The sequence below is a fragment of the Poromitra crassiceps genome (genome assembly GCF_964638095.1).
Source record: "Poromitra crassiceps genome assembly, chromosome: 11".
NCBI classification, from domain to species: Eukaryota; Metazoa; Chordata; class Actinopteri; order Beryciformes; family Melamphaidae; genus Poromitra; species Poromitra crassiceps.
In genome coordinates, this window is record NC_139643.1 from 36,206,502 (window position 1) to 36,350,680 (window position 144,179).

The 144,179-nt window shown below is 43.9% G+C and overlaps 3 protein-coding genes across 3 annotated transcripts in view; all 3 read left to right on the top strand.

Moving 5' to 3' along the window:
* fkbp9 (FKBP prolyl isomerase 9) overlaps positions 1 to 616 on the top strand; it is a 14,789-nt gene extending 14,173 nt beyond the window's left edge. Inside the window, exon 10 of the mRNA XM_083646331.1 lies at positions 1 to 616. This exon is cut by the window's left edge and continues 997 nt beyond it. The gene's annotated coding sequence lies outside the window, so the exon portion shown is untranslated.
* Positions 617 to 16,192: 15,576 nt separating this feature from the next.
* LOC310784995 (uncharacterized protein) lies at positions 16,193 to 40,987 on the top strand (the record flags this gene model as incomplete). Its single annotated transcript, XM_083646001.1, has 13 exons — positions 16,193 to 16,249; positions 17,361 to 17,421; positions 18,874 to 19,013; positions 33,879 to 33,998; positions 34,806 to 34,872; positions 35,381 to 35,425; positions 35,538 to 35,606; positions 36,922 to 37,067; positions 38,060 to 38,152; positions 38,310 to 38,358; positions 38,463 to 38,543; positions 40,097 to 40,256; positions 40,981 to 40,987. The coding sequence occupies 13 exons, from the start codon at positions 16,193 to 16,195 to the stop codon at positions 40,985 to 40,987; spliced, it is 1,095 nt and encodes a 364-aa protein (XP_083502127.1).
* A 24,254-nt stretch (positions 40,988 to 65,241) lies between these two features.
* LOC310784996 (uncharacterized protein) lies at positions 65,242 to 74,657 on the top strand (the record flags this gene model as incomplete). The annotated part of the gene is made up of 6 exons (XM_083646002.1): positions 65,242 to 65,310; positions 70,143 to 70,211; positions 71,723 to 71,747; positions 71,897 to 71,914; positions 72,060 to 72,128; positions 74,578 to 74,657. 6 exons carry the CDS (start codon positions 65,242 to 65,244, stop codon positions 74,655 to 74,657), a joined length of 330 nt encoding a protein of 109 aa, XP_083502128.1.
* Positions 74,658 to 144,179: the final 69,522 nt, after the last annotated feature.

Here is a 144,179-nt window from a genome sequence, read left to right on the forward strand (position 1 = left end):
TAACTTTTATTGTTCTTAACATTTTGTGGTTGTGTGTGAAACTTTCATTCCACTTTATTGAGTCTCCAACTGTTCTCTAAAAAGTCGTGACAGTCTCCCGAGGAAGCAATGAGTCAGTAATTGCTGACTCTTAATATATTTGTGGATGTAGGACATTTTTATTTTTTCTCACTCTTTTTACTCCACACTATCAGTATATCACTCATTTTATTTGACCAGTCACCATCAATTCCATATATTTTCCAATCAGCTTTGTGCAAATTAGAATTTCATTCAGATGGATTACAGCTGAAACTAACTCAGCTGTTTTCACTTTTTATCTGTTTTCTGCTGTCAAAACCGACCTCCCGCCTACACTGAAACTCCCTAAATCCTGAAATATTATTGTGCTATATTTTCTATATTTTTCACTCATCTTTGCCTCCACTCAAAACTCGACACCCGACGACCCCTGTTTAGGATTGTGTGTGTTTGCGTGTGTGTGTGTGTTTGTGAGAAATAAGAGAGAGCGAGAGAGATACGTCTTTTTTTTTTACTGTTCCATGCACGAGAATACTGAGGCTTAAATCCATTTGATTGATGAATTGCATTTGAATAAATGACCAGATCTACCTATTATGCTTTGATTGTGTCCGTTCTTTTCTTGAATGTATCTCGGTAGTACGTGTAGCCTACCTCCTGCCTGTCTCTAGCCTAGTGGTTCTGCGTTACCGATTTCCAGAGATGGGCACAAATCCATCAAAAAGTGTTTTGTTACAAATTACAAATACTCAAAAAATGCAACAAAATAAGAATCCACTATTTGGCCTGGCTTCTCCACATGACATCTGCAGATAATGTCATGCTGCTTGCTCGTTCAAGTCTTCAATACCTAAGCAAGCCTGTATCAGCCCTTTCACTCTTCAAGAAGACTCAGTTCCTACACTTCTACACTAGTTTTCACATTCTTATTCCCTGTAGACTCCTATGGAGCATAGGGCCGCAACCACACTACACCAACAGACTCTGGGCTCTGGCAAATCGGTCAACCATAATCAAGTTTGGTAACACTTTACAATAACGTACACAAATACTGTAGTAGTTACTAGTAAACTAATCATTAACTAATAGTTAGATAATGAGTAGCTAAGCAATAATTTGCCATTAGTCAATCACTAGTTAATCATAGTTAATGAGTAGGTATAGTTAATGATTAGTATCTAAGTTCCTGAGGAGAGTAGTTAATCAATACTTAATGATTACTAAATGTCAGCTTGTGAATATAGTAGTTAATCATTAGTTACTGATTAGTCGGTCAGTTCCATGAGTAGAGTAGTTAATCATTCGTTAATGATTAATAAATGTCAGTACAAATATATTAGTTAATCATAAGGTCTAGGGGTGTCACAATATATCATCCCACGAAATTTCGCGATAGTAAAACGTCACGATATGTATCGTTGAGATGAAATCTCATATCGTGAAAAAAAAAAAAAAAAAATTCAAAAATAGACGAAGAAACGTCTTTGTTTGTTGAAGTTCAATGTGTGGAAAGTAGTTCAGTTGAACAAGTCTCTGAAGAGACACGAGAAGTTATACAGGAGAGAAACCATTCAATTGAGTTTCTGGCAAAACTGTTTACTTGACAGGAAAAACTGAAGATGCATAAAAAATAGACTAAGAAAAGTCTTGTTGTTTGAGTTTGAAGAAAAGCTGAAGATGCATAATGAGAATTTATACTGCTGAGAAACCTTTTAGTTCAAAGTAAATCTAAGTGACGGTGTAACTCATTCTATTTCAAGATAAGCCTTATCTCCAATCTCATGTTTTTTCTAGTTGTTATTGTAATAACAATTTCCCACAACAGCATGTTTTGTATTTGTGCATTTCAAATAAAATACTACTTTTCCAGTCATATATTGTCATTATTCAAGTTAAAATCGTATCGTATCGTATCGTTATCGTGATACGTATCGTATCGTGAACTGAGTGTATCGTGACACCCCTAGGTCACATTGTGAGTATAGTAGTGAATCATTAGTTCATGATTAGTTGTTAGTTCCTTAGTAGAGTTATTACTCATTAGTTAATGGTTAGTCAATGGTCAGTTTGTGAGTATGGTTAATTGTTAGTTACTCATTACTTAATTATTACCTGTCCATTAGTTACTCTTTTTGAGTACCCTATTGTAAAGTGGTGCATCATACTCAGTAGTTTATGAATACTGAATTATTACTTAATTTTTATTTGTCTATTAGTTAGTCTTTTTGTGTACGCTATTGTAAAGTGGTGCATCATACTCAGTAGTTTATGAGTACTGAATCATTACCTGCCCATTTGTTACTCTTTTTGTGTATAAAGTGAAAGATATCCTTATCAAATACACACTCGCTCCAAGTGAGATTTGAACCCTCAGCCCCAAGATAGTTACATTGTAAGTCTGGTTCTCTACCATCTGAGCTAACGAGCCTAATGCTTGGTAGAGCCATACTATGGATATGTAGATCCGGAGACCAAGTATTATAGTTTTGAAGGTATATTCCACCCAAATACTACTTTCTCTCCTAGTACTTATAGTTTTGAAGGTATATTCTGTGCTTTAAAACACAAGTACTTAGACATAAGTAGTATGTGGCTGAAACATACCTAAGTACTTGGACATGAAGCAGTATTTGGATGGAATATACCTTTAAAACTATAAGTATTTGGAGAGAAGGTAGTATTTGGGTGGAATATATCTTAAAAACTATAAGTACTTGAACAGAAAGTAGTATATGGATATAACATAATACTTAGTCTCTGGCTCTACAGATCCCTAGTATGGCTCTCCCAACTAACAGGCTGGTTAGCTCAGATGGTAGAGAACCAGACTTAACGTCCTTACACATCAAGAGCGATGCGAATATACGGCACGAAATTGCGATGCAAGTTTTGAGGTTTGAAAAATGGCCTTCTGGATTCATCTGTCCTCCTCCCTCCGGGCTGAATGCCAGGGGAGGGAGTAGGACAGAGGGAGATACGGTGCCGGGCAGTCCGGAGAATGATGTATTGTAATAGGTGTCCATGGTTTGTTGCATGAGAAATGCAAGGTACTTTCTTGCAGGGGAGAGGGAATTACCCACTGTGTACACTCTGCCAAACTCTGATGGGTCAAGGTAGGGTCAAGGTAATGATTCATCGGCTCCCTGTCCACACAACTGTCCAAGTATTTGATAAAACAAAATAAGGGAGAGGGTAATTCCCTCTCCCCTGCAAGAAAGTACCTTGCATTTCTCATGCAACAAACCATGGACACCTATTACAATACATCATTCTCAGGACTGCCCGGCACCGTATCTCCCTCTGTCCTACTCCCTCCCCTGGCATTCAGCCCGGAGGGAGGAGGGCAGATGAATCCACAAGGCCACGCACTCCGTCATCACAATGAGTTCACCAATTCAACATTTTACAAGTGCAGCTTTCTCACACATTCAGCAGTTAAAAGCCACCAACCAATATCTGAAAACTGCTTCTCCATTTCCAGTGGTTTTAATAATATGCCTGTTGTAACCTGTGAGTAAAATGATAGCACAAAATAGCGCAAAATGATAGCACACCACACCTAACACACAAGCCAGAATATAACTCTATTCCCACATACCAATGAGTACAGTAAGCATTGATTATAAAACTACATTTTTCTTTTACTGTTCAAGGGGTTTCCACACTTATAATGGTATATGTCTACTTGCCCCTTCAGTACATAACACAGCCTAAATGAGGACCAAATGCATGCATCATAAGGAATTTCATTGTCACAGAATACTAAAGTATGATGCACCACTTTACAATAGGGTACACAAAAAGAGTAACTAATGGACAGGTAATAATTAAGTAATGAGTAACTAACAATTAATTATACTCACAAACTGACCATTGACTAACCATTAACTAATGAGTAATTACTCTACTAAGGAACTAACAACTAATCATGAACTAATGATTCACTACTATACTCACAATGTGACCTTAACTAATGATTAACTAATGATTAAGTAATATATTCACGCACTGACATTTATTAATCATTAACGAATGATTAACTACTCTACTCATGGAACTGACCGACTAATCAGTAACTAATGATTAACTAATATATTCACGAGCTGACATTTAGTAATCATTAAGTATTGATTAACTACTCTACTCAGGAACTTAGATACTAATCATTAACTAATGACTACCTACTCATTAACTATGATTAACTAGTGATTGACTAATGGCAAATTATTCCTTAGCTACTCATTATCTAACTGTTAGTTAATGATTAGTTTACTAGTAACTACTACAGTATTTGTGTAGGCTACATTATTGTAAGTGTTACCTAAAGTTTTATTATGGCCTCTATGTGCTAGAGGTCACGTGGAGGCTGGGTTTACCCAGGCTAAGAGTGATCCAGTCAGAGGTAAACCAATTCTGGAAGAAGTGGAGTCAGTTGGCTGGACCCAACTTGTTTGTCAGGAGTAAGTGGAGACATCTGGCTGGAAAAATTTGACATGTTATTTTACTAAAAATAATGCATTTGACCATCATTTCAAGTAGAATGATACCACCCAAGTAAGAATATTTCAAGTGTTTCAAGTGCTTTACTGAAATATTTGGACCATATAATGATAATACAATTATCTCAACCTTAAAAGGTTACATATAGGTGCCAAAAAGCCATAAAATCACATCAAAGAACAAAGAAAAACAACAACTATCATTCAAGTTTAAACAGTAAGTGTGCAGCTGTAGCATTTATTAAAAATTTTTTTTTTTTTTTTTTTACTTTTCAACTGAGCATGCAGACAATTAAAATAAGGGTGCAATGCATGCTTTTGCACCCCCGTAGAACCGGGCCTGCTAGCAGACCAGAATTCCTTGAGGGGCCAGTATGATGGAGCCGGTGTCATGCCGAGTTTTGCACCCCCGCCGAGAATTGCACCCCCACCATATTTTGGGGCTGTTTTAATTTAAAAACAGGGATGCAAATCTCGGCAGGTACAAACCGCCGAGATGTGCACCCCCCTCCATAAAGCCAGGAAAGATCCCCATGTCCCGAGGTCATCTGTACCCGGATTTTAAGCACCAAAGTCGGCTTCCATGAGCCAGAAGAGAGCCCCAAGCATAGAAGTCACCTCCACGCGGATCTAATGGATCAAAGTCGGTCTCCATGAGCCAGGACAGACCCCCTGGCTGCCTTGGAGATCACGTCTACCGACAATTATATCATTTTTAAACAGTTTAGTTTCCCCGTATAAATCATTACAATATGCTCCCGGAAGGTGGGGATGCAATTCTCGGCGGGGGTTCAAAACTCGGCATGACACCGGGACTCCATCCGTGAAGCTGAGCTGCGCTCAAGAACCGAGCTTCACCCAAAGACAATACCCCCACTCGTCTCAACCCCCGGGTTCCCGTCACTGCAGTACCATCCCCCCGAAGAGATGCTGCCGCACCTTGACCTCACGTTCACGCATCCAAACACTCACTTACAATAAATTATCTTTTTGTTTAAACATGGTGTGGTCTGTGTTAGTGAAATGCCAGTTGAACATCCTCCCTCCTAGCACAGCATGCTGCACAGGGTGGGCGGGGCACTGGGCTCTCCCCGGTGTTACGCGCAAATCCACCCCCCTGTACAGGCGCATGTAGCCTACCCCACCCACTCCACCACTGACTTCATTGTCTTCACTTTCTTGAAGCAAACTCGAGCACTTTTCTGCAGATATCGTTGAATTGGAAGGACATCTACAAGTAACGGCATCCTACCGGCGTGAAATAATGTAGCACGTAACTACTGTAACCTGTTAACACGATGGCGACGAGTAACTCTTTGGACTAAACTTCCTGCTGCCTGTTTTGAAAGAGTTCTTTCTCTGCTGCACACGGCACAGCGGTGGTGACTGCCCCATCATGGGCTTCCCCCGCATTGCCTGCCAGGTGGGGGAATTCATTTGTTTTAAAGTGGTAATAGTACTCTTCAAATTGTTTTTGAGGCTTGACCATAGACTGTTGACGTAAGCTAAATGACGTGTGTGTGTGTGTGTGTGTGTGTGTGTGTGTGTGTGTGTGCGTGCGCGTGTGTTTGCGCGCGCGCCCCTCCCTTTCTGTTAATCTCACAAACTGCAAAATACAATAACGCTAGGCATAATCGACAATATAGCTGTTACACCCAATATGTTCCCCAGCATAAGAATGAGAATTGAATTTTGAATTGAACACACACGCCATGGGGGAGGGGTGCATTTAATTGAACACACGCCATGGGTCTGCATTTCGGAAAATGTGTGCTTGTGCTATCTTCTATTTGGGATCCGTCCCTGAACCAGATGGATGTGGGTCTGGGTCATCCAGCAGAATGTGCTGTGTTTTATTCAATATATCTGTGTAGCAGGTAATGTAATACAGTTTATTTTTTCTGTTGTAGGTCTGCCATTTCACATTTCATGGTATCGCTTTGTTCAAGGAACACATGCGCTCAAAGAAGCATCAGCAGGTGGGCATTAAACTCTGTTTGTACTTGATTAAAGGATAATTCCATGTATTTCCAGTCTGGGCCTTCTTTGCCTAGTTTTTACCATCATACCATTTATGGTCCAAATGTGTCCGTTTCTTCTTCACTCTGGAGCAGCTGTATGGACTATGGACCTGTAGTTTCTTCACTGTAGAGCTGTATGGACCTCTGGTATCTAATCTTCACTGTAGAGCTGTATGGACCTGTAGTTTCTTCACTGTAGAGCTGTATGGACCTGTAGTTTATTCACTGTAGAGCTGTATGGACCTCTGGTTTCTTCACTGTAGAGCTGTATGGACCTGTAGTTTCTTCACTGTAGAGCTGTATGGACCTGTAGTTTCTTCACTGTAGAGCTGTATGGACCTCTGGTTTCTTCACTGTAGAGCTGTATGGACCTGTAGTTTCTTCACTGTAGAGCTGTATGGACCTGTAGTTTCTTCACTGTAGAGCTGTATGGACCTCTGGTTTCTTCACTGTAGAGCTGTATGGACCTGTAGTTTCTTCACTGTAGAGCTGTATGGACCTGTAGTTTCTTCACTGTAGAGCTGTATGGACCTCTGGTTTCTTCACTGTAGAGCTGTATGGACCTCTGGTTTCTTCACTGTAGAGCTGTATGGACCTCATAGTTTCTTCACTGTAGAGCTGTATGGACCTGTAGTTTCTTCACTGTAGAGCTGTATGGACCTGTAGTTTCTTCACTGTAGAGCTGTATGGACCTCTGGTTTCTTCACTGTAGAGCTGTATGGACCTGTAGTTTCTTCACTGTAGAGCTGTATGGACCTCCTAGTTTCTTCACTGTAGAGCTGTATGGACCTGTAGTTTCTTCACTGTAGAGCTGTATGGACCTGTAGTTTCTTCACTGTAGAGCTGTATGGACCTCTAGTTCTCATGGAGCAGTCTAAGGCTGTTTTATCGTTACAAGACAAATGTCTGTCGACAGTATTTGAAGACAAAAATGACAAAAAGACAGAAGCGTGTGTCCGACACCGACGGTGTCTTGCACCTCTCAGAATTTGTAAGGGTTAATCTCTGGTCATGACAATTCAGATAGGACCTGGATCACAATCCTGGTCGTCGCCAAGCAGGGTCAGGCAGCCCGGGTTAACACTTTCATATCCTATATCGACCTGGGAATAAACCTGGTTGGACCCTTGGTGTGTTGCACTGTGGCCCTTTATTGTACTTTCTAAATAGTCCAGCTGTGATAAACGTCACCCCAGAAGATCAAAACAAATAATTATTATTTGCAATCACCAATCAACTCTGGTTACGATGTTTGCAGTGACATAGATAAACCACGTGTCCATCATCTATCCATCTCTGTTCTTTACCCACAGCAAATGAAAGAAGTCTTCCAGAAAGGTAGTGCTTTTCCCTTTCCATTTGTGCACAACATTCCTCTCTGTGTTTGAGGATGTGTCTCCTAGTCAGACCTGATGTTGTGTTCACTTGTGATCTCTTTTCCATCTTAACTTGAAACATCATTTCTCTGTTCCCTACTTTTAGATGTGTTCCAAATTCCAGGTAAGCTCACTTCTTCCCTGTTCCCTCTGGACTTCCTCTGTCAGTGTTGGTTTGGACTAAGCTGATTCACCTCGGTGACAAAGTCAAAGCTCATTCATAATATTTTATATGTCTGTCTGACTTGTTTGCTCTACAGGCCACTTGCCCCGCATTGCTCTTCTCTCTGGGTTTAAAAAAGAATTCGAACACCGTCACCCCATCATAGGTCAGTAAAGTGTGTATGTGGTGCGAATTAAGATACAAATCTAATGTCAATCCGACCCAACAGTCGTCCATCCATCCCAAGTCAAGTTTATTTGTATAGCCCTAATTCACAAGCATGTCTCAGGGACTTCACAGAAAATATGTCTAGCTAAATTTAGCTGACACAACAGTAGCAATTACAGTAGTAATTATAGCTGCATTTCCAGGTTCAACAAAATATGTTTTTATTTAGTTGTTCAGGTGACCTGCCAATTAAATGTTGTTTCAAATCAGCTGCATATTTGTTCAGGCAACATGCCAAGTAAATGGTTTTTCACAAGCAGCTGCAAGAAAAGAGGGCAGTTAAAACCATTTCTTTATTATAAATCAGATTAAAAATGATCAAAATAGACTAAAATGACCAGTACAGCAGGGGGTGCCAGTGGAGTCCACAGGTGGAAGGGGGGGGGGGGGGGGGGGGGGGGGTGAGTGAGGGGAAGAGGGTCAGGGGGGTTGCACCACCAATAAACCAATAAAGCACACTCACTGCAACACAACACACAGGTTAAGAGCACACAAAACAAAGCACCACAAATTATAATATGCACTAAGGGGACCCAGGATAAGCCCACACCCAGTGACCAACCACCTGCAGAACCATGGCGCCCTCCATGCTGGAGCTGGCTAAATGAAATCTCTAAAATAATGATCAATTGGTTTAAACAAAATAAACAATCAAAATCAAATAAACAACTGAAAAGAACAAAAAATACAGGACAAAAACAGCAGTGACCCGCTGACCCGCTCCTCCTAACAGTACAAACAGACAGTTAGTCACTACTACTACTACTACTAATAGTACATTAAAACCAAGGACATTACAGCCAGTCATACTGCCGTACCTTCATTCACTACAGTAACACGCACCCGTCGGTGCCGCACCTCTCCCTGCGCTGCCACTGTGTGAAGAAGGATCCGCCCGCCACACGCCTGCAAAATGTCACAAACATTAAAGGAACACTCCGCCCATTTTCAACCAGCTTTGTATCATTAGAACATCAGTAGTATATCAGAAAACTCTAAACGGTTTTGAAGTCTGTCATTTAATTTGACAGTTATTGAGTGTTAAAGTGTGGACCAGTGACATCACTGGTCCACACTAACTCAAATTAATAACTCATTAACTCAAATCAACTCTCAATAACTGTCAAACTAGATGAATGATGAATAGTTTGACAGTTATTGAGAGTTGATTTGAGTTAATGAGTTATTAATTTGAGTTAGTGGGGACCAGTGATGTCACTGGTCCACACTTTAACACTCAATAACTGTCAAATTAAATGACAGACTTCAAAACCGTTTACAGTTTTCTGATATACTACTGATGTTCTAATGATACAAAGCTGGTTGAAAATGGGCGGAGTGTTCCTTTAACACCAGCCCGCACATCCCAAAAGAAATACATTCTTAAAAGCACATACCGTGTAATCCGGTTCTCCCTCCCTCAGCAACATCAAGCAAGCTTGCCATTGTCAAGCCGTGTCTCCCTTTTAAATGGGCTGGTTAATTGGTGTTAAGGTGGCTCACCTGTGTGGCTCACCTAATGAGGGATCATTAGGGGGCGTGGCAGCACTGCAGGGGAAGCCTAAGCCTACCCCACTACAATAGCATTATGGGTGATAAAACATGTTGTTTTGCATTTGACAAGGTTAGCCAGGACACAGTTGAGGAGATGTTGCTCTCTCCTTCAGATGAAACATCTCCGGGTGTAGATAACCTGGATGGTAAAATCATCAAAATTGCGCCTAGGCCACTTTCCAAACCCATATGTCATATTTTGAATACTTGCTTGCTCAGTGGAACCTGTCTAAACCTCTGGAAAGAGTCTAACATCATACCTTTACCCAAAGATGGAAAAGCTGGTTTTACTGGCTCCAACTGTAGACCTATCAGTATTCTCCCTGTTTTGAGTAAGATGCTTGAGCCTGCACTTTCTATGCCGCCTCAGAGTTCATGGTGTCGACAAGAAATTTATGTTACTTTTTTATCAGTCTGTTTTAGAGAGCCTTATTAGATACAGCATCACAGCTTGGTTCAGTAACCTATCTGTACAACTAAAGTCCAAACTGGTCTGTCTGATGCACACACGGCATGGAAGATTATAGGGGTGAAAGACCACTCATCCCTGCAGTCTATTTTTGAACAGGCCACTCTGAGGCAGGCTAACAGAATAGTTTCTGACCCCTCCCATGTTCTACATGCAGAGTATGAGATACTGCCCTCTGGCAGGAGGTTCAGGGTACCTCGCTGCCGATTAAACGGATTTAAAAATTATTTTATTCCCATTTCGATTAAACTGTTAAACAGCAGCAGATAAACAAATGTACAATTATCGAATATCGATATCAAGACTTGTAATGTAGCACATTTATATATATTTATATATATTATAAGAAATGTATCATGAAATACTGCATTGCAGTGAGGTGAGGCAGGTCCTAGACCTGCTAAATAGCCGGTACATCATGTTGTGTGCTCATCTTGTTTATTATTGTTATGTCTTGAGTCGATTGATTGATGCCCGAGCTCCCCCGACTGTTTTGCCGGATACTTTGTTGGCCAGACAAACTCTGTATTTGTGTAATGTCGCACAGGCTGTTGTACTGTGTGTATGTATAGCCACTTTCACACATGAACTCCGGATCAGGTCAGGGTTGCCCCCCACTGAGCCTGCCCCGGATGATAGGTCAAGTGTACCCTTTCACACATGAGGCATGTTGCATTCACACATGAGTAGCACCTCCGCAGAGTTTGTAAAGTAGAGAGGGGGCGGGCGGCGGGGGTGGGGGAATTTGGGCATGACCACACAGTTGTGAAAACTAAAAATACATAATGGGCGATAACTGCCTAACGTTCACGGCATATAATCGTTTGCGCATAACGTTAGTAAGTAATTAATTAAACAACCCTACAACTCACGCCCAGATGCATCGATTTCCTCGAGTCGCAAGCAGTACAAACAAAACAGGTCTTTGCTATGTTCAGTCCTAAAATGCCTCAAACCTACTAGAATTATACAGAATACAGGAAGCTAGACGTTTTTACCTTCAAAATAAAATAAATGTTGTATTACTTAGTAACAAAAAATCAGAATGTCGACTCACTACGGGTTAAAATTGACTTTTCGAAGGGAGCAGATATTCTTCCAGTTTATCTCCGTTCTGTATCTTTCGAAACACACACACAAAAACATTACACGTGCATTTACTTTATTTAATTGCCATTATTGCGAAGGTTATACCCGGAAGTTTTCGTTTTATACTGCCTGACTTGACGCTACTTGGAATTTGCGCGAACGCTGTGTAAACGTTAAATCAAAGACATGAACGCAACCAGATCCAGATACCCTACCTAGCGATGTCCAATACTGGGAAGCGGGACGACCCTCGCGTCCAAAAATGCTTATTAAATGTGTGTGCTGTGCGAAGCAGACATGAAATCAGATCAGAGCCATGAGCCTTTCAATCCAGCAATCCGCAACATGTTGGCTGTCGCACACGGAGCAGTTTTGAGCTTCATTTGAAAACCAAATGGCATGTGTTTTTTGCTCGCTCATTCACATCGACTATTTATATAATAATAATCTGTCACGCTGGCTTTCTGCCTGTCCTCATGCACTCACGAGCTGACTACTTCACGGAGCTCTGGAGGGGGGGGGACAATCCGCCCCTGTGTGTAGGGCAGGGGCTACACTTCCCTCCGGCTAGGATGAGGCTCGCGGGAGCGCGCATGAGCCTCGAAAATCTGTTCACACATGACAGCCAATACGGATGGCCTCTAGATAACTCCTGAATTCCAGACATGTGTGAAAGCAGCTATTGATACAAGATGACATGAGCACTCACATGAGTAACACGATCTAAATCAGACAGTCATAATCTGTGTTGACGTTCACTTCTCCCATTGACTCCAATAAACTCAGGACCTGCGGCTGGTCTCCTAAAGAGGCATGACAGTGACGAAACCCACGTGACACAGATACAGGAATTGGACTGGAGTTGAACCATCTTGCACTAAATTGATTGATCGTTGCCTAGTGAATTGATTCATCTTACAGACGAGCAGGGCCGATCCTGGCCATTTGGGTGCCCTAAGCGTAATTGTTCTGTGGTGCCCCCCCCCACCCGTAAAACTTTCAATAACTGTCAAACGAAAGACTGCAAAATCATTAATTATGAACGATACTAGTGTATCTCACATTTCATTACATGTGGAAAACAAACAATTGTTAGAATTACTGTACATGTCAGCAAACAAGTGATTGTTAAACTGTACATGCAAGCAGGGGCGGACTGGGATCATAATTCAGGCCGGGCATTAGATACCAAGCAGGCCAGGCCGATACAGGCCGAGGTGCGTGCCGGCGTCCGAAGGGCGGCGGCGAAAAATTTGGGCTGTTTGAAGCCCAATTTGGGCCGTTTGAAGCCAGATTTGGGCTGTTTGAAGCCAGATTTGGACCGTCTGAAGCCCGATTTGGGCCAGTTGAAGCCAGATTTGGGCCGGTTGAAGCCAGATTTGGGCCGCTTGAAGCCCAATTTGGGCCGTTTGAAGCCCAATTTGGGCCGAGTCCAATTTTACAATGAGATGCACCCTGAATAAAGTAATAAAACCACTAGTAAACCAGTAGGCGGCGCCTGGCCTGCTGTTCAGTGAGTGGCCTGACTGAGGGCACCAAAAAAAAAAAAATTTTTTTTTTTTTTTTTTTTTTTTTTTTTTTTGGTGCCCTCAGTCACGTGATGCCCTACGCAGTCTGCGTACTCTGCGTAATGGGTTGGAGCGGGCCTGCAGACGAGATCACTTGTTGCCTAGTGAATTGATTTCTCTGACAGACGAGATCACTTGTTGCCTAGTGAATTGATTTATCTAACAGACGAGATCACTTGTTGCCTATTGAATTGATTTCTCTAACAGACGAGATCACTTGTTGCCTAGTGAATTGATTTATCTAACAGACGAGATCACTTGTTGCCTATTGAATTGATTTCTCTAACAGACGAGATCACTTGTTGCCTATTGAATTGATTTCTCTGACAGACGAGATCACTCGTTGCCTAGTGAATTGATTTATCTAACAGACGAGATCACTCGTTGTCTAGTGAATTGACCCATCTATCAAACGAGCCTTCTCGTAGTGTAGAGAAACACACCATAGGGGATCACTAGTTGCTTCATGAGAGTACTCTGTAGTAGGCATGGGTCGATTTCCGGTTTTACCGGTTCGGTTCGGTATACGAGCCCTGTCACGATCGTCTCTGTCCTCATGCACTCACGAGCTCACGGAGCTCTGGGGGGGGGGGGGGGGGGGACAATACGCTTCTGCGACTACGGCTGGGGGTACACTTCCCTCCGGCTAGGACGAGGCTCCGCGGGAGCGCGCATGAGCCGCATGCAGACATTCACATATGACAGCCATCCGTATGGCCTCTAGATAACTCCTGAATTCCAAACATGTGTGAAAGCAGCTTATGTATGTACCGTAAATTCCGGACTATAAGCCGCACCGGTGTATAAGCCGCACCTGCAAAGTTGACTATTTTTTTCTTATATAAGCCGCACCGGACTATAAGCCGCGGGTGTTTTAATGTTTTTTTTTTTTTTTTTTGTGTTTTAATGTTTAATTACCATATGTAAGGGTTCATGCACAGAGGGGATTGTCGGGAAAGAGATGGCTGTTTGAAGAAGCTCCCATTTATTAACATTTCAACAAAACAACATAACACAACACCACCTGTGTTGTTTTTTACAGTGCACAGACTGCACACAGTGTCATACAGTGTCATACAGTGTGGTGAAAAGAGGGCAAGAGAGGAAATTAAAACTTATTATAGTTATATAGGATTTATAGTTAGAAAGAGTGCTAAAAAAGAGAGATTTTTTTTTTTTTTTTTGAAAAAATCCATAGATAAGCCGCACTGTTATATAAGCCGCAGGGGCCAAAAAACGGGAAAAAAGGTGCGGCTTATAGTCCGGAATTTACGGTATGTATCATGTATGTATGTATGTTTTTATGGCTGCAGTGTGGGCGTAAGGCCAAGACAAATTTCCCATGCGTGGGACAATAAAGTTAATCTTAATCTTAATTTGAGAAGATAGTTTTTAATCAAATGATGAGTTGTGTATGTTATTTTAATGTGTCTGTGTCCTCATGTACTGTGCTGTACAAAAAATTGCCTCCTTGGAGGACATTAAAGTTTTCTACTACTACTACTACTACTAGCCTGTGACGTCACGTTGAAGGCTGGGTTTACCCAGGCTACCTTCTGTTATGATTGAAGTTGTTTGGTCTCTGGTTTTGTCTTATCTGGAGTACTGCCCAGTGCCCGGTCATCTGGGACAGTGCTGCTGAAAAACAGCTTGGCCCAGCTTTACCACTGAAGTCTTAGCAGACAAACTGTTCCTTTTATGGCCGGGCAGAGCCGGCCCTATCGGCCTGTTTGTCTTACGGAAGAGAGGGAGGAAGACAGCTCTGTGGCGAAGTTGGCGCATGTGTGGAACTGGGAGAGAATTAAGTAATCAAACTACTGTATGTCAGATGTACACCATGTTATTGTCATACCTGATTTTGAACAGACGGAAAATTCAAAATTACTGTTGGCAAACTATAATTTATAGAGGCGCTGACTCTGGGTTCAGATGGTGATAATCTTATGTTGGGGTCATTCTCACTAGTGGCCAATGTAATGAGTAGGGAGAGCCACTATACTGGAACTATGAAAATGTATGAAAGGTACATTATGTTTTTGAGTCATTTCAATATTTATTTTTGTATTTTGCTTCCTCCTAGGCCTGTCTCTGCTGACTGTGTGTTTTAGTCAAGAAGTGCGGGGTGTGTTCTACCTGTGCCACGTGTGTGAGGAGAAGTGTTCACAGAAACAGATACTCCGTCACTTCCAATCTGATGACCATTACAGCAACTACTATGTAAGTGTGGTGGACATTTTTGTAATAATAATAAAAAGAGACTTGGAGATTGTGAGATGTCCTCTGTTTTAATGTTTGAAAACAGGACAATGCTCAGCATTGCTCACATGAGCATTGTCAGCCAAATCTATTTGCCTTTTCTTATAGTGGAAAACAGCTGCGTCATGATGAGAGTCCAGCACATAGAGACAGTCGGCATGTGTGGGAACGCCCACAAAATGTTATACGGCCAGCGTGCGAGTGGGGTACAAACGCCCATATATCTCAATGGGCTGACTCACCAAAGGACGGTGCTGCGGCTCTACACTACAGGGTTGGGGATTCTAGAGCAGAACACAAGACGTCTGTTCAGATGTGCATTTACTGCGGATAGAACGGGGGATTTACCCCACCCTGACCACACCCCCAGCCAGGCTGAGCCAGCTAACCCGGCGTCTGTGACGAGACATCGCCTCAACCTATAATTCCGTTTTTCACAAACTGATGAAGAGATGAAAAATGACAGAAGACAGATACTCCATTCAACTCAGAAATGATAGACGGGCACTAACATCGTATCTCCAAAAACCCGATGGCAACTTTTCAGGAAATGAAGAAAAAAAAACTGTGTGTTCTTAAAATACTGAACACCATGTCGTCAAAGTTGCTAAATGTCTTCATTATAGTCAGTTTCTCGCTTCGATCTGCATAGTTTAAATGAGTTTGCAGCCTAGGGATAATTCGAAAACATTTTATTGATCTATTTACGTCAGACGAAGCCAGAAATAAACAAAACAAAGTCAGAATTAAATACACAGTGCATTCGGTTCTGGTCTGCCCACGTTGTTTTCCGGGTATAATACTCCTGCCTGAGGGGCTTGAAACGAAACATCATTCACATAGATATTCTGTGTGGAGTTTGGGAATGCATCATTTTGTTTGTTGTTTGTGCTTGTAATTTAGAACTACACAGACCCCGATGTGTTGCCTTTCTCCTGGCTTCCCGGCATGGACATGAGGCAGAATCTGGGCACGTGGGATATGGGTACACCTGAAAAGCTACAGGTTTGTATCTGGAGGTGTGGAATCACAGAGTAGACTTTGCAACAAATGTATTTTGAGAAGTTTAGACATTTATTTGATATATTCATACCTATGTTGGGGAAGTCAGTGATTAAAGGATGGCTTTACCACTAATCAACCCACTTTGTATCATTAATAATCTTGGTAATATAAGCACATGGGCAGTGATTACCTTCTCTATCGGTATCTCCCATTTCCTCTTCTGGCAAAGCGCTTCGTTGTGAAGCGTTTTACGTCACAACAGTGCTGCGGAAGTTCTGTTATTTATTTTTATTTTTTAAGTATGCGTACATCCACGGAGAATCGCATGGAGAGCCTTAACAAGCCTTAATGACTTGCAGCTGGTGGGAGCAGGGTTTCTGCAGGCAGCAGCAGGAGCATTTTTCTCCGTGAGGTAAACGGAGAGAGAAGGTAAAACACTGCCCATGTGCCTATATTACCGAGATTATACAGTATATGATACAAAGTGGGTTGGTTAGCGGTAAAGCCATCCTTTTAATTGCAGGTACCAGATCACTAGAACAGGAAGGCAATTTCACCATAACAGGTTAAGAAGTAACCTGTCACTGCCAAATGGTTTTGTTATCTGATCTCATGATCTCGCGCATGTGAAAAACATTACATTAAGGGCTATTAATGTATCCAAAAATAAGTGTCTCCCTCAAGTCTGTGATTCTTCTCCTGCTTGTCTTTATGGATTGCACATTGATGGAAAGAGAATGAGACCCTTTTAAATTACTAGTTTTGATACCCATTGGAGTATATGGCATGCAATCACTCTGTCTCTGTATGTGTGTGTGTGCGTGCCTGGGAGAGAGAGAAAGAGACACCTGGTGGCTGCTGTGTGTAGTGCTTTGACTAATTGGCCATTTTTGGCCATTTAATCGGCCATAATGACCTAATTAAAAAATCCAGCCCTGTCACCATCTGCTTGGGTCCTCTGCCGGTACCCGTGCCAAATATGTGACGGAGGAAAACGCATCAGAGAGACATCCATACAATACATCCATACATGTGGAAACACATAGGTTTGCCCTTTTATGTGTTAGGTACAGGCTGTTATGCGTTTCCCTCACATTTTGTCTGTGTGCAGATTTTGGACTTGCCCGAGAATCTGTTTGCAGCAATTGAAGACTCAAGCAGCTACTCAGGAGGTACATGGTCACATGATTTCTCTTATCAAATTCATGCTAGTGACAATAACCTGACCTGATCTTTCTTCTCTTAGTGATGTACACACTCAATGAAAATGAAAAACTTTCCAGGCTGCTCAGAGGTCAGTTGATGTTTTCATCCTCCTCCTCCTCCTAACTACTCTGGTTTCTACTAAAGAGTTAACCAGGACAGATCATTGTTGAGTTTGATGTGCAACTTTACCAAAATTGGTCCTCATTTCTCACCATATTACCTGCAGTCAGAGAGAACTTGTTGGTAGGACGTATGCACTTACACTGCTGTCTGTTGTTCTAGCTGGCAAGCCAGAGAGGAAGATGATACAAATATACCAGAGAGATCCCAAAAGGAAGCACCCACTTCTCGGTCAGTAGATGAACTTTCAAATGACACTTGACGATATTTTCACCAATAATACTTTTTTTGCATCTTCTGAACGTTAGCAAAGTCACAACAATTAAGACACTATACTACACTATGTACAGTAGATGTTTAAAAAATATGAGCTGATGGGGGGGGGGGGGGACATCAGGAGACATGAGGTAAGGAGAAATTGCAAACAATACTGTGATGGACATATGAATATAAACATTTACATTAAAATAATTTTATAGGAAAGCATTTACTCTGTCTTTTCTCAGTCATTGCTCTGCAGCAGGGATGGGCAACTTTGATGATAGTTAGGGCCACACACAAAAATTCCTCGCTGCCAGAGGGCCAGATTGTGACCATGCACTTCCACCAGTAGCCTACTGTAACACCATCACTCCCAATTATAGCTACTAATTTGATGAAAAGGACTGGTAATCAAAGTTTATTATACCAACATTTGCAGTATATTTTCCATATTAAAATGTAATAATTCTTCCATTCAGATGTCACCAGAAACATTGCTCTAGCTTTATAACAGCCCGCTACAGCAATTTGATGGGGTACATCACCCAAATATGTGATATTAATCAGATTAGTAATGTTGCATGTGCAATGTGCATCCTGGATATAGTTTGTTATAATAGCGTTAGGTCAAATGCTAACATAACACAGTATGTGGATGGACAATGCATTAGCGCCATGTTCTGGGTTGTACAGTAAAATACAAACGGAGATTTTGGTGGTCTAACCTAACCAAAAACGTCTGCCTTGTAAAAATAATAATAAATGGAAATGGACCCAGGGGCCACACTGAGTGAGGTTGGGGGCCGCCAGTTGCCGCCTACAGTGGCAAAGTCTGTAATGTCAGGGCCAGAAGTGAGTTGATCCAAGGATGTGGATTTTACTATTTGAAGACATGCAATGTAGAGAACCTGATTAGACACCTCTAGTCTTTCTTGTGCTGGTGAGTTTGTGTCCTGGTTGGACATCCTCAGCTTTCAGTGGGCCAAGTATTGCTCCACTCTGTGCATCTTCTGATCTCTGAACATTGTCCCTTACAGGTTTGCAGCACCTAGTGGAATGTATTTGTGCTGAGCAGACTGAGAAACGGTACTACCTCTGCACCCTCTGTCACGTGACTCTGGCCACCCACACGATCATCAAACATGTGCTCAGCTTTGACCACATCTTTTGTTACTTTGTAAGTAGCTATGACATCATATACCTTAGATAATGGCATTTTGTTGTGTAATTGGAACGTATTCAAAAATATACCATTGCAGGGATGCTGTGGAGGAGTCAGCCTACTGTTGGCCTGTTCTGGGTGGTGGTGCACTGCTCATTCCCACATTACAAACCTGAATGTGTTGAAATGTTTGTAATATTGCTTTTTTTTCATGGCTGCGCTGGCGATAGCCGTAGCTGACATTAAACTCTTTTTTTGTCAGAGTTCTGACATTAAAATCAGAATTCTGACTTTTGTCTCAGAATTCTGACTTTTGTCTCAGAATTCTGACTTTTGTCTCAGAATTCTGACTTAAATCTGAGAATTCAGACTTTTTTCCCTCAAAATTCTGCCATTAAACTCAGAATTCTGACTGTAATCTCAGAAGTCTTCTGACTTTTTTTCTCAAAAGTCTTCTGACTTTTTGGCCCCGGTGCTGGTAATGCACCAGGGGCCTTATGTTCCCGCATGTCGCCAATATTTTGCACGGCTTTAGGCGAGTAAATGGCAGCCGGCCACTAGATGGCGCCGCCCCGTCTCGCGTTGAGCCTAGGATGGCCAGGGCTTAGATCTGCGTGAGCACGACCCATCGTAATTTGTCAAATTCAAGGTACATTAAAACGTTGTCTTGCTTCAACATACATCGCATCGCATAAACCATTTCCACCCGCAGGTTTGAGGAGTAGCTAACATAAACGTCAGATAAATACTCTCTATAGGCTAACGTTACCTACTGAGGCAGCTAACATGGCTAATTAGCTAGCTAACACCAGCTATCTTTCTCCCCTAACGTTAACGACACGTTAGTTGACTGAGCGAACGTCGCTGTACAGCAGGTCGTTATCAAAACGTATTGCACTGAAGAGAAGTAACATTAGAAAATGACGAAAGACTCCTCCAATCTGGCAGTGGAAATTTATGCACAAACTTTGTGTGTGTGTGTGTGTGTGTGTGTGTGAGAGAGACAGGGACAGGGCTGTGTGTGTGTGTGTGTGTGTGTGTGTGTGTGTGTGTGTGTGTGTGTGTGTGTGTGTGTGTGTGTGAGAGAGAGAGAGAGAGAGAGACAGGGACAGGGCTGTGTGTGTACAGTATGTGTCCTGTGTGAGACAGAGTGGGGGTGTATGTGTGAGGAAACAATAATTATTTGTGTCCAGTGTTCACCCATTACAAAAGAAGTGTGTATTTGATTGTTATGTTTTAGTTTTACATCAAATTAATTAGATGAACTAAATCGTTTACATACTATATTACCAAAGCACACACATACTTGCCAGTTAGCCTCACTGTCATTACAGTTGGAGGTTACATTAACATGACTTTATTTTTTCTCAGTCCACAATTCAGCAAACTGTTAATAAAATACATTTTGTTCATTGATCTATAAGGTGAAGAGCCTGTCCAGCCAATGACGGCTTGAGACTGGCTGCCACAGCTGTCAATCATCCCTTTTTATATGTCAAATAACTACTTAAAAACAAACTGATCAGAAAAATGACCACTTGCACAGGCATTAGCATGATAATAACTATCTAGCCAGGTTTCGACCTGGCCTTGTTTCTCAGAATTCTGACATTAAACTCAGAATTCTAATTTTATTATCGGAATCCTGACTTAAACGCAGAACTCAAATACATTTGTCATAATGTGCCCTGAATCCTCTTCGGTAGTTTTAAATTGTCTGTTTTTATTATTATTATTTTATTATTATTATTATTATTATTATTATTATTATTATTATTATTATTATTATTATTATTTCATGCGACCCCATTTGAAGTCCAGGCGACCCCAAGGTTGGGAACCACTGGGCGAGGTGAAGGAAGGGGGTGGGGCTAGGCGAAAGGTGCTGTAGCTAGCTAGGGATATGAAAGGCGTAGAGAGTTGGGTTCGAGGGGTGGGTAGGGGGAGTCTTAGGGGTAGGACCATTTTCCATGTTGAAAATGATTGTCCGTGTTGTTGAGGTACCCCCAAACATTGCCTAAAGTGCCATGGAATCTGAGAGATAGAGAGAGAAAAATTCTTGACCTACTTCCATTAGGGTATCCTCGGTGTCTTGAAAAGTATTGAAATTTGATAAATCAATTTAGGGAAAATGTAAGGGCCTTAAAAAGTATTAATCACCATTTGATGAGGTATTAAATTGTGTAGCTATTGTTCTGATTGTGTTAAAGGGGCACATGATATCGTCTCATATCGATCGCAGACCCCTGCTTTGAAACAAAATCGTATTGTGGCAGACTTTCTGATGAATATCGTATCGTTGTCTAAAGAATCTATAATACCATATCGTGATGAACCTATCGCTCGCTGATGTGACGAAAGTGGTGTCGAGGTCTTAAAATATATTTAAAAGGTCTTAAAATAGGTCTTAAAAGGTATTGAAGTTAACGTCACAGTTCCTGCCTATACCCTGTTGCATGGTCTTAAAAAGCATTTTATTGCAATAATGGTGTAATTATTTAAATAGTTTAATTGACTTCAGTTTTAATTTGTGCAGAATGTGTGGCACCCCTCTACTCTGGGATCGAAGGAGTGCTACATGCTACAGGGTTACACCAGTTCCTTTATCTCCATCATGCATGACTTTGCAAAGCAGACAGAGGACATCCATGGAGCCTTTACAGATATAAAGGTAACATTAAGCAGACCAACTCCAGAATACTCCAAACCATCTCACCTAACATATCTCCCTTCCTCACTACATTCATTAACTCGTCTCTGTCCTCTGGTCTTGTCCCGCCTGCTCTAAAGACTGCAAGAGTCAAGCCTCTGCTTAAGAAACCCTCCCTTGACCCTACTGCTATTCACAACTACAGACCTGTCTCTCTTCTCTCATTCCTTTCCAAAACCCTCGAACGAGCAGCGTCAGAACGCTGCAGCCCGTCTGATATTCAACCAACCCAAATTCTCTCACGTCACTCCCCTCTTCCAGGAGCTCCACTGGCTTCCCATCTTGGCCCGCATCAAATTCAAGACACTGGTACTGGCCTACAGGGCAGTACACCAGTCAGCTCCCCGGTACCTGCAATCCATGGTCAGGTTCCAAACCTCTCACCGCTCCCTTCGCTCCTCCACCAGTGCAGGTCGCCTCGCCCCTCCTTCGCTACGGGGGCTCAAAAGTCGCTCATCCCGATCTCGACTCTTCTCGTCCCTGGCACCTCAATGGTGGAACGAGCTTCCACCTTCGGTCAGGACTGCTGAATCACTGCCGATCTTTCGGAAAAGACTAAAGACACACCTTTTCAGGCTCCATCTGGGCCCTTCTTGATCTAACTTCGTCTCTCTCTTTCCTTATTAAAAAAAAAAAAAAAAAAACTAACCAACCTTGTACCACTAACCTAAACTTGTACCACTGTTCCTTCAGAAGTTGTAGTTGTCATAGACTGTGCTCCATAGTTGATTGTTCTATTGCTGACAAAAAATGTGTTATTGTAAGTCGCTTTGGATAAAAGCGTCTGCCAAATGACGTAATGTAATGTAATGTAATGTAATAAGAAGAAAACTTTGGACGATTAAACGCTTATTTTTTCTGCAACAGTTTAACTTATTCCAAGTTGATGTTTTAGTGCATATTAAAGTGAAACTGTATGGATTTCTGTTAAAGCAAGTGACTCTGGACCCTGCCTTGTTCACATCAGTGCATATTTCTTGCTATGCAGAGGGTGAGTCTCTATTTTGTACATTTCATTCATATAATATTTGTGTAAATGTACTATACCCCTAGGGGCATCAAAAAATGGAGGGTTTACTTACTGGTGTGATTTTGTTTTTTAGCATTGAATCTACTGGAATCCATCAGGAAGAAATGCAATGAGAGCAGTTTGATTACAAGCGTCAAACCAGGGAACAAACTGAGTAAGTACTGGCAATGTACCCAACTGACCAACTGACCAGTGACCAGGGGCTCATTGGCTGACGTGATTATATAACAGACAGGGTTCGAAATAACAATCTGCCCTGTGTGAAATGCTGGTAAAATTTGTGTTTGGTGGATAAATTGCTGCACCTGCCGGTATCGTCTTAAGAGGATCACCTTTTTAGGATGAATCCAAGTTCAGTTGCTTTTATGAGACCTTGCGCATTTAGCGTGACATGAGGTTGTTCTAACCGGCGGTCCGGTGCCTTGCCGAGGTGCGGACATGATCTCTCCACTGGGTGTCCTGCTCGAAACAGAGGGGGTTGCTCCTACCCTTTTTTAATTGTCATTTTTGTTTCTAATACAGGATATCTTTCTCAGTCTGATGATCGTCGAATTGATGGTAGGAGCCTTGTAGTCTGCTACATTTGCTATATTTTCAGTTGCTGCAAGTTTAAATCAGCTCTGTGTTCCGCATGTGGTTTTAAATGCACTTTGCCATTTTAATTTTGTGCAGTTTGACCAATCGGGGGTGGGGGGTGAAATAGTGGGAGAGCATGATGATTTTTTTTTTTATTATTGTTTATTGTGGATCCCCATTAGTCTGCACCAAGGTGAGACTACTCTTCCTGGGGTCCAAACACATAACATAAAAACACAATACAGTAACATTGTTGATAATTATAACAACAAAGACAAAAAGAGAGTGAATCAGCTCACTCTATTACATATCATACATTTCAGAAGTTTATAAATTAGTACAGTGTAGTGTTATATAATAAATAACATAGCACAATGCAGTACAATACAATTCAACATATGTGTACAATAATTAAAAGTTATTAAGTTATCACATTATTCATCACTGCATGTTTTAACTTTTTTTTAAACAAAAATGTGTTACTTGCCACCGTTATATTACTAGGTAGATTATTCCAATACGCAACTGCTCTATACATTACCGTTCTTTTCAGAGCATTGGTTTTTGGTAGAGGTAGAATGAATTGAGCATCTACTGCCTGTCGTGTAGTATAGCCATGTCTACTCTTAGTGGGGTACAGTTGTGAATGTAAGCCCTGTGGTTTCCCAGTGTTCCAGATGTTAAACAGAAAGGTTACCAAGCTGCATGCTATTCTTTGTTCCACTTTGATCCATGACAGTGCGGATGTGTGAATGGGGAGAAGGTATGCTTTTAACAGCCAAATACCTGTCTTTTAATGTGTGTGTGTGTGTGTGTGTGTGTGTGTGTGTGTGTGTAATCTTTTTGTAGTCTGTCGTGCTGGAATAACATCTTGCAGTCCAAGTCTACGCTGCCAGGTGAATAGAGGTTTTATTCTCCAGACTGTCCTCATGTTTTAAAGAAAAAGCACTGAACATGTTGTATGTTGCGCATTTGTTTCACCTTTGTGTCTTTTGGCAGGGCTGCAATTTGATCTTTGGAAAGATTTCGCAGTATGATGCGCATGTGCAGCAAAACGACCACATGCAGGTGGGGTAACATTTTCATATTTTCAGAAATAAAAGCTCTTCAAAATTATCTACATTATTCATGACTTATAAAAATATTTCCTTGTGTGTATGTCTGTCATCAGATGATGATGAACATCTTTGGGCAAGGTACGGTTCACTTTTGTCTCTTTGTCTGTTGTTAATCTAATCTATATATGACATGCTGTACATTGATTTCACCCTCTTGTCCTTTTATTACAGATGCAGTAGTTGATGGACCAGGTATTCTTCTCTCAATTCTATAGTCTCAACATACATCTACTGTAAAACATATTTAGCTGGAACATCCTATTGATCGTTGAGTCAAAGTGTAAAAAAAATAGCTCACATTCGTCTTTTAACATACTAGATGCTATATGAAACCAGACTACAGTTTTAAGTTAGCAACAGTGTTGTTGTATGTGATATTGATACCAGAGCAGAGGAACAGACAGGAGTCGATCTGATCGATTATTAGTAGATTCGAATTTTAATGATGCATCATTGGAGGGGGCGTCTGGGTAGTGTAGAGGTAAAACCACTCTAATACCATCGCGGAGACCCGGCTTCAATTCCCGGCTTGGTTTAGACGTTCCTACAGGCACAATTGGCGTTTTATGCGGGTGGGAAGCCTGTGGGCTTTGCACTTTTAGATTTTTCAACAGCACAAGATCTACCTGCCCCTCCCCCCAGATCTACCTGCCCCTCCCCCCAGTTGGGCACCACTGCCCTACATGTTGGGAAAGAGGGATCATACAAAATAGGAAATCCACCTGACACTGCAATAATTAAACTCTGTTCAAAAGATGTGTTCAGCTCAGCTCACAGCCTGGTGGACAGAGAAAGGAAAGAATCCAAGAAGATCTATTGGTTCGCCAACGTTGTGAGGCAGCTGGATTCACACGAGATCACAAGATCACGATCACGCGACAAAGCCATCTTGCCACGCTGCAATCTATTGGTTTGAATCCGAACCACCAGTGGTTCACACCAATCAGCTTCCAGACAGAGGCAGCCACTGACAACAGCGAGAAGCAAGCCTGTGATGGACGTGATAGACAGATGGTTCATCCAATCACCTGCCATGTATTTTTTTAAAGCACCTGTCCCTTTTAAAGGGTTTCCCGAGCGAGTTTCCAGATGTTAATTTGAAACAAACCATCTGGCAGCGTCAGGATATTGGTTTGCACCTTTAGAACACAAATCACATTCAGTGAACATGTACCAACCGCCTCCAGTAGATCAGACAAGTGATTTCCTTTTGGTGTGTGTGTTACTTTATGTCTGCTGGTTACCAAAGGTAAGGTTACCAAAAATCTAATGACTGATTTTGCAAAGTAGCAATTGTCTGTTTTGTCATATTTCTCCTGATTATACTAATTCATTTAAATTAGGACGCCTCCCATTCTTGGACAAGTACAAGTACCTCAAGAGTTGCTCAAAACGAAATGAACCAGTTATAGGTGAGGGGATGTAATCATTTTATGCTTTGTTTGTTTTAAAGGTAACACTGTTCTACAATGTAATAAAAACGAGTCCCACCCCTTCATATCATCGAACTTGAGACTTGTTTTGTTTTCCACAGGTGTTCCCCTGGTTGTGACGTGCCTCTGCACCCAGGCTGACGTCGAACCGATTCTTGTGTGCTTTGCTTGTGAGGAAACTTTCCTTGTGACCAATGTCGCTGATCATTTGAGCTCTACAACACATCTCATACACACACTGGTGAGTGCTACCTTCAATCACTGATTTTCTTTGTTTTTGTTTAGGTTATTGTTGTGATCGACACATTATGGACTGTACTGTATCATGAGAAATATGAACCACAATGAACATATCATGGCTTAACATGTTTTTTCTCTCTAGCTAAGAAACCTCTATGGAGAGAGAACAAAAATGGTTGTGTATGCTTAACCCCCACAGAACAAGGGGGGGAGCTCCCCCGAGGCTTCCCACAAGTGGGTGACAGATACCAGCACAGCTGGGGGCCGAGCCTCAAAGAATTTGCCATTGTTTATCTCTCAATCTAATCAAAGACAATTGTTCCCCCGCAGCCAAGAGGGACAACACCCTTTGAGTTGAACTTGCAGAGTGGGTGTGCCCACCCCAGCTCACAGAGCAATCATTGGCCAGAGCCAGCACCAAAGACACATGACAAGCCAATGAGAACCCTTTGTGACTTCCCCATACAGTGTAACAAAACTGTTTGTAAAGCAGTTTTAACTGGCAGTCTACAGTATGAGTCTCAACTAAGCTTTCGTGCGCAGCGGAAGGGTCTGGAGGAGCCAGGAAGCCAGCTCCCCTCCCCCGCTCGCTGCACCCCCTGCGCTGCAACAAAGGCCTGACCAGGGCCTCAGAAGGAACCAGGCCTCACTCAGAAAACGCCTACCAAAGGCCAGCCGTAAGTCCCACGAGACATAGCATGCTTACACTGAGATAGTTATACTTAATCTCAGTTTAATTTAAGTCGGTTTAGCGTTATAAGTCGCAGGGAAAAACCTCCTTACGCTTCCAGACTTACCACAGCCTGGCATAACGCCAGCTGTTGACCAAGCTTCCAGGCAAGAACGCCTGACTGACGACCCTCCCCGCGCACCGCACGTGCAGGAGAAGAAGAAGAACGCCACACCGCAGCAGGGCAAACCAACGGCTGCAGAAAGACACACCGTGGCCCCAGTCGCAGAACCCACAGCCGACGAAGGACGCAGAAGACCCACCGTGGCTGGCATCCAGCCACAGCCGCAGCACTCCTTCGACTCAACCAGCAGAGAGACTGCACGTCCACCCCCGGCATCGTCGACCCCCATCAGACGTCCGCTGCATGCTTGCCCAGGCCAGATCGCACGTCGGCCCCGACGTCAACTCAGCCAAACCCACAGCGCACAGGACAGCCGTGCCAACAACGGAACGATTCACTTAGCAGAGTGAATCCGCGTGAGAGTTTATGGTTTAATGGTTCTGGGCAGAGTTAGGGGTTAAAATGCATTATCATATGTGTTGATTACAGTATCCTGTATCTGACTGTTAGCGATCTGTGAGAATTGAGGCCACCAGCGTGTTCTCTCTCTCCCCTGCTCTCCCTCTCTCTCTCCCCCCGTCGATCCCCCTCTCTCTCCTTCCACCAAATTGACAAAACCGCCATTTTGAAAAGGAGGCGGTCTTCACACGACCAGACCGCCCCTCAGCCAATCCTTCTCTCTCACACATACACACACACACAAGTACTAATTAACACACATACACACACATTCAGGCCTGCCAGCCAGGCAGACTTAAAGCACACACACACACACACACACACACACAATTGATAATGTTTGTTCACCTTAGGTATTAGCTATAGATGTGGTAGAGTATTAGTCATAAAAGTAAATGTGATGAACTGATATTTTAATCATTATGTTAATGTCAATTGATATTGTGATTTATTAAATCTTTTTATTACATAATGCTATGAATCTTGGTGGTTATTCATGAGGTATTTTATCTGTGGAAATCTGTGACAGAAGCTTACGAACTTTGACCTTCAATTAACTGTACAATGTACACTATATCACTATGAGACTGATATGACAATTTGGTTTGGTGTCTAATCTAGTCATAACTGACTTTTAGACAGGTCTGTAGCCTTAACTACAGTGGTGCCCCGAATCTTACAGAGAATACAATATTTTCTGTCAAATCTAATAAATTTATGAATATTAATAATTCATAATTATTAATAATCATATTTCATAACCAAACCAGCTCCTGCGAGCACAACATAAATGACGCCCCGTGTGAGGCTTCTAATATCAGTATTTCCACAGATATGATATGCATGAATAATAAAAATTCATAAATTTTTGAAAATCGAAAATTTTCAAATTTTTCCAAAATCAGGTTTTTTATAGCGCTTTGCCAAGCAAATCACATGCGTCAGAAGACACTAAAGGAACTCTAATCATAAAATATGGAATCTTCCCATAATCTTAACACAAGTTAGGATTTGTATTTAATATTTCTGAGCAAAACAGTCCCAAAGACAACAGCTCAGTTTAAAATCCTTGATTCCATTTTTATGTTAGAAACCACAGTTAACAAACTGTTTTCCACTGTGCCTTCAACCTAAAATTATGAGAGATAGCAATGTTCCTTCTATCAGAGAGTGACTTTATGAACAGAATGTAAACAGCGCTGCGCATTTTAAAGTGGGACCTTTGATGCTAATTTGAAAGCCACACCGGCAAGGGTGGGGGGAAGTCAGGCTGCCCCCCCCCCTCACATTAGCATTCCAAAACATTCACCCTGGCTCTCAACAGCCAGAGACAAAGTGTAAACAAAGCCCTGTGACCACCAGTCACAGTGAATTTGCATGCGAAAGAAAGGCAGGCACACCCTGCACTTGATGACACTGACAGCAGACACCAGCCGAGTGACAGCTGACAGATGTCAAACTAACTGCATGCAATTGGCAGCTAACTCACAGAGAGACTGTCACATTTGGGCCATTCTTTAATTAGGATTAGTAACTGTGGGCATTGATGCCATAGCAACACGGTGAGTGCACACACCTTTTGCTTAAAATTGACAGCAGTAAAACAGCTGATTGACTCATCGCGATGAGTCCGCGCTGCCACAAGATGGTCAGCGCTGAAGCTTTCTTGACGGCCGCCACCGACTTGCAAGCGGTAGCCGCCTCTCTCATCTGCCCGCCCACAGGAGGAGCAGATGAATTTAGCATTGTAATGCTAACACTAGCGGTCCTAATAATTCCATTGGGAATTCTTTTCTTTCTGCAAAATCGCAGATTCCATGTGCAGGACGCTGCGCATCAGCAGCAGACCACTGTCTACCAGACGCAGATAGGCAGACTGCGCAACAGCTGTCAAGCTACGCTGCAGGCCAATCTGGGCCTGCATCGACAAGCCCAGGTCTGCCAAACAGAATTAGCCCGACTGCGTACCGAAGTTTCCCGGCTGCAACAGAGCCAAAAGGGCATGCAGACCGGATCCACGGCGGCCCTCGGACCCAGAACGGTCCCCCTCTCGGGTCGCACTGCTCCACCAACCACCCGAGCAGTGATCGCACGGCTAAACGCGAGAACGGCCAAGCAGCAAGAGCACCAGAAGGCCGTAAGGGCCATAGCCCCGCCGGCACCGGAGGCTGACACGCCTCCTAGGGCTAGACCAACCCCCGACTCGAATCAGACCCCCGCACACCACTTAGCGCCCGCGCTGGCAAGCAGCCGCGCCGCGAGACATCGCGACACCACACCGCGAAAGGGGGGAGACCGCTCTCACAACGAGCAAACTGATTCAGGCTATTCAGCCCAGCAGTCGTCATCCGATTCCGAGCTCGACTTCCATGCTTTTGACATACCAGTCAGTCATTCATCCGAGCAACCTACGTGTAGAATCAGACGTTATTCACGCTTTCATCCAGCTCTGACTTCCACCTCAGAGCACAAACTGCTGACAGTCAAACGACTTGACAGCGCCATTTCCGGTTATGACAAAACGATCCACACTGCAACCCCCTGCAGGGAGGAACGTGTGTCTTACCGGCTTTCCATTTATCACGCCCGGGGCGAGTCGATCGACTACCGCCCTGTGCGTTATAAACCGTCATTTGCTCAGGCTACCAGCGGGTGCGCTGATGAGTCAGATCCAGTCACTAAGTTCCGGCAGATCCACTCCGCTTCCCAAACAGAGAGCGTGACTATGATGAGCAGGGGAAACAAACAGCATTCACAGCTGGACACAGACCAACTGCCCAGTTATGCTAACCTGTCATTCAGAGAGGATCCTGCTAGGTCTTTTTCACCAGAGGCTATCCAGCCTCACTCACTTTCTAGCTCCGGTCCACCAAGGAAACAGGAAGTCAGCTCTTCCACCCCTCCCCCCGAAAGGGGGGACCCCGGGCATGATGACATTAGTCGCTCTTTGGTGCCCAATCGGGCAAACGGCCACTCCTTCTTGCAGCCTCTACTGCCAAAACAGAGTGATTCAGGACTCTCTCTCCGAGAAGCAGAGTCACGCTGTCACTTACTGAAGTCAATCGCAAACGACATTGACTTGTTCGATCCCGCCAGTCACGAGGTACACTTGACAGATTATCTCAACGAAGTCGAACGTGGTTCGCAGGCTCTACCACACGCCTCGCCGCGAGAGAAAGCTCAACTGATATGGAGCACGAGCTCAAAGCACGTGCGTGCGTTTATCCAAACGCAACCTTCCCATATCAGAGATGACTTTGACAAGCTTCGCGAAGCCTTGGGCGAAGAGTACATCCTTACCCAGTCGTCAACGGCGGGGAGGAACGCGGCCTTACACGTCAAACAGAATTACCAGGAACATCCTAGGGATTACTTCAGACGTTTGAAAAGAATTTATAATCAAGGTAGAAATGGCCCGAATCAAGGAGACGTGCCACGTCTCAAGGAACTTTACCTAGATGGTCTGCATGACTCGGTGCGCCCATCCGTAGCCCTAGACGCACGTTGGTATGACCGAAACATGCGCACGGTTCTCAAAACCGCCTCAATAGCGTGGGAGGTGGAAACCGAAGCAAAAAGCAGAAATGGCCAGTTTCAACCCATCAACCGCGTGTGTGTGGACCCAGAGACGGTACCACACACACGCTCACCACGCAGACCAGACCACCTGGTTCTGCCGGACAGAGCCAAGGGGGGTAGCTGCTGCCCAAAGAGACATCACAGTCACGCCACAGGGCGCGAACGGCGTGAGTCTCCTCAGCACACTAGGCCCTCCACCCAATTAGACATCCGAACGGGAGCCAGACGCCTGACGGGCAGGGTGGGCATTCAAGCCACCAGAGGCCCTCCCAGGAGATGACATCAAACTCGGTGAAGGGCGGGTGACTGGACGCAGCCACCCTGTCACCCCTGACAGTCACCTGTCACTCGGCTCTCACCCTTATCTCTATGTAGGCTAGATGCATTGTCAACGCTGTGCTGTGAAACATAACACCTTTACGGCAGGCAGACCACATCAAAATAGGACAAAGCTTGGCACATAGCTACACATAGACACATAGCACAACACTGCTGGAATGCAGCACACATTCAAAATCACACCCTGTCACCCTCTCTCTCCTTCTCTCCTCCTGCCCTTCCCTGTTTACCATGTTGATTTTGAAATGATGTTGTGTATGTGACCTTAAGGTTGTATTATCTATATGGTAATGAGTCTAGGTATGGTTAGGAGTCTGCCCAGAACCAAACCTGAACTATGAACGGCCTGAGTATGACACTTTGATCCCACAGAACAGATGGACAGGGACCAAAAGTTACAGCAAACTGTCTGTACAGCCCTTCATCCTCGCCCGCGGACCGCAGGTCGACAGCAGTCCACAGACGAGGAGGGGGGATGTTGTGATCGACACATTATGGACTGTACTGTATCATGAGAAATATGAACCACAATGAACATATCATGGCTTAACATGTTTTTTCTCTCTAGCTAAGAAACCTCTATGGAGAGAGAACAAAAATGGTTGTGTATGCTTAACCCCCACAGAACAAGGGGGGGAGCTCCCCCGAGGCTTCCCACAAGTGGGTGACAGATACCAGCACAGCTGGGGGCCGAGCCTCAAAGAATTTGCCATTGTTTATCTCTCAATCTAATCAAAGACAATTGTTCCCCCGCAGCCAAGAGGGACAACACCCTTTGAGTTGAACTTGCAGAGTGGGTGTGCCCACCCCAGCTCACAGAGCAATCATTGGCCAGAGCCAGCACCAAAGACACATGACAAGCCAATGAGAACCCTTTGTGACTTCCCCATACAGTGTAACAAAACTGTTTGTAAAGCAGTTTTAACTGGCAGTCTACAGTATGAGTCTCAACTAAGCTTTCGTGCGCAGCGGAAGGGTCTGGAGGAGCCAGGAAGCCAGCTCCCCTCCCCCGCTCGCTGCACCCCCTGCGCTGCAACAAAGGCCTGACCAGGGCCTCAGAAGGAACCAGGCCTCACTCAGAAAACGCCTACCAAAGGCCAGCCGTAAGTCCCACGAGACATAGCATGCTTACACTGAGATAGTTATACTTAATCTCAGTTTAATTTAAGTCGGTTTAGCGTTATAAGTCGCAGGGAAAAACCTCCTTACGCTTCCAGACTTACCACAGCCTGGCATAACGCCAGCTGTTGACCAAGCTTCCAGGCAAGAACGCCTGACTGACGACCCTCCCCGCGCACCGCACGTGCAGGAGAAGAAGAAGAACGCCACACCGCAGCAGGGCAAACCAACGGCTGCAGAAAGACACACCGTGGCCCCAGTCGCAGAACCCACAGCCGACGAAGGACGCAGAAGACCCACCGTGGCTGGCATCCAGCCACAGCCGCAGCACTCCTTCGACTCAACCAGCAGAGAGACTGCACGTCCACCCCCGGCATCGTCGACCCCCATCAGACGTCCGCTGCATGCTTGCCCAGGCCAGATCGCACGTCGGCCCCGACGTCAACTCAGCCAAACCCACAGCGCACAGGACAGCCGTGCCAACAACGGAACGATTCACTTAGCAGAGTGAATCCGCGTGAGAGTTTATGGTTTAATGGTTCTGGGCAGAGTTAGGGGTTAAAATGCATTATCATATGTGTTGATTACAGTATCCTGTATCTGACTGTTAGCGATCTGTGAGAATTGAGGCCACCAGCGTGTTCTCTCTCTCCCCTGCTCTCCCTCTCTCTCTCCCCCCGTCGATCCCCCTCTCTCTCCTTCCACCAAATTGACAAAACCGCCATTTTGAAAAGGAGGCGGTCTTCACACGACCAGACCGCCCCTCAGCCAATCCTTCTCTCTCACACATACACACACACACAAGTACTAATTAACACACATACACACACATTCAGGCCTGCCAGCCAGGCAGACTTAAAGCACACACACACACACACACACACACAATTGATAATGTTTGTTCACCTTAGGTATTAGCTATAGATGTGGTAGAGTATTAGTCATAAAAGTAAATGTGATGAACTGATATTTTAATCATTATGTTAATGTCAATTGATATTGTGATTTATTAAATCTTTTTATTACATAATGCTATGAATCTTGGTGGTTATTCATGAGGTATTTTATCTGTGGAAATCTGTGACAGAAGCTTACGAACTTTGACCTTCAATTAACTGTACAATGTACACTATATCACTATGAGACTGATATGACAATTTGGTTTGGTGTCTAATCTAGTCATAACTGACTTTTAGACAGGTCTGTAGCCTTAACTACAGTGGTGCCCCGAATCTTACAGAGAATACAATATTTTCTGTCAAATCTAATAAATTTATGAATATTAATAATTCATAATTATTAATAATCATATTTCATAACCAAACCAGCTCCTGCGAGCACAACATTATTTATGTAAATGGATTTATTTGGTGACTATAACTTATATTCTGTTGTAAATAACATTTCAAACCCAATATGTGCAATTCACTCCGCACATTTTCCCTATAGCTTGTGGTAGCCCGTGTTTGTGTTTGTTCCATAGATGTACCAGAATCCGTGGCTGTTGCCTTTTGCCTGGAAGAAATCTGTGGATGTGAAGGGCCTACAGTTACTTGCTTTGGAGGAGGAGAGGACTAGAGGACAAAACAATATGATGCTGAAGGTAAAACGCCAACTGAAAGAACCCAGCAAGCATTTTTCTTTTGAAAAGACGTTTAAAAAACGTTTTTTCACTCACTATTTGCAGACGTTGATTGAACGTTCACATTTAGACCATATTTCATCAGGGTCTTGCTTCCCACAACGGGGAATATTCAGCTATTCTGTTCGTGTACACAGTGGGCATTCAGCATCTTTTATACATCATACAGTATGTCCCGTAAAAAGTAACGCCCCGCACAGGGTTCAAACACCGATCTCCCACACTTAAACCCTCTGTGCCACTGAGTGAGCTATTTGTTAGCTGAAATCATACTGAGCAGCTTGCCCATATAAACCCCATGCCTTCGGTGCCTAGAACCCCGATGTGTTGCACCTTGCCCATATAAACCCCATGCCTTCGGTGCCTAGAACCCCGATGTGTTGCCTTGCAAAAAGGGTCTTTCTGTGTGGAGTTGGCATGTTTTCCACATGCTCATATAATTATAAATCGATAAGAACCCCCACTAAAAACATGCAAGAAGATCAGCACCTGACCAGCATTGGACATAAGAAGTTGGAGAAGCCATTGAAGCGTGTGTGTGTGTGTGTGTGTGTGTGTGTGTGTGTGTGTGTGTGTGTGTGTGTGTGTGTGTGTGTGTGTGTGTGTTGTGTGTGTTGTGCGTGTGTGTGAGTATGCATTGTTGAAGGTTTCATGTGACAAATAAAGATGAGTTTGTCTGTCCTGTTTGGTTGTTTCCTTCGTTTGTTAAAAGACAGATGTTTCTTTCCTTTCTTCAGTCTTACTGATTGAGCCTCCCTTCTCTCTCAGATATTCGATGTGCCATCCTGCATACTGTGGGATAGGCCCAGGCCTGACCCACCCGACTATCCAGATGGTAAGTTGGCCTTGCCACAAATTAATCAGCGCTGCTATGAGAGACACTAACTGAAACTCACTGCATTTTCTTCGCCTCCGTATTTTAACTGTATGTTTAGACAGAACAGGGGAAATATTTAGAGGTGCCACGAATGCATGCAAAGTCAGTGAAGGGAAGTGAATGAAGTACTAAATTCACCTGACACAGTGAAGTGAAAGCCAGTCAGATTCAAACAAGACTGCAGCCGCCTTCAAATTTCTTCACCCACCTAGATATTTACAAAGGGGAAAAATTGCAATTGTAATTGTGATCAATAACACTGACAAGTGATATGTGCATAACAGGTTTATACAAGCAAGCTAGATTTCCCAAAGAAGGCAATGATTGTGCTAACTGCCAAGCCTGCTGCAAAAATATTACCGTACAATGCAAAAATGATAGAATAAAGACATAATGCTGAAGCATAGTTTCAAGTCATTTACATAGTGTCATCATTCTTTATCCTTGTGCTTTGACATGTCTGCAGTGGTGAAGGAACTTAGCGCCTTCAGAAGTCACTTGAGACGTGAAGGTTAGTGATGAACATGGTGCTGAGCTGGTGCTCCTCTTTATTTCGCAGAGTGATGATTTTTATTTCTGATTACTTTTCTCTAACTTGTGCACATGTCTGTGCGCCTGTTCAGTTCCAGCATACTATGCAGCATGCAACACAATCTCCAAACCTGGAAAACGTGAGAGATTTCCTCTGCTGGGTGAGTACTGCTGGGTGTCATGCCAGACTACAGAAATCAGCTCTTTACATAACACATCACATTCTGATACCTGGATGATTACGCAACTATATATTATATATAACTTATTATTATTATTATTCTATTCTATTCTATTTCTATTTAATTTGTAATCAATTATTTGTTCATTAGCCTATTGCAGACAGCCCGTCACTTTTAGTTTCTGATTTCTGTTTGGTGCTGATGGACAGATCGTTTTATCATTAAAATACTGTTTATGGTTGATGTGGGCCCTGAACATTTTGAGATTTTCAAGTCGGTCGGAAAAGGTTGGGAACCGCTGTTAAAGAGCTTGGCCCATCAATGCTACATACTGATTTTAGTGGTGATCAATAAAACGGTGTAGGAGATGTTATAAATGTGTTTTTCAAAACTTTCAAAAATATTTCAAAACGTTTCCAGGCAGACCTTGAGGGTCCTTGAGGCAAATTTGTGGAGCAAGTTCAGCTGAACTGAAAGTTGGAGTACGGTGTCGAAGTTATGGCCTTTTTAAAATAAAAAAATGTAACCCTTAACTATAGCGCCCCTATCAGGCCGATTGGGAAAATATTTCTGGAGCTAGTAATGGTTACCAATACCCGTAATTGGGCCAAATTTGATATATCTGCGATGTTGAGCTCCAGGTCCCACTCCATTCGGTTTTCTGTGTTGAGCTAGTTGTTTGTGAATGAATGAAGGACGAGGCTCCAGGCTGCTTCTAGGATAGCAGCTTTGATGTGTCAGCCACAATCTGCATGCGTGTAACCAACCCCCTCCTTTTAGAGAGAGCTTGGTGAGGCGAGGTGAGAGAGCGAGCCACACGCTTGCTTTTTAGCGACTTCGAGGGCAGGGCACAGCCAGAGGGAGGGGCAAGCCACCATGGCTGCCGTTTAATTCCCACCCTGCTCAGCAGTCATGTGACGTGTCTTGCCCCAGAAGTGAATTCCCCATTCATTTTCTCCATAGACATTTCGAGAAAATCCTTATATAATGAAGTTTAAGGCTTCAACCAAGCCAACCAGTCTTCCAGAGAATCGTGAGTGACCATAAAAAATGTACTTTCAGCAAAAACAAAAAATAAATGCAGGAAAAAAGATCGAAAATTAGATTTGTTTTTCGCTTTTATTTTTATTTTTTGCCTATGGGGAAAATGGATGAGGAATTCACTTCTGGGGCAAGAAATGTCACATGACTATTGAGCTCTATTAAGTGAAATATGTGTAGAAGCAGGCAACTGAATATTGTGTTCTCGTCATGGAAAGTCTATATTTCCTCTTCTCTTACCTCTTCTGTCCAGGCCAACAGTTTATGGTTAAGCACCGAATTGCCAGTCGGCATCAGCCCAGAGGCTGGGGATTCCTGTGTTTGCTTTGTCAGAGGAAGTTGTCGCAAGATGAGAGTCCTGCTCATGTATTCAGTTGGGAACATGTCGCAATGTTTCTGGTGAGTGTCTGTATACAAATCATGTCAATTCAGAAGTACTCACTGCATTGCTAAGTTGTGGTTTCATGCTTATTGTCAAAAGTCTGAAAAAAGCTCTGTTTTTTTCTTCACCTCTGCAGAAACAAGAGCTTCTGTGCAGGGTCACTGCGCAGTGCTGTAGGCAGACCAACCGCATAGTCAGAACAGAAGCAATAATTAACTGTTGAATGAAGAATACAGGTTACTGTATTCTGATATAGAATTAAAATACGTTGGCCGTTTATGAAACGATAGATCAGGGCACCGGTAAAAGGATGTTTAAAATGGGTTTTATAGCGTGGTCCTCCCTACATCCTGCCAGTGAAGCTCCCCGCTGTCTGGTGAAAAGAAGTGGCTGGCAACTGCACATGTGTCAGAGGAAGCATGTGGTGGTCTGCGGCTCTCCCCGGATCGGCAGAGGGGGTGGAGCAGCGACCGGGGCAGCAGGGGGAAATTGGCCAGGTACAATTAAGGAGAAAATTGAGGGGAAATTCCAGAAAAAAATGGGAGTTTATAAATTCTGAAATGTGTCCGCACTGCACCAAAACGCCACAGACATGCACACTGCACACAAAACACCACAGACATGCATGCCAGGAGACCACAGCTATTCTTACAGAATGTGTGAAATGGGCCTAAACTTTAGGCCAATTACTTGAAGTAATTTGTTACACTGTAACAAATTACTTTCTCCAGGGAGTCATTTGAAAATCGGGAGTGTTGACAGACCACCTCCACGGCCCACAGTTTGGGAATCACTGTACTGGACAATAACTGGACAATGAAGGTAGACTGTAAATCTTCGTGTGTGTGTGTGTGTGTGTGTGTGTGTGTGTGTGTGTGTGTGTGTGTGTGTGTGTGTGTGTGTGTGTGTGTGTGTGTGTGTGTGTGTGTGTGTGTGTGTGTGTGTGTGTGTGTGTGTGTGTGTGTGTGTGTGTGTGTGTGTGTGTGTGTGTGTGTGTGTGTGTGTGTAGAGTTGTGCCCACCCTTCCAGCACTATGAATACAGAGACACTGCTGGACTTGGCAAAACAGGCAGCGGATATTCACCCTGTAGACTCGATCCAGGTGAGAGAGACCGGACAATACATCCCATACATTAACCGGTTTTATGAGTAATACAAGTGAGGCACCTCGCTATGGTATCCAACTCCTATTATGAAATAGAACTTTGTTTAACGTCTCCTCCAAACATGCTCTCATATTTTCATTATTTGTTTTACAGCTAATAAAACTGTCCGAGCCCATCTGGGAGCCATGTAGCTATAAAAGGGGTGAGTACATGTGCGTGTATCCACATGGATCTTCTGTTTTGGAATCTATACTATTTTCCACTGTGAATTAGTTTCTTGAGTATACTTATACCTGTTTATTCCAGCCGTTCGCATCCTGAAAATTGCATGCAGGAGAGAGAGGAGAGGAGAGCTTATACCCACAATAGCACGTGGAAAGAAACTGGGTAAGCCATGTATTATTGGATTTATTTATTTTTATATCAAAGTTATACTGTACTATGCTCCCCCATGATGTGCTGAATCTAAGTTCATGTTGAAAAGCTTTAACATAGAGTGCTGCATAAATTTACATGTGCAGAGTCCCTCCTCTTCATTTTGGACTCATTGATGCTTCCAGCACTTTAAAAAGATTGAGCCGGGTGGAGCGGTAGTTACGTCAATAACTTAGGGCGTTTTCATACCTACCTCGTTTGGTTCGCTTGAAGCGCACTAGAGTTTGTTTCCCCCCTTGGTGTGGTTTGTTTGGGCAGGTGTGAATGCAGCAATCGAACTCTGGTGTGCACTAAAAGCAGACCAAACAACCGCACAGAGTGCTCTTTGGAGCGGTGGTCTCGGTGCTTTTCCAAAAAACGAACTCTGGCACGATTTTTTAGATGCTTTATTAGCCAAGTATGTAGACTAGGAATAAGGTATAAGGTGAATATAACACATAAGGTGAATACTACAGAAGTTGTGAGGGTTTTGTTTTATTTTGACCAAATTATCAGTGCCAAGTTATCGCCTGTTAATGATGCATATCAAGCAGATTTTTGCATGTAGGGTCACCATTATGCAATGCCAAATGTGCATGCCAGTCCCAACTGTAAAAATAGAAAATAAGGTGTGTGTAGGTTACAACAGCGATACTCCACTTGCTTTGCCCAGGGGCCAGTTTCATGAAATGATAGGAGGTCAGGGGCCAGTTAATAAACAAACAATATACATTTTTCTGTAGCGGATTGTAGGTTTTTGGGGTGTCAGCCAGAGTTTAGTTTGACAATGTTCTACACACCAGATAGTTCATAGATTAGTTAGGTTAAGTTAGTTAAAGCCCCAATCAGTAACTTTTTCACCTTAATATAACAGAAAGACTGCAATTTTTCTCTCAGACTCACAAACCCATTTTTTGCACAGAGAACTACTTTTTTTTTTTTTTGAAAATGCTCAATCTGGTCTGTTTATCTTTTCTCATAGTCAAGGCAACTTTTCCATAAGTTTTTTTTCTCTTTATCACAGCCCTATCTGGTCCGCTTGCTTTTTTGCTGGTGTGAAAGCGAACCAAACCAGCTGAAAAACTAAACAATCTATCATTCTCCGTCTGGTCTGAAACACGGAACCAGTATAGACAGGTCTGAAAACGCCCTTAAAACAAAATAAATAAATAATGATAATATGAAAAAATAATAAAATCTTTATTGTTTTGTTTTGTTTTGGTCCGAGTGAAATGTTCTGTCATAGAACATCCTCATAGGAAGAGTTTTACTTGGTCAAACCAAGCAAGTCAGCTATTTTTAGAATCAGGAATCTCCTGATTTGTTGTTTTTTCACTCTTCAAAAAATCAGGAGGTTTGGTCAAACCTGATTGGTTTGACCAAGTAAAACTCTTCCTATGAGGATTTTTCGAAACGTCTTAGGAAAAATGAATGGGGAATGAAATTTCTTAGCCCCCATGCCGAACCCGAGAGAGGGCATTTCTTTGGCATTCTATAAACTCGTCATGTCTGTTTCTGTTTCTCAGTCCCTACAGAAACTCTGAAAGAGGATGACAAAGACCATGTGAGAGATGCGAATCAAAAGAACAGTGGGTTCACCAAGAAGACTGAGAAAAGGAGCGGAAAAGTGGAAAGGGAGTTAGAGTCTAAAGAACACTCAGAGAACAAGACTACTCCTCTCTCCATGTCAGTGCAATCTGGGGCCCCAAGATCAGAGCATGGGGCAGGACAGCCAGGCACTGGGGACCTAACCAGCGTGACTAATAGACCAGGTTCAGAGACTGAAATAGAGACAAGGAAGGAGTGTCCTGAAATCACTCGTAAATCAGCTGCGGAAGGAGGGCTGGATGCAGGAAAGAGAGCTGATAAGGAGACACTTACACAAAGTCAGCAGATAAAGAGTCCAGATTGTGAACAAGACCAAGGGATAGGGGGAGAGAAGAGAGAAGTGGCTGTGAAGTTGACAAAGGGAGAGCCACGTTTGGAGACCCCAGAAGGACCGAAACAAACGGAGCCAGATGATGGAACTGGGACTGGAATAGGAATGACCGAAATTAGCCACGATGCACTGATGAAAGAAATGGAAAGAAAGCAGCGACGCAACATGTCTGACAGAGCACCAGAGAAAAAACGTCCCCGTGAAAATGCGTGCAGAGAAAGCAACAGCAAAAGGCGGCGGCTCTGCTCTAAAGGAGAACAATCCTCTTCTACAATATCCCCAAAAATGCCAGAAGAGAGGCGGGTTGAAATGGATTTAAAGAAAATGACAACAAACATGGGAGCTAGTGGCAAATCAAGTGATCAGAGTGCAATGGATAGAGGTATGTATATGACACACTCTAGTTTGTTTGTTTTTATTCCGTGTTTCTGTGAAGTTGTTAAATCTGTGGTTGTATATGGTTTTCTTAAGGAGCTAGAGATTATGCTAGATTTTGTGCTCACATACAGTATGCAGCTTGGCTGCTGCCTGCTCTATTGGCATGCGCAGCGCACAATTGCTCAACTTTGCATCACTGATGACATCACTCACTGATGACATCACAATTGCTCGAGTGACCATCACTGATCGGACCCCAGGACCCCAGGAAGAATAGCCGTAGCATCCTGCTGCGGCTAATGGGGATCCTAATAAACTAAACTAAACATCACGGAGTCCTCGAGTCACATCACTCAGCACACAAACATCATCAGTGACATCACAATTGCTGATGACCTATTGTAATGTCTAGATTTCTTTTCATGAAATCCTTGGGTCTGTATTTTCATTGATTAACCACTACAACATCATCAGTGGGACAAAAACCTTAACAGACAGTCAGACAGACAGACAGACAGACAGACAGACAGACAGACAGACAGACAGACAGAGCCCTTTTATAGAGATAGATAGGTAGATAGATTTCAATTTGGTTAACTGGTGAGTTCAAAAGTCTGAACCTCTACCATATTTCTATGTTGGATTATGTTCACAGGCATAAAGAAAGTGAAAGAGCTTCATGCTCAGCAGGACATTTCTCTAAACGCTCAACATGAGGTCACCTCTGTGACGCAGGACACCCAGGTCAGCCAAGTGTGTCCTCTGGTCCATCAAACCACTTCACTCACTTCCAAACACCAGTGCCAAGGCACTTCATCTGCCTTTGACCTCCAGCCTCAGGTAAAAGGGCGCTGGGACACCAGAATGATTCAACTTTGTCTGATTTTATCTGATCGTCTCAGCCCGAGGGTCGGGACAGTGTTTGAAAATGTGACATCATATAAAGAAAAGGATTTCATTGGTCAAGCGTGTAGTTTCTCAGATGGAATTCCGCAGTAGATGAACAACACCTGAAAAACGTGGTCCATATCGTGGATTATGATACTGCCTGAAAATATTGATATCATATGTTGACATAGGCGATTCTAGGCTTTCCAAACAAGGGTTCCACCACCAAGAAGGTAATAGTACTCCGACTGGGGGGTATCTATCTAGGGGGGCTGATGCCCCCCTGGACAAAGAAATTTTGTAAATTTTAAAGTAAAATGCATTAATCTGGTGCACTCTGAGAGCAAAATGAAGAGGCTAGTAGATATGATATAACTTGTCGCAGAACATCAATTTTGGTTTATTTGGTAAAAGTGGAACTGTATTCCTTCTGGTTTTCTTCATTGTTCATGATTTTGTGGAAAGCATTCACTAAAGAGTCTATAGTGAATGCTGCTATTAACTTGTGTTTACTTTTGCAATGCCGTTGGACCCATTGGACAAATACATTTGCATATCCCCCAGCATGCATTGTCCTTCCAAACTTTTGACCACAAAGTAAAGTAATCACATTAAATAAGTGGTGAGTGGAAATAATCATTAGCCTATTCTTAGTTAAACATGCAGTTTTGGAACATTCAATAAAGACAAAAATAAATAGACTGACTCGACACCCTAAGTGATACACACGTTATGAGAGTGGTATATATACCCATCACACTACCCATCACACTAATATCCATTTTAGTGTAGAATGGTTAGTTCCTTGCTATGCTCTCCCCTAAGAGTGCAACGGACAAACATCCATGTCCAACCCTGTATGCGGTGCGGGAAAAGGAGGGGGCACCTGGGCGCACACCAGCGATTTTTGTTTGTTGTTGTTTTGTGAGGGCTACAGAGCGCCCTAGCCGAACTGGCGCCCCATGCAGGAGGCTGTTTCGCCTGTAGGGTGAGCCGGCCCTCATCAACCATCGTTTATATGTCAACATAAAATAAAAAATCATCTGGCCACTAGGGGTTGCACATGCATCTGGTGCACCAACGTACAATCGCCTATGTATGTTGACCATATCACCCTCCCCTAACTGCAGAAAATAAAATTACCACCGTAGGATGTAGCCTCAACATCATCAGTTGGTACGTCATCAAATTACCATAAAGACTTATGTTGCCGTGGCGTAATGTGTTAGGTGGTAACGGTTTTGGTGTGCAGGTCTATGAAAAACTGTTAAATAAGAATCCGTTGTATACTATTATGTTTCATTTCAAAGATGGTGGAGATGGAGCTTGGTGATTCCAGAAACTCTGAGGCACCGCCATCCTCAGCAAGTGCAGCCATGTCTGTAGTTGCTACAACCACCTCCAAAACAGATGGCACCTCCAAAACGGCCCCAGCTGCCTCTAGCAAAGGAGCTGTACTGGTATGTGCAGCCACCTGTAAGACCACAGGTGCCTCCAAAAGTAAAATGACCTCCAAAACTTCAGAAACTACATCTAAAACTGTGACTGTCACTTCCAAAACGCTGGTGACAACTGTGGCCACTGCTGAAACTGCTAAACCATCTACCATCTGTGGAAACGCTGAAAGTACTTCCAAAACTCTACATATCAAGAATAATGGTGGATCATCTGCTGATGGTGTTCACAACAGTGCAACACCTGTTTCTCCCTCCCTGGACACACCCGCACCTGGTAGTTCTGTCTGTAAGTCACCGCTCACAGAAACATCAGATTCCTCCAGGAGTAAGATAACAGTTGGTCAGTATTCCTTTATTATATTAAACATGATTTGATTAGCCTCCATTACTTCCACTCCTTTTGGTTTAATCATAACTGTTTGATTTTGTGTTGTGTTTTTCCAGGCAAAAACCACCTGGTTGTGGTCATGTGTGAAAAAAAGCGGCAAACCTACTGTCGACTGTGCTCTGTCAGGTTGAAACGAGGGTTCGATCACATGGACAGCTTCGACCACCAGTATAACTACGTGGTGTGTATTAAAAACGTCTTGTCCAGGACAATTTGGGAACGTTGTATGGCAGGATGGTATTATACATGTTAACAGAATGTTTTGAATTTTGTAAATAGAAGAAGAAGCGGCGTGAATGGACTGATAGTGCTACCCCCTCAGAGGTGCAAACAAATTTGCAGAAGGTGGTGGACGAGTTGGCCAAGGCTGATAGAGATGCAGGCCTCACACTCCAGGTGACCCACCAAAGTCACTCACTCACTCACTCACTCACACTTTGTTCAATTGGCCATATAATAATTGACATAGCGATCCACCCGTCCATCCGTGCTTAGCATCGTCTACTTGACCGTCCTGTCTGACAAGGACATATAACAGTAAAAATGTGTTTGTGGGGAACCACAGACTGGGACTGTAGTGTCTATGGTAGCGTCCATCTTCAAAGTTTGTCAGACATAACTGACAGGACTGCGGGAGTTAACAGAAATGTTGCAAATGGTCAATTCAGTGAGCTCAAGTCAGGAGTCACAACCACTGCTTTTCTTTGTTTGACTTGCTGTCAAACTGTCTTGTATCGTTTTGCATGTCGGACTTTAGATGTTTTGCCCAATTTTACTTGAACTTTACTGCTTTTCACTTTGATCTTATTTGCACTGACTGAGTGTACCCAAACTACACTATGGTTAACAGTACAGTGGACAGATCACTGGCATGCTCTCTCTCTCTCTCTCTCTCTCTCTCTCTGTCACACACACACATACACACTTTTCAGTGATGAAACACATGAGCATACGCCAATGTAGTGAGACAACAACATCCACTTGGATGCATGCACAGATCTATGCAATATCAGTATTTAGTTATTTAACATGTGCTTTTTCTTCTCTACCTGTGTTTTTCCCCCCTTTTTTTCCTCCCTAGAAAGTAGAAGTGAATCGTGATCAGTACAAACAACTGGCTTCTCTTAATAAGGAAGCAGGTAAAGATATCTGATTTAATTCTATGCCGTTGGGTTTTACTGAGAGGACAGCTTAGCAAGAACAGCTATTTTTGGCTTACAGAACTTTTTATTTGTTATTTTCTGCTTCCATCAGCATTTTTTGTCGCATTTTGAGGTGTGTGTGTGTGTGTGTGTGTGTGTGTGTGTGTGTGTGTGTGTGTGTGTGTGTGTGTGTCCACTCCAGTCTCATGAGAGATCCTGAGTAGTGAAAGAGTCAGAACTTTGGAATGTGCTGCTAAACATCTCTTGGCACAATTTATGCTAACACAAACATGGAGAGATGTCTCCATGTTATATGGTCTTCGTTGTCTCTGAGCTGCAATGGGTCCTCCATGGTATTAAACCATTTGTTCTCAAAAGGACTTCCAGACTCCTCTGCTCCTGTTTTAACCTCAGTGGCTCTTTCTTCACTGTTTGGCTGTTAATTTCCATTCTGCATCAGTGACGTAAGGAAAACAGAAGGTGGTCTCCAACTCTTCCATCCCAAACTTTTGAGGTGATGATTTATGTCATCTAGACAGTTTAATGACCAACGGGACCTGCTCTGGCTAGCCAGACATGATCCAGACTTCATGTTTAAAAGCCACTAAAGTGTCAGAACTTTTGGAATGTGCTGCTAAACATCTCTGGACAGAAGATGATCCTGTGTTTAACCCTCAGATAGCTTTTGGGCACAATTTATGCTAACACAAACATGGAGAGATGTCCCAGTGTTATATTGTCTTTGTTATCTCTGAGGTGCAATGCATCCCAATGGGTCCTCCTTGGTGTTAAACCATTTGTTCATGACATAAGGAAACCAGAAGGTGGCCTCCAACTCTTCCATCCCAAACAAGGGGTCAAAGGAAGTACTGTGAATTGATCAAATGGTATCTGGTCTCGGCTACAACATTGTCTGCAGAAGAGAATTAGCTTCTGGTGCTTTTTTTCCTTAATTTCCATAAGGATGTGTTAGGTTTGATATTTTAGTTTGGTTATTGTTTTGGTCTTTCTCTTCAGCTCTAGGCAGACTGAAGAAGATTATTCAACAGCAACAACAGCGAGAATTATTGGACTCTACAACCAGGCCAAGACGTGACCCGAGACAGCAAGTTCCCTCAACCGGTCCACATGAAGCCTCGGCCCTGGATGATGGTAAATTTACCTACTGTATCATCCTTGTGTTTGGACCACCAAGTATGACAGGTCTCTCTGCAGGCCAGCTAGAAACAATTCAACTCAATCTGCATGCTGTCGAAAACCAGACTGCTGCCTAGAGTAGATATTAACAGTAATTAATTATTCATATAATAAGACTTAGTAGGTTCCGGCATGTTACCAGCCAACAGGCGGCATGGTCATCCTACCACACCAGGTGGGATGGCCAAGCCTACATAAACCAGTCATAGGACACGTCACAGTAACATTACGTGACGTTTCTGAACAAGACTGCAGGAAGTCAGCAGTCAAAACATGTCAGTTATGACAAACAAAACCTAGTAAGTCTTATTATATGAATAATCAATTAGTGTAAATTTAAGTTAGACTGAATAAACCTTTTTGGACTAGAATGGATATTGTCCCCCCTTTATTGCCAATAAAGATTTGCATTACAGGGAAACAAAACAATGTCTGACAGGTACGATTGACTACTTACTATTATTATTATTAGTGGCTGGGCCAGTGAAGCGGCAGGGCCACTTATTGTATTTGCCTGTATTATTCTTCTCCCGGGAAGTTCGACTTCCCATGCATGAAAACTAACCAAACTTTGCACAAAGGTCCAGTCCCATGCCAAACGTCTTTGACGCAAATTTGGTGCCAATAGTCCTAACGGCGGCACTACAGCGACCATCTAAAGTTTCAAACTTTGAAAATTCATAAAAAATCAGGCATACGTGCTACAGCTTTGCAACTTTCACCGAAATGTGGGCCCAAATGAGGAGAAACTTTTGTACAATGCAACCTATGGCCAATTATGAAGTCTAAAGACCGCAAAACTGTAAAACTAATTCAACCCTACTCCTCCCACATTTTTTGTTCAAACGACACCAAACTTCGGCATCTGCTGCATCGTTAGACTGTCCTACACAAAAGTATCAAACAGATTTTCGATTGGTCAAAAATTGAGCCCACAGTGCATCAAAACGTTGAATTCTGCCCCCATGTATAGCCTAATTGCCTTAATTACCTATGGCAATTAGGTTGTATTTGTGATGTCATCAGTCACTCAAGCAATTGTGATGCCATCACTGATGTCACTCGAGCAATTTTTATGTCATAATAGCTCAAAGCCTTGAGACTTCCCCGGCCACAACTCATTGCTGCGCAGCAGCTATAATTATTATTATTCACTCCCGCCCCCCATCCCGACCGAATTTCCACAAATTTGCCTCAAACATCGACTAAGACTCAAGGATGATCTGATTAATTTTGGTGGTCAAAGGCCAAGGTCACTGTGACCTCTCAAAGGCCATTTTCAAGCTCTTTAATGAAACATCTCAGGAGCTCCTTGACGGAATTTCTTCCAATTTGCCTCAAATGGCGATTTGGACTCAAGAATGAACTAATGGCGGAGGCATAAATCTGCGGTGCGGTCGTTCTAGTTTCTGGCATATTTCTCTTCCTTGAATCCTGTGTCTAATTCACCTTTCTCTTTCTCATTCCTCTCCTTCTGTGTTCACACAAACCCTCTGTTCCATCTCTCCCTCCCTGCGTCTATAGGGGAGGAAACACATGCGAGCCCAGATCCTCTTTCCTCTGACTCAGAAGCTGTGGCCGCAACCCCCGACACACTGGAGGGTCCAGAGACTGAACCACACAGTCCTGCAGCACCCAGCCAGACTGAACCACACAGGCCTGCAGGACTCATCAAGACTGAACCACACAGTCCTGCAGCACCCAGCCAGACTGAACCACACAGTCCTGCAGCACCCAGCCAGACTGGAGAAGACTCATTGAAACACTCGGGGCACAGTGTAGGACACGGGCAGCACAATGTATCTCAGAAGCTCCCAGCCATTTCAACAGGTAAGTGTTTAGCGTTTATGAGTCAGTGGCTTTCTGTGTCCAAGCTAAATTTCACCCTAAAACCACAATAGCCTATGTGTCCAAAGACACCCCCCATCCACCATGCATGCAGTACTGTACACTTCCCCCTTTGTGAGAGATCAGGCAGGCACTGTGGACACTACCCGGTCTTGTTATCACATCTATGTTGACGAGATGCACATCTGATCATAACAACTGGTCACCAACAAGTTTATTCTTATACTTATACTCCTTGCCCCCATTATATGTCACTTTAAAGGAGTTTACATTTTGCAATTTATAATTTGTGATTGTTTTTCTGTATTGCTTTTGTCTTCTACTATTGATGTGACCGCTGCTCTGCATACTTGCACTAAGTCAAATCTGATTACCGTGGCTTTTTAAAGTGAATCTTGAATCTTGAATTCTGCTCACAACAGAGCCCAGCTCCAGAGGGAATGGAAAGGTGACCCTGATTAAGTCTGAGAGGGTGCTGAGCCTGACTAGTGTAAGCACAGGAGGAGTTGAGCTGAGCCCAGACCAGCTTCAGTCGTGTCGGAGTTCAGATGGAAATAATCCACAGCCCATCAGAGCTCCAAGCATTCATAACTCAGGCATTACAGGTATGTGAAAGTACTGTAAAAGTCTACAACACAAATAAATTGAGCTGTAAAGAACATAACAGGTGTACAGCTGTTCTAATTATGTATCCCCACATTGCTCAGTCACTGTGAAACAGGAAGTGGTTAAGCCTGAAGTGGAAGCCCAGATTCAGGTTAATGTCACACCTGCGCCTGGATATGCTGGTAAGTAGTCAACCTTACCACGCTCCTCTGGTCGGGGCACCTGTTCGGAGGGAACGGAACTGGTGGGAATAGCATGATCAGGGCGCCATTGTAAATAAGAATTTGTTCTTAATGACTTACCTGGTTAAATATAGGTTAAATAAAATTATCCTCCCACGTGCTACGTCCTACCGGTGAAGCTCCCGCTGTCAGGTGAAAAGAAACGGCTGGCTACTGCCCATGATGCATGGTGCTAGTCTATGGCTCTCCCCAGAATGGCAGAGGGTGGAGCAGCGACCGGGGCAGCAGGGGGAAATTGGTCAAGTACAATTGGGGAGAAAATGGGGGGAAATCTGGAGTAAAAAAGTAGTCAGCCTTACCTGTCAGACATTTTCTGTCTTTTACCCACCCTTCTGTGACTCCATCTATCTTGCCCATCATCACTCGTTCACAAGCTGTGGCCCCAACCACCGACACACTGGAGGGTCCAGAGAGACGGTCACCTTTAGTATCCTTGGACAAAAACCCACCCTCTAAAGTTGCTGCAATCAAGACTGAACCGCACAGTCCTGCAGCACCCAGCCAGACTGAACCACACAGGCCTGCAGGACTCATCAAGACTGAACCACACAGTCCTGCAGCACCCAGCCAGACTGAACCACACAGGCCTGCAGGACTCATCAAGACTGAACCGCACAGTCCTGCAGCACCCAGCCAGACTGAACCACACAGGCCTGCAGGACTCATCAAGACTGAACCACACAGTCCTGCAGCACCCAGCCAGACTGGAGAAGACTCATTGAAACACTCGGGGCACAGTGTAGGACACGGGCAGCACAATGTATCTCAGAAGCTCCCAGCCATTTCAACAGGTAAGTGTTTAGCGTTTATGAGTCAGTGGCTTTCTGTGTCTGTCATTTAATATACTGGATCTTTGACTGGTAATTTGTGTGGTAATCACAGGGGAAACAACTGTCGCCTGCAGTAATTTGTCGCTATTCCTGACTGTGAACGGACGGGACAAACAACCAATCATAGGTGCGTGTGTGTGTATCCTTGCACTGTAAGTTTTCACTCTTAATGATTTAATGTTGACATGATGGATGTGTGTGTGTGTGTGTGTCTGTGTGTGTGTGTGTGTGTCTCTCTCTCTCTCTGTGTGTTCTCCCCAGGTCTGGGCTTTGTATTTGAGTGTCAAGGGATAGCTCTACCTACATTCTACTTGTGTGGGAGCTGCAGCAAGACGCTCAAAGATGGATTACACATGTTTGAACACATAGTCAGTCCTGAGCACCAGCTCTCCTATATGGTGAGTGGCATCTTCCGTATGCGTGGAACACATTTGTTTTCTTCATTGTATCAATACTGAGCTGTTTTTGGTCTGCCTGTTTATGTGTCATATTTGTCTTTTAGCGGAAAGAACACCCTGAATTCCTCTGGTGGTGGGATACCCGGCCGGATCTGGATCAAGATTCCTACAGGGTGCCGCTCTTAAAGAAAATTGCCTGGAAACTCTCACCCCGGTTTTACGAGATACATGCTCAGGTAACCTATCAGGTCCAGGTCTCATGTGTATTGTTCAAGCACACCTGGTCTAATTTGCATGACATTTGACAAATTATGCATCTCACCACATTTGTCATTGAAACACTCTGGGCATACTTTTGCCTTGTTTCTTAAGGATTCACCATTGTGTTACATTTGGATTGTGCTACATTTGTTTTTAAAATCAAGTCAAAATGCAGAGTAGAAGTATATATTCATTAAATCTGCATTCAGCAATGTTTTTGTGTTCAAATAAGTGTTAAATGGCTCTATATTCTGATGGCAATCACTGAAATAAGCTACTTTCACACATGAACTCCGGATCAGGTGAGGGTTGCTCCCCACTGAGCCTGCCCCGGATGATACGTGAAGTGTACCCTTTCACACATGAGGCATGTTGCATTCTCACATGAGTAGCACCTCCGCAGAGTTTGTAAAGTAGAGAGGGAGTGGGGGTGGGGGAATTTGGGCATGACCACACAATGGGGAGTTGTGAAAACTAAAAATACATAATGGGCGATAACTGCCTAACGTTCACGGCATATAATCGTTTGCGCATAACGTTAGTAATTAATTAAACAACCCTACAACTCACGCCCAGATGCATCGATTTCCTCGAGTCGCAAGCACTACAAACAAAACAGGTCTTTGCTATGTTCAGTCCTAAAATGCATCAAACCTACTAGAAGTATACAGAATACAGGAAGCTAGATGTTTTTACCTTCAAAATAAAATAAATTTTGTATTACTTAGTAACAAAAACGGGTTAAAATTGACTTTTCGAAGGGAGCAGATATTCTTCCAGTTTATCTCCGTTCTGTATCTTTCGAAAACACACACAAAAAAACATTACACGTGCATTTACTTTATTTAATTGCCATTATTGCGAAGGTTATACCCGGAAGTTTTCGTTTTATACTGCCTGACTTGACACTACTTGGAATTTGCGGTTCTGCCATTGAATCTTCACAAATGCTGTGTAAACGTTAAATCAAAGGCATGAACGCAATCAGATCCAGATACCCTACCTAGCGATGTCCAATACTGGGAAGCGGGACGACCCTCGCGTCCAAAAATGCTTATTAAATGTGTGTGCTGTGCGAAGCAGACATGAAATCAGATCAGAGCCATGAGCCTTTCAATCCAGCAACATGTTGGCTGTCGCACACGGAGCAGGTTTGACTATTTATATAATAATAATCTGTCATGCTGGCTTTCTGTCTCTGTCCTCATGCACTCACTGACCTGGCTACTTCACGGAGCTCTGGAGGGGGGGGGGGACAATCCGCTCCTGCCACTATGGCTGGGGGTACACTTCCCTCCGGCTAGGAGGAGGCTCGCGGGAGTGCGCATGAGCCAAAATTTGTTCACACATACAACGCCATACGGATGCCCTCTAGATAACTCCTGAATTCCAGACATGTGTGAAAGCAGCTATATTGTGTTTGGTCAGTGACTTGAAACCCCCAACCCCCTGCTGTCCTCTATCTCTCTCCTGTAGTCCTGCAGGGAGGGCGGACGTATCTCCGCAACCATAACTCGTAGAGACTCACGGATGGCGGCATTGGATTCGGGGTGAAAAAATACATATAGTCCTTTAAAGGCATCGCGATTGGACCTTCCGCCATCCGTGAGTCTCTACGAGTTACGGTTGCGGAGATGGTCCGCCCTGCCTGCAGGACTACAGGAGAGAGATAGAGGACAGTGGGGGGTTGGGGGTTTCAAGTCACTGACCAAACACTCTTTCAGTGATTGCTGTCAGATTATAGAGACATTTAACACTCTTATTTGAACACAAAAACATCGCTGAATGCAGCTTTAAGCTTATTGTTATAAACTTTAACAGTTTGTCTCTTCTCTTACCAAGGTCACACGGCTGGACCCGGCCTGCCATAAAAGTGTGATGACAGCTCCGTACTGTGAAGGTAGCTGTTGTTTCGTTTGTTATCATCAGGGTTTGTTGCATCTATTTAAAGACTGTATGGTGTATGTATGGATTATGATGATTGGTGTTAATTGTGAGTTGATTGTGTTCTGTAGCTGTGGACATGCTGCAGAACATCAGGAGAAGGGAGAACCTGACCCCCCTCTGCCTGCCCAAAGCACTGGAATCGACTGAATCATTGGCCAGACCTCACACCAACAACCCCCAACTCAAGGATCCTTTGCGAGCTGAATCCACACACAGCTCACCGCAACCTAACAGTCAGTCTACATCCAGCCCTAAACCAGTCTTCCTTTCCTCTGAGACTACTCCTGTTACATCTGCTGTGACCACTTCTCCCAAAGACAAAGGACCATCCTCTGATGGACCAAAAGTCAAGGATGATGAGATGTTTAAAGCATTAATAGAGCTTTTAAGAGCTGAAAGAATAAAACTTGATCAGATGAAATCTCAGACAAATGTACCCCCTAGCCAAGCAAACCCATAAAACCCTGAGATTACTACCTCCAGCACTAGAAAAGCATCTGAAAGTTGCGCACATAAGAAAGAAATATGGGATTACAGGCATGAGCCGATTCAATCTGCCAGCGTCCCCATATTGCCACCCCCCGCTAACCCATTGAAGAGGAAATGTTCACCTACAGGGCCTGTGGACAACGGCTTCAACTATAAAAACCGGCACTTCGTCCCTAATCCCAACTCTGGCCTCTCTACTGCCAACCGTGTCTGGACGGCTATTCTGACACAAGTATCAGTCATTTTAACCCTAGACCCATTCCCTCTATAGCCACTTATGCAAGCCTTTGCCCTCAGCAGGGAGCAGGACAGGTCCCAGTGCTCTCACCTGAAGGCAGCTCCACAGATCCAGAGCCACCAAGATGGGTGTGCAGGGAAAGGCTGCTACAGCAGTAACACCGCTCTTGGACAAGTGCTGCCCCAGCTGCTGGAGTTGCTGAAGGATCCAGTGGTACAATCTATTCAGGCTTTGGTCCACTCAGCACTTCAGCCAATGATATCCATTCACACACAGTTAGTTATTCAACTGCACAACACTCAGAATGTCTTCAACCCTCCCCCATGTAACAGATGGGACCATGCCTCCCAATGATAATGTGGTGAGTGATTTTAGCAGTGATCCAGGGGCCATATTACAGAAACTTCCTCACTTGCAAATCATATCTTACTTTAACTGTTTGGTAACCATGGCAACAACACCATATCATATATCTTGGACATTTCCTATCTTAACTTATGATCTAAGATGGGAAGTTTCTGGCCGAAACCCTAGGCTCGCCCGCTGTGCGGGCTTGCCACATGCAGCTCAGCGGCTATGTGGCCCCGCCTGCACTATTGGCATGCGCAGTGCACAATTGCCTGCTCTATTGGCATGCGCAGTGCACAATTGCCCAAGTTCGCATCACTGATGACATCACTGTCACTGATGATGTCACAATGCCTATGACATCACTGATGATGTCACAATGCCTATGACATCATCAGTGCCAATTGGCCCAATTCCACCGCAGGTAGTAACGCGGTCCCACTCCGCTCGACAAATGGTCTCATTCCACCGGTAAAAACCGGCCCAGCCCGGTTTGATTTGGGGGTGAGTCGTGCTACTTTTAGTACCTGCCTCGTCGGGGTTCTATTCTGCAAACCCGGGTTCATACGGTGACGTGAAAACATTGTAGACGACTGATTGGTCAGGCAGAATCGTGTTTACTGTCTATCGTACTGACTGTCAATGCAGCGCTGCATACCAGTTTAGTGGGGGCTTACCTTCTCTTCTGTTATGTTATTTCCATCAGTCTTTTGTGTTGCTGCCTTCGGCGCTGGTGAAATAAAATCGATCTCCTTGCTCAGCTTTAACATGCGCTCCTCGGGAAGCCCTTTGTAGTTGGCTCCGCTAGGCCGCAGGCGAAGCCGCGGGTCTTGCCTGTTGAGCTGCCGCTGGGGTTCTCCTCGTAGCGCCTCTCCCGTCCCCGCGCAGTGCATGCATGTGAGTTTGAGTAACAACAAAGTGATATCCATTCTCCTAGCCGATTGTCACATTTGCCCATGTACACTGTAGGTCATTTAGAGGCACCAGTATTTCATAATCAGTTTAAAAGTTCCGTGTATTGATTTCATTTTAACGTTATACTTATAGCCTACTTCGGCAATGGGCGGAGGGCAGATATGCGGTCGCTATGACGACCAGGTGTGGGCGGAGGCAAGTAAACTTGCTATGGAAACAGAGTCTATATCAAGTAGAGCCGAGTAATACCAGATAGAGTGGAGCTGTACTGTGCTGTTATATGTGGTGGAAATGAGCCAAATGGCATCAGTGATGTCATAAGATCATTTTGGTCAATAATGTCACTGATGACGCGTCCTCGCCTGCGCAACGCACATTTGCGACCTCTATGGCATGCGCCGCGCACAATTGTTCAACTTCGCATCACTGATGACATCACTGTCGCTGATGATGTCACAATGACATCACTTATGTCACAAGGCCTATGACATCAGTGATGTCATAACATATTTTGGTCAATAATGATGTCACTGATGATGTCATAGAGATTGTAATATTGTGCTATCAGTGGGACAAAAATTTAAACAAACTGCACACTTGCTCCCTTCAATAATTCCTAGGCTCGGCTAATTCCTCGGCCGCTGCGCGGCCTCGCCCACCCTGCAGCTTGACCGCTGTGCGGGCTCACTTGCTCTTATGACATCACTGATGATGTCACAACTTCGCATCACTGATCAGGGTCTTGAAAAGTATTAAAAGTTGAATCAATTTAGGCAAAATTAAGACCCATAAAAAGTATTAAGTCAATTTCAAATTCAAGACCTTTTAAATTAGTTGATTTATAAATAAAATTGTGTAATCTAGAAATAGGTTCCATTCAAAAAGTGTTTTCCTGACATAGAGTATGATTCCTCTCTCCCAATTTTACCATCTACAGTATTTTGTCCTCATGAATATCAACCGTAGACCTATTCCAGATGTGCTGGAATTCCCTTTCCTTGATCACTCAAATTGATTTGTCAAAAAAGAAGAAAAAAGTTGTACAGTAGCAAGCTGCTTTTATTTTGGCATGTAGCTTAGCTTGCTACATTGCTCTGTGGATAGCTTCAAAGTAGTGATGTAGAGTTTTAATGTAGAGTGGCTGGTAACTTAGCTTACTACATTTTCCAAGTAGCTTGCCCAACACTGAGTGTTGTAAATGTGCCTGTTGCAGAGTTGACTGTTGGGCCCTGGATTCCACTGAGTGTTAGCAGATACAGAGAGCGAAACTCCAACCCCCACTTCACCAGTTGGTCAACTAAGCCGTTTTCACACATGTGCTTTATACCGGGAAATGACCAGAAAGTGCGTAATGCCTTCATGTGTTAAAGTTGTTAAACATAAAATCTGGATCATGTCAGGCTAGAGAGAGCAGGATATTTTCAGGTTTTGCCTTTCTAAACATGAGGGGTCTTTGTTAAGAAACAACTGGATATGAGCCGTTTTTTCTGGGCGGGGGGGGGGGGGGGCGGTAGCATGTATCGAAAACAAGAAATGTGATAGCAAACAGCTTTAGCGAATTTGTAACCAAACTCCATTCAAACTAGACTAGTTTTAAATGTATTTCTCCCAACAAAAGTTTGATAGCCTATCAGTCAGTCAGCTCCTATCCTCTCCGCAGTGGGGAGGCACAGTCACACAACACTGTCTGCCTCAAATGGCTGCCTCACACAATAGAATTGGCTGCATCACGTTAGCGACAAATCTGGAGACTTCAAAAAACATGCCGTTTTAACAGAGTCCATTCCAACGAGGGCTGGCAATGTGCCAAAAATGAGCGCTTCGCCTTTGTTAGGCTACATAAAGCCGCCCAGTCAAAATAGTGGTCGGACATTTTCAATGTATTTCTCCCCACAAAAGTTAGGCTTTTTCTGACATGGGAGCGAGCAAGCAAGCAGCGCAGCAGTAAGCGTCCCTCCTGATGCACTGGACCTGGCTGCCTGCAGCTGAAGCGCGTTGGCCAAACAATTCAAGCCGTTTTTGCAGCACTTGAGGAAACGTGAGTTTGCTCGTTGATATAAGCGATTGCCCGAACGATTCATTAATTAATAAACTAGTGAACGTGAAGTGAGTCACGAAGAGCCACACCCGCCCACTCAGACGGATCTGCGGATAATGACCTGCCACTGTTTAACATGAGCTGCGATTGCGTGGAAGCGGATCTTATACCGGCGGTCGAGGTAGATAAGATACGGACTCGCGGGAGTGCGCGTAGGCCGGCTAATTGTTGTTTAACATGCAGGCCAACCGGCTAGGAGCAGGTTATAATACGGATTCCACTGCATGTTAAGAAGTGGCTGTAGTGTCTGAGAGCAGGTCACGTGGGGGCTGGGTTTACCCAGGCTACTTTCACTGTTGTTTTTCCACATGTGATCCCACAGGTGTGAAGGGAAATTCCGGGAAATAGCCAGTCTTGATTTACAGGTAATTTCCCTGTCTGTATGTGTGAAAACAGCTCTAGTCTAACCCATCATAAAACAGCAGGGGGGTGAGCCAACTTCTTTGTTATCAAAAGGTAACAAGAGAATGCCAGCCAATGATCCAACGTGATTGGCTTATCAACAACAAAAGACCCCCCTGACAGACACACTGTACTCGGGGGGGGGGGGGGACTGAATTTAGTTCTATGTAGCGTGAGATGATAGAGTGAATGGAGGATAGAAAAGGGTGCAAACCTCCCCATTCAGTGATGTTGACTAAATAGCTTTTTCAGAGCCAAAACAACCAGCCCCATCATCCTGTTTCCCCACCTCCTCCTCCAAGGTCACCTTAATCCCACGACCAGTTTGAGAACATCGCCTGTCTGACTCTTGCCCATGATTAGTTAATATCAAAAATCATACTTCAATATCTGGAACAACATCCTCTCATGAGGTCAAAGCACCCTAGGCCTGTGTTTCTCCCTCATTATCCCATCATTTCAACATCTGGCACTTGAGGGAAAAGGCCACCAGTTGCTCAAAAATCTTCTACAAGGGTCAAACTATAAAACAAGTAAAAACAGTAAAGCTTCTTGGACTTTGGATTGACTGTACATTGTCTTGGTCCGATCACATCACCAAGGTGGTTGGCAGAGCGGTTGCCATTACACGAAAGTGCGCACCGTTTCTCACATTGTTGTTTTGTCAAGTTGTTTGCTCTATGGTTCTATGTCATTTTGATTATTGTTCTGTGGTGTGGTCATGTGCATCCAATTGTTTACTCTACTCGGAAAGTTACAAGTAGCTCAAAACAAGGCAGCTAGACTAGTCCTAGGCAGGGGCGTATGCAGAAATTGAATTATAGGTGGGCCTGGATCAAATTGGGTGGGCCTGGATAGGAAGGGGTGCAGATGCCCGGCCGAAGGCCGGGCCCACTCGGGCGGCCGGCCGCCCGAAAAATTTGACGTGTTATTTTACTAAAAATAATGCATTTGACCATCATTTCAAGTAGAATGATACCACCCAAGCAAGAATATTTCAAGTGTTTCAAGTGCTTTACTGAAATATTTGGACCATATAATGATAATACAATTATCTCAACCTTAAAAGGTTACATATAGGTGCCAAATGTTGCATACATGAATGCTTATACTTGTGTGTATACTGTTACTTTATACAGAAATTAGAACCACTGATCCATATACTGCTGTGAGTTTAAAAAATAACAACACTGAGGCTGCTTCAAGTTTGAACAAGACGCCCTCTGGTTTATTTATCCACAGAGAGAACAAAATTCCTAGATGACATGAAGTTGTCATGCATTAGACTCTGGAGATGCAGCAGCAAGGTTGCCTCTAGAAAACAACCAATTAATTTTTTTTTTTTTTTGGGTGGGCCAGGGCAAGAAGTGGGTGGGCGTGTGCCTACCCAGGCCCACCCGTAGATACGCCCCTGGTCCTAGGCTGCTCCCCTATGGTCTAGTGTAGCGGATATGCATGCACATCTGTTACGGCAAATTCAATCTCTTCCTAGGTTTTATACTAATTTAATGCACCAATAATAACATTCACATTGTATTTACTTATCAGTTAACACGCTAATACATTTATCAAATATTTTATACTTATTCTCATATTCAGTGTGTTGTTTGAACTATTCCTTATCATAAGTTCTTAATTGTAGTCGGCCTGACATAACCAGCTAACTTTTCTCCTACGTAGGGATTTTTCATACAAGCTATAATGAAAACAGCCAAGATACTGCAGACCATTCCTCCAATTGTCCTCACATGTTTTGGTACTGATAGGAAAATTCCCAGCCAGTTGTGTGTTGCAAAGATCGTGCAGGACCCCATTGTCACGAGAAACATGATTGTCACTCCATGTTATTCTCATGACCCCCCCCCCCCCCCCCCCCTCTCACTGTGTATATTGTTTGAATCAATAGTTCATTGGGATCTTATTAGTATCATATGCTATGCCAGACTTCTGATGTCATGTTGCATAGGTCTGGGTCTCCATTGACTCATTGTGTAAGCCACCATTACAATGATCAAACTAGACTTAATTGTCAAAGAAGACGCATGTTGGGTGAACTCTTGACCAAGCTGAACTTCCCCTGCATTATGTTCATTGTATTGTATTCACCTTATGTTCCAACACAGGGGTCAGCCAGTTACTTCCTATTGTGTTTACTCTTCCCGTGGCAGTACAGTACTAGTGACCACTGACCAGGTAAAACAGACAGTGTTTTGAACAGGAAGTCATAACACAACTGGGTCAAGTGGGTGGGGGCCGCTACATAAGGTGAATACCATTATTGAAATCATGTGACTGCTGACTCTGGAATATTGCTGTGCTGTTGATTAACTGCATTATCTCTTGTATTGCTGTATTGCATGTTTTACTGTAAGAGACAACCTCCGGCTCTACTCTGGGCCCTTTTTCTCTCGCACACAGACGCAGTCTGAGAGTGAGACTGAAAACTGACCAAGACAATCTTTTATACACTGTTTTGATAATAAAAACCCAACAAAGACATTTCTTACCATTTCACTTTCATTCAGTTCAGTTGAGACTTCTATTTTTCCGTGACAACGTCTCACTTGGCTCAGTGCTAAGGAAAGACTATCGGCTAACTTATTTATATATTTTCATAGTTGTTCAAACTCCGACTCCCAAATGTCTTTATAATAACATAATGTATAGTTCAAATACTCCTACACATTACACTAGAGGGGCAAGAGGTGGACAGATAACTTTACCCTGACCAAAGTCCAATTATATGAAGATGGCTGTATTATACAGGGTGATCGTATTGTGGTGATCATTTCATCAAAGGCAAGGCTAATTTTAAAAGGAAACATAGTTTCTACCTATACTCATACATACAATCCTGATTTATATATCATCTCTTCTAGTCTGCTTGTTATGTTTTGTAGATCACAAAGAAGTGTTCTAGTCGCATGTTAAAATTTTAGTCTGCAGGCTAGCTTGATGGCCTGTGGACCAATTTCTTGACTGAGACTGAGTCCCACTCAGGCGGGCGGCTCCGGTGCCAATTTACGACACCCACACCAGGAAAAGATAAACTCGTCACAAAATAATTTGGCTGAGATGGTTGAAGTTATATAATAAAATAATTTATTCAAAACTGCTGGTTACCCAAAAAAATGAATAGCTATCAAATGAGTATGATAATATTCCTCGGAATAGAGCTCCTTCCAACAACCTCCCAGACTGTACTCGGCAGATGGGCGTTCCTTTCACATTGGGTAACACAGTAATATGAAAAATATCAAAGCACAGGTACAAAGGTAATAAAGTACGGTACATGTTTTCAAAGTATTCAAGTTCCAAGAATCAGCAAGCGTATACATATCTTGTCACTAGGGATGTCCGATATTATCGGCCTACCGATATTATCGGCCGATATTAGCATAAAAAAATCGATATCGGAAAATATCGGTATCGGTTTTCATGCCGATATATATATATATATATATTTTTAAATACAGGGGGAGTCTCACTGAGAGCAATGCTCTCTTTTTCAGGAGTGCCCTGTTCACATTCACACACACATTCATACCTGGAAGCTGACCAGTACAACCACAGTCTGATCTGTTGGCCACTGAGCAGCTCCACTGGAGCGGTTGGGGTTAAGGGCCTTGCTCAAGGGCACCTCAGTGGTGGTAATGAGGGAGGGGGCCGAGGGGCAAGCGCTGCCTTTTCACTTTCCCCACCCAGATTTATCCTGCCGGTCCCAGGGATTGAACCGACGACCTTCTGGTCACAAGCTCGCTTCTCTAACACTTACAACTTTAACACAACATGCATATTAAATATTAAACTCTTCAGCTACATTAAGCTACATTATGTAACTTGTTACGTGAAATTTTGGTGGAAAAAAACCCGCTTATATCGGTATCGGTTGATATCGGTATCGGAAATTAAGAGTTGGACATTATCGGATATCGGTAAAAAAGCCAATATCGAACATCCCTACTTGTCACCACAAAGAAAACGACACCTTCTGTTCACTGGCAGATGTCGTGTTGTACAATTCTTGTGGTGGGAACAGGAAGCCCTCTTGCAGTTAACTGCAGAGTATCAGTATGTCACAGGCAGGTTTTGGGCAAAACATTTGTCAGCGTGTGTCTGCATGTAAGTCCAACTCAAATGGAACCTTGGGTCAGGATATGTTTAAAATAATCCCAAGTATTTAAGCAGTAATGGGTTGAACAATGGGTTTACATTATTAGATGGGTCACAGTAAGTTTCCATTTGTCACACAACCCTTTGCCGTAAGCATAAAGCAAGTTTTCAGTTTCCCCTTCTAGTAGGATAAGACCTTGACATAATTATCTTCTAATAGACAAGGGAGGGTCTGGGACAAAATAGTTGATTTTGACCACAGACCTTGCTACATTGTTTTATCTGGTGTCAGCTTATGGGGATCCTTTTTAATAAAATAAAATAAAATCAGTGCGACAAAAATTGAAAGAAACATTGCCCACTTGCTCTGAAGCATTTCCATAATAAAGAGGTGTGTCTTTTTTGTCCAATGTAGCTATGATTTGATGGTATGATTTGGAGTCACTGAGTCACATGACATGGAAGCTATGGAAGAAAAATCATGATTTTTCCATAGAAATATGCATTTTTCCATAGGAATATTAATAAAATATAAGCACTAGAATCCAATAAAAAGAGGTGTGTCTCATTTGTCCAGTAATGTGGAGTTTCTGGGTCACTTGCTATGTAAGCTATTGAAGAAAAATGCAATTATTTGGAATTCAAATATTTAGCCTATGTAAAGCAAATTAATTAGTTGTGCATGTAATAAAAATGTATGCTATATGAGACATTTATTATTTTTTAAATAATTTTCACTATGGGCAAATCAGCCAAAGGATGACACTTATAATTGTGGAAAGGAGGAGCCGGTTGAACAACCTCTAATGCAGTGGTTCTCAAATGGGGGTCCGGGGACCCCCAGGGGTCCATGGCACTTTGCCAGGGGGTCCGCGAAAAGTGTTCATGGGGGGAAAAAAAATGGTGCAAAAGCTTCATAGTTCGAAAATATGTTATGCTTTAAATCTAAGATGGTTCATGGATTACATTCTAATCTGACAAACCTATCAATTTAAATGTCAAGCACGTTACAGTGGAAACAAGCTGAGCCCAAAATCACAAATCAGAATGAGGGGGTCTGTATATTTTCTATCTTGTAAGGGGGCCTTGGCTGAAAAACATTTGAGAACCTCTGGGTTAGGCTATGTTACTGTGGTAGACTCTGCTGTAACAAAGGAGGAGGAGGTGGTAGGGAAGAAAGTAGATTTAATTTATTTTGTCAAAAAATCAGCCTCCTCAGTGCTCCTGAACCCGACTACAGGCTGTATGAAGCAAGTGCAACACATCCAGGATGGTAGTAACTTTCAACTTTTGGCATGTTGATATATTCTGACAGACACTACCCTTGAGTTAGGACCTAAAGGATCCCCCCTCCCCCCCTTTCCTCTGCTCCACCTGTCTGCATTAGTGCACTCCCCAGCAGAGCCCGTACCCGGCTAAATGAGATTCTGGAGCATGGGATGTAGGGCTGTCAAAATAGCCCCAAAATCATATTAGAATATTCCCTCTAAACAAAACATATTTGTTGAATATATTCAAATACTAAAAAAATAAAAATTGCATGCGTGGCAAATACAACCAGTGAGCTTATATAACTATTTGGTATATTTATTGGAACATAAACCTTTTTTTATTTCAACATAAACATTGTTTCCCCCCCATATTTATTGAGTCAATAATACAGTAGTAGCCTACACTTTTGTACTGTTTTTAAATAACCATGCAAACTATGTATGTATATGTTGCCCTCTTGGCCAGGTTTTTTACCTGGTTAAATTTATAAAAAAAATAAAAAAAAATCACCATGGCTTTTAGCTTAGCATAGCTGTGACCAAGCACGCTTTTATAAGAATGAATGGATCGTGACTTTAATTTTAGTTTTTTCTCAATTTGTCAGAACGCTGTCTAGAAGATGACCTCACCTTTGGTTTCTATCAGCCCATAGTAGGCATCCACTCCTGAAGGAGGCCAGTCACGCTGGCAGTCTCTCAGGAGTGTGAAGGCCAGTCTCACTATTTTACATGCATGCTATTGATCCCGCCCCAAGAGGTACAATATCTAACAGTAATATCGTTGACTACAAATATCAGCTGTGCCGCACGCTCATTCCTCGCTTTGCCTGCACATTTGTAGTATGTTCCATGGGCCGCACGAACCCCTCCGCCATTTTGACTAAAACATGTATCACAGATAGAATTTTTTTGGTGATACATTTTACAGTAGTACTGTACTATACTGTACATAAACACGGGATCACACACACACACGAATACTCAAATGCCACCTCCACCAGATAACAATGTTTACTCTCCAGTGTGGATTATCATGTGTCTCTTCAAGTCTGCTTTACAACCAAAACCTTTATGACAGAATGAGCAAATAAATTATTTATCTCCTGTGTGGATTAACATGTGTGTCTTCAAGTTTCCTTTATGACCAAAATCTTTACCACAGACTGAGCAATTAAATTGTTTCTCTCCTGTGTGGACTATCATGTGTTTCTTCAAGTCTCCTTTACGACCAAAACCTTTACCACAGACTGAGCAATTAAACGGTTTATCTCCTGTGTGGACTATCATGTGTTTCTTCAAGTCTCCTTTACGACCAAAATCTTTACCACAGACTGAGCAATTCAATTGTTTTTCTCCTGTGTGGACTATCACATGCTTCTTCAAGTGTCCTTTATGACCAAAACCTTTACCACAGACAGAGCAATTAAATTGTTTTTCTCCTGTGTGGACTATCATGTGTTTCTTCAAGTAATGTTTACGAGCAAAACCTTTACCACAGACTGAGCAATTAAATTGTTTTTCTCCTGTGTCACTGTGGACTATCATGTGTTTCTTCAAGTAATTTTTACAACCAAAACCTTTACCACAGACTGAGCAATTAAACGGTTTATCTCCTGTGTGGACTATCATGTGTGTGTTCAAGTTTACTTTCCGACCAAAACTTTTACCACAGACTAAGCAATTAAATGTATCTGTGTGGACTATCATGTGTCTCTTCAAGTGTGCTTCATAACCAAAACCTTTACCACAGACTGAGCAATTCAATTGTTTATCTCCTGTGTGGACTATCATGTGTCTCTTCAAGTGTGCTTCATAACCAAAACCTTTACCACAGACTGAGCAGTTAAATTGTTTCTCACCTGTGTGGACTATCATGTGTGTCTTCAAGTGTGCTTCATTAGCTAATCTTTTACCACAAACTGAGCAGCTGAAGTGTTTCTTCCCAAGAACTTCACTGTTTATATGTGAGCCTAAACCTGACTGAAGTTCACTAGTTTCCACCCATTCGCCATCATTGTCTTCAGTCTCAGAAGAGTCTGAAGTCTTGTCATCACTAGTTGGTTGTGAATTACTAGCTTGATATAAGTATATCAAGTTCTTTGCTGGTTCTGATACTCCACAGTCCTCACCATCAGCTTCTGTTTTCATCTGTTCAGTTGAGCCGCTGGCTACAGGCTCTGCCTCTCTGTTCTCTTCAGTTTGGCTTTGATGAAGCTGTGAGGACTGGGGTTTCTCTTCCTCCTCTTCACTCTTCACAGGGACAACAGAGAATGGGAACTTGATATCAGCCTCCTCCAGCCCTTGAAGCTGATCTCCCTCCTGACTGATCCAGAGTTCCTCCTGTTCCTCTTTAATGTCTGGGGGCCCTGGGTCCTCCTGAAGCTGCTCTCCCTCCCTCCTGATCCAGAGTTCCTCCTGTTCCTCTTTAATGTCTGGGGGCTCTGGGTCCTCCTGAAGCTGGTCTCCCTCCCTCCTGATCCAGAGTTCCTCCTGTTCCTCTTTAATGTCTGGCGGCTCTGGGTCCTCCTGAAGCTGCTCTCCCTCCCTCCTGATCCAGAGTTCCTCTTTAATGTCTGGGGGCTCTGGTCCCTCCTGACGCTGCTCTCCCTCCTGACTGATCCGGGGTTCCTCTTTAATGTGTGGGGGCTCTGGGTCCTCCTGGTCGAAACTGGGGCTCCACTCCTGCTGCTCAGCGGGAACTAACAGCTGCTGGAGGTCTGGAGGCAAAGCTTCTCTGTGTAACCGCACAGCGTCCAGCAGTTTATCTTCATCAGCCGCAGTTAGGCGCTGCTTCACCACAGCTCTCAGCTTCTGGACTTTAGACATTTTAATTTTCACACAGTGACAGGAACTTTTCCTCCTGAACTTTACTGACAAACTTCCTTCAAAGCTCCAATAGCTTCACAGCTAACGTTAGCTTCACAGCTAAACCATTCTTCTTCCTCTGATCAACGGAGCCCCGGTTCCACTTCATATATTCGTGATAATATCATCCGCACATACGAGTCTTCTGTTTGTGGCTCTGGAGGATGATGATCTCGCAGTCGCTACTGCTATCCCTGCTACTGTGCTTGTGCCTGTGGGGCTTGTAGTAGTTTTGTAGTAGTAGCATAGATCTTCCATTGACATCACATCGTCTTTTGTAGCAGTAGTCTCACGTCACGTGGTCAGACCCACCGTCGGCGTCAGCAAGCTTGCTTCCTTTACGGCTGCGTAGTGACTGACGATGTCAACACTCAACAGCTGCAAGAGAGGTGGAGTGGAGAAGAGTAGGATATGTCTTTCCGTGCTGCACACTGCAAAGCGGTGACTGCCATCATGGACTACCCCCGCATTGCCTGCCAGGTGGGTTGTTTGTTTTATTGTGGTAATAGTGCTCTTCGAATTGTTTTTGGCGCTTGAAAGAGCGCGCGCGTCTCCCTTTGTTCCGTTAACCACACCGCAAAATACAGTGCAGAAATATTCCGACATCTATTCGGCTCGCAGGAGAGAGACTGGGGCAGTGGAGGACCACACTCCATGCACCGCTATGCACATATCTCAGTTCAAAGTTCTCAACTAGTGACTGACTCTGACTTGTAGCCCCTTCCGACTTGCACCAAGAGAGCAGCTGATTAATCATTAATCATTAATGTGCCTTTAAACTGGGGAGTGAGTTTAACCAACTTAATCGCTACCACTCGTCGAGTTGTCGGGACTCTCGAGGACTCACATTCATTCGGTTAACTACATCAGGAACATAGCCTCTTTTGTGAAAATATGAGTCTACTTCCACTGTTGTAGTACATGTTCGATTGTTCATTAGAGACAGTCGGCATGTGTGGGAACGCCCACAAAATGTTATACGGCTGGCGCGCGAGTGGGGTAAAACCGCCGACATATCTCAATGGGCTGACTCACCAAAGGACGGTGCTGCAGCTTTAAACTACAGGTTTGGGGGTTCTAGAGCAGAACACAAGATGTCTGCTCAAATGTGCGTTTACTGCGGTGGTTAAATCATCGATCGTGTCTGCCTGGGCTGGGCTATCAGCTAAATTCTAACTTTACTGAATGGATAGATAGGACCAAAATGCATGACTCATTAGCCAATGAACAGCCAGGAAGGGGTCTCAAGCGCTACTTTTGAATGCTAAAATAAAGCTGATAATGTACAATTTGATTAAAAAAAAACTTTTAAAGTACAACACAAACTGTCCATTTTGCTGCAACTTGACAGAGCTGCTTAATCCAGGACCTTACTTCCTGGAACTCTTGAGAGTAAAAAAACTGGTCCATTGGAGTGAATGGAGATGTCGCGACTCTTCTATATACACGACTCTGGTATACATTTAAGGACATTATGGTTGCTGTATCTGTGTGTATAATCATAACATGGCGATGGGGTCTTGAAATTTATTGGAAGGGTCTTGAAAAAGCCTTGAAAAAGTCTTGAATTTAACCTCAGGATTGCTGCATATACCCTGACTGTGCAAACTAGTCTTTTTTAGCTGCTGTTGAATAAAATGGAAAGGCCTCGACTCTGGGCAGCAGTGCTGCCACTTGGCACCCCAGCCTAGTCTCTATCAGTTGGAAGGCTATTTCTAAATAAGCATACGACTCATACGTTTCTCCATGAAGAATGCATCAGTCCATAATAAAGTCAATCAGTCAGGTTCAAAGTTTCTCTGATGGTTTATTCTCAAAATAGCAAGAAAGAATTACAGAAGAGCCGTTTTCCCACATGCGCTTTGTACGGGAGCGTACCTATGTCCCCCGGGTCCTATATTCCCCGGGTCCTATGTTCCCCATTTTTGTGGGACCGGGGAACATAGAACCCTTCCTAACCTCCCCCAGACCCTAACCCAAAACCTAACCTCTCCCACCCCTCACGCCTAAACCTAAGGTCGGCATTGCGGGTGGTCGGCATAGCGGATAGACACCCCAAATGTTACGGAGAGTGTTAAAAACGGGGAACATAGGACCCGGGGAACATAGGGATGACCCCCTTTGTACCGCTAAATGACTGGAACGTGGTCTAATGCATGCATGTGAGAAAGTCGTCGTGCCGGTATAAGCGCGACCCCGTCGTCGCGGTGATTTCACCAGTTTCGAGCCAGTCAGAAGAGCGGTATGCCGCGATAGGCACAGAAGTGAGAAAGGGGTCCAGTCATTTTCCGCGACACCGGTCCTTCTCTCATCATGGGCGAGGTGTACACACGTTGCTTAACGTTCACTTCCAGCTTGCATCATCTAGTCATTCGCGCACATCAAAGCAAACTACTTCCACATTTCGCTTCGTGCATTTCGTCGCTGTGCAATGAAAGCCACTTATCTCCAAATCGCCAACTTTTCAGGAAATTAAAAAAAACCCGTGCTCTTAAAATACTGAACACCACGTTGTCATATTTGACACATGTCTTCATTGTAGACAGTTTATCGCTGAATGTGTCATGCCATTACATTATTAATATCTTACCTGAATAAGCTCAAATGCTGTTACAGGATTATCACACCGAGTCTGGGGCACTTTCTGCTGGCCAGACAGCAGCGTGTGGGAGCCTGCCTTTTAGAGCGCGAGTATGAGCCGCTGTGCTCCAGGCAGCGGGGACGCACGGGCGTTGCTCTTCACTCTGCCAAGCCGGGGAGAGTGGCTCTGTCATGGGTTGAGCAGTCCCGGAGTAACGTGACATTATTCTTGTCAGAAACAACTTCGATTTGCATACTTTAAATGAGTTTGCAGCCCAAGGACAACCCGAAAACACCTTATTGATCTAAACCCGACCCCCCAAATAAGCTCCCCCCTCCCCCCGCCCCCCAACATACAGGCAATTTAGCTCCTAGATTCCCACATGCCCGCGCTGAGGTGTGAAGGGAAATTCCGGGAAATGTCCGATATTGACTTACAGGTAATTTTCAGGTACGCATGTGGGAAAACGGCTAAGGTGATGGCATGAGTTTCAGGAAACAGACAGGCGAATGTGAGAAAAAGCTATTGGTTACCTCCTTGCTGGGATTATTTATACTTTATTTATCAGTCAGAAGTCACAACACAAGTTTGGCAGGAACCTCGCTCTTTCCAACCAAGGTCACAATGACTTGGGCTGTGATCCCCCTCACTTCCTCCGGCTGTAAAGCAAGACTGCTTTCTGTGTGCCTCGTAGGTGATTCATCTCTTATTATTTTTGCAATAGTATAAAATGGAGACAAATTGTTTCTCCTGAGATGATTTTTTCTTTAAAGCACAATTTTGGCCCAAGTACTCTCATTTTGGGGTGAATATTTTCCATTTGACATATTCCTAAAAGATATCAATCACCTGAGGCCTTGTTGATCCCAAACTCCACTCACTCACGAACACTGGTCACTACCAGAAAGTTATGAAACGACATCCTGTGGCCTCCTCTCCCTCCACACTGCGACCAGCACCTCTATAAGTCAGTCTGTTGGTTTGGCCGGTCAGTCCACAAAAAGTTTGCCTCGCTTCAGCATGAAGGTTGTGTGTGTGTGTGTGTGTTCATACTGTGGAAGATTGTGAACTATGACTTTCTCAGATACTGGTTGAAGAATAGAGCTGGAGGAATAGGCCATCCCCGGCTGTGGGGCTAGGTGACCCCATGAGAAAATGTTCTTCTTACTAAATATTAAGGTGACCTTGAGCGGAGAAGGAGAATAACAGGATAGTGGGGAGATGTTATGACGCTCTGAAAAAACCTATATAACAAACATCCCAGATGGCACGGCAGACAAAAATGACCATGCATGGAGTGAGAAGGGGCTGGTTTCCATCAGAGACCTACAGTATACATAGACGGTCATTTTACATCTTTTGATCAACTGAAGAGGACGTTGTCGTTTGAGTTGCCCAACCACGAACTGGCTCAGATACCTGCAAACCAGAAATTATGTTAGATCTAAGATTCATTCCTTTGAAGCGCTCCCAAATGAGCATGCTTTTTTCAATGTATTGCTCGCCATCTTCGGCTGCTCGGAGTCCTCTCTGAACTTCCCTACAGCTGTGCAGCAATCTCTGACAATGGGGACAACTGTCGCCGAAATACTTATTTTGAAGGAATGGAAGTTCAAGTCCTCCTCTTCACCTTCTTTCCAGGTGTGGCTGATGGACATGGTCTCTGTTATGCAGGTCGAAAGACTCCGGTTCCTGAGAACCAACTCATTTGCAAACTATCTGGGACCCATTTTTAACCTACTTTGACGAGGTTAAGAAATGACTAGTGACTGAGGTTAGGGGTGATGGAAGGCTTGCCCAGCTGATTTCCCACAGGCCCCTTGTGTAAGATCCCATACGCAATATCTCTTACAAGCACATAAGCACCTTATGGGGCTGGTAGCTCCACGTTACAATGTTAAATGTCAAAGATGTATGTATTTCTTTTTTATATTATTGCTTTTTTTTGTTATTATTTATTTATTTTTATTTTATTTTTACTTTTTGTTATTACTTATTTTCCTGTGTCTGGCCTGCTTCGCTTGTATGTTTATCATTCTATAAAATATTGAAAATAAAATATATAAAAAAATAAAATAAACACACATCCCAGATGGGGGAGGCTGCCACATTCTTCATCTTACTGTCTCTGAATTCTGTCATGACACTCTGTAACTCTGCAACTCGAAATAAACCAGCTTCTCATCTCAACTCGCTTCATATACGGTAGATGGTTTTCACCAGAGCGCAACCCCACAGCACTTCCTTTTTCTCAGCATTCGGCAAACTGCAGAAATATTCACTCGACACCGTTACTTTTGTTTTCGCTGCTCAGATGTATAGACGGTTTTCACGGAATGGTCAGTCCTGCACTTGAATGTTTTTTTTTGCTTTTATGTCCATAGCAAACACTGCAACAGGAAGTGAGCGGGGGTTCAATTTAGAATGTTTTTGTTGTCAAGTTAAAACCGTCTATAGGCTATGCCATTTGCCATATTTAGAAGGGAAATTGCAGAAGGCTCAAGCAGGGCTTGCCTGCTTTCAAACATCTCTTCTTGAGGCCCGAACGACACGTTCCATAGCTATTGCAAATGTGTGCTTGTTATCTTCTATTTGGGATCCGTCCCTGAACCAGATGGATGTGGGTCTGGGTCACATCCAGCTATCACCCCTTGAATCTTGGCCACAGAATGTGCTGTGTTTTATTCAATGTCTGTGTAGTTGATGTAATATAGTTTTTTTTCTGTTGTAGGTCTGCCATGTCACATTTCCCAATATGGCTTTGTTCAGGCAACACATGCACACAAAGGAGCATCAGCAGGTGGGCATTAAACTCTTGTTTGCCTAGTTTTTACCATCATATCATTTAGAGCTGTATGGACCTGTAGTTTCTTCACTGTACAGCTGTATGGACCTCTAGTTTATGGGATTTCCGGCACCAAAATGGTCAGCACCAATGAGCGAACTAAGTCCACCATGCTGCTTCAACCCAGTCAGACTACGAGACAAGTGTCTGTCGACAGTATCTGAAGACAAAAATGACAAAAAGAGATGTGTTGTGTCCTCCCGACATTATCTTGCACCTGTCAAAATTTGTAAGGGTTAATGTTTCTTAGAACTGGTGATCTGTATAGTCCAATGTCTATTTAGTATGCATTTGTCACTACTCCAGACAAGACTAAGATTGACGATGTCGTCCCGCAAATTAAAAACCCGAGAGCCATTAAGAACGCAACAGGTGTTAAGCAAACCATGATCCATTTTTATTTGTATTGATGCTCAGTGAGAGCCTGCCATGCTGAACGCTAAAACCTCCAAGTGACAATATTACACTTAAATACCATTTTAAAAACTCCTCCCAGCCAAATTCATTGGACACATTTTTAGGATCCAGACATCTGATTGGCTGGCACCTAGAATAGACTCATAGCCTTATTAATTAACCGTATAATAGGATGACATTATATTCCATGTTCAAGCAGTTTCTAGCCATTAAACAAGTCACAAGCTTATTCTAAGCTAATCTCTAAGCAACATGTAAACACTAGTGGCAACAACATCGTTTACAGCTACCCAACCTGTATTAAAATAGACATACATAGGTCAGCTGAAGACTCTGTCCATGGAGCCATAGTTTTCACAAGCAAAGTTTCATAAAACAATATAACTCATATAATTATGAATGCTAGACTATTGATTATTGATCAGCATTTGTAAAATACACCACAATGATCCTGAGAGATTGTAATTATTAACTTGATCTTCGTAGAATAGTTACGGTACTCTGTTTTGTTCTAATTAAAGAGAGAAGCTATTATTTCACTTGGGTGTCTTGGCTCCTATTTGCATACGTATCTCGCCTGATCCTGGCAAAATTATATTTATCTATGCAAACTTTGATAGTAGTTGTTATTATTGACTGTCTTGCATTTAGTTTACAACTGAAGTGACGAGGGCTCAGTCCACAAATCCGGAGGGTGGACATTTGGATTGAGCATCACTCAACACGGGTTAATCTCTGGTCATGACAATTCAGATAAGACCTGGGTCACAATCCTGGTCGTCGCCAAGCAGGGTCAGGCAGCCTGGTTTAACCCTTTCACATCCAAAATGGACATGGGAATAACCCTGGTTGGACCCTTGGTGTGTTGTACTGTGGGGCCCTTTATTGAATAGGTACTTTCTGAATTGTCCAGCTGTGATAAGTCACCCCAGAAGATCAAAACAAATAATTATTATTTGCAATCACCAATCAACTCTGGTTATGATGTTTGCAGTGACATAGATAAACCACGTGTCCATCATCTATCCATCTCTGTTCTTTACCCACAGCAAATGAAAGAAGTCTTCCAGAAAGGTAGTGCTTTTCCCTTTCCATTTGTGCACAATGTTCATCTCTGTGTTTGAGGATGTGTCTCCTAGTCAGACCTGATGTTGTGTTCACTTGTGATCTCTTCTGTTTTCCATCTTAACTTGAAACATCATTTCTCTGTTCCCCGCTTTTAGATGTGTTCCAAATTCCAGGTAAGCTCACTTCTTCCCTGTTCCCTCTGGACTTCTTCTGTCAGTGTTGGTTTGGACTGAGCTGATTCACCTGACAAAGTGAGCTGTTTAAGTCAAAGCTCATTCATAATATTTTATATGTCTGTCTGACTTGTTTGCTCTACAGGCCACTTGCCCCACATTGCTCTTTGGGCTTGGTTTTCCAAAGAATTCAAACACCGTTACCCCATCATAGGTCAGTAAAGTGTGTGTGTGTGTGTGTGTGTGTGTGTGTGTGTGGTGCACATCTGACCAAGGCACAGGCAGTCAAACTGGAGTTGGTCAGGGCTGAGAGGAGTTGTGCCCCTCAGTCCTCACATAGCATTGTAGCCTAAACTAGGCTACAATGCTATGTGTGTATGTAGGCTGCCTAACGACGGAGAAAAGTCCAGTTGGCCTCATCGGAGTACAACCTAATTGAATCTGCAGTGTCAGGAAAGGAAGGGAGGAAGACAGGTCTGTGGCAAAGTTGGCAACTTGGCGCATGCATGGAACTGCAGTTGGCCAGACACACAGACACACACACACACACACACACACACACACACACACCACGTTTGGCCGAGGGGTGATGCCTGAGTAGAGAGTGCAGGGTGCAGGTCATGACGTAACGTCAGTAGGAAATCACAGTGTTTATGCGAGACAGACTTTTTTTTGTTCCAATATTTTATTTTCAATTTTTATGGAACAATAATAATACACGAACAAGACAGGCTCAGACACAGGAAAGAAAAGAAAAAAATACATACTTCATCAACGTTCAACATTACAACATGTTGCTACCAGCCGCGTAAGGTGCTTATGTGTTTGTAAGAGATAGTATGCATGGGATCCCATGCAAGGGGTCCATTAGATACCCGCCGGACGAGCCGTCCATCACCCCTAACCTCAGTCTCTAGTCATTCTTAACCTCGTCGAAGTAGGCCAGGGACCTGAGTCTCTCCATCTGTATAACAGAGATCATGTCCATGAAGGTGAAAAAGAAAAGAAGGTGAAGAGGAGGACTTCCATTCCTTCAGAATGAGTCTTTTGGTGACAGTTGTCCCCAGTGTCAGAGATTGTTGCACAGCTGTAGGGAAGTTCAGAGAGGACTCAGAGCAGCCGAAGATGGCAAGTTCTGCCTCCGGCTGTAGGGTTATTTTGTAGGCCTTAGAGTACCAGTCAAATATTTTGGCCCAGAATCCCAGGCAGAATGAAGGGCAGAACCAGAAGGCATGAGATAGTGTGCCCTCTAACCCCTGACACCTGTTTGCGAGACAGACTTTTAATAATTTCATTGTAGACTACATCAGATAGTTTCAGAAAGCAATTCTCCACTCCATGAGAAAACCTTCGACACATGGTCCTTTGCCACGTCATCCCCTCTCTCCCCACTTTTCCTGTCTGCCTATTGTCTTATCGGAAAAAAAAGGGAAAGGCAAAATGACCCCAAAAAATAATCATGAACTTAATCTTTTTGGATTAAGGTTTAGAGCTTTGCTCACTACCAATCAAAAGTGTGCACATATTTTTTCCTTTATTTTTAAAAGAAGTTTTGTATTTTGCTTCCTCCTAGGCCTGTCTCTGCTGACTGTGTGTTTTAGTCAAGATGTGTGGGGCATGTTCTACCTGTGCCACGTGTGTGAGGAGAAGTGTTCACAGGAACATATACTCACCCACTTCCACTCTCATGACCATTACAACAACTACTATGTAAGTGTGGTGGACATTTCTGTAATAATAATAAAAAGAGACTTGGAGATTGTGAGCAGGACAATGCTCAGCATTGCTCACGAGTGTTGTCAGGAAAATCTATTTGTCTTTTCTTATAGTGGAAAACATCTGCATCATGAGTCCAGCACATAATTCTGTTTTTCACAAACTGATGTAGAGATGAAAAATTACAGAAGACAGAGACTCCATTCAACTCAGAAATTATATTATGTTTACCGTAAATTCCGGACTATAAGCCGCACCTTTTTTCCCGTTTTTTGGGCTTTTTTGGCCCCTGCGGCTTATATAACGGTGCGGCTTATCTTTGGATTAAAAAAAAAAAAAAAAATCTCTCTTTTTTAGCACTCTTTCTAACTATAAATCCTATATAACTATAATAAGTTTTAATTTCCTCTCTTGCCCTCTTTTCACCACACTGTATGACACTGTATGACACTGTGTGCACTGTAAAAAACAACACAGGTGGTGTTGTGTTATGTTGTTTTGTTGAAATGTTAATACATTTGGTATACATATGGTAATTAAACATTAAAACACAAAAAAAAAAAAAAAAAAAAATACCATTAAAACACCCGCGGCTTATAGTCCGGTGCGGCTTATATAAGAAAAAAATAGTCAACTTTGCAGGTGCGGCTTATACACCGGTGCGGCTTATAGTCCGGAATTTACGGTACATTATGTTTGAGAATGAATAAATGCTTTTGGTGATAGGAGTTTTTCTGGGCAAAAAAAAGAGAAGTGCTGATCAGCAGTTGCAAATTTCCACACAGACATCAGAATACGTTACAGATATTAAAGACATAGAATAGTATAATAGTATGGTTAATCTATAATGTGCAGTACAGTAAGTGTTGGACATCATTCACATATATATTCTGTGTGGAGTTTGGGAATGCATAATTTTGTTTGTGTTTTTTGTGCTTGGATTTTAGAAGTACACAGACCCCAATGTGTTGCCTTTCTCCTGGCTTCGCATGGATATGAACCCAATTCTGGCCACGGGTACAGCTGAACAGATACAGGTTTGTAAATGGTAAATGGTAAATGGCCTGCATTTATATAGCACTTTTATCCAAAGCGCTTTACAGTCGGTAGGTACATTCACCCATTCACACACCGATGGCGGCAGGTTACCACGCAGGGTGCTGGCACACCAATGGGAGCAATTTGGGGTTCAGTGTCTTGCCCAAGGACACTTCGACATGCAGACTGGAGGAGCTGGGAATCGAACCACCGACCTCTTTTATCCAAAGCGATTAGTGGACAACCTGCTCTACCTCCTGAGCTACAGCCGCCCCCGTTTGTATCTGGAGGTGTGGAATTACAGAGTAGACTTTGCAACAAATGTATTTTGAGAACTTTAGAAATGTATTTTATATATTCATACCTATGTTGGGGAAGTCGATGATTAATTGCAGGTACCAGATCACTAGAACAGGAAGGCAATTTCACCACAACAGGTTAAGAAGTAACCTGACACTGCCAAATGGTTTTGTTATCTGATCCCATGATCTCGCGCATGTGAAAAACATGTGGGGGTGGGGGGGGTGTGTGTGGGTGTCCTGCGTGTGTGTGGGGGAGAGAGAGAGAGACTGAGTGACCTGCTGGCTGCTGTGGGCAGTGCTTTGACTAATTGGCCATTTCTGGCAATTTAATCGGCCATAATGACCTAATTAAAAAATCCGGGCCTGTCACCGTCTGTACCCATGGCAAATACAGTATGTGACAGAGGAGAATGGATCAGAGAGACATACAATCATGTGGATACATACAGTACATAGGTTTGCCCATTTATGTGTTAGGTACAGGCTGTTATGTGTGTTCCTCACATTTTGTCTTTTTGCAGATGTTGGACTTGCCTGAAAAACTGTTTGCAGTGGTTGAAGGCTCAAGCAGCTACTCAGAAGGTATATCATACATGGTCACATGATTTATCTTTCTTGTATAGTATTTGTTCTGTATAAAACTCATGCTAATGAAAATAACCTGTCCTGATGTTTCTTCTCCTAGTGATGTGCACATTCAATGATAATGAAAAACTTTTCCAGCTTTTCAGAGGTCAGTTGATGTTTTCTTCCTCCTCCTTCTCACTAATCTGGTTTCTACTAAAATCTGGTTTCTACTAAAGAGTTAGCCAGGACTGATCATTGTTGAGTTTGATGTACCCGTTTACCAAAATGTATGCCTCATTTCTCATCATATTACCTGCAGTCAGAGAGAACTTGTTGGTAGGACGTATGCACTTACACTGCTGTCTGTTCTAGCTGGCAAGCCAGAGAGGAAGATCATACAAACATACCAGAGAGATCCCAAAAGGAAGCACCCACTTCTCGGTCAGTAGATGAACCTTCAAATGACACTTGATGATATTTTAACCTACAGTATATGTAGCGTGAATCGGGACAACATCTGAAGACCTGCTGCTATGAAGAAAGAATGTTTCATAGCATTATGATATTTCTACATATCTGCAGGCTAGGTTCCACAAACAGGGGAGCTGTAGAAAAAGTCTCATTTCCCACCATGTCCAGCTATCGGAAAATGTCTGCCTAAATAAACCTTCAATTACAGGTCACCACGTAGACACTGACCTGGTGCAACTTAATTTCCCCAAAGGAAGTCGCAAAAGACTGCAACACACACACAGAAATGGTGTGTCTGGCACACTGAACTAAAAGAAATATGGAGACCGCATCTCTATCGCCTCCCAGTATCCTCTGGTGAAGCTAAAATCCACCAGATTTAGTGTTAAGTGTTGGGAGGGAGGGCATACTAAAATTTTAGAACAGGAGACATGAGGAAGGGAGAAATTGCAATCAATCACTGTGAATATATATAAACAGTTCAGGGCTGTAATGAGTCTTGATGGGTGTGTGCTGTGTGTGCGTTTGTCCCAGATACAGACTGTATCTGGGACAATACTGTATCAGTATACAGTATATCTATATACTGTAAGCACAGAGCTTCTAACTAAAAGAAATATCTTTTCACCAAAAGCCTTGTGTCTGTATTTTCATTGATTAACTGTATTTTCATTGATTAACCACAACAGATGCAGGAAAGGGAGCTGATAAGGAGACACAAAGTCAGCAGATGAAGAGTCCAGGTTGTGAAAAAGACCAAGGGATAGGGGGAGAGAGGAGAGAAGTGGCTGTGAAGTTGACAAAGCGAGAGCCACGTTTGGAGACCCCAGAAGGACCGCAACAAACAGAGACAGATGATGGAACTGGGACTGGAATAGGAACGACAGAAAGTAGCCAAGATGCACTGATGAACGATTGTGTCTCCAAAGAAATTGAAAGAAAGCAGCAAAGCAGCATGTCTGACAGAGCACCAGAGAAAAGACGTCCCAGTAAAAATGCATGGAGAGAAATCAGCAACAATAGGCGGCAGCTCTGCTCTAAAGGAGAAAAATCCTCTTCTACAATATCCCCAAAAATGCCAGAAGAGAGACGGGTTGAAATGGAAGAAAATTATAATTTAAAGAAAATGATGACAACAAACATGGGAGTTAGTGGCAAATCAAGTGATCAGAGTGCAATGGATCGAGGTATCTATTTAACACAGTGTTCATTTTTCATCACTGTTTCTGTGAAGTTGTTTAATCTATGGTTGTATATGGTTTTCTTAAGGAGCTAGATTATGGACTGAACATTTTTATCACATGGCTTTTGTTTTATTTCAATTTGGTTAAGTGGTGAGTTAAAAAGTCTGAACTTCTACCATATTTCTATGTTGGATTATGTTCACAGGCATAAAGAAAGTGAAAGAGCTTCATGCTCAGCAGGGCATTTCTCTAAACACTCAACATGAGGTTACCTCTGTGATGCAGGACACCCAGGTCAGCCAAGTGCGTCCTCTGGTCCATCAAACCACTTCACTCACTTCCAAACACCAGTGCCAAGGCATTTCATCTGCCTTTGACCTCCAGCCTCAGGTAAAAGGGCGCTGGGACACCAGAATGATTCAACTTTGTCTGATTTGATCTGATCGTCTCAGCCCGGGGGTCGGGACGGTGTTTGAAAATGTGACATCATATAAAGCAAAGTATTTCATTGGTCAAGCATGTAGTTTCTCAGATGGAATTCTACAGTAGATGTGCAACACCTGAAAAACATGGTTCATATCGTGGATTATGATACTGCCTGAAAATATTGATATCATATGTTGGCCATATCGCCCTCCCCTAACTGCAGAAAATAAAATTACCACCGTAGGATGTAGCCTCAACATCATCAGTTGGTGCGTCACAAAATGACCATAAAGAATTATGTTGCCATGGGGTAATGTGTTAGGTGGTAACTGTTTTGGTGTGCAGGTCTTTGAAAAGCTGTTAAGGTGGTGTTATTCTGTGTTTCTGGATCCCATCTGGTTCGCTGTGGAGTGGCTCTCAAATTAAGTTTCTTCAATAAGACATTGGGAACAGATGACAGGCAACGACAAATCCTCGATTTGGAAGTTTATTAAGAAACAAACAAAATGGCCGGTTCTGGCACGGTGGCTCAGTGGTAGAGCTGTCGCCTCGCAGCCAGAAGGTCCTGAGTTCGATTCTCACCTGGGACACTGTGAGCGCTGTGGTTGTGTTACCCCCCATATCTTCAGTGCCCACTGCCCAGGTGGGGTATCTCGTCGTAAGGGCCTTTCTGTCTGTGTGGAGTTTGCATGTTCTCCCCGTGCTCCCCCAGGGGGGTTCCTCCGTATATAACCCCCCCCCCCCATTAAAAACATGCAGAAGATCAGATCGTCATCGTCATCCGACCAGTGACGACAACATCCGAAGTTGGTCCCCGGGCGCTGTACGAGAAAAGCGACCACTGCTCCTGGCCTGCCCCCCGGAGGAAAGGACAAGCCAGGATGGGTTAAATGCAGAGGACAAATTTCACCGGCCACCGTCAGCATGTGTGTGTTTGTGGCCATCCGTGCATGTGTTGATGTGTAATCGTGTGACAATTAAGACGGGCTTGTCCGTCTGAAATCGTATGTTTTTTTGTATACAGACAAATGGTGCGTTCCTTTATCGCAAAATAACTGGGATGTGGAGGCTAAATGACATCACATCCGTTTTGTTAGCGTTCCATTTGCAGAAAACTTGAGCTGGGAAGTTCACTGTTCATTGGTCAGATCCAGTCGCTAGCCAGGCTAGCCATTGTTAGCCATTGTTAGCAATAACAATTGACAACATGGCATTTCGCGGCATTTCGTGCATACAAACACTGCAGCCTCATGTCCACACAGATAGATGTTAGGCAGTGCTGTGTGTACAGCTGATTTAATGAGACACAAACAAAACAGAAGTGCTAAACAACATTACTACGATTACTACTACTGTTGTTGCGCGGCGCAGCCATCTTGGATTTTTGAGGTTGGGGCTGCTGAGACTCCTACGAGTTTGGAATGGGAAATACCAGCTCTGATGATGTCACCGCCCAACTCATGACCTTTGAAGTCATAAGATTACCAGTCCCCAGTTATAAAGGAATGCACGAAAAGGACTCCAACTTTCGGAGCATTATATAGGCAAAATGACATCACTTTCTGAGCCAAAACAAATCAAATGATAGATTGCCTGTCAGCAGTGTGTACTGACATTTAACCCATAAATGTGTATTTTTGTCCCAAACAGTGATGTGAATGGTTTGATCCAGCCGCCAGGCTGTCTATCCCTACGCGCGTGCATGCCATGTGCACCTCTCCCCAATGTGTAGTCATTGTCCCCCGGACCATGATGTCTATGTGAAAACTAATTATCTCCAAGGTCATTGAGTTCATTCCTGGCCTCAAGTTCACTGGGTTCACTATTCTAAGATATAACACAGATAATTTTAAAATATTATATCAGAAGAAAAATAATTGCATAGCGGTAACTCATATATCATGGTACAGCCCATGTCATTATTGAAAATCATAATATCAGGTGGTAACTGTTTTGGTGTGCAGGTCTTTGAAAAGCTGTTAAGGTGGTAACGGTTTTGGTGTGCAGGTCTTTAAAAAGCTGTTAAATAAGTAATCCGTTGTATACTATTATGTTTCATTTCAAAGATGGTGGAGATGGAGCTTGGTGATTCCAGAAACTCTGAGGCACCGCACTCTGCAGCAACTGCAGTCATGTCTGTAGTTGCTACAACCACCTCCAAAACAGATGGCACCTCCAAAACGACCCCAGCTGCGACCCCAGCTGCCTCTAGCAAAGGAGCTGCACTGGTATGTGCAGCCACCTGTAAGACCACAGGTGCCTCCAAAAGTAAAATGACCTCCAAAACTTCAGAAACTACATCTAAAACTGTCACTGTCACGTCCAAAACGCTGGTGACAACTGTGGCCACTGCTGAAACTGGTAAACCATCTACCATCTGTGGAAACGCTGAAAGTACTTCCAAAACTCTACATATCAAGAATAATGGTGGATCATCTGCTGATGGTGTTCACAACAGTGCAACACCTGTTTCTCCCTCCCTGGACACACCCGCGCCTGGTAGTTCTGTCTGTAAGTCACCGCTCACAGAAACATCAGATTCCTCCAGGAGTAAGATAACAGTTGGTCAGTATTCCTTTATTATATTAAACATCATTTGATTAGCCTCCATTACTTCCACTCATTTTGGTTTAATCATGACTGTTTGATTTTGTTTTGTTTTTCCAGGCATAAACCACAAGGTTGTGGTCATGTGTGAAGAAAGCAGGCAAATCTACTGTCGACTGTGCTCTGTCAGGCTGAAACGCGAGATAGATCATATGGACACCTTCGACCACAAGTATAACTACGTGGTGTGTATTAAAAACGTCTTGTCCAGGACAATTTGGGAATGGCAGGATGGTATTATACATGTTAACAGAATGTTTTGAATTTTGTAAATAGAAGGAGAAGCGGCGTGAATGGACTGCTAGTGCTACCCCCTCAGAGATACAAAGGAATTTGCAGAAGGTGGTGGAAAAGTTGGCCAAGGCTGATAGAGATGCAGGCCTTACACACCAGGTGACCCACCAAAGTCACTCACTCACTCACTCACACTTTGTTCAATTGGCCATATAATAATTGACATAGTGATCCACCCGTCCATCCGTGCTTAGCATCGTCTACTTGACCGTCCTGTCTGACAAGGACATATAACAGTAAAAATGTGTTTGTGGGGAACCACAGACTGGTACTGTAGTGTTTATGGTAGAACCACAGACTGGGACTGTAGTGTTTATGGTAGAACCACAGACTGGGACTGTAGTGTTTATGGTAGAACCACAGACTGGTACTGTAGTGTTTATGGTAGAACCACAGACTGGTACTGTAGTGTTTATGGTAGAACCACAGACTGGGACTGTAGTGTTTAAGGTAGCGTCCATCTTCAAAGTTTGTCAGACGTAACTGACAGGACTGCGGGAGTTAACAGAAATGTTGCAAATGGTCAATTCAGTGAGCTCAAGTCAGGAGTCACAACCACTGCTTTTCTTTGTTTGACTTGCTGTCAAACTGTCTTGTATCGTTTTGCATGTCGGACTTTAGATGTTTTGCCCAATTTTACTTGGACTTTACTGCTTTTCACTTGGATCTTATTTGCACTGATTGAGTGTACCCAATCTACACTATGGTTAACAGTACAGGGACAGATCACTGGCATGCTCTGCCTCCCCCTCTTTCTCTCTCTCTCTCTAGCCGTTTTCACACATGCCTACAGGAACATTGCCTGTAAATCAATAACGGCTATTTCCCGGAATTTCCCTTCACACCTGAGGGATCACATATGTAAAAATAGCCGTGAAAGAAGCTGTATTTTGGGGGGTGGGGTGGGGTGGGGGGTGGGGGCGGCAAAACTCATGGTGAAATAAGTTCGCTTGTCACACAATAAATCACACTCGTTTGACTTAAGAGGGCATGTATGTTGTATCCTTCACATAACCAGTCTTTCAACTGAAATCTTTGAAGAAGTTGGGATCCCTGTCGGAGAGAAATAGCCTGGTTTGATGTTTATCCGTTCATCTGCGTCGCGTTGAAGCACTTTTCACAGACTGGCTTAGTTTGATGTGTCCAGGGGCTTGCCTTCGCTGTCGGCAACGTAAGCAAAATACTTCCACATTTCGCTTCGTGGATCTGCTTTCTCTACAAGCATTGGGCGGCTTGCAAGACTCTCAGAACAAGCTGCTGCCATTTTCGCTGTGTCTGTCCCTGTGTGTCGGGCTGCTGCGGAGGACTGAAGGACTGGCCAGAGAGCGAGCAGAGAGGGGAGGGGGGGAAATCGGCACGCCCACACATGAAGCGGACATACCGCTCTTATCACAAGGTTAGAAGTGGTCAAATGTCCGTGATGACGGGGGCGCGCTTATACCGGAAAACAACTTTCACACATGAAGGCATTACACCGGTTTCTGGTCATTTCCCGGTATAAATCGCATGTGTGAAAACAGCTATGAAGACATTACACCGCTTTCTGGTCATTTCCCGGTATAAAGCGCATGTGTGAAAACGGCTTCTCTCTCACACACACACACACACACACACTTTTCAGTGATGAAACACACATGCACAAGAGAGCATACGCCAATGTAGCAAGACAACAACATCCACTTGGATGCATGCACAGATCTACCGTATGCAACATCAGTATTTAGTGATTTAACATGTCATGCTTTTTCTTCGCCTTCTGTGTTTTTCCCCCCTTTTTTTCCTCCCTCCTAGAAAGTAGAAGTGAATCGGGATCAGTACGAAAAACTGGCTTCTCTTCCGGCGGAAGCAGGTAAAAATATCTGATTTAATTCTATACCGTTGAGTTTTACTGAGAGGACAGCTGAGCAAGAATAGCTATTTTTGTGCATCCAGAAGTTTTTGTTATTTTCTGCTTCCATCAGCATTTTTTGTCGCATTTTCAGCATTGAATTGTGTGTGTGTGTGTCCACTCCCAGTCCCATGAGAGATCCTTAGTTCTGAGGAGTGAAAGAGTCAGAACTTTGGATTGTGCTATACTGTTTTTTTATTTATTATATTGTTACATGTTCTAAGACAAGAGTGAATAAAAGAAAAATATTTGATCACAAAAAAAAAAACTTTGGAATGTGCTGCTAAACATCTCTGGGCACAATTTATGCTCACACAAAATATAGAGATGTCCCCATGTTATATGGTCTTCCTTATCTCTGCAATGCATCCCAATGCGTCCTTGGTATTAAACCATTTGTTCTCAAGACAACTTCCAGACTCCTCTGCTCCTGTTTTAACCTCAGTGGCTCTTTCTTCACTGTTTGGCTGTTAATTTCCATTCTGCATCAGTGACGTAAGGAAAACAGAAGGTGGTCTCCAACTCTTCCATCTCAAACTTTAGAGGTGATGATTTATGTCATCTAGACCAGTGGTTCTCAAATGGGGGTCCGCGGACCCCCAGGGGTTCGTGGCACTTTGCCAGGGGGTCCGCGAAAAGTTTTCAGGTAAAAATAAATAAATAAATAAATAATAATAATTTAAAAAAAAATGCTTTACTTAAATGTTACTTATTCCTTCTCAAACTACTTCCTACATGGTGCTAGTCTATCAAAATATCTTGGCTGTCATTGATTGTGTTGCATAGTGGTTTTCTGTACTGTTGACAAATTGTGATATGGTAAGTCGCTTTGGACAAAACAAAAGTGTCTGCTAAATGACGTAATGTAAATGTAATGTAATCAAAAATATATATACTTTTTTTTTTGTTGCAAAATCTTCATAGTTCAACGAAAATAGTTTATGCTTTAAATCTAAAATGGTTCATGGATTACATTCTAATAACAAACCTATCAAATTAAAAGTCAAGCACGTTACCGTGGAAACAATTAAGCTTAGCCCAAAATCACCAATCAGAATGAGGGGGTCCCCGGTATATTTTCTATCTTGTAAGGGGTCCTTGGCTGAAAAACATTTGAGAACCTCTGATCTAGACAGTTTAATGACCAAAGGGATAGCAGATCCAAGGGATGAAAGAAACTACTGCGAATTGATCAAATGGTATCTGGTCTAGACTACAACATTGGCTGCAGAAGAGAATTAGCTTCTGGCCCATTTTCCTTAATTTCCATGAGGATGTGTTAGGTTTGATATTTTAGTTTGGTTATTGTTTTGGTGTTTCTCCTCAGCTCTACGTAGGCTGAAGATTATTGAACAACAGCAAGAATTACGGGACTCTTCATCTTCCACAACCAGGCCAAGACGTGACCAGAGACAGCAAGTCCCCTCAACCGGTCCACATGAAGCTTCACCCCTGGATGATGGTAAATTTACCTACTGTATCATCCTTGTGTTTGGACCACCAAGTATGATAGGTCTCTCTGCAGGCCAGCTTAAAACAATTCAACTCAATCTGCATGCTGTCGAAAACCAGACTGCAGCCTAGAATGGATCTTAACACTATTAATTATTCATATAAGATTTAGTAGGTTCCGGCACGTTTCTGGATATCTAAAGAGATCTGGAAACGTGCCCACATGACTGTAAACCGGGATGAGGGGGCCTGCATGTTGTTTCATACCTGGGATGCAGTCCTCCATAAACTACCAGCCAACAGGGGGCATGGTCATCCTACCACTCCAGGTGGGATGGCCAAGCCTACATAAATCAGCCAGAGGGCACGTCACAGTAACATCACGTTCCTAGGGTCCCAGGTTTCTCTAATTTAGCAAATAGCATGGCTGGCAAGGAAGAGTTGACAATGGAGCTGGCCTCCATTTTCAGCCACAGGGGCCCCCGGATGTACTGGCAGGGTAACTTAACTAAGTTACCCTGCCAGTACATCAGGGGCCGGTTGCACCAACTGGTCTTAACTATGCCTGGTCGTAACTCCTACGTCGGTCTTAGTTAAGACCATGGACTTACGCCTGTTGCACCAACACGGCTTATGTCTGGTCTTAACTATGCTGGTCGTAGCAATGCGCGTCCATGTGAATTGCCAGGGAATGCACCCTGATTGGATGATGTTGCAAAAAATGTGCCTCGCGACCTGCTTGGAGCACTGTGCCACTATGCTCTCTCAGCCACTACTGTAAAACACCCTCCCTCCTCCCATCCTCCCTCGCTCCGGGGGAAAAATGGCGGCTATTGAGCAGACAGAGTCAGTCTGAATGAAATTGAATGTAACGTTCCCAATTCTATGTATTAACTTCTAAAAAACTAACGGCAACATTTTGGAAGGCGGGTTAGGTTAACTAGTTAGTTATAATCTAACGTCGTGCTTTCAAAGACGGCGAACTGGCGGTGTTACGACGATGACGGTCAAAAAGGTCTCCGCGGAGATCTCTGTTACAGGCAGGCTCTACGCCTCCTCCTGACGAGGCGTAGGAGTTACGCCTGGTCTTAGTGAAAATGAGGCTTAAGTCGTCTTGGTGCAACCGGCGTAGCTGTTAGGTCGTAAAGTTACGACCAACTTAGCTTAAGACCAGTGTAAGACCAGTTGGTGCAACCGGCCCCAGAGCCCTAACATTGGCAGCCCAGTAGTAGTGCCTAAATACTGGTAAGGCCTATAGGAACCCCTCACCAAAAACAGGAGGTGAACTCGTTGGAATAGCGTGGTCCTCCCACGTGCTATGTCCTACCGGTGAAGCTTCCCCTGTCAGGTGAAAAGAAACGGCTGGCTACTGCCCATGTCTCAGAGGAACCATGGAGCCAGTTTCGGCTCTTCCCAGATCGGCAGAGCCACCCTCTGCCGAGCAGCAACCAAATCAATTTAAATGAGCACTAATGGGGGATAAAAATGGGATAAAAAAATCTGGGGGAAAAATAAATAAATAAAATACTGGTAAGGCCAGTCCTCCCTCAGACTTGGGCTTTTGCAAATGCATTTTCGAAATTCTATGGTTCTTATAGTTCCAAATGTAGGACAGAATTAGGAGTCCAGTTCTTTGAAAAAATCTGATGTGAGAAAGATTTGTCACCATTGGTTATAACTGAACATGTTGGGCTAGCATATATGAGCTCCCCCCAGGATACAAATGACTCGCCAAACCCAAATCTGTGCAATGACTCGAACATATAAGGCCACTCAACCTGATCGAATGCTTTCTGTGCGTCGAGTGATAGAATCGCTGCACCATTGGTCTTACTATGATCTGTGTATATGATGTTGAGGAGACATCTGACATTGGGGAGAAAATGGGGAAAAATCTGGAGAAAAAAAAGGGGAAAAAGTAGTCAACCTTACCTGTCAGACATTTTCTGTTTTACACACCCTTCTGTGACTCCATCTATCTTGCCCATCATCACTCGTTCACACGAAACCACTAACTCTCCCATCCCTCCCTCCCTGCATCTATAGAGGAGGAACCACACGCAAGCCCAGATCCTCTTGTCTCTGACTCAGAAGCTGTGGCCCCAACCACCGACACACTGGAGGGTCCAGAGAGACGGTCACCTTTAGTATCCTTGGACAAAAACCCACCCTCTCAAGTTGCTGCAATCAAGACTGAACTGGTCAGTCCTGACAGCCAGACTGGAGAAGATGCATTGAAACACTCGGGGGACAGTGTAGGTTACGGGCAGCACAATGAATCCCAGGAGCTCCCAGCCATTTCAACAGGTAAGTGTTTAGCATTTATGAGTCAGTGGCTTTCTGTGTCTGTCATTTAATATACTGGATCTTTGACTGGTTATCTTGTGTGGTAATCACAGGGGAAACAACTGTCGCCTGCAGCAATTTGTCCCTATTCCTGAGTGTGAAAGGACGGGACAAACCAATCATAGGTGTGTGTCTGTGCATCCTTGCACTGTAAACTCTTTTCACTCTTATGATTTAATGTTGACATGATGTGTGTGTGTGTGTGTGTGTGTGTGTGTGTGTGTGTGTGTGGTGTGTGTGCTAAAAATAAAGGTAGCCGCACACTCGTAGCTCCAATGCAAAGGTTTATTGAGACACTAACAGAAGTTACCAATGTTTCAGCAACTAAGCTGCCTTCATCAGGGTGTGTGTGTGTGTGTGTGTGTGTGTGTGTGTGTGTGTGTGTGTGTGTGTGTGTGTGTGTGTGTGTGTGTGTGTGTGTGTGTGTGTGTGTGTGTGTGTTCTCCCCAGGTCTGGGCTTTGTATTTGAGTGTCAAGGGATAGCTCCGACTACATTCTACTTGTGTGGGAGCTGCAGCAAGACGCTCAAAGATGGATTACACATGTTTGAACACATAGTCAGTACTGAGCACCAGCTCTCCTATATGGTGAGTGGCATCTTCCGTATGCGTGTCATGGTAAATTGTTCTTTCAGGCCCTCAAATTAGTGACAGTAGTTTTCTGTCCCCATACCATTGGACGTACAGGGCAAAACATGCCATGTACAATTCTGACGTTCTTGTAGTTGTAGAATCACTTCTGGATAAGGCAGTATAGAAATCTTCATGAAGAAATCATCAAAGCTTATTGAATTTGTGGAAACCCCAAAAACCTGCTCCAAATGTTGAGTGAATTTCCCTGCTACTTGAGGGGGCATCAACACTTGAATAACTGAATCCAGCCATGGTTTCTGGTCCACCTTGCATCAGTGATGAGTTTATTGTTTTACAAAATTCCATCTAGTAAGCTCTTGGGTTGGAACCAAAAAGATGATCATCTCCAAAACAAACTGAACTGCCTGAAATCATGCACAGTTACAACTTTAATTACTATAAGCTCATCACACAAATCTGTCATCCCATTGGTCAGAAATGGATCTCCTTTTTTTTTTTACTAAAACCTCACGGTTTTTCTGGTATTGCACTGAAACAATCATGGAACAGTCCCCAGTCCCCACATCTCCCAACTCTGCTGTTTTGACCATCAAGAACATTTTCCATGATATTATCAAACAGTTGAGGCCTGTCGTGCTGTTTGGTGATTAGTCTCGCCATCTGTTGATTGAGTAATGGAATAACTAATCGTATTTCTGGGGAGAAGATTTTGGTTTGAACCAGATCTGACAACAACCTCTGTGTCACCCCTTCACCTTCTTCTGGGTGGACCATTGCAATACAATGCATGCTATCATGAATATTTTAGTTGGCGCAGGATGTATATACAGTATGTATGCACCTGGGAATGTGAAGAGATAAACCTCCACAGCGTGGAACACATTTGTTTTCTTCATTGTATCAATACTGAGCTGTTTTTGGTCTGCCTGTTTGTCATATTTGTCTTTTAGCGGAAACAATTCCCTAAATTCCTCAAGTGGTGGGATGCCCGGCCGGATCTGGATCAAGATTCCTACAGGGTGCCGTTCTTAAAGGAAATTGCCTGGAAACTCTCGGCACGGGAGAAGTATTACAGGACACATGCTCAGGTAACCTATCAGGTCCAGGTGTCATGTGTGATGTTCAAGCACACCTGGTCTAATTTGCATGAAATTTGACAAATTATGCATCTGACCACATTTGTTATTGAAACACTCGGGGCATACTTTTGCCTTGTTTCTTAAAGCAGGACTAAACCCCAAAACACTTTTTTTCAGCTTTTAACCAATATGTACTTGGGGGTGGTGTGTGAAGAATTCTGGTAAAAATTTCTACATTTGAGACCAAACCGTTACCATTGTACCATTTATATCATTTTCAGCCACATAGTGACCGCTATGGGTTGAAACCTGCTTTTTTTTGTGCCCTCAAATGAATGGGAGATTTGGTACATCGTGACGTCACGGTGGTATTTGCGCGTGCCCCACTCATGTGAAAAATTGACCCCCCCCCATGTGATTATTATGTAGTTCATGCAGCGCGAGCCCTTTAAGAGCAATGCATCCATGGGTAATCGCCTACTGTGGCTAATATTAGCCGCTAGTTAGTTATGTTACATGGCAGTAAAACCCCACTGAATGACCAAATTGATATAACTTTTAACCATTTCGAGTAACACTGTTTCCATATGGATCACCAGCGTTAGTTTGTTGTTTATAACGTGGCTATATGATCATTTATCGTTATCGTTCTCTATCTCTGATAAAATGAAAATACTGGGAGGCGGTGATTTTATTTGACAGTTCTGGGCACTGGCATTGGCGTTGGCCAATCCTGGCGTGTTCCACCCCCAAATCGATTGTGTTCTGGCACAAAGCGAGTGGGTTTCAGAACGAAACAGTCTCGAGCCAACTACGTTATTTTAGAGCAGCGCAGTAAATACAATATTCCTGGAATGCGAGTTAACTAAACAGTTACATGTCCTCTGCATTCTACAACAAATAAAGACATTACAATTTGTTTTATTTTGTATCTTACATACTTATTGGCCAAGTTATGATCCTGCTTTAAGGATTCACCATTGTGTTACATTTGGATTGTGCTACATTTGGTTTTAAAATCAAGTCAAAATGCAGAGTAGAAGTATATATTCATTAAGCTTTTTGTTATCAACTTTAACAGTTTGTCTCTTCTCTTACCAAGGTCACACGGCTGGACCGGGCCTGGTATGACTGTGTGATGACAGCTCCGTACTGTGAAGGTAGCTGTTGTTTTGTTTGTTATCATCAGGGTTTGTTGCATCTATTTAAAGACTGTATGGTGTATGTATGGATTATGATGATTGGTGTTAATTGTGAGTTGATGGTGTTCTGCAGCTGTGGACATGCTGCAGGACATCAGGCGAAGGGAGAACCTGACCCCCCTCTGCCTGCCCAACAATGCTCCACAACAGATGGGTGAGTCCCACTAGCCTTGTCACTCAGTCAGAAAAGTTTGTCTCTTCCACTTTTTTCCTCACACTCACATAGACGGCTAAAATCAAATGAAATCTGCAGACAGCATATGGACATGAGCTGTGAATGTGATAATGATGACTCATGTTGAACAGGCCAGCAGCCTCAGGACCAGCAGAGTCCAGAGAAACCTCTTCCAATGGAGCCACAGTCAGCCAGGGCACCTGAAACACAGTCAGCCAGGGCACCTGAAACACAGTCAGCCAGGGCACCTGAAACAGACAAGAGCAGATTGAATGGTATGCAGCGTCTCGTGTACAATATTGAGGTTTTTCCCTCATACTTCAGGCCAGTCCAGAATCAAACACGTTCTGGAAGTGTACTGTTGGCAGTTATGATAGTTGACCCTGATTTTTTTAAATCAACCCAACTCGAGAAAGGATGGAACTTTGTCAAAAAGGTACAAGGAATGCGTGTTGATCATATTGTGATCGTTTTTGCTTCATACTCATTTCATCATTTCTGTCCTCAGCTATGTCGGGCCCCGAGGGTTTGTGCAAGAGTCAGAACCAGTTGGATCTTAAGACCAGCAAACCAGAACCTGGTAGGACTGTCTTATGTGTTGGGCTTTCTTTATGATCCTTAATATTACTTGTAATTTTTAGAATGGATCAATGAATATTGATAAGTAGTTTGAATATGGTGCTTCGCAGTCTGAAAGTCTTGATTGTGTTTCGGCCCAGGGTGTTTGACAGGGCGATATGTACAGTTTGTGTCTTCACCTATGTCTATCATGTACATAGTGGCTGTTAACAAGGGGTCTTTGGAAGATGCTGTGAACTCTGATGATAAAGAGAGAGAACCTGCTCCACCACAGAGAGGTAGGTGAAAAACGGCTTCACCCTGTGCATCTGACACCATTGGAAATAATTGTTTGGAGATTTATTGTGGACTCTTAAGTAGGGGGATATCATTTGCTTTCTGTAAACTGACTACACTCAAGCTCTTTTCTTGTGTCCTCTCATTCCCCTTTCTGTTGCTCATCACTTTCTATCCCACTCTCTTTCCCCCCTCTCAGAAGTTAGAGAAGAAGAAAAACATAATTTGGATGAGGTCCCATTCATTGGAGATATGGAGGGGGTCAAAGGGAGAAGACTCACCGCCCCTCCAGATGTTAACAGTGGCAACTCAACTTCTTATTCTGATCTCCCAGGACACCCTGCTTCCAGCTCATGTCTAATTCATCAAATGACCAGCAGGAACCTAGTCACCAAACCAGCACACACAGCGCTGGTGTCTCAGGCCCAAAACCCTCCATCACAAACACAGATCAAGTTGATTATGGAACAGTCAGATGAGCTCTCCAAATCATCATCTTCCTCTATGTTTTGGCCTCAACCCAGTCAAACCTCTTCAGTGTCTTCCAGAGATGAAGAACCTCCAGCCAAGCCAAACCCAGCACTGGAATCGACTGAATCATTGGCCAGACCTCACACCAACAACCCCCAACTCAAGGATCCTTTGCGAGCTGAATCCACACACAGCTCACCGCAACCTAACAGTCAGTCTACATCCAGCCCTAAACCAGTCTTCATTTCCTCTGAGACTACTCATGTTACATCTGCTGTGACCCCTTCTCCCAAAGACAAAGGACCATCCTCTGATGGACCAAAAGTCATGGACATGGAGATGTTTAAAGCATTAAAAGAGCTTTTAAGAGCTGAAAGAATCAAACTTGATCAGATGAAATCTCAGACAAATGTACCCCCTAGCCAAGCAAACCCAGAAAACCCTGAGACTACTACCTCCAGCACTAGAAAAGCATCTGAAAGTTGCGCACATAAGAAAGAAATATGGGATTACAGGCATGAGCCGATTCAATCTGCCAGCGTCCGCATATTGCCACCCCCTGCTAACCCATTGAAGAGGAAATGTTCACCTACAGGGCCTGTGGACAACGTCTTCAACTATGAAAACCGGCAGTTCGTCCCTAATCCCAACTCTGGCCTATCTACTGCCAACCAGTGTCTGGAGGGCTATTCTGACACAAGTATCAGTCATTTGAACCCTAGACCCATTCCCTCTATAGCCACTAACCCAAACCCCAGTCAGTCACAGCAGCCAATGGGCTACAATGCCAGAGACCCTTCTTTACCTATTGCATCTAGTCAATTCACCACCAATCTTATTAGAACTGCCAGACCAGAACCTACTAACCAGCAGGTTATGGAAGTCCATAAAGGATTGGACCACACTGGGTGGAACAGGGTCAGCCAGGTCGATCACAGCTGCCCCACAGCTGCAGCAGCAGGCCCCAGTGGCCCTCTGTCAACTTCAAGCTACAACACAACAGGCTACTACTTTCCTTGGGACGGAAATGGGCATTCAAGTTACAGTTCCTATGAGGTTATGGCGGAATACACAGTGCCAGACAATCATTGTCCCTACTTAGGGAATTTATCCCAGCTTGATCCCAGAATACCTTATCCAAGCCTTTGCCCTCAGCAGGGAGCAGGACAGGTCCCAGCGCTCTCATCTGAAGACAGCTCCACAGATCCAGAGCCACCAAGATGGGTGTGCAGGGAAAGGCTGCTACAGCAGGAATACCGCTCTTGGACAAGTGCTGCCCCAGCTGCTGGAGTTGCTGAAAGATCCAGTGGTACAATCTATTCAGGCTTTGGTCCACTCAGCACTTCAGCCAATGATATCCATTCACACACAGTTATTCAACTGCACAACACTCAGAATGTCTTCAACCCTCCCCCATGTAACAGATGGGACCATGCCTCCCAATGATAATGTGGTGAGTGATTTTAGCAGTGATCAGGGATCCAGCAGTGAACTAAAGAAGGGAGAGAAACCCAGGAGAGAAAGGAAAACCCGCCAGATCATTGGAAGAGAAATCAAACTGAATGACAAAACCATTAGTAAAAAAAACGAAAAAGAGTTTGAAGGATATAATGCAGGTCCATTTTATTAATTTAGCCAGATCTAATGTTTCATTGGAACAGATGGAATAATTCACAAGTCCAAAGTTTACTTTGTCACCAAGGGATGGCTTTTTGCCAAAGAAAACAAAATAAAAAATAAAAAAATTCTTTCTCACTCTGAGCTTCCTTTAGCTTTTGAATCTCCCTCCCTCACGGAAATATGTTTCTGCAGAATCTCCTCCTGTTTGGCTCTCTCCTGAGAGAGCTCGAGTTCCTGCTTAGCTAGCAAGTTTACCTTGGCCTGAACCTCTTCTGTTGCAGCTTCTGAGAGATTTGCTCAAACTTTCTACCTGAACCCTCAGGCTTTGGCTCTGATTCTGTAGAAATTCAGACTGTTTGCAGCTCTCAGTCTTTAACAGATCCAATTGTCCCTCTTTAGCTTGTATCTCCTCCTTGAGCCGGTTGACATTTTCCTCAAATGCTGCATTGCGCTCTTGAAGTGCTCCAATCTGCAATGTTCTCTCCCAGTGCTGCTTTGCCAACAGATCTTCCATCGCTTCAACCTGCTCCTCAGCCTTTTTGAGAGCCCGAGAGAATCAGACCGGTTCGCTGTTTTACCATCTTAAAAGCCCTGACCAAAAACAAACTTAAACCAACAAGAAGGATAACAAGATCAAATCAAATGCCGCTGTTAACTCATTGAGTGCCAGCCACTTTTGGAGAACGGATGCTCCCAGTGCCAGAGTTTTCAGAGCGTTTTCAGTGATTTCTCGAGGCCCACAGAATATTGTGTGATATTACTATGTAAACACCGAACACGCACAAGAACGAGCTGGCTCTATTGTATCATCAGCAAAAAAAAGTTTATTGATACCATTTTCCGTTCTTTAGTTATGAGCCGGAGAAGATAGGTTGTTTTCAGCGTTTTCAGGCTTTTCAAATTATTAGCTGAGATAATCCGCCTTTTGTGAAATGCAGCATTTCAAGCACATTCACTGAGTCTGAAGATAATATTTTCTGATGTAGTGACGTAGTTGTTGTGTGATGCCCTGCGTGCCGCACCCCCCTCCCCCCCTCCCCCCGTAAACTCCTCCCCACACTGCGCACAGCCTCACGCAACCATTATATTTTCGGAGTGCTGCGTTTGTGTGCTGCTGTCGGCTCTCAGCGCCACAGCAGGGAAGAGCCAACCCGGATTGCTGAATGGTTTGGCGTCAGGGGCTGCTTTCCTGGCTGCTAATCGGGTGGAGAAACTATACAGACAGACAGACAGACAGACAGGGACAGAGGGGCTCAGTTGTGAGCGCGGATTGACTCCTGTTCGGAGCCAATGTCAGCTCCCGCGACAGAGCAAATGGCTCTGGGAGCATGCATCGGTTTGTCTTTGATCCACGGCTTTTAGGCTGTTTCTCGGACCTGTCTCTAATCTGGACTGCACCGAGCAAGCACTGTCGCCACCTAATGAGTCCGTAAAATAGGTTATAGACCTCCAATACCTCCAATAATTGTACAGGAGATGCAGGAGGCTTTGCTCGACGCCCCACCGTCAAAAAACGCATTGGACGTCGAAGGACGTCCGTGGCACTCTACGTCACTATTTAATTGGACGTCGAAGGACGTCCATGGCATTCAATGAGTTGAGGTGGGCCAAATCCCAAAACATTGCTTTTTTTTTTTAGTTACCTTAACATTTCACCCCAAACATTGAGGGCATTTGAAGCACAAAAATAAAATCCACCCTAAAATAGAATTCACAAGTTATTCCTATGCCTTTTAATATCCTCAATAACCATTGACGTGAATAATTACATTCTCTACTCAAGACAGAAAGCAGACCACAGATCACTCCATCTACAAGTTGGCTCTCCCGTCCAGTCGTCCACTCCCGGTGGAACCGCTCCAGAAAGGTCACTCACCTGTTCCTCAGCCTTTTTGAGAGAGTCACCCTTAACTTCCAGTTGGTTTTTCAGACCTTTGTTCTCTTGCTTGCTCTTGTGAATTTGGAGAGCATGATGTTCTTCTCTGAGGCTACTGAGCTTTTGCTCCTTATCAGCCATGACTGAGTACAAGGTAGACAACTCTGTCTCAAGAATCTCATACCTCTCTTGAGCGTTTAAGGAGGTTTTCTTTCTCACTCTGAGCTTCCTTTAGCTTTCACGGAAATATGTTTCTGCAGAATCTCCTCCTGTTTGGCTCTCTCCTGAGAGAGCTCGAGTTCCTGCTTAGCTAGCAAGTTTACCTTGGCCTGAACCTCTTCTGTTGCAGCTTTGAGAGATTTGCTCAAACGTTCTACCTGAACCCTCAGGCTTTGGTTCTGATTCTGTAGAAATTCAGACTGTTTGCAGCTCTCAGTCTTTAACAGATCCAATTGTCCCTCTTTAGCTTGTATCTCCTCCGTGAGCCGGTTGACATTTTCCTCAAATGCTGCGTTGCGCTCTTGAAGTGCCCCAATCTGCAATGTTCTCTCCCACTGCCAGTTATATAACTTCCAGCTGCGAATGTATGCATCATGTGAATGTTCACTCCTGAAAAAGAGAACATTCCTTCCACTTCGGGTTATGTGACCGCATGACGTCACAGCTGTCAAATAATTGTTCATTATTTTTTCAGATTAAATTTATATGACATCACATCAATCAATCAAAAGTGACAGATGGTGGTTCCCTTATTCTCTAAGGTTGACATTTGGTTGCATGCACAAAATCGACATGCAACATTGGAGAGAAGGAAGCTCCAGTTCTTGGTACATCCAGACCCATTTCATTGTTACCACCTTGTTAGCAGAGAGACGACTGATCACTGTTACCACCTGTTAGCAGAGAGACCAATGAGCTATAAATAGAAATTGGGTGAATGGAGTCACAGACACTCATACTTTAAGTAACTGGTAATATGATCCTATATTATGGCCAATGCCAGCCTGCAAACAGATGGAGCTCTGCCAATGCCAGAGAAAGCCTGATGTAACTGTTGTGTGTAGATATATGATGCATTTGACTGTGATGATGCTATGTAAAGCCCTTTGAGACATGATTGTGATAAGGGGCTATAAGCATAACTGAACTGAATCAGTTGGAACTTCAAAAAAAGCATTCTTCCTGAATAACAATTCAGAGATGTATTCATTTTAAAAGCTAATTTGTTGTTCCATTCATAGCAATGACAAGGTCAAGATACTCTTGGAATTCTTCACCAGTATGCAAAGGATGAGTCAATAGTCTCATTTTAAAAAGTGTTTTTGGTTGTTTTTAACATTTCTAGTTTGATATTTTCAATGATCACCATAGAGGAACTGTTTTTGTTCTTGAAGATTTATGTTTGTTTTTAAATCTGTAAGGATGTCAAAGTATTGTGTATATTTCTTGTGCATTCTTTCAGTACTATTTTCAGTTCCTTTTTTAAAGTGAAAAGTAGTCATGTCTACCTAAATTTGTCTTGTTTGATGAGGTTTTATTCTGTGCCTTTGTGTGATAGAACAACTTTGGTACTTAAAGCTGCTCTAGTTAGTTATAAACATCATCAATGGAAAGTCAACCATACTGTAACAACATGGAACCAGGGACAGTAAATTCAGAGCAAGACTGCTCAACTACAGTCCAATTCCTGTATAGCTTAGGGCTGCACGATTATGGCAAAAATCATAATCACGATTATTTTGATTGATATTGAGATCACGATTATTTAACACGATTACTCATTGACATTGAGAACATCATGAATTTATTGAACATTTACACTGGCTTTTTATTTAACATTGGATGTCTTTGGATTTTAGATAGCCTATAATTGAAAATAAATAAGTGAAAATAAATAATAAAAGTGCAAAGATTTAGAAATAAAATAAAAACTAAAATAAATATACAGTATATGTAGGCCTACTATGTTGCAGTGAACTGCCACAACCAACTGCAACTATTAATCTACATTCAATATGTTGGTAAACATCTTAACTAGTAGTCCTTAAACCTCAAAACTAACCAAATGAGAACGCTAGTAACGTTAGTTTACATTACATTTAATTACTCATTTGGCAGATGCTTTTATCCAAAGCGACTTACGTCGTTTAGGTTCATAGGCTATTGTTAATGTTTATCTGTGAGCTCGTTAGCTGTTGAATATGCGGTCGCATTGTAAAGAGTGTCCTGAATCGATGACTGTATGCGGTGGCAGTAACTAGATGGGGCTTTGTATTTTTGTTCGTTTAGCGTTTATTGCTTGGTCATAGACCACTTTGTGAGTGGATTTCAAGTGATTAAAGAAAGAGGGAGAGATTGTGTTGCGGGGTGCAGCCACGACCGCGCATATCTTGTACACTGTGTTTGTTCCAAGTCTGTGGCTGTGATTGACAGGTGGGTCAAAACTCGCATCGCAATTCCGTGCTGTATATTCGCATCGCTCTTGATGTGTGGACCTTTAAACTCGGCGAAACCATAGTGTTTCCACCCCACATACGTTGTTTTACCTCTCCTCTCGACCAGCGGCTCTCTTTCTGTGACTTCTCTCATCTTATTCTTGTGCTACCACGGAAATAAGCGGGGAGGAGAAACGTGCAGTGGATCTCTGTTCACATGACAGTCATTCCCAACTCGAGCGGTGTGTGTGTGTGTTTTGGGCTTTGGGGGAGGGGCCGAGCACACCGCTGCAAAGGAAGGGGTGCGCTTGATTTATAACACAAGACAGAACGAGAGTGACAAGAGCCGCAAAATCGTTGTATGTCGATTATCTTGTTTTCATAATCGTGGACAGCCCAAATCGTAATCATGATTAAAATTCGATTAATCGCCCAGCCCTAGTATAGCTGCTTTTATCTGTGTCATGTGGGTTTTGCCACTGCCACGCCTCCTTAGGAGACTGCTGAGTCTATTGGAGTTAATAGGAGAAGTGAACGTGAACATGACTGATTATTTTGCCCAACCATAACCCAAATTAAATATCGGACCCATTTTCCACAAGCCACATATCTTCTGAACATTCTGACACTAAAATACCTGTCTGTCTCAGCAGCTAACTCTCGTGAGTTTAATTGGCAATAAAGCTACATGTGAAGTTCGCAGATGTAGTAGCTCAATCTGTGGTCGGAGAAATTTATTTTTTCAGCAGATGTCTTAGTTACGACTAAATCCGATTGAGTTAAGAAGGCAGTTTTGTGTTTATGTGTGGTAGCCTGTAAATATCAGTTTTGGGAGCTCACACGATCTCTAGCTCAAGTTGGTTTGCTAGGGCGGGCGTGGGGTAAACAGAAGAGTTACCACTTCATATCAAGTATCTTTGGTTGAACCCCAATGACCCTTGTTTGTGTGTTGTGATAATGGCTAGTTTTAAGCATCCAGAGACTTACGCACATCCACTGGTTGGTGCTGAGCTCAACTGTACTAGACAGGAAAATAAACGAAAAAAGGGCTCGCAACACAAGTTTTTGGTAGCTCCCGTGGCGGACATTTATTAGGACAAACAGTTTCGGCCCAACTCGGGCCTTCGTCAGTGTCAATTGATAATACATTTGCAAAGGAAGTGCTTAAATAGCATTTTCATTGGTCTTTGTCTCCGCCTAGTGGTGTGGAGGCAGACCCAGGTACAATCTTCAAAAGTTTCACAAAGCATAAATCACATTCTAAGGGAAAGGAAAAATGGTAGCAGAACCTATCTGAATGAACCTACAATAGCTCCACACAGCAATCACTGCACGCTAATATGCACAACATATTTTAGAATATATTTTTTGAACATATTCAACATATTTTTTAGACATATTTTTAGACTTATTTTTTATATAGAAATGGACGCTGTCAATCAGCTCGGCCCTCTAAGTATCTCACAGAGAACATTCATCCATGCAGTCTTGTATCAAAAGGAAATAAAAGGCAAAAAACTATCAAAAGGATAATGTGATAATGGCTAGTTTTAACCCTGATTGGTTGTTTTTGTCAGACCCGACCAAAATTTAAATGAAATAATGCCTACTGCAGCTTTAAATTAATCTCATTATTCAGTAAAAGCCTGTGGTTTTATCGCAGTGTTATGGGAATGTCTGATGTCTCTGATTATTTTCCCAGAGCAGCTTGACATTGTGTACAAATCTACTGGCTCTGTGTGCTCCACTTATCTTTTCCCTGTTGCCTTTGAAAAGTGTCACCTATCACCTTACTCAGCACTTCACAACTTGAGCGCCCTCCTCTGTATGGATCTGGCATTGGAGTTTACATGATTTCATTAATCCATTCATTAGCTGTTATCCCAGAGCAAGATATCTGTTAAGGCCTGTTAAGGAAGGTAAACTTAGGAAATTGCCTGTCAGAAGAGAAAATGAGTATATAATCTTATTAAGATGAGCCAGGGAACATGAGTTAGACTTTTATAGCTCCTCCCATTCTTGCTGACAGAAGATGTATGCCATTTGCACAGGTACAGGACAGCACAGGTACACTGGAATTGTTGTGCATAGCTCCCCGAATCAGCTTCTTTTTTACACAACACACAAACAAAGGCCTTTTAAACTTTTCCTCAGAGCGTTGGGCCATTTCAAAGATTTATTTTCTTCTGGAATTTGATTGGCTCTGATTCTGTAGAAATTCAGACTGTTTGCCGCTCTGTCTTTAGCAGATCCAATCTTTAAAAGATGCAATTTCTGACATTTGTTTCGTGCTACCCCAAAACTGACTTTATGGGCTATTAACTTATTGTCTTATTTAACTGGCACAAACAGGAAAAGACATAGATAGCATAACATGGTTCATCAACTTTGACACATTTTGAATAATTTGGGAATTTATCTAGCCATCAAGCTAATTCAAGAACATACACTTGATTCTGTTGAAGGATAGTCCTGGAATAGTGAGTTTAACTGACTTCTTCATCCCTGTATCACTGGCAACATGATCCCCTCACAAAGAGGGCCTGATTAGTTCAATCCAAACAGATGGCCTAAGACATCTTTCTGGAAATAGTAATGCAGGATTCTCCACACAAATCTTGTCTGGGTTGATCAAAAGTACAAAAAGCATGTATGAATGAATCTGTAGTTGTACCCCAGCCCCAGTGGGAATCATACCCCTAATCTGTCATCCCTAATGAATCTGTCATCAGTCTGTCCCTCCCGTCCCTGACAGACATAGAGGTGTGACAGTCATCAGGTTCTAATCTAAGGTCTAATGTTTAATTGTATGTTTAATTAGGTATATGCTATTTGCACCTGTACGTCAAATACGTCGAATTTAAAATGTTTAAGCACGTCTAAAGTATGCACATGACATGTGCACCTATGTGCAGTGAATATGCCACTGTCTCTGACTTGTCTTATCACTCTACTGCCTTATTGCTTGTTGTGTCTCTTGTTGTTTTTGCACTCATATGCCCTGTTATATTTGTACTATGTTGTAAACGGAGTCCACAGCACAAGAATTTCACACGTGATACTTGTACCACGGAGTGACAATAAAAAATCTTGAATCTTGAATCTTGAAGGTTTCTGCTGTGGGGTGGAACATTTCACACATTGACCTTTGGGATCAAAGCCTGCTCCTCATTGTCTGTCTCATGCAGGGCTAGACTTCCCCTTTGTTGTGGATTTGTTCTGTAGTGCGGAGCACCCCGGCAGTGACCTTCTGGATGTGAGAACCTCTCAGCGACCCTCGCGTCACTCCGGCGCTTGATCTTAAACCCTTTATTTCATATACCCCTGCTCACTGCTAGCTTGGAACGATCAAAAGTAGCTCCGACTTTTACTAGCCTATGGAGCACAGGGGTCAGAATACAAATAGTCTTGCTATCCTAAACGTTTACTGGTTTAAAATAGTAGTGTTCTATCTCGAACCCTAGTTTCTGCCGTGCTAACAACACAACAATTGATTAGCAATCACCCTTCATTAGCAATTACCAGTTTGTTTTTGGCCACAGTTCTGTCGAGGTGTTACCTATGTGAAGACAACGCACCAGCATGGATTCGGCAATAATAACACAATTTCCCGCCAGAGGCCGGAGCTTTACCTTATCCCTGTTGCGAGGTGTTACAGCACCAGACAATGGAGCAGTGGAGGGGTTCACGGTACACCCGTGACAAATGCCACTAAGTGTCCGCTATAAAGGCCTAAAATGGAGGTTGGTATGAGAAGAACACCAGATGCAGTCAAAAGCAGGCAGGCGGGATGCAGATGTCTTTCAAAGTTTTTAATTAAAATCAAACAAAGTCTACAAAAGCTTACTCTATGCAATAGAGTGTGAGATCGCACTAAGTATCAAGAAGAAGTGCAGATCGCAGTGATCTTCAAAATCATCAAGTGCAAAATCAATCTGGCCAAGACAGTGAAAGCCTGTTATATTTATACCCCACAGTCAGCACCTCCCCACACATCACTGCAGGGGCGGACTGGGATCATAATTCAGGCCGGGCATTAGATACCAAGCAGGCCAGGCCGATACGGGCCGACGCGCGTGCCGGCGTCCGAAGGGCGGCGGCGAAAAATTTGGGGCGTTTGAAGCTCAATTTGGGCCGTTTGAAGCCCAATTTGGGCCGTTTGAAGCCAGATTTGGGTCGTTTAAAGCCAGATTTGGGCTGTTTGAAGCCCGATTTGGGCCGTTTGAAGCCCAATTTGGGCCAAGTCCAATTTTACAATGAGATGCACCCACTTTAAACCTGAATAAAGTAATAAAACCACTAGTAAACCAGTAGGCGGCGCCTGGCCTGCTGTTCAGTGAGTGGCCTGGCCTGGCCTGGCCTTGTGGCCTGGCCTTGTGTGTGTGATGCGCGCATTATGATGAGCGCATCACAACAACACCTGGTCAGTTACAGCGTTATCTGGTTAACTTCACATGAGAAAGTACCTCTCGAGCGGCTCCCACAGTCTTGTTGCAATTAAAACAGATAAATGGTCCACAGATGTTCATTTTCTTTCGTCATTCCCCACTCTTATCTCTCTGTGAACCCCCTGCCTTTCTCCAAGTGTCCAAAACGGCCTTGACCTTGTGGACTGTCTGTGTGTGTGTGTGTGTGTGGGGGGGGGGGGGGGGGGGACATACCGTGTCAAAATAAAGAATTCTGATTCTGATATGGTGCCCAGTAAAAATAAACAAATAAATCCCATTCATTTCAATGCAGATAATGTTGACCCTGCTCACGTAAACTTGTGAGGCCACCATTCTAGGGTTAAACCATAAACTGCATATGGTCGGTCTTATGGATATTATTATTAGATAGGAAGCTTGCAGACAGATACCACAGAAGACAGATGGACGGATGGATGGACACCAGCAAGAAAAAAGCCACAAGGAGAACTGTAGTATTCTGTGACAATGAAAGTCCTTATGATGCATGCATTATGGTCCTCATTTAGGCTGTGTTAGGTACTGAAGGGGCAAGTAGATATATACCATTATAAGTGTGGAAACCCCTTGAACAGTAAAAGAAAAATGTAGTTTTATAATCAATGCTTACTGTACTCATTGGTATATGGGAGTAGTTATATTCTGGCTTATTATTATTATATTCTGGTGTGATGTGCTATCATTTTGTATTTACTCACAGGCTACAGCAGGTATAATTATTAAAATAACTGGAAATGGAGAAGCAGTTTTCATGTATTGGCTCGCTGAATGTGTGAAAATGTTGAACTAGCTAGTGAAATCGTTGTGATGACGGAGTGCGTGGCCTTGTGGATCCGTCTGTCTTCCTCCCTCTGGGCTTGATGCCAGGGGAGGGAGTAGGACACAGGGAGATGAATTACCCACTGTGTACACTCTGCCAAACTCTAATGGGTCAAGATAATGATTAATCGGCTCCCTGGCCAAACAACTGTCAAACATTTGATAAAATAAATAAGGGAGTGAATTTAATTGGGAATTGATACGAGGAGGCTGGGAAGCACCCAGCTTCCCAGCTCGACGGCCGGAACACACATCTTGCGTGTGTTGTGCGTCTGCGTGTCGTTTTCATTTCGGTTCCCATGTTAACAGAGCCCTTTTCCCACATGCGCTTTGTACCGCAAAATGACCGGAACGTGGTCAAATGGCTGCATGTGGGAAAGGCGCCGTGCCGGTATAAGCGCGACCCCGTCGTCGCGGCCATTTCACCAGTCTTGAGCTAGTCAGAAGAGCGGTATGCCGCGATAGACAGACAGGTGAGAAAGGGGTCCAGTCATTTTCCGCTATCAGTGCACTGTGCACACAGTAGACAGTCCAACACCAAATACACAGCTGATTGTTCGATATTCCCCTGGTGTTGCGTACCACCAAAGGACTATTGCCAGTCGCAAACGCGCTTCCAGTGGTTTTCGCCACCGGGTGATCTTGCGTGCGGGTCGGACCAGACTCAGCACGTAATACCGGGACATGCGAAAATGACGCTTCCATTCCACGTCGTCAAAATTGTTCAGAGCATCTTCCCAAAATAAATTCCCTCCTGGTCTCTCTCGCTTCCAGACGGCTCTAGTCTCACGCAGCAGCGCAGAGGTACATAACACTGTCTGTCCCCGGTTTAGTCTATCTTCATATTCTGCGCGACACTCTCATGGGCGAGGTGCACACACGTTGCTTAATGTTCCAGCGGGCATAATCTAATCATTAGCGCACATTAAAGCAAACTGGCGAAATGATCTTGTGATAATAAGAGCAGTAGCCTATCAGCTTCATGTGTGTGTGTGCTGATTTTCCCCTCTCCTCTCTGCTCGCTCTCTGGCCACAGTCCGTCCTCCTCCTTCAGTCAGCAGCCCGACAGGGACTAAGCAACGTTGCCGACAGCCAAGGCAAGCCCGGACACATCAAATGAAGCCAGTCTGTAAAAAGTGCTTCAACGCGCGCAGGTGAAGGGATAAACAAGCAAACTTATTTCACCATTCGGAGTTTTGCCGACACGTCACTCCCCACCCGCTCTGCAGTGCCGCCCCCCCCCCCCCCCCCCCCCCCCCCCCCCCCCCCACATACAGGCAATTTCGCTGATAGATTCCCACATGCCAGAGGAGAGGTGTGAAGGGAAATGTCCGATATTGACAGGTAATTTTCCGGTACGCATGTGGGAAAACGGCTCAGGTTACAGCAGCCACACCACCGGCATCAGACGCGCGTCTCAAGCGCGTGTTTTGCGAGCGTGAGACGCGCGTCATCTAGAGAATAGAAGCGAAGCCTATTTTTTCCTTTTACCGCGCGCGTGTCTCTAGCGTGTCTCTACACAAACAGACACAAAAAGACATTAAAATGATATTTTACAGGGGCAGCCACAGCCAATCAAGGCTCGTTTTGATTTGAGATGAGAGGATGAGCTGAGCTCACAGCTGCAGTTCTCCTGCCCTCTGAAAACTACATAGGCTACAACGTGGCTTCCTTCCTCCCCTCCCCACCACACACACACAGACACACACACAAATCATACTGCCTCGATTCTGAAGTGAGCCCAAGCGATCTTCAGTTAAAATCATCATTGTATTGTTTATAGCTAATTTAATAAAAGGTAAACTCTATAGGAAGATAGTTGGCAGACAGGCAGCAGCGCAGCAGCTGCCACGCAGCAGCCACGCTGCCTGTGTGGATGCCAGCCGCAGCAAGCACGCCACGCACACGCACACGCCACGCACATGCAAGATGTGTGTCCCGGCAGTGCCTGCGTAGGCGGGCGCAGCAGACCACGCCCTGCGGGTTGTCAGCGCTGATATCGGACCACGCCCCCTTGGGTGCATATTGAATCATACCTTACGTCCTCCTCTGTATGGATCTGGCATTGGAGTTTACATGATTTAATTAATCCATTCATTAGCTGTTATCCCAGAGCAAGATATCTGTTAAGGCCTGGAGAAATGGAAGGTAAACTTGGGAAATTGCCTGTCAGAAGAGAAAATGAGTATATTGTAGCGATCGGTGTTACACGTATTGTGGGGTTTCCGTGTGCTTACTGTTATGAATTATCAGCTTTTACTTTACATATTTTACTTTTCCACTTCCCCTCCTCACTTGGTTCACTTCCTTTTTCTCACTTATTTCTTTAGCTTTACACCTCAATGATTAGTTATGATGTTCACCTGTTGGTCCCTTCCCTGATTGCCCCACCTGGGTTCCCTCACTCATTATTTAGAGTCTGTACTCCCCTCAATCACATCTTTGCATGGGGCGGCCAGAGCACAAGTAGCACGGGTAAGCCTTATGTTTTATTCTGTTAGTCTTATTTTCTCTCTTTAGTTATCCTTAATTGTTTACTCTGTTAACTTATTTAGTTTGTTTTATTGATCCAAATTCCTAATTCCCATTACCATTCCTATTAGTTTCTGTTTTATTGTTAGTTATACTTTTACTCTTTAATTTACTCTTCTAATTCATGTGGGTTAGTTATGTTTTTCTAATCATGTTTGTTTATTTGTGTTACAGACAAGGCAGCCCATGTGTGTTTCCCCCCCATGTGTTTCCCCCCTGTCAATCCATCAGCAAAATAAATACTGTCAACTTGTTCACAAAGAAGTTTCCTGGACAATCATTTCAAAACCTGCATTCTAACAGATGTACCCATGACGACAGTCTGCCACCACCACTAAAACTTAACACTTTATAATATGGTCCTTCGAGCCGGATAAGACTATTGTCATGACCTCGCTAGATGGGAATGTTCAACGCTCTAGTCGTGAGACTCGACCCCCAGTCCATCTTGCAGACTTCGAAGTAGAGCTTCCAAGGGGAAGGGGTGCTGCCAGCCAAACAGAATGTACGCAGCACTCCAATCAAACACACACACATGGGTTGCCAGATGAAGACGAGCAATGGAGACCAGAGGACATGAATGAGGCTGCTGGGCCTGAGCCGACCAACCAGATGGAAATGTGGAGAGAAGTTTTACACACCATGAGGAGCATACAGCGCATGGTGTCAGCATCAACATCATCTGGCAGCACGTCATCGTCCAGACGGTCAGTCAGAAGCACTCCTCGCTCCGCCTCCATATATCCATCCAACCAAGTGGCACCCCCTAATGCTCAGCCGGTGGTTCATCAAGCACAACCTGCTGTTAGTATCCCAAATGTTCTACCATTACAACAGCTTGCTTCTTGTCCACCACCGGATGTCAGCCGTCATCCAGTGGCAGTGTCCTCTTCTGCCATACTGTCGTCTTCCCTACCCTGCTTACCTCTATCCAACCTGTCCATTCTTGATGCTGCAGTGCCTTCAGCTGGTCTACATAGGCCAATCCTTTGCCTCCCAAACCTGCCACTTGGCAGTTTGCCTGCCGCACCACCAGATGGCAATGTACAGAGTCAACATATTCAGCCCTTGAATGCTCCAGTTGTAAACACTGCCCAGCCTCTAGTGGTTCTTTCTTCCCAGCAGGGGCAGTGTTCCCCTTTAGTGCCTCCATCTTCACCCACTCGATCTTATGGCCACCAACAGAGACATGTGGCACCCCCTACTGGCCGAACACACGTCTACAAGCTGGAAGGCCCTTCTTTCCCAGACTTAACAAGAGAAGACGAGATGCAGTACAGAATGTTACGGATGGCACTTAATAATCTTCTTGACCATAATGAGACAGAACATTTTAAATATCACGTACTCCTTGATCATTTGAAAGTGGACCAAGCCAAGCGACTAGCTCTTGCTTTCTCCTATGCTTCTGACCCTTACACCCAAGCCATTAATGCTCTTGACGAACGCTATGGGCAACCAAGACAACTAGCTTTGAAGGAGCTCAGGAACATCATGGACCTTCCTCCTATCCGAGTAGGAGATGGGCAAGCACTAGATAACTTTGCTCTTCGTGTACAAGCACTTGTTGGTCTGCTTAGCTCCATGAACGACCAATGACAAGCAGAGCTTTTCTGTGGTTCTCATGTGGATCGCCTCCTTGAAAAGCTACCAGCCGAACATTCCAGTCGCTTTAAACGGTATGCCTACCGGAACCAAGGAGTCATGGATTATGACTTGCCAATGCTTTCATGTTGGCTGCTAACCGAATCCCGATGTCAACCCAGAAAAACGGTTACCATCCCATTTTCCAATCAGCCACGATATCCACATAAGTCTGCACCTGCCATGACAACAATTCTACACGGCACAGACAAACATGACTCAATGTCCTCTCCAGAACACTTTTCAAGGTCCAGAACAACCTGTGCATATTGCAGCTCAGACGAACATCATATCAACAGATGCTCTGAGTTCATTGACATGACCAAGGATCAAAAGGTCAATTGGATAAAGGAGAACAAACGTTGTTGGCGCTGTGCACGGGCTCATCAAGCGGCCAAGTGTGACTTGAAGAAATCATGCACATGCCAAGGTATGCATCTACAAATACTGTGCAACATCAATCAAAGGTCCACCACTCACACTAGTCCAAGATCCACCACCAGTCCTGTGAGGACACTGTACCTTGATCGTGACAGTAATGGTGCACTTCTGAAAATTGTGAAAGTGCTTCTCCACAATGGCAAGCGAACCCTGGAAACGTACGCTGTCCTTGATGATGGTTCCCAGCGTACCATTCTTCTGCAGTCAGCTACTCAACGTCTCCACCTGGATGGTAAAGCTGAGAAATTATCACTTAGAACTGTTCGCCAGGATGTTGAGACCCTTGATGGCTCATGCGTTAGTTTCCAGATTTCCCCTGTTGCATATCCTGAGAAAACCTTTACCATCAATGATGCGTTCACTGCAAACGAATTGGCACTTGCAGACCATACCTACCCAGTGTTTTCCCTTCAAAGAAAGTACAGGCATCTACAAGGCATTCCACTACCATCTATCAACAAAGCATCACCGTTGCTGCTCATTGGCTCTGATCACATCCACCTCATCACTCCTACTGCTCGAGTCAGACTGGGTCCTTCTGGGTCACCTGCAGCCGTCAAAACCTGTCTGGGATGGACACTCCAAGGCCCCCTGACAGACTTCCAAACTCAGACCTCTTCAGTCCCTGTCCAGTCCCTGTCTAGATCTTTCAGTTCCCCTATGGATGGACTGCATTACAGTGTTGGCAAACTCTGGAAATGGGACTCTCAACCTGTACAGAGTGAAAAGGCCATCATCAGATCCAGGAAAGAACAACGAGCCATGGATGACCCTCAACGAGCCGAAGAAAAGGTTAAATTCAATGGTGTTAATTGCCATGTCACTCGCCTCCAAAGGCAAGCAGATTCCCCACTCATGGACACTCCTCAGCCAGCAGTGATGTCACAGCTGCACGACATTGTTTCCACTCCTCTTTCTACTCCAGCTGTAATATCTCCTCCATTGCTAGCTCCAGCTCCAGTACCGCCTACAAGGCCAATCCAAGTGCCCTCTCCATCCTTGTCCCAGCTAAAAGTTCCACCTCAGTCTCTGATCCTAACCTAGCCTCACTGTCAACTGTGTCAGGCCCAGCTCCAGCGCTTGTTCCAGCTGCTCCTTCCCCAGTCATCTCCCCCTTCCCAGCCTCTATGGACAGTCCCACTTCACCTGTGAATCCCGATGTTCTAAATACAAACAGTTTCCAGATCTTCAAATGTCTTCTTGATCCAGTCACCTCAAACCTTTTCATCATGGGACGACATGGTGCTTCGCTCCCTCTGGTGTCCTGCCCAGACTCTGATCTGCTAAACCATTGGGAACACTCCACCAAATCATACTTGCCATTTCCTCAAGCAATGCACAAATGGCAAAGGACAGACCTGCCGATTAAGTAAGATGGCCACATCAGGACCGCTGAAGTCTCAGTCCAGGACAAGTCCTATGTCAGGCCTGTAGCACAGCTGATTCCCCTGGCTCTTCCGGATGACTCCATTTAATTATGGTTTATTCTTTATTTTTTGTATTTCTCATTAGAAATACAGGGGCGGCTGTTATGAATTATCAGCTTTTACTTTACATATTTTACTTTTCCACTTCCCCTCCTCACTTGGTTCACTTCCTTTTTCTCACTTATTTCTTTAGCTTTACACCTCAATGATTAGTTATGATGTTCACCTGTTGGTCCCTTCCCTGATTGCCCCACCTGGGTTCCCTCACTCATTATTTAGAGTCTGCACTCCCCTCAATCACATCTTTGCATGGGGCGGCCAGAGCACAAGTAGCACGGGTAAGCCTTATGTTTTATTCTGTTAGTCTTATTTTCTCTCTTTAGTTATCCTTAATTGTTTACTCTGTTAACTTATTTAGTTTGTTTTATTGATCCAAATTCCTAATTCCCATTACCATTCCTATTAGTTTCTGTTTTATTGTTAGTTATACTTTTACTCTTTAATTTACTCTTCTAATTCATGTGGGTTAGTTATGTTTTTCTAATCATGTTTGTTTATTTGTGTTACAGACAAGGCAGCCCATGTGTGTTTCCCCCCCATGTGTTTCCCCCCTGTCAATCCATCAGCAAAATAAATACTGTCAACTTGTTCACAAAGAAGTTTCCTGGACAATCATTTCAAAACCTGCATTCTAACAGATGTACCCATGACGACAGTCTGCCACCACCACTAAAACTTAACACTTTATAATACTTACCTAGGAACTGATATGTGTGGGTGTGTTCCTAGGGGGAAGGGGGTATATGGGACCAGGGGCCGCGTGCCGGATGTCAGTCTAACCATGAGAGGGGGTTGGAGTGGTTGCAAGAAGAGCTAGCAGCGAAGCTAGCGGCTAGGTGTTGTTGTGAAGCCAAGAATAAAAGCCTGTACCAACTTCAAGTCTCCGGTTCCTTGTAACGAATACCCGATCCGTTACATTGGTGTCTAGGAGTGGGATCGATAACCCTCTGCGACGGCCGAGAGGGGAGAGGGTGAGAGGAGGAACGGCAAAAGAGACTGTGTGCGGTGCTGCTTTTGGGCTCCAGACCTAGCGGTAGCAGGCTAGCTGCGTGTGCTAGCTGCTAGGGGCGCCACGTGTGATGGTGCACGGTGAAGAATGGCCATTGGCGAACGGGAGAAAAGAGGAGCTGACGACGGGGATCAGCTCGGCGCTGGCGGCCATGGAATCCCGTTTGTTGAGAGAGGTCAGATGGCTGGCGGAGGCGATTCCTGCCTGGGCAGTGAAGCTGTGGATGGCGCTGCGGGAAGTCGGGCAGCGTGTGGACAAGTTGAGCACAGAGGGAGCGCAGTGTGGAGAACGGCCGGAGGAGCCACAAAATAGACTGTGTTGGACCTGTGGAGAACCGGGCCACGTGGCGAGGTGGTGCCGAGGCGGTCCCGGGAGACGGACCGGGTATGCGGGACAACGACATGGACAGCAGGGAGCCTGCTGGGCATGCGGAGCGATCGGACATCTGGCTAGAGAATGTCAAGAAGCTGTCGGGGACTGGAAGACACCGGGAGAGGAGAGACGTGCAGGCGGCGGACAGGTGAGACTTTGTTGGACGTGCCGGTCGCCTGAACATTTAGCTAGAGACTGCACTAAGAGTGCGAACGCTGGAAGAGACACACAGCCGGGGGAGCAGCCGGAGCAACAGGCAGAGGAGCAGCGGAGTAGCGGAGCAGTGGAGCAGCCTGAGCTACAAGCAGCGGAGCAACGGGGCAGTGCAGAGCCGGTTGTTCTGGGCAGGAGAGTGAGCCGGCCCAGGCTAGCTGCTCTGCATACCAGCCAGTAGTGGCGGAGATCACCATCAGTGACGAGACAATCAGGATAATGGGGATTGTGTTGAACAGCCAGAAGGAAGGGAGAGACATCACCTGCAATGCTGTTACAGTCGGGGGAGCGGCGCTCGTGTCCCCGGATGAGCGAGAGGGGTCAACGCCGGAGGAGACGGCCCAACCAAGCTGCTACACACCCCCCACGGCTGCACTGCAGAAAGCCGAGGTGGAGATCGACGCCGATGGTGTTCGCCCTGCTGTCCTCAACACGCCGCCCCCTGGGGGAGCGGGACGGGAGGACGAGCGAGTGCAAGAGCGGGACGACGACGACAGGGTCATCTGGGATGTCGACGTGTATGAGTGGAAACGCAGGCAGGCGGAGGACGCTGACATCGGTCCGGTGCTCGCGTGGGTGGCGAACGGACGCCGGCCCCCTGTGGAGGAGATCCACAAGTGTTCCGGTGCCACGAAGGGACTGTGGAACATGTTTTCGGACCTGCGTCTAGAGGAGGGGATTTTGAAGAGAAAGGGGCACGGAAGCGCGGGGTTCCAGTGGCTTGTACCTAGTTGCCTGCGGAAATTGGCACTGAGGGCGGTGCACGTGGACCCTGGATCCAGTCACTTTGGGACTGAAGAGACACTAAGCCGCATCCGTAGAGTTTACTACTGGGGAAAACAAAAGGAGGACGTGCGGCGATACTGCAGGGAGTGTGAGGGCTGTGGGGCACCGAGGGGGGGCCGTGCTGAGTTACACTGCAGAGGACTAACCCCACTGGGGGTTGAGCGGGACTAGCGTGCTTCAGGTGGGACAGAAGCTGTAAAAGGGGGGATGGAAATGGGGTTTAAATGCGCCTGACGATCAGCTCTGACACCCCCCCCCCCGCCCGCTCCTCCCCCTTTCCTCCACCCAACCCCCTTTCACCGACAGCCAACTTCCTGTTCTAAGTTACCTTGAGCTGCAGGATAGGGGTCAGGAAAAAAGAAAAGAGGAAGAGAGAGTCGAGAGTGGAGAATGGAGGAAAAAGAGCAGAGAAAAGTTGTGGAAAGCACTTTGTGGAGAGAGTGTGTGGAGCGGTTGCTGCTGGGTAGCTTGCCTCTGCATGGTGTTGTCCTCTGGCTGCTCTCGCCTGTCTGTCTCACTGCTGAACGGAGAAGAAAGGCTCCACACGGGGGCTGCTGCTGCTCTCTGACAACTGCTCTCTGCTTATTTACAATGTCAAACTAAATGTCTCCCTCTGGCCCCGCCTCCCCTGCGCCGCTACAGGCTGACGGGCCGGTGATGCAGGCAGCCGACGCCGGCCCCTCACTGGCTCGCCGAGGTGTCAGACTGGATGCTGCATGTTGCAGCCACATGATTTAAAGTACAAAGGCATTAACTGGGCAGAGACGCGCCGTCTCATACGTGCGCTACCAGCATGCGTGCACGTCCCCCCGCACACACACACACACGCTTTGTCCTTGCTCTCTCATTCATCCTTGCTCACAGTCACAGGTAAGCAGCGGCCACAGACATCTAGACGCTAGCCTAATAGCCTCTAACCAGGCTACTTGCTATGAGCTTCACGGTACTGTTAATTATGCTAATTAGAGGGAACACAATTGGTTCTCGTTTGTCTGTGCATGGTCACTCATTACTCCTGTAGCATGTTAATTAGCTTGCTGAATTTATTCAACAATTCTATACATAATCAGTGCAAAAATAGGTCATCAGAAAGCCCTTGCAGAAAAATCATGTCGATCAGCTGACTGCCGGGGAAGGAGGGGGGGGGGGGGGCGGAGGGTTCCTTTAATTCTTCTCCTATTTGTGGGTAAACAAGATGGAAGAGATATGGGTGCAAGTCAGAACACAAAGACACTGTTGTCTTGACCCCATGAAACCTATGCTCACAGCAACTACATGTCACCATAAAACCACGTCAGCAATGTCACACAATGCCCTTCTTGTTAGCTCACCGCTGGTTCAATGTGCCTACTTTCTAACACGCTAACCTACACAGAGGCAGGACACTGCTGATGTGCGCCACTGACGATACTGATACTTCCACATCTGGTATATAACAACAGATTGAGATCAAGTAAAGCTTTGACGATAAAGTGAAGTGACAGAAAGTGTGTGTGTGTGGGGGGGGGGGGGGGGGGGGGGTGACAAGGCAATTTGTTGAAAGAGGAGCCTTTAGCTGACAGACTGAGCAGAGGATGGCAGTATGACCTGAAGCTTATCCGGCATATTACTGCAAATCCCTATTGTAGTGAAGAAGAAGCAGCTAGAAGAGACAGAGAGAAGGAGAGCAAAGCCGCTCCATCAATAGTCTCTTAAAACAGACTGTCTCATCTACATCCGGCGAATGCAGCTATACACAGTCTGTAGGTTACACCCCCAGAACATGCACAAGGAAGTTGGGAAAAAAACCTTCAGACAGGAAAGAAGTTCGACGGAATCCGACCAATCACGAGACGTGTGTCCACGAAAAATGCGGCATATTGGATTCTGATTGGACTAATGAGCGGAAGACCCGCCTTTCTACTTCCCATTCCGGTTGGTGCATGATTCTCCCCCACGAAGTACAGACGGTATGGCGGAAGCATTTGAAAATTGCGGAAGCCAACTCGTCTGTTCTAAGAGACTACTCCATCAATGAACCAACTAGAGGGGGGAGGGGGACCGGAAGGATGGAGAAGGACAGAGAGGAGAGTTGTTACAGGATGGGAGGAGTAGAACAAGTGGAGAGAGAGATAGGGCGAGTGAGCGAGATAGAGACTCCAGAGAAACAAAGCTAAATCTTCCCTTTTCTATTTCGGTGCGGAGCAGGGGGACTAGAGCAGCTACTGTAGCCGCCCGGTTAATGATTACAAAGCAGTGCTGCTAAAAGACTAATCTACCCAGCATGGCTGCCACGCCAGAGCACTTCTCTCTCTCGGCGCAGTTTGGCTACCCACAATGCCTCCATGATGACACCTGGCAAGGTCACAGTGCAAAAGAGACATTCCCATGACACACAGTGCCCGTAGCAGGAACATGTTTGCTCTCAGTGAGGCTGTTTAGAGATAAACACGCACCAGCCAGACTAGTGGTTTCACAAACACACAGCTAAGTGCTCCCTTGTGGCAGCCGGGCCAAGCCATGCGTTCATACACGTAAACATGCAAAATCGCATGCACACCTGCATACCAACTTCTATAACGACAGCACTCACACAGGTTCAGTTCCCTATTCACCTTATTCTTTGCCCATACAAGGACGCTTCTGCATGACGTCATTTCGTAATCGTCTTTCCGGTTTTCAAGCTAAAAAACTGTTTTAAAGTTTTAATATTTGTCGGGTGAGAACGTAACATATATGTGACCAGTTTATCAGAATAACGCCTATTGGAAATCTTTAACGAGCAGCGAGGACCGGGAGTGCTGACTGTGCTGACACCCGGGCGGTCGGACTAGCTATCTGACAAACCCTACTGTAGTTAGGCTACTGGCAGTGAGAAAACACTGTCGACGTGCTTTTGTAACTAACGTTAAATGCCGACCGGGTACAGCCATTGGCTCCTCGCAGCAGTAACGTTATGAACATGTAACTGAAGTTGGCCGCAGTCTAGCTTAATTCTGAATGTTGCCAAACTTCATTCATACTGACGTTTTATTTTGAAAATGGCCGCCAACTAGCGCTGAACCGGAAGAACAAATACGTTGCATCGAACGCGGAAGAAAGAAAAAGTGGGCGTGGTGAATAAGGTGAATAGTATGACTGGTCTATATATCAAAGTGACTGATAGTCAGTGTGGTGAGAAACATATGTGACCAGGTCTAATTAACTGACAACGCCACCTAGGGAGTTTCACCCAAGGAAATACCAGGGCTTTAATGCCCACAGATAAACCATACAGATTCGTTTACAATGGTTAAAGACCAATGAGAGGAGCAGAGACGTGGTTTCCAGGTATAAAAGTATATTATTTATTAGAAAAAGCTCAGACTAATTGCAAAATTATTAAGATTTATTCAAACTGTGCTAAAAACAGCTAAATTGCAAAAACAGGGAAATGCACCTTTAAAATGTCCAAGCTATTAAGGGGGAAGGGTAAAAGCAAAGGGCACTGGAACTGAAGTGAGAGGGATTGACTGGGTTAAGGGTAAAATATGAGAAAGCTTGAGAGTAAAAGTACCTACCACACCAAGCGTGTACAATATCACACACACACAATTAAAGTGCTTGGTGCATAAGGTGCTTAAACAAGACACACTGCAAAGGCACACTCACACGCATGCAATATGAAAGGAAGAGGCAGGTAGGGAGGGCCCGTAGCTCACACCAGTCTAATCCCCACCCACTCCAGTGGCCAGGCCTATGCGGGGCACAAAGAGGGAAATATTAGTTCTGGACAGTTAAAACAACAATTCAATATTTTACTAAATTACGGTACACTTATACAGCAGTAGAAGGGCAGAACAGCTAGAACAGCAGCTTAGGTTCTGTATAAAAAGAAAAGGCACAATTAGCCACAGACAAACAGAATGACATGTGACATGCTTTTAGCCCATTATTAGACTCACCAGCAGCAGTTAGCATTGGCATACGAACAGCTCCTGCTACCCAGACCCAGGACAGATACACAGTAGTCTGTTTAAGGAATGAAACAAACTCCATAAACACAAGGAGACATGCAATGTGCATCAATCAAACATAATTCTCACTACATACCTTCCTCCAATGGAGGTTTGGAGGGGAAGACACCAGAGAGAGAAGCCAGCCTTAGCCTACGCTCTGTTAGGCAGGCTATTTATAGGGGCTGGCCAATTAAGGGGCAGGCCAATTGAGGTAGCCGGAAACACCTGGAGTGTGGAGATTAGTGGGCGGGACCCATAGGTATAGGTCACCCTGCCACACATACATACATTTAGTTTCTTAAATATGACATACTAGACTCCCTGCTGCGCGGCCTCACCCGCCCTGCAGCTCGCCCACTATGCGTCAAATATGCATCGCCTGCTCTGTGACATCACTGATGACATAATCACAGATGACATCATCACTGATGACATCCCTGAACGGAAGGATGACATCACTGATGACATCATTAAGTATTTAGGGCAATCCCCTAATTTAAAAATCCAGCTCTGTCAGGTCACCCGCACGGGTGGTCTTTACACCCCCTGAAACTTTCAGCCCGATCGCATGTAAAACAGCATAGCTGTGGCCAGCACAACAATTTAAACAAACATTGCCAAATTTATATATATAGATAGATAGATAGATAGATAGATAGATAGATAGATAGAGCTTACATATTTATGATACTGCTTCTAAACCAATTATTTTGAGGGACCTTACACAGGCTCCCAATTCGTGCAGCTGTAACCTCTTAAAAACGTGTGTCTCTGGTCCATAAAACATGATTCTGGATTAATCTGTCGAAAATATAGCAAACCCGTTTGTTGTGACGGAGTTCTCACTTCCTCATCTGGTCGCTTCCCAAGAACGGCCTGTTTCTATAATATATTCAGAACTAACAGTTCCCATTGGCCGCTGAGGGAGAGCCCGCCCCAGGCTCCCAGCGGCCAATCAGATTAGCGTCTGTGGACCAGCACGCTAGGTTGCGAGTTATCGTTAACTTAACGGTAATACGCTAAAGAGGACATCTCAAAATGCCTAGACTTACCGAATGCACCTCTGCAGTTGCTGGATCATGTACAGTTGGCGTCGCTCCAGCTAGAAGTGTTAATTTTGTGGCTATAGACTAAATGGTGCAGGTAGCTTGTGTGAGAGGGACCCGCGCAGTATGCAGGAGGAAGCTAGTGACGTCGATATTCTCTCCAGATTCCTCTCTGGGCAAACGACGCGTTTGGGGGTGTGGCTTGGAGGAGACTGCATGGGGACGCTGGATAGGGACAAATCCAACTGTGGCAGTTCTGAGCGTGTGACCACTCATTACAGGGAGGGCTGACAGCAGTATATATGCATTTACAAGTAAAAACAGCTTTTGCACGGAATGGGACCTTTAAGGAAAATGTGGGGGCTTGTGTTTAATTGAGATGTGGGGGTTATTGTTGAATGGGAAATGTGGGTTGAATTTAAATGTGTGAAAAAGAAAGGAAATAATGAAAAACTAGACATTATGGAGTGCCTAATGGGAAACTAGACATTATGGGGGTACCTAATGGAAAACTAGACATTACGGAGTACCTGATGCAAACTGGACATTATGGGGGTGTTGAAAAAAAAAGAAGGGACTAATTGTAAGGAATTGAAATGTTGTGGGGTTGTGGGAATTAGATTTTGATGTGATGATGGGAAAAATGTTGTGTTGGGTGTGTTTTGGTACAGGGGGATATGTGTGTGGGTTGTGCATGTCGCGTGGAAGCGACATTAAAGTTGGGTGGGGGAAATGTAGCGAATCGGTGTTACACGTATTGTGGCGTTTCCGTGTGCTTACCTAGGAACTGATATGTGTGGGTGTGTTCCTAGGGGGAAGGGGGTATATGGGACCAGGGGCCGCGTGCCGGATGTCAGTCTAACCATGAGAGGGGGTTGGAGTGGTTGCAAGAAGAGCTAGCAGCGAAGCTAGCGGCTAGGTGTTGTTGTGAAGCCAAGAATAAAAGCCTGTACCAACTTCAAGTCTCCGGTTCCTTGTAACGAATACCCGATCCGTTACAATATAATCTTATTAAGATGAGCCAGGGAACATGAGTTAGACTTTTATAGCTCCTCCCATTCTTGCTGACAGAAGATGTATGCCATTTGCACAGGTAGAGGACAGCACAGGTACACTGGAATTGTTGTGCATAGCTCCCCGAGTCAGCTTCTTTTTTACACAACACACAAACAAAGGCTTTTTAAACTTTTCCTCAGAGCGTTGGGCCATTTCAAAGATTTATTTTCTTCTGGAATTTGATTGGCTCTGATTCTGTAGAAATTCAGACTGTTTGCAGCTCTGTCTTTAGCAGATCCAATCTTTAAAAGATGCAATTTCTGACATTTGTTTCGTGCTACCCCAAAACTGAATTTATGGGCCATTAACTTATTGTCTTATTTAACTGGCACAAACAGGAAAATACATAGATAACATAACATGGTTCATCAACTTTGACACATTTTGAATAATTTGGGAAGTTGTCTAGCTATCAAGCTAAATCAAGAACATACACTTGATTCTGTTGAAGGATAGTCCTGGAATAGTGAGTTTAACTGACTTCTTCATCCCTGTATCACTGGCAACATGATCCCCTCACAAAAAGAGGGCATGATGATTAGTTAAATCCAAACAGATGGCCTAAGACATCATTCTGGAAATAGTAATGCAGGATTCTCCACACAAATCCTGTCTGGGTTGATCAAAAGTACAAAAAGCATGTATGAATGAAGTTGTACCCCAAAGTTACTGACTTAAAAATCCCCAGCCCCAGTGGGAATCATACCCCTAATCTGTCATCCCTAATGAATCTGTCATCAGTCTGTCCCTCCCGTCCCTGACAGACAGATAGAGGTGTGACAGTCATCAGGTTTCTGCTGTGGGGTGGAACATTTCACACATTGACCTTTGAGATCAAAGCCTGCTCCTCGTTGTCTGTCTCATGCAGGGCTAGACTTCCCCTTTGTTGTGGATTTGTTCTCCTTGTGGCTTTTTTCTTGCTGGTGTCTGTCCATCCATCCATCTGTCTTCTGTGGTATCTGTCTGCAAGCTTCCTCTCTAATAATAATATCCATAAGACCGACCATAATATGCAGTTTATGGTTTAACCCTAGAATGCGTGGCCTCACAAGTTTACGTGAGCAGGGTCAACATTATCTGCATTGAAATGAATGGAATATATTTGTTTATTTTTACTGGGCAGTGGGCACCATATCAGAATCAGAATTCTTTATTTTGCCACGGTATGTCTCCCCAACCCACCCCCCTCCCACACACACACACACGCACACACGCATGCACACACACACACACACACACACACACACACACACACACACACACACACACACACACACACACACACACACACACACACGCATGGTGCCTGTGGGGTATAAATATGACAGGCTTTCATCATCTTGTTCAGACTTGCTTTTTGGAAGACACTCTCGCTTTTTGGAGAACGCTGCGGTCTGCACTTCCTTTTGAGCCACAACTTTCCGGTAGCCTACTTACCAGCCTCCCATTTAGATTCACTCCCTCAGTCTGTTTTATCAAATGTTTCGACAGTTGTTTGGACAGGGAGCCGATTCATCTTCACCCTGACCCAGAGATGATGATGTCACTTAGAGTGTACTGTTGAATAAAAAGGACCCCTAGACACGACCTTTCAGGTCACTTATGGAATATTTTTAAAGTATCAAAATATATTAACTCAATAATATACTTCTGAGGCGATACCAAAATATTATCTCCCTCAGCACCTTTCGACGCCTGGGGAGAAAACCCTCCTCCGGTATAAGAGAGTTCCTTCAGTTTACCCGCTACTCAGTCGTTCCAGGTTCCGACCTCATGCTCTTTATATTTACACTCCGGCTTCGCTAATCCAGCTCTAATCGGTCGAACGTGGTCCCCTATCCTACTGGCCTACGGAAGCACCGGAGTTGAGAGTACAAATAATCTTTCTATCTATAATAATTTTATATTCACAGATAGCAGTGTTTTAATTACTCTTATTTTCTCATACCCGCTGATTTACACAACAAATATTCTTTTGATTAGCAATCACCAGTATTTCAGACCAGAGCTCTGTTCATCAGGATCCTATCAACAGACAAACCCCGCTGATGACCACCCTCAGCGTGTCAGACTAAAAAAGTCTGTCACTAGCCAGTAGTCACCGGGGCACTTCCTCTCGCTTAGGTGCAAATTTATACAGCCTGAAGCCTTAGAGAAATGTTCTACCTTAAATCGAGTGATAAGTGTTACGGTTAACTCCTTCACTGCAACTGTTCACACACATTGCAACAACTCAAGCAAGGGAGGGGGTACCCTAAATACCCCGTGGCCCCTAAGGGGCCAGGTGTTGTAAGCTGTGGGTTTACTTACTGATCTTATGAAGAAGAAAAAGGCTGGAAGCCTGGAGACCTCAAAAGACCGATGAATCAGGAGACACAGGAAGGTGGATCGAGTTTAAAAGAAAAAGTATTTATTTAAGTTCAAAAAATCAAAAGTTAGAGTATACAAAGTTTCAAAGTTCAAAAGACAGAGTTCTAAAGTACAAAAGTTTGCTAGCCAAAGCTACCAAGGTCTGGATACAAAGCAGTCTTTCAAAAGAGCTGGGATGATCTGAGATCTCTGAGAGAGCGGTCCTAGATTTATAGTCGATATGCTATCTGGCAATATGCCAGGACCCTCCCCACCCTGGGGCCCGTCTTCTCATGAGCTCATTTTGGTCATGTGACGGCTGAGGCAGGTGGCCAGCTCTGGCTCCCTGCCCACTAGTTGACTAGTTAGGGTTTTTAGTGGTTACATTATCTAGTCGCCCCCCTCCCAGAGAAATGTGACTTGTTTCCTCCAATGGCTGGGCTAGAAATTTTGCTGGATCCTGTCCAATTGTTTTAAGTGTCTTGGAGTTCACCCGGCCCCTTCGTGAACCTTATGCTACATAGATAGTAGACATTATAATTGGGTGAGTATAATTTATACCCACCCTCCCTTCTGTTATCTGACAGGCCTCATCATTTTATCTGCAGGCAGCTGGGGAATCCAAATGGGTCCTTTCATTAATTTATCTAAGCAAAGATACATTTCTTCATATAGTGTCGAGCGTACCGCACAGGTGCCTGGTATCAACTCTCCTCCCCCGGCTCTCAAAGCCTGGGAACAGAGCAAATATCCAATTACCTGCAGGACGCTCCAATGTTACACACACACATACACTTAGTTAGCTGGCTTTCCGCCATATTTGGCAATGCTGTAGAGTGCATCGTCCGTCCTTATCGCCTCTTTTGACAGGGAGAGAGAAAGTCCAGACACAGTGCTTTGTCTAGCTTCACACATCTGGCCTTTTAGTGACAACCTTTCACACACAACCTCCCCTCCTTTCCACACACAACCTTTCACACACAACCTCCCCTCTTTGCCATATCATATCTCTTCTCCCATGAGAGCTGGAGCCAATTGTGACATGCAGCTGCATACTTTTCTCTCCAACTCTCTAACACAGCAATTACTGCAGCAGAATATAACATGAGTAAAAGGATTATAGCATGAATAAAATATATGGATAGGCTTCTTCATGCATAGAAACATTTTATCATTTTACTGGGTTACCTCAGTTAAAGGCCTAATATAGCGGCCAACACTCCGTTTGCTCACTCTTCAAAAGGTTCTGCATAGTCAAACATTAGGCCTTCGGCACATATCTTCTCTCAGAGAGAAGAGTACATTTCACTCTGTTACACATTCAAGCAAGACTAGTATAATGTCTTAGGGTTAAAAAGCAAAACAGGGCATGAGATATATCATTGTTACAAACACAATTAAATCAAGCCTAACATAACTCCATATTCCATTCTTTTTCATGAATCATGGTGCGCTCAGTTCTTACTCTTTTATCTCTAGAGGACCATAACCAGCGATATAACGAGTTAGCATGTCCAAACAAGTACCAAAGGCCTGCTATTGTAACTCTAATATCACAAATCGCTACAGTACACAGTAGGTGGAGGTTCCACCGAGATACAAGTTTACGTGAGCAGGGTCAACATTATCTGCATTGAAATGAATGGAATATATTTGTTTATTTTTTACTGGGCAGTGGGCACCATATCAGAATCAGAATTCTTTATTTTGCCACGGTATGTCTCCCCACCACCCCCCTCCCACACACACACACACACACACACACACACACACACACACACACACACACACACACACACACACACACACACACACACACACACACACACACACACACACACACACACACACAGCTAGCGTCTCACATGATGTGCAGAAGGGTCCAAAGTAGCTACCCATTTCATGTGATCTTGACTTTCACCTAGTCGTCTTGCCAAGTCAACTTTACAGAGAACTGTCAAGCAGTGCCTGCGTAGGCGGGCGCAGCCGCGCAGCAGACCACGCCCTGCGGGTTGTCAGCGCTGATATCGGACCACGCCCCCTAGAAATCACGCGTCGTCGATACAATTAGCGAATGCAAGGTCCTTGAGCCAAGCAGTTGCCTCCTGACGATGGCGACTTCCCGAGCAGCCAATAGCTAGCTAGCGACTTTCCCGGGAAAAGAGTTGGCAACACAACACTGCTTTGCTTGCGCAGGCAACCATGGGCAGGCAACACAGCTGAGGCGAGGAGGACACCGACACTCACATGGAAGTTCTGGGTCACTGAAACAACGTTATTTTAGGCTACCTTTCTGGATAAACCGTTGAATTGGATTCAAGCGGACATCTACAGATAACCGGCATGAAATAATGTAGCACCGATCTGATGTACCTCTATGAGTATCTCAAAAGGAAATAACGAGTAGCCTAACTTTGGTCAGAACGGCAGAAAGTAGGACTACTTTTTTTCTGTACTGCACAGCGGTCTGTCATCATGGGCCTTCTCTGCCAGGTGGGTGAATTTGTTTTATCAAAATTGTTTTTGAGGCTTGACTGTCAGTGTCACACGTGCACGTCTCTCCCTTTGTTCAATTCTGCTTGACTGCTTGTAGCTTATAACCACACAAACTGCAAAATACAGCACAATAAGAATATGGCTAGGCATAATCGATCATATGTTTAGCCTAATAGACAAATGATTATTATTTCCGACATGTATTCGGCTAACGAAAGTGTTTCAAAGTAAACACGGCCAAAGGAGGAGGGAGAACAAGGGAGGACAGTTTGGAGAGACCAAAGATGGTTGAGTTCAGCCCCGACAGCACGTCACGTACAAACCGTTGTAGTTAAAGGGGCCCTATAACAGGAATTAAAATGTTCATTTATACATGTAAGATGTTTAATGAAGACATTGTTCCCATTTGATTTTGTTTTGAGAGGTTAAAATTACACTTACGCCCTAAGAAATCCCAGAATGCTCCTAAAAAACATGATCAAAGGGCAAGTCAAAAATTGCCTCCCAAGATTTTGACAGTTGTATTTTCATTAAATTAATTAATTTACCATTTCCATCTCTAACCAGTGGTGGAAACGGGGGGGGGGGGGGGGGGGGGGGGGGGGGGTCAGAATAAACTTTGAGGGAACAGAGAGAATGAGGGGGAATGGCATTCCTCCTCAGGTGTGTTAAAATATTTATTGCAATGCAGTGGAGAGCAGAGCAGTGGAGAAGGGGCAGCATGAAAGGAGCAGAGGATAGTAGGAGAACATGTATTTGGAAGCTGAATAAGGAGCGTCAATATCAATGTGTCATCAAGTCTGTCATGAATAAAATCAAGGGGAAATAATCAGTAGAGCTCAGCAATATTATTTAAGTAACCTTTATAAGAGATTTTTACGTAGCTGTTAAGGTATAATGAGGGTTCCCAGAATAAAACCTGGTCATTTTCCACCACTGTCTCTAACACACTTGGCACCTGCAAGCTGGTTGCCAGAAGAAAATGGTGAAGAACACACCCACACAGAAACAGCGCTGCTGTTCACACCCACACAGAAACAGTGCTGCTGTTCACACCACGCAATGTATGCACTAATCACTATTTATTTGTAAATGTCGTGTCTCATTTTTTAGACATTAGGGGCAAAAGTTGCTAACCTGACGCTGCCAGATGGACGGTATAGCTCCACATAGGTTTCACTAAACCAGTCGATCTGGGTTTGAAGTCACCAGACCCGCTGACGGAGGCGGGCACTTTGTCCAAGCCACTTGGCAGGTGATTGGATGACCCATCTGTCTATCACCGCTGGTGGGTGTTAACTTCAACCAATCAGATCGCGGAAGGTGCCTGTGGATGATCTCCGTGGTATTCATTGATTGAGTCCTCGCGGTCGTAAAGTCACCTTCGAAGCATTTAGTTAGATTATAACGAACTAGTTGTGTGGCTTAGCCTTCCCAAATGTTGAGGGTCGTTTTTTAGAATTTAATACATAGAATTGGGAACATTACATTCAATTTCATTCAGACTGCCTGTCACTTCCGCGATGTTGACGAGTGAAAAGAACTACAAAGACCATGTACCCACTACTTGCCCAGACGAGCCTGCCCGCCTACGGCCGCCGCTGATTCGTCGGCCCGGCAATGGCCGGCATGGCTCGACCAATCATCTTAAACTGCCTGTGCGGGTCCAGACCGTCACGGAGAACCAAATGAAATGTGAGTTCACGTGACGGGCGGTTTACCAGGCTAAAAAGTTGCCCCTAATTTTTATGCCTCCGCCGGCGATAGCCAGGCCGGAGGCATTATGGATCCGGGTTGTCCGTCCGTACGGCCGTCCGTCCGTACGGCCGTACGTAAGATGTTTGTTAACGCGATATCTGAGGAACGCCTGGACGGAATTTCATCAAATTTGCCTCAAACATCGACTTAGACTCAAGGATGATTTGATTAGATTTTGGTGGTCAAAGGTCAAAGTTCAAGGTCACTGTGACCTCTCGAACGCCATTTTCAAGCTTGTTAACGCGATATCTCAGGAATGCCTTGACGGAATTTAATCAAACTTGTCTCAAACATCGACTTGGACTCAAGGATGAACTGATTAGATTTTGGTGGTCAAAGGTCAAAGGTCAAGGTCACTGTGACCTCTCGAATGCCATTTTCAAGCTTGTTAACGCGATATCTCAGGAATGCCTTGACGGAATTTAATCAAACTTGTCTCAAACATCGACTTGGACTCAAGGATGAACTGATTAAATTTTGCTGGTCAAAGGTCAAAGGTCATGGTCACTGTGACCTCTCAAACGCCATTTTCCAGCTTGTTAACACGATATCTCACAAATGCCTTGGCGGACTTTGATCAAATTTGCCTCAAACATCGCCTTAGACTCAAGGATGATCTGATTAGACTTTGGTGGTCAAAGGTCAAGGTGAGCTCTCGAACGCCATTTTCAAGCTTGTTAACGCGATATCTCAGGAATGCCTTGACGGAATTTAATCAAACTTGTCTCAAACACCAACTTGGACGCAAGGATGAACTGATTACATTTTGGAGGTCAAAGTTCAAGGTCACTGTGACCTCTCACACACCCAATTTCCAAGCTCTGTAACGCAACATCACAGGAGCGCCTTGACGGAATCTCTTCCAATTTGCCTCAAATGGCGATTTGGACCCCAGAATGAACTAATGGCGGAGGCATAAGTCCGCCTTGCGGTCGTTCTAGTTTTTTTTTAATTTTCTACAAGTTCCTACAGTTTCAAGGAAGGCTCAGTGAATGGAAGTGAAAAATATTGCATTAGTTGTTATTACATTAGTTATCAAAAGGAGATCACATAGAATAGCCTAAATTGAGTGTCTATGGGAAGCAAATAATAATCACGATCCCATAGGCATCTAGGAATTGAGTGAAACTAAGCATGTGAACTTGGGGGGGGGTTCCAGGCTTTGTCTGAGGGCCGAGGGGAGACCCGCAGTGTCAGACTTTGAAAACCCCCGACTGCTCTAGGTCATAGGCACCCCACCTTTGTTCTTGACCTTTGAACTGTGAAATTGAACTGGTAACCGTGTCACAATGCTTCGATGCATTGAATTGAATTGAACACATGCACCGTGGTCCCAGTGTTTCCCATCTCTCTCCACTTCCCATTATCTAAAGGCAAAAAAATCATTTTGTACCTCGTAGTCTTCTCTTTTTGTCGTTGTCAGTCCGGCTTTACACGGTGAAACTTTCACGCAACTTTAGTTTGTTGAAACTGAGATGAAACTAAGTTGCAAATGATTTGCATGCTCTAAAGCCCTCTCCAACGCACTTGAAACTTGTCTGAAACTCAGCTGCAAGTACAACAGATGCAAAACTCTCAACTTTGTGAAACTAGTTTCATGCAACAGCCAATCAAAACACTGATAAGTAGGCTATTAATGCACTGATGGCTCACTTCCTATTCTCCGGGACAGCCATAATGAAAGAAAGTAGCCAGTGGCAGAAGAAAACCACCACGTCCAAATTGATGTTATCCAGCTAGAAAAGGATACAAAATAAGATACAAAAGCCGTTTTCCCACATGCGCTTTGTACCGCTAAATGACCGGAACGTGGTCTAATGCCTTCATGTGGGAAAGTTGTTGTGCCGGTATAAGCGCGACCCCGTCGTCGCAGACATTTCACCAGTTTCGAGCCAGTCAGAAGAGCGGTATGCGCTATAGCGGATACAAGTGAGAAACGGGTCCAGTCATTTTCCGCGACACCGGTCCTTCTCTCATCATGGGCGAGGTGTACACACGTTGCTTAACGTTCACTTCCAGCGTGCATCATCTAATCATTCGCGCACATCAAAGCAAACTACTTCCACATTTCGCTTCGTGCATTTCGTCGCTGTGCAATGAAAGCCACTTATCTCCAAATCGCCAACTTTTCAGGAAATGAAAAAAAAACCCGTGCTCTTAAAATACTAACACCACGTTGTCATATTTGACACATGTCTTCATTGTAGACAGTTTATCGCTGAATGTGTCATTACATTATTAATATCTTACCTGAATAAGCTCAAATGCTGTTACAGGATTATCACACCGAGTCTGGAGCACTTTCTGCTGGCCAGGCAGCAGCGTGTGGGAGCCTGCCTTTTAGAGCACGAGCCACTGTGTTGTCATATTTGACACATGTCTTCATTGTAGACAGTTTATCGCTGAATGTGTCATTACATTATTAATATCTTACCTGAATAAGCTCAAATGCTGTTACAGGATTATCACACCGAGTCTGGAGCACTTTCTGCTGGCCAGGCAGCAGCGTGTGGGAGCCTGCCTTTTAGAGCACGAGCCACTGTGCTCCAGGCAGCGGGGACGCGCGGGCGGAGCGCTTCACTCTGCCAAGCCGGGGAGAGTGGCTCTGTCATGGGTTGAGCAGTCCCGGAGTAACGTGACATTATTCTTGTCAGAAACAACTTCGATTTGCATACTTTAAATGAGTTTGCAGCCCAAGGACAACCCGAAAACACCTTATTGATCTAAACCCGACCCCCCAAATAAGCTCCCCCCGCCCCCCAACATACAGGCAATTTCGCTGCTAGATTCCCACATGCCATCGCTGAGGTGTGAAGGGAAATTCCGGGAAATGTCCGATATTGACTTACAGGTAATTTTCAGGTACGCATGTGGAAAACGGCTAAAGATGCAAGTTACAATGACACTCCCCACTTGATACAGTATAATCTACTGTAACGAGTGAGAGAAAAGGAAAAACAATATGACAGATGAAACATTACCAATCTAGCTTGTTTTAGCAAAACAAACTATCATGTTGCATGAGACTTGATTATTTTTGAATTGCTTTGTGTAAATGTCAAGTTGCATGAAAATTATGTTTCATGCAATAGGTATTGCTGTGGAGGATTCAGTGTGCAACCAATGGCTTAAAGAGCATGGTGCACATGTCTTCATTGTAGACAGTTTATCGCTGAATGTGTCATTACATTATTAATATCTTACCTGAATAAGCTCAAATGCTGTTACAGGATTATCACACCGAGTCTGGAGCACTTTCTGCTGGCCAGGCAGCAGCGTGTGGGAGCCTGCCTTTTAGAGCACGAGCCACTGTGTTGTCATATTTGACACATGTCTTCATTGTAGACAGTTTATCGCTGAATGTGTCATTACATTATTAATATCTTACCTGAATAAGCTCAAATGCTGTTACAGGATTATCACACCGAGTCTGGAGCACTTTCTGCTGGCCAGGCAGCAGCGTGTGGGAGCCTGCCTTTTAGAGCACGAGCCACTGTGCTCCAGGCAGCGGGGACGCGCGGGCGGAGCGCTTCACTCTGCCAAGCCGGGGAGAGTGGCTCTGTCATGGGTTGAGCAGTCCCGGAGTAACGTGACATTATTCTTGTCAGAAACAACTTCGATTTGCATACTTTAAATGAGTTTGCAGCCCAAGGACAACCCGAAAACACCTTATTGATCTAAACCCGACCCCCCAAATAAGCTCCCCCCGCCCCCCAACATACAGGCAATTTCGCTGCTAGATTCCCACATGCCATCGCTGAGGTGTGAAGGGAAATTCCGGGAAATGTCCGATATTGACTTACAGGTAATTTTCAGGTACGCATGTGGAAAACGGCTAAAGATGCAAGTTACAATGACACTCCCCACTTGATACAGTATAATCTACTGTAACGAGTGAGAGAAAAGGAAAAACAATATGACAGATGAAACATTACCAATCTAGCTTGTTTTAGCAAAACAAACTATCATGTTGCATGAGACTTGATTATTTTTGAATTGCTTTGTGTAAATGTCAAGTTGCATGAAAATTATGTTTCATGCAATAGGTATTGCTGTGGAGGATTCAGTGTGCAACCAATGGCTTAAAGAGCATGGTGCATTATTATTTTTATTTTTTTTACATTTTGGGCTGATGAGTACAAAAATACCCCCCAAAACAATTTTTTTTTTACATGGCCCCAGGGCAGAAATATGGAAAAATCTTGGCGTATTTAAAATGGCCACAGAATGTTCTGTGTTTTATTCAATATCGTGTAGCTGATGTACTATAGTTTGTTTATTGTGTGTGTGTGTGTGTGTGTGTGTGTGTGTGTGTGTGTGTGTGTGTGTTCTATTGTAGGTCTGCGATGTCAGATTTCCCTTCATCAATAAGTTCAAGAAACACATGTACTCAAATGAGCATCAGCAGGTGGGCAATAAACTCTGTTTGCATTTGATTGAAGGATAATTGCATTTATTTCCAGTCTGTGCCTTGTTTCGTTTAAATCTTTTTTAAATAAATTTTCAGTTATAGACAGGTACATGTATATTTCAATTATAGAGACATGTACAACATCACAGGGACCTGTACATGTATGTTTCAGTTATAGAGACATGTACAACAACATCACAGGGATGCAGATTCAAAAAGCAAAGAAACAAAAGAGTACACACACACACACACACACACACACACACACACATACACACACACACACATAATGTCGGTCCTCAGTGTCCACCCTTCCTAACAGGAAATGTCACTGCCACTGCCACTGTGGCTATTTCCCTCTCCATCGCTGCAGCAGCGATTAAGCAACACTTAAAAGCAAGGGGTACGAGCAGGTTGAAATTGTGTGTTGTATGACATCGAACAACCATTTAACATTTAGTGGAACACATTATAATCCCCCTGCCCAGGCACCCCACATATAGACTAGCATCGAACCCCCCACCCCTCCCGCGCATACACACAGACACACAGTCACACACACGCACGCACACACACACACACACACACACACACACACAGTACATACCTGCATACATGAATACTCAAATGCCACCTCCAGAGAGAGGAAATAAAAGAAAAAGCGTGGGTAGGGAAAGGGGGGAGGGGAAAAAATAAAGTTTGCCTAGTCTTTCCCATCATACCATTTATGGTCCAAATGTGTCCATTTCTACACTGTAGTGTAGACTGTCTGAAGTCTTTTTTATGGCTCTGTGACAAGTGTCTGTCGTGTATGATTTCATTTTCTCCTGTGATATCAAGATAGATAGGGTTTACTGGGGCGTCACTTTTTGACCTCATGGTAGCTGCGTAATTGAATGGTTTACTGTTATATTTACATGCTTGTAAAAAAAAAATCAGATGACTAAAGGCCTGTTTCCTAAGAGATGTGTGGAGCTTTCCACACAGGATAATTTAACAGCATTCACATGATGGGTATTTAAATGAACTACTCAATTGGTATTGGTATCATACTGGGATCGTAATTCTTCAAACGATATCCAGCCCTAGTGAATGGCCCCCAGCTTGCTATTTGTTATGCTAATAGCCTATGCTAATTGTTAGGCATCTCTCCCGGATTGTGATGCGGGTCATATCTGAATTGTCATGACCAGTGACACGGATCCGATTAACCCATATTGAGTGAATTGGCAAAAAAAGGTTGAATGTGGGTCAAGTAAGCCTGGTCACTGGTATGGTGGTATGTATACTAAATTGACTGGTTGTCCGGGGAAGCTCCCCGCTGTCAGGTGAAAAGAAGCAGCTGGCAACTGCAAGTGTCAGAGGAAGCATGGTGCTAGTCTGCGGCTCTCCCCAGATCGGCAGAGGGTGGAGTAGCGACCGGGGCAGCAGGGGGAAATTTGCCAATTTACAATTGGGGGGAAATCAGAAAAAATAAAATAAATAAATAAATAAACGTCACCCACATATATGGTACCCAAGAAGATCAAAACAAATAATTATTTATAATTTGCAATCGCCAATTAACTGGATATGATGTTTGCAGTGACATAGATAAACCACGTGTCCATCATCTATCCATCTCTGTTCTTTACCCACAGCAAATGAAAGAAGTCTTCCAGAAAGGTAGTACTTTTCCCTTTCCATTTGTGCACAACGTTCATCTCTGTGTGTTTGAGGATGTGTCTCCTAGTCAGACCTGATGTTGTGTTCACTTGTGATCTCTTCTGTTTTCCATCTTAACTTGAAACATCATTTCTCTGTTCCCCATTTTTTGATTTTTTAGATGTGTTCAAAATTGCAGGTAAGCTCGCTTCTTACCTGTTCCTTCTGGACTAGGGTTGCCAACTTCTTGAAATGGAAATAAGGAACGGGGAGGGAGGCAGTCCAGCATCCATTGACACATTATTATTATTATTATTAACACAAGCAAACACTTTTGCACATAGCCTATTCCTAGATTATCATCCAATAATTTTATTTGGGTTTTGCAAAACAAAAGTTTCTCATTCTTAATAAAACAGCTGTATTAAAAAACAAACAGTAGGCTAGTGCAAACAGTATTTTGATATAAAACAGTATTTTGATATAGGTCTAAATAGCCTACTTCACTTTTGCATGTAGGCCTACTTATTAAATTTTCTTTTAACAGTGCAAACAGCAACGTTACATAGGCTATTATTTTGAACAGAACAAACCTGGTATGAAAGTTTAAATCATTAGTGCAAAAACGTTTTAGATTTCAACTGAAATCGTCCTGGCATGCTACATTTGTATAGGTACAATGTAAATAGCCTACTCAATGTGCTGTCTTCAGAGTTTAGTTGAATCTAGCAACGCTGACAGCTCTTCATTGGTCGTGACTCACAACAAACAGAATGAGAGAGGCGCAATCTAGGGTAGTTGAACGTAACGTGATGACACCCCAGACAGGGTGAGGGGCAGAGCAGCAGCGGCTGCGGGGTTTACTCGCTCAATACAAATAGCCCTTCACTCTTTGCACTGCGTGTTTCTCCAATACGGGACAAAGCGCGTCCCGTATCAGTTCAATACGGAACACGTCTTTTTGTTTACAAATATGGGACGATTCCGTATTTTAAGGGACGGTTGGCAACCCTATTCTGGACTTCTTCTGTCAGCGTTGGTTTGGGACTGAGCTGATTCACCTCGGTGACAAAGTCAAAGCTAATTTATAATATTTTATATGTCTGTCTGACTTGCTTGCTCTACAGACCGGTTGCCCAACATTGCTCTTTGGGCTGGGCTTTCCAAAGAAGACCATCCCCAACACCCCATCATAGGTCAGTAAAGTGTGTGTATGTGTGCTTAATGATACAGATCTGTAATGCCAAAAATTAGAAATGGTTTCCATCCAAATGATTGATGATGGGAGAAGATTTGACATGTGCGATGATTTGCAAGTGCCCTCTGCCCTCTGACTCCCCTTTCTGATTCTGACAGCATTAAAGGAACACTTCTCAAATCACGGGGGTGAGAAATCATGAAACCAGCGGATCTCTTCCAAAAAGATATAAACCTGTAGACTTACTTTCACCTAGAGAAAAGACACATTCTAGCTCTCCATTGGATAACTTTCATGTCTTCCTGTAGTAAACCTCTAAGCTCTAGTCAGGAGGATATCTCCCCCCCCCCCTCCCCGGACCCCGGGTAGGCAGACTACTGAGATAAGTGGCCCGCAGGCCTTATCTTCCCTCCTGGTGGAGGGAGCTTTGAAAAACCGCCGATATATCTCATGGGCTGACTCACCAAAAGACGGTGCTGCGGCTCTAAACTACATGTTTGGGGGTTCTAGAGCAGAACACAAGACGTCTGCTCAGATGTGCGTTTACTGCGGTGGTTAAATCCCCGATCGTGTCTGCCTGGGCTGGGCTATCAGCTAAATTCTAACTTTGCTGAATGGATAGAACGGGGGAATTTACCCCACCCTGACCCCACCCCCAGGCTAACCCAGCGTCTATTGTGGGCTTTCCTAGAGCCTGTATGGGCGTTCCCAGACATGTGGACTGTCTCTATATAGTAGAATTACCTTGTGTTCTGTGAGGGAGCTGAAGCCCCGGACTAGTCTGACTTTCTACCAAATTAGAGGAGGCTGTAAACTACCATAAAGAGTACCTCTTACCTTATAGGATTTGTGGATCCTTCTCAAAATGTTTTGAAAAAAAAAAAATCCAGGGTGTGTTACTGGGTTTTATATAAGATTCCAGTTTTCATTACATAGCATATACATCATTGTTTTTTACACCTTTTCATTGTTCAATACACATTTTCTTATTTTGCAACATAGAGTTCATCATATTACACTACATTCCCTCGTAAAACATCATCATGGACCAACAATGATATCTCATTCTCTACAGAGTACTCTCATGAAGCAACTAGTGATCCCCTATGGTGTGTTTCTCTGCACTACGAGAAGGCTCGTTTGATAGATGGGTCAATTCACTAGACAACGAGTGATCTCGTCTGTTAGAGAAATCAATTCAATAGGCAACAAGTGATCTCGTCTGTTAGAGAAATCAATTCAATAGGCAACAAGTGATCTCGTCTGTTAGAGAAATCAATTCACTAGGCAACAAGTGATCTCGTCTGTAAGATGAATCAATTCAATAGGCAACAAGTGATCTCGTCTGTTAGAGAAATCAATTCACTAGGCAACAAGTGATCTCGTCTGTAAGATGAATCAATTCAATAGGCAACAAGTGATCTCGTCTGTTAGAGAAATCAATTCACTAGGCAACAAGTGATCTCGTCTGTAAGATGAATCAATTCACTAGGCAACGATCAATCAATTTAGTGCAAGATGGCTCAACTCCAGTCCAATTCCTGTATCTGTGTCACGTGGGTTTCATCACTGTCACGCCCCTTTAGGAGACCAGCCGCAGGTCCTGAGTTTATTGGAGTCAATGGGAGAAGTGAACGTCAACACAGATTATGACTGTCTGATTTAGATCGTGTTACTCATGTGAGTGCTCATGTCATCTTGTATCAATGTGAGTCTCTGTTGCCGACACCGCAGATGCCCTTCTGTAACAAATGACTGAGTCCTTGTGAGTCCCGAGTGGTAGCGAGTAAGTTGGTTAAACTCACTCCTCAGTATAGCTAGTGAAGCTAGACCAGGAGACATGAGGAAAGGAGAAATGGCAAACAATATTGTGATGACACATGAATATAAAGATTTACATTATAATAATTTTTATAGCAAAGCATTTACTGTCTCGGTCTCCGCGCAAAGGACCAAGCCTTTGTGGTACGTGCTCGTAACAGGTGAGCCACCGGGATGCCCTGACAGTCATACTCTTATGTTGGGGTCATTCTCACTAGTAGCCAATGTAATGAGCAAGGAGGACCACCACTAGTGTCAGATTATGCAAATGTATGAAAGGTACATAATGTTTTTGAGTCATTTCAATATTTATTTTTGTATTTTGCTTCCTCCTAGGCCTGTCTCTGCTGACTGTGTGTTTTAGTCAAGATGTGCGGGGCATGTTCTACCTGTGCCACGTGTGTGAGGAGAAGTGTTCACAGGAACAGATACTCCGTCACTTCCGCTCTGGAGACCATTACAGCAACTACTATGTAAGTGTGGTGGACATTATATATATATATATATATATATATATATATATATATATATATATATATATATATATATATATATATATATATATATATATATATATATATTAAAGCAGCTATATTATATATATATATATATATATATATATAGCTGCTTTAATGTTTGTAAACGGGCCGCAACGAGTGTTAGAAGACGGAGACTCCATTCAACTCAGAAATTATATTGTTTGATACATGATGAATAAAGTTTATGTGATAGGAGTTTTTCTGGACAAACAAAAAACGGTCAAAATTGGCCTCTATCCGTCTCAGGGTCTGAGAGTGCTGACCCTAGCAAATGACTGCATTAAAGATATTGAAGACATAGAATAGTATAATAGTGGGTGAAGGAAGAGACCCCCGATAGCTGACCTTTCAGGTCGTTATGGAATATTTTAAAATATCAAAATATATTAACTCAATAATATATTAAAGCGATACCAAAATATTATCTCCTCAATGCATCTATGATGCCTGACGAGAAGGCTCTCAGCCGGTACGCGAGAGCCCCTTAGCGACCATATACTGTATTTTATCACTCCGGGTTTTGACCTTAAAACCTTTAATTTAGAAAGAAAATTAGAAGAGTGCTTATACAGTGTCCCATACTTATATTTATAGTCCCTCGGGACCCTCCCCAACTTTAAGCCCTCCCCACATCACACCATAGGTCACATGTTCACTACGTGCAGGTGGAGATGAGGATGATGATGATGATGAAGACATCTTTATCAATGTGGAAAGGATCCAGCTAGTGGATTAGTTAGGGCTACTGAGTAATTCCCCCGCCTCCCAGTACTCCTGATGGAGCACATGGTTCATTTTAGCGAATTGCTGGACAGTAAAACTTTTCTGGAAAATACCCAAATTCCCTCAGTCATTTGAGTTCATGCATCCCTGCCATGGACGCTTTTAGATGTACAGAATGGCCTTGGCCCGAAAACGAGTTCAGCACTCATTCTCGCTGCCCCGCCTCGATCTACTCAGAACAAAGAATTAACCCTTTACATGGCGTTGGAAAGACAGCGTGGTCTCTCAAAAGACCGTACTAAGCAGTTGTATGTTCTTTTAAAAGTACTGGGCCGCTCTGCACAGGTGTCTTCTGTCATCCTCCCCTCCTTCTGGCATGACGCCCGGAAAGGGGATGGTAGACAGAGTCCCCCCGAGCAGAACGCCCTCAGCAGAAAACATGGATCTCTCTCTCAGAGCCCCACTCGTTGAAATCGAAAGTAACTCATGTCGAAACCTAGCTTTTGCACTCGGCTGGAGGCCTGCATTTATATGTGGGAGAAAGGCAGCTCCGCTTCCACTTCCAACATACAGTTTAAATGTGCGGTTGATTTAACATACATCTTACCAGTTTCGACAGCCATTAGGCATGCTTAAATCTTAACCCACTCAAACCTCCACAGCATAATATTCAAATGTCATGATATTAAGGCCAATGCTATTTTCTCCGCCCAATGTCATAAGCACAGCATGAATGCACACCAGAATATAGAATGAGTAAAATTGTAGTAACATAACAGATAAAACAAGCCTGGTTATATCTCCACATCTCCTATTTTATGAGTGCAGGGCGCTTAGATTGAAATTAACTTCTAGGACCATAACGAGCATTTAACGAGCCATCATCTCAAAACAATACCAAGGACCGACATAGTAACCAACTACCTCAAAATACTTCATTGGTTAATCTATAATGTGTAATACAGTAAGTGTTGGACATAATTCACATAGAGATTCTGTGTGGAGTTTTGGAATTCACCATTCTGTATACATCATGTTTTTGTGTTTGTGTTTTAGTACTACACAGATCCCAATGTGTTGCCTTTCTCCTGGTTTACCAGCATGGATATGGGCCAAATTCTGAAGCCCGAGGCCATCAAGGACACAATCCATAGTAGAGATAACCTACAGGTTTGTATCTGGAGGTGCAACAAATGTATTTTGAGATGTTTAGAAATTTATTTTATAACTATGTTGGGGAATTCAATGATTAATTGCAGGTACCAGATCACTAGAACAGGAAGGCAATTTCACCAGGAGCAGGTTAAGAAGTGTTATCGAGTCAAAACTATTTTGTTCACATTACTTGATGTGAAAAAATAAATAAAATAAAATACATTAAGGGCATGTACGGTAATTATATCCCAAGTAGAAAGTAAATAAAAATAGGTGTCTCCCTCAAGCAAAGAACTTTTATGGAAAGAAATGACAGCTCCATATTGCCCCATTGCAACATCAGCGCCCAGCAGCCTCCGCCATTTTTTTTTTTTGGAAGCGTGACAGCGCCAAAAGAACCTTGCACAGGCTCGCAGTGGTCAGCTGCGGTAGCGCTGGCCCCTATAATCAGCCTCTCTAAACAGTAACTCAACGGGAGAACACTCTAAACTTTGGGGATTCACATCTTTTCCGGGCGTACTGCAAATCTTGATTGAAGTGGTGTAGTGCAGGGATGTAAAACAACAACCATATTGTGGAAACTAAGCAAAATTTTTCGTTTTCTTTGTTTAGTGTTTTCAAGATAAATACCTAATGAAAGGGACCCGAGGTTCAACTCCCGTTGAGTTACTGTTTAGAGAGGCTGATTATAGGGGCCAGCGCTATGGCAGCTGACCACTGCGAGGCGCATTCTGTTTCCAAAAATGGCCGGAGTGTCGTCTATTTCCTTCCACGCTCTTTGCCTCAAGTCTGTTTCTTCTCCTGTTTGTCTTTATGGATTGCACATTGATGGAAATAGACCTTTTTTAAATTATAGGGGCTGTTATGAGTTTTCCTCACATTTTGTCTGTGTGCAGATGTTGGACTTGCCTGAAACACTGTTTGTGGCGGGTGAAGGCTCAAGCAGCTACTCAGAAGGTACATTGTCACATGATTTATCTTTCTTGTGTAATATTTATTCTGTATAAAACTCATGATAGTTATAATAACTTGATGATTCTTCTCTTAGTGATGCACATTCTCAATGAAAATGGAAAGGTTTTCAAGCTGCTCAGAGGTCAGTTGATGTTTTCATCCTCCTCCCTCTCACTAATCTGGTTTCCGGTAAAGAGTTGGCCAGGACTGATCATTGTTGAGTTTGATGTACCCCTTTACCAAAATTGTTTGACATCTCTGTCAGAGAGAACTTGTTGGTAGGACGTATGCACTTACACTGCTGTCTGTTGTTCTAGCTGGCAAGCCAGAGAGGAAGATGATACAAACATACCAGAGAGATCCCAAAAGGAAGCACCCACTTCTCGGTCAGTAGATGAACCTTCAAATGCCACTTGACAATATTTTAACCAATAGACGTAATACTTTTAAAAAAATCTTCTGAACTATAGCAGAGTCACAACAATTAAGACACTAGACTACACTACAGTAGATGTTTAGAAAATATGAGCTGATGGCGGGGGCATAAGAAATTTCAAGCTAGACCAGGAGACATGAGGTAAGGAGAAATTGCAAACAATACTGTGATGACATATAACAATTTACATTAAAATAATGTTATAGCAAAGAATTTCTCAGTCATTGCTCTGTCTACAGTGACAGAGTCTGTAATGTCAGGGCCAGAAGTGAGTTGATCCAAGGATGTGGATTTTACTATTTGAAGACATGCAATGTAAAGAACCTGATTAGACACCTCTCGTCTTTCTTGTGCTGGAGAGTTTGTGTCCTGGTTGGACCTCCTCAGCTTTCAGTGGGCCAAGTATTGTTCCACTCTTTGCATCTTCTGATCATTGAACATTGTCCCTTACAGGTTTGCAGCACCTAGTGGAATGTATTTGTGCTGAGCAGACTGAGAAACGGTACTACCTCTGCACCCTCTGTCACGTGACTCTGGCCACCCACAAGATCATCAAACATGTGCTCAGCTTTGACCACATCTTTTGTTACTTGGTAAGTAGCTATGACACTACTTATATTTGGTAAGGGCATTTTGTTGTGTGAAATCTAAGACGTGAGTAATTGGAACGTATTCATTAATACAGAGGTTATCAAATGTTTTTCAGCCAAGGACCCCTTACAAGAAAGAAAATATACCGGGGACCCCCTCATTCTGATTTGTGATTTTGGGCTAAGATTAATTGTTTCCACGGTAACGTGCTTGACTTTTAAATTGATAGATTTGTTAGATTAGAATGTAATCCATTAACCATTTTAGATTTAAAGCATCAAATATTTTCGTTGAACTATGAAGCTTTTGCAACAAAAAATATATACCGTACTTTCCGCACTATAAGGCGCACCTGAATATAAGCCGCAGCAGCTAAATTGAATGATTGTTACATATATAAGCCGCACTGGACTATAAGCCGCAGGTGTTTTAATGTTTAATTACCTTATGTAAGGGTTCGTGCACAGAGGGGATTGTCGGGAAAGAGATGGCTGTTTGAGGAAGCTCCCATTTATTAACATTAACATTACAACATACCGTAACATTAACACAACAACAAATATACGTTGTAGTATTTTGCGGTGTTTTGGTAACTATGGAGGTCCTTAGTAATGTTCTGAAATGACGTCTCGTTAAATGCTCGTTATGGTCCAAGTTCATTTTAATTAAAGCGCCCTGCACCCATTGGCAAATGGGAAGTAGAGATATATCCAGGCTTGTTTATATATTATTTACTCTACTTTTACTTACTTTATATTCTGGTGTGCATTCATGCTGTGTTTTGCTTATAACATTTAGCTAAAAAAATAGCATTGGCTTTTATATAATGACATTCGAATATCATGCTGTATGGGTTTATGTTTGCTCCAACCATTGTAGGCCAAGAAGATTGCAGTAGGCCTATTACTGTTCCGCTGGTGAAATATATATTAAGTCAACAGCACATTTAAACTAAATGGTAAAGTTGAGCTGAGATGCTTTGCTCACATATATCACAGGCCGTAGAGCCACTGACAAAAGCTTAGGTTTCGAGAAGGACAGGTTACTTTCGGTTACTTTCGCTTTCATCGTTGGTGAATTATCATGTTTTCTGCTAGGAGCGTTCTGCTTGGGGGGGGACTCTGTCTGCCATCCCCTCTCCAGGCGTCATGCCAAAAGGGAGAGGGGGGAGTATGACAGAGAACACCTGTGCAGTACGGCCCGGTACAATTTTAAAAGAATATAACTGTTTATTACCTAAAGTGGGGGAAACTGCGCTTTCTCTGTCCACCTCCGGGGGTGGACTCAAAGGGTTAATTCTCTGCTCGAAGTGTGTAGGGGCGGGGTGGCAAGGAGGAGTAATGAACTCGTCCCCGGGACAAGGCCATTCTATTCACTTGGAGAAAACTCGTCCAAGGCCAAGGTCACTCTATTCCCTTGGAGCGCATCCTTGAGATAAACACCTGGACTCATGAGAAACGGCGAGTTGGGTGCTTTCCACAAAATTTCACTGTGAAACCATTCGCTAATATGAATCATGTGACATAGGCCCCCACCTTTTCTGCTCCATCCAGGCACAGAGAGGCGGGGGATATAACTCACCAGAAGCATCTTTTTGGCGAAAGAATCCTCCAGGGCGCTTGACGTAGCACTCATTCAGCCACTCCTTCATTACGCTTTCCATCATCCACCCTTTCTTGTTGACTTTAAAGGAGATGCCGTTCGGGATCTTTTCTTTTGGCATTGTGATCCGCTTAAAAATCACCATTGGCGGAAGCTTTAATCCAGATGCTGTGCAGCCAAGAACACAAGTGAAATTCGTTCTCTCGTGGCCAGTGGTTCTCAACGTGATGGACGATTCACCTTTCTTGTTAACAGTCCTAGTGAGAGGCAGGTCAAACGTCAAAGGCACTTCATCCATATTTATGATCTGGTCCGGTCCGATGGAATATTCCTCTATCTTTCTTTGTGTGAATTCGCCGAAGTTTGTTATTTTTTCCTGGTAGTCGGGAGGGAGTTGCTGACACACAGTCGTCCGCGCCCTGATGGACAGTCCCTTTCGTCTCATAAATCTGAAACACCAGGATGGTCCACCTCTAAAATGTTCAATTTTCATTTCGGTGGCGACTGCTTTGACCTTCAGTCGGATCTGCACGGTGGAAACACCTCGGCCGTCTGCTCTCTGTGTGTTCACCCAATATTCAAGAAAGTCTTCAAGTTCGGGCCATCTGCTTTTATTACCTCTGAAAGCTTTTTTTGACTTTTTGCATTGAGACAGTTCTTCCCGCTGGCGTCTCCAACGTCTCACCATTGACTCATTGATGCCAAGGGTACGTGCAGCAGCTCTATTTCCTTCTTTTACTGCCAGATTGACTGCCTTTAACTTAAAAGCTGCATCATGTGCATTTCTACGTTTCTTTTCCATAATGAGGGTTTGTGCATGAAAACTTCCTTTGCACAAACTGTCTCGCTCTCGTAATGTCTGTCTGTCTTGCTCTCGTTCTGTCTCTCGTACCACTCTCGGTTCCGGTTCCGCTTTTACTTTTGCGCGCTACCTGTCTCACTCTTTTCCGGCCTCCCGCTTAAAGGTGGGGGGCGCGGACCGGCCATAGAACCCATAGAGTTAAAGGTGGTGGACTGTAACCTGTAAAATCCATAGATTTAGGAGGTCCCCTAGTGGCCGTTAGCTGTAAAAATCCATAGATTGGCCGCACCGTTATATAAGCCGCAGGGCCGAAAAATGGGGAAAAAGCCGCGGCTTATAGTCCGAAAATTACGGTATTTTTATTTTCCTGAAAACTTTTCGCGGACCCCCTTGCAAAGTGCCACCGGACCCCCCATTTGAGAACCACTGCATTAATATACCATTGCAGTGATGCTGTCCGATTAATGTTGCCCTATTGTGAGTGGTGGTGCACTGATAATTCCCACATTACATTACATTACATTACATTACGTCATTTGGCAGATGCTTTTATCCAAAGCGACTTACAATAACACATTTTTGTCAGCAATCGAGCAATCCACTATGTAACACAGTCTCTATGATAACTACAACTTCTGAAGGAACAGTGGTACAAGTTAAGGATAGTTTAGATTTGATTTGATTAGATTAGATTTGGAGCCTGACCATATATTGTAAGTACCGAGGGGCTGTCTGGTGTACTGCCCTGTAGGCCAGAACCAGTGTTTTGAATTGTGAAGGTCCCGGAAGAGGGGAGTGACATGAGAGAATTTGGGTTGGTTGAATACCAGATGGGCTGCAGTGTTCTGAATGAGCTGAAGCGGTCGGATGGCTACAGCAGGTAGCCCAGCCAGAAGAACATTGCAGTTGTCCAGGCGAGAGATGACAAGTGCCTGGACCAGGAGTTGTGTCGCTTCCCTTGTGAGAAACGGACGGATTTTGCAGATGTTGTACAGGGAGAACCTGCAGGAGCGGGCAGTTGCTGTGATGTAGGCTGAGTTGGACAGCTGATTGTCGAGGATCACTCCAAGGTTCTTAGCTGTTTGAGAGGGAAACACGGTAGTGTTGTCAATGGAGATGGAAAGGTCAGTGATGGGACAGTCTTTCCCGGGGAGGAAGAGTAGCTCTGTTTTCCCAAGATTCAGCTTGAGATGGTGGGCAGACATCCAAGCACCAATGTCTTTGAGGCATGCAGCGATACGTGCCTTGATTTGGGTGTCTGAGGGGGGGAAAGAGAGGTAGAGCTGATTGTCGTCAGCATAGCAGTGGTAAGAGAAGCCATGAGATGAGATCACATGGCCCAGAGATCTGATATAGAGAAGGAATAGCAAGGGGCCCAGGACTGAGCTCTGGGGCACACCTGTGCTAAGAGTACATACCGCTAGTGCAGTGCCCGTCCCCCAGTTCGAAGTCGATTGGATTAAAACCGCGTTCCACCCAGGCTTCTGCACCCCGCCAGATAGAGCCCACAGAGTGCTGTGCTCAGTGTGCCTGTGTTTTTGATTTTTATTTCGATTTCAATAATGGTGTAATTATTGAAATAGTTTAATTGACTTCAGTTTTAATTTGTGCAGAACGCGTGGCACCCCTCTACTCTGCGATCGAAGGAGTCCTGGAGTTACACCTGTTTGAACGCCATGCTGCATAACTTTGCACAGCAGGCAGAGGACATCCATGGAGCCTTTACAGATATAAAGGTAACATTAAGCAGATCAACTCCTGAAGAAAAAACATTGCATGCTTTTTTTTCTGCAACAATTTCCCTTTTCTCAAGTTGTTTTCTCAAGTTGATGTTTTGGTGCATATTAAAGTGAAACCGTATGGCTTTCTGTTAAAGCAAGTGACTCTGGACCCTGCCTTGTTCACATCAGTGGATGTTTCTTGCTATGCAGAGGGTGGGTGTCTCTCTTTCTCTCTCACTTCATTTATATATTTCTTATAAATGTACTATAACCCTAGGGGTATCCAGAATAGGGAAGTTTTACTTATTGATACTATTGTGTGTGCTTTTTTTTAGCATTGAATAAACTGGAATCCATCAGGAAGGAATGCAATGAGAGCAGTTTGATTATAAGCGTCAAACCAGGGAAGAAACTGGGTAAGTAAGTTACTGGTTGTTAGATAAAATTGATTTTTTTCTCATCTTTAATACTTTCTATCTTTTTATTATCATTTACTATCACTCACGCTTGCTTAAATAAGAGCACCTAACTTCTCAGAAAAGTGGTGAAAGTTTCCAGTAAACAGGTTTTAAGGCCATTGTCGTCTTCACTGTGGAACGTGCAGTTGACAGTTAAACTTTACCAAGATGAGAGCTTCCGGTGTCAACCACAACATCTGCAGCCACCTGGAGGTGAACTGTGTTTGAACTTGAAACAATTGTTTACTGGAAACTTTCACCACTATTCTGAGAAGTTACATGTTCTTATTTAAGCAAGCATGAGTGATAGTCCTGACACTAGTTCAGTGTACCCAGCTGACCAACTACTGACCAACTGACCATGGCCTCATTGGCTGACTGGATTATATAACAGAGAAGGTCGGAATAACAATCTGCTTTATGTGAAATGCTGGTAGAATTTGTCTTTGGTGGATAAAGCCATTCAACCATTTGTCCAGTTGACTTCAAACTTGGTGGGTGCGCTGCTGGGGACCAAGAAAGTACAGTGTAAAATTTCTTTCAATTTGACCAATCAGAACATGGACCAATCAGAACATGGCTTTAATTTATCTGGAGAACCGCTGGTCCGATCGACTTCAAAAATGGGGACCCAAAAAGTGCAGCGTCGAATTTTGTGCAATTCGACCAATCAGAACATGGCTTTCACGTATGTCGAGAATCGTTCGTCCAGTCCACTTCAAACTTGGCATGTGTGCTGCTGTGGACCTGGGAAAGTGCAATTATCAACCAATTGGGGGGAGCGGTGCAAGCAGGGGGAGGATGCGTGCGGTGAAGAGTGGGAGAGCATGATGTGTAAACGTGGGAATGGGAGGGAGGGGAACGGGCACTGCACTAGTGCTTTTCACAGCCAAATACTTGTTTTCTAATGTGTTTTTATTGTATCTTTTTGTAGTCTGGCATGCTGAAAATGCTGGAATAACATCTTGCCGTCTAAGTCTACGCTGCCAGGTGAATAGAGGTTTTATTCTCCAGACTGTCCTCATGTTTTAAAGAAAAAGCACTGAACATGTTGTATGTTGTGCATTTGTTTCACCTTTGTGTCTTTTGGCAGGGCTGCAATTTGATCTTTGGAAAAATTTCGCAGTATAATGCGCATGTGCAGCAAGACGACCACATGCAGGTGGGGTAACATTTTCATATTTTCAGAAATAAAAGCTCTTCAAAATTATTTACATTATTCATGACTTATAAAAATATTTCCTTGTGTGTATGTCTGTCATCAGATGATGATGAACATCTTTGGGCAAGGTACGATTCACTTTTGTCTCTTGGTCTGTTGTTAATCTAATCTATATATGACATGCTGTACATTGATTTCACCCTCTTGTCCTTTTATTACAGATGCAGTAGTTGATGGACCAGGTACAGTATTCTTCTCTCAATTCTATAGTCTCAAAATACATCTACTGTAAAACATATTTAGCTGGAACATCCTATTGGTCGTTGAGTCAAAGAGTAGAAAAATACCTCACAGTAGTCTTTTAACATAGATGCACACTGTACGACTGGCCCTGAGGCGGTACATGTCATATTTGGTTATCTGTCCCGATGGCCTGACCAAGGTCAACAACACAGAGTTTTGGCTGTGGGACGTTTCAGTGGCAGCTACAGTCTTGTTCTGATATTTATTGGTTGCCAACTTACTTACTAACAAGGGTATATACACAGTAACTCCATGGATCTGTGCCTGTGGATATAGTGCCTGTGTCTCGTTTGGTCCATTTCTGGAAGAAGGGGCGGAGCTATGGAAAATGGGCTGTAGCCCGGGATTGGAAGGTCGTAGAGAGTCAGGATTAGAGGGGTGGGTGGTGGGAAGTGGTGTGATGAGGGAAAGGGGCGGGGCTAGGAAAAAGGGGCCATAGCTAGGGATAGGAAGGTCTTAGAGGGTCGGGGTTCGAGGCGTGGTTAGAGAGAGTGGCTAGGGAGATGTGGGTGGTGGGAGGGAGTGTGGGGGTCAAGGAAGGGGGCGGGGCTCTCGAAAAGGGGCTGTAGCTGTGGATAGGAAGGTTGTAGAGAGTCTGGATTCGAGGGGTAGGTTGGGGGAATGTCTTAAGGGGATGTGGGTGGTGGGAGGGGGCGTGATCAGTAAGGGATAGGGGAAATAAACTAGGGATAGGAAGGTCGTAGAGAGTCAGAGTTCGAGGGGTGGGTACAGGGAGCTGTGGGGGGTGGGAAGGACCGTGGTGAGGGAAGGCGGTGGGGCTAGACGCAGACGAAAGCATCTGAGGAAGAGCCTGTGTGGCTTGAAACGTAAATAAAAACCTTCAAACGGGAGCTCCAAAGGTGTGCGGATCACTTCTTTTCACTGTCCAGGTATCTTTTTGATCCAGCACCCAACCCAGTGGGTTTTTGGATGTGCGTGTCTTTGTATCCTCTTCATTGGTTTTGCAAAGTAGCAATGAAGAATTTGTCTGTTTTGTCATACTTCTCCTGACTCTCCTTATCCTTCATTTCAATTAGGACGCCTCCCATTCTTGGACATGTACAAGTACCTCATGACGTGCTCAAAACGAAATGAACCAGTTATAGGTGAGGGGATGTAATCATTATGGTCATTTTTGTTTTAAAGGTAACACTGTTCCACAATGTAATAAATGAGTCGCACCCTTTCATATCATCTAACTTGAGACTTTTTTTGTTTTGTTTTCCACAGGTGTTCCCCTGGTTGTGACGTGCCTCTGCACCCAGGCTGACGTCAGTCCGATTCATGTGTGCTTTGCTTGTGAGGAAACTTTCCTTGGGGAATGGAATGTCGCTGATCATTTGAGGTCTAAAAAACATCTCATACACACACTGGTGAGCGCCACCTTCAATCTCTGGTTTTGTTTGTTTTTGTCCGATTCATTTGGTCACTATAATATGTTGTGTTGTGAATAACAGCCCACACACACCAGACGCGTAGCCGACGCTGAAACAACGCTGAAGCAACGCCTCGCGGAGGCAGTTTCATTTCGGCGTCCTTGTTAACAGCCGAGACCAATCACACCGGCCGCAGCGCCTTGCCTTTGCGACGCGCGCAGCGAGAGTTTCGGCCTCGGGTAAATTTGTGACGTGTGACGCGAGCGGCCGTGTGCAACCAGGCAGGAAGTCAGTACAAGTTGTGACCGACGTGGGGCAAAA